The sequence below is a fragment of the Electrophorus electricus genome, chromosome 9 (assembly GCF_013358815.1).
Source record: "Electrophorus electricus isolate fEleEle1 chromosome 9, fEleEle1.pri, whole genome shotgun sequence".
NCBI lineage: Eukaryota > Metazoa > Chordata > Actinopteri > Gymnotiformes > Gymnotidae > Electrophorus > Electrophorus electricus.
In genome coordinates this window covers 18,655,723-18,777,112 of record NC_049543.1, presented here as the reverse complement: position 1 = coordinate 18,777,112, position 121,390 = coordinate 18,655,723, and the positions used below count along the sequence as shown (strand labels likewise).

Below are 121,390 nucleotides of genomic sequence, written 5' to 3'. Positions count from 1 at the left end.
CCAGGAGGTCCAGGGTCAGCGAGTCTCAGCCTCAGCTCTTACTCTATTAAGAGGTGTGACATAGTAGGCAAACTGGGCCCCAGTGCTGGAAATACTTTAGAGAGTGCCGTACTGTTTTGTCAAATATCTGACTGGATGTAGTTGTTACATAAGCTTTTGAGTGATTATGTTGCTATATCTTTGCAAATGAACATGTATATGGCTTTGATTAAATCTGGATACCTTACAAATCCAAATATGCATAACATCATAATTTAATGGAAAAACAAAACTTAAATTAAAAAGCAAACCATAATCACTTCTTGTTCACTGTTAAGATAGAGGAATAAGTAGATATATTTAATTACATTGTCAAAATAGGCACAAAACACTTTAATGTTCGCCTTTTACCATCTTACTGAGATCTGTGAGATTTTTCTCTCAATAGACATCAAATCAGGAGATTACCACTGCAACAAGCAACATGAGATTACCATTGCAACAGTACCGATTAACATAGAGATTCATAGAGATTCATATAAAATTCATAGTCATCTTATGTTCCTGTGCATCCTAGAAAGCCTTGATATGAACATGCTTTAATATCCTCCTCTATGGGCATAAACAAGTGCCTGCCAATTGTTGCCAAGCATCTTCTGTGTTTTTCCTTTAGGCTAGCAGCACAGATGGCCACACACATATATGGCAAATGAAACAGTGCCTGCTTGTAAGCAGTCCGATTTTTCGCTCAGATCGGATCTGGATGCGCCAGTAGCTAATGTATGTGTTGCATTTTGCCCTGGAGGTTGGCAAACAGTTCTTCAGCTGTACACGAGGCAGGTCAAGGAGGTGAAAAATGCCAGACATGTAGCATTCGCTATATTCACAGCCGCTGTTGTCACTGCTGTTGTTCTCCCCTTGTTGTTTTGCAGCACTGTTGCTGATGGTGCATGAATTCTGATTTGACCCTTCCTATTCACGTCACATACCCATGAAATGGATATGCAGGAGTGCTCCCAGGGATTTTGGGTCCCATGAAAAGATTATCACATTAGGCTCCACCACCTAATAACCTAATAATTGCTTAGGACCCCTGTCAGTCACAGGCCCTTAGAAGCTTCCTAAAAAAACCCCATACAGCATCCCTCAGGATGCGTATCTGTTCTAGGACCTGCGACAGCCCGAGTGCCGCAGGGCAAGGAGCAGAATTATCAAACAGATGTATCAAAATGAAGACAGACATTTATTATACATGATGAAACACCACAGCTTATGGCACTCACATAAATATATAACAGCATGATATTAACAAACACAAGGAACACAAGAGCAAAAGCACACAAACACTAACACTTACATGAACATGGTACAGAAAATGAACATGATACGTGATACAAAAAAATGACCGACATCGAACTACACATACACAGGGGTTTAAATACGTAGATAGATGAAATAAAGAACCACATATGAAAGTATCTGAAATAATACATAAGTATCTCAAATCTGATTTGAAAAGAACGGATTTGTGTCCACACAACCTTGAAAAAAAATCAGATGTCAATTAAGGCAAAAAACATTGGTAATGTGAATGTAGTTTATATGTCAGTCATTTTATATAACATCATGGTGGCAGCATAGAGGGAGTGAGATGCCAGTGCTGTTGAGGAGTTCAGGCATTGGGAGAGCAAGACAGGTACCTGTAGGCTTGATGCATGTCAGAACAGAACAAGGCACAAGTAGAAAATGGAAAAGCATTACCAGGACCACTTCATGACAAAGATCTTTTTTCACATGAGTTTAACACAATATTTAGTACAGGGTTGCCTGATGAATCAAAAACAAAAACAAAAACTCCAGATCTTTGGAAATAGCCCAGTTGGTCTGTGCTTTAGTATTTTGACCACTCTTCTAACATTAGTCTTATCCAGGAATTTAAATCAAACTCTTCATGCTTCAGAGACCTTGAAAGTAAATGCAAAACATTGATGACAGAGCAGCCAATCTCTTAATTTGGCTCTCCTGATGTGACAGCCCATGTACCGCAGGGCGCGGAGCAGGAGGGATAGACTCCCTCGACTTTGACAGACGTTTATTGACACAATGTTTACAACGACAGCACTCACACGTAACATATACGTTTAACAATAATACACGTAGGACTAGCAACACAAACAAACAATGACCAGCACACAGAAACAGGGGTTTAAATACACAGACACACAGCATTAAACCAGGTGCAGGTGTGTGCCATCATGGGGTCGTGGTTACAAACAATATAACGTCACTTCCACTGCACGTGGTGGGCCATATCACGTGACCAGTGGCAAGGGGAGCGTTCTGTGACAGAACCCCCTCCCAAAGGGCACGGCTCCCGACGTGTCCAACTCCAGGACAGTGAACCCCAGGCCGCCGTGTACACATACATAGACACAGCCTATGCCTGGCAATGTCCTGGTGCCCACTCAACACAAGGTGGGTAGGAACTGCCAACATGGGAGACCTCTTAATAGGAGGGAGAAAGGCAGAATCCGTGCCTCTCTCAGGGCAGTCCGGTAAGCTCCACACAATGTGACAATGCTCCCGTAGACACACAAAAGGCACAGATACACCACAACAGATGCACCTACACACACACACAAGGCACAGTAAAGCAGCACCTGTTAGCAGTGCAGGTGCTGGAGGCGTGTCCTTGGCCCCACTGGACACGCAGGGGTGTACGTCTGCTACTCCCCTAACGGTCCTCCTTTTTTACAAACCACTCTAGGAGTGCCCCAGAGGCAGTGCACCTCCGGGACTTTGGGCGGACCCATCCAGTATTCCTGGCATGTCCGCAGAAGAGAAAGAACTTGGGCCTTTCCCTCGCTAGCTAGAGACTTAGCCGGCTCCACCAAACTGCCTTCACCGCGGTCCCCTGGAGACCCTCGGCTGTGCGCGGTCCTTGCTGGGGTAGCTGTAGCCCCCCAATAAATTCCAGAGGTGTGTTCCACTCCCCTCTGGAGTGACCACAAACACGGTCGCGGTTCTCTCCCCAATGTCCAGGGATACGAACATACGAAACTAATATTTAAAACAGACCAATATATTTACTCAAGAGCTTAATTAAAAAATTTTATTTGCCAAGCTGAAAATCTGAAACACCATGCCCATTTGAAGAGGTCACTTGCTTGTTAACCTGTAGTTTTAGGTCATAGGTTAAATAAAGTTATATAAAGAAATCTGATCAGTAGGCAAAAACATACAAGAGATACAGTATGAGAGAGAAACAGAGACGGAGATAAAGAGAGAGAGAAATGAACAAAGAGAGTGATGGAGTTGGAGAGAAAGAGAGACATCAATAGAGAGAGAGAGAGAGTGACAGAGACGGGGAGAGAGAGAGAGAGAGAGAGAGAGAGAGAGAGAGAGAGACAGAGACAGAGACAGAGACGGAGAGAAAGTGAGAAACCCATCAGTTGTCTTGGCTGCTCCCATTCTGAAGAATGTGCTGAGGGGCAGCTCGCCTTCGGTGGTATTGCCTTCCGTGCTCCTGACCCACGCCCCTACATGCCCCACATGTCCCAATGTGCCCAACATACTATGCACATTGCTTATAATTGTAATGAGCGTTGTGTAATTCAGTGCATGTCTGCTGAATCAAATAAGCCTCCCAAAACGTCCCAGAGAGGGTAAGAGTTGCCTGCAAGCAACAGAGCTTCACTTACTTAGATCACATTCCATCCAGAAGATGGCAATGAAAGTGCTTGGCCTTGAGCGTTGCATGCGGTGGACTGTTGGGGCAAGCTTTGTGGGTTCACCAATACGCTTGCAACAGAACCAACCTCACCACCACCCAGTCATCTATATATAAACCTAGAAACTTGCTGAACCTCTTGCCAAATCTGCATCTCAACACTAACCTTTTTTTAACTTTGGAAAATGACAGTATTTACAGAGAGGGTAGGGGGAGAACTGTATGTTATAGTAAGCTATAATACTTTTCCTGAATGAATTTACCTTAATCCATGATGTTTCTGCTCCAAAATCTTTTGAGGTTTTGCAAAACCAGTTGTCAGGGAGAATAACTGGATTTTGAGTTCTTGTAAGAGCTCAGTATTTTTAGCACTGCTGGCTTCCATATCAGATTCTTTTTAATGCAGTACCAAAGAGGTAAGGTATCACCTTCTCATGCACATATTCCCACTGAAAGCAGGCAAAATCTCCCTGTTGGTGTGAATTAGTGGATGGTAGGATAATTCCAATTAAACAACTGAAGTACCCAACCACTTCCCCATCAAAGGCCGCCTGTTGTGCAGCGTCAGTATTTATATGGCATAGTGAACATTATCAGTTTGCTTTTTCACGATTCACAGATTACCATTTCAGCTCAAGAGTCCACTGAAGATAATTATGATGCATGCTGGTAAAAAGCCACAAGTGTAAGTTTACAGGGCAAATGTGCATTTACTTATGGAAGCTGGATAGTGCCAGAAGATACCAGTTTACCAATAGGTATGGACAAATTCACAATGTAAATTTGTTTTAAATCGTACGCTGGTAACACATAACACAGGGGGAAAATATTTGGAATTTGTAAAATTAAACATCAAGAATTGGTCCATGCTGTTGTCTCCAAGTAGGCAGACATGTTTTCTGGCTTGTATGTAATGATACCATGGTACACTCTACGCAGTAGGCAAACATTGCATAAACGTCTATTTGTGCAAAGGTGACATGCCCAGGGCTAAGGTAATTATTAACAAAACCTTTGAATAAATTTACCTAAAGATGTTAAAATTGTTAGGCAATTAGATGAAAATATCTGTGATTTTGGACAGATTATGATGATTGAAGCTTATGGGATGTTGTAGAGTCAGCAATTAAAAGAAAGATTATATTGTCACATTTACTCCCTGGAAAATGTATGCCATTTCCTATTATGTTCTGTCTGCAATTCCCAGACAGTCCAATGTGAGAACTCTAGTGACCAACACCCATTTTTTTTTACCAACATAATTAAGGTATAGAGAAAAGTTCTGTTTCTTTTCTTCTATTTTCCACCAACTTTGACTTGTTTCATTACTTACTTCTTTACTGCTCTGATCTCTTGTGCCACCTCAAACCAAGAGCTTTTCATTAAACACTAGAAAACCAGTCCATAGGCATATAAAAAGAAAATTAGAGGACATTGTAATCTGATACCAGGTTCAGTTTGGTTTCATTCCACCCTGAAGGCAACACCACCCAAGTTAAAGTTTTTATATATGAACCTACAGACCTTTTGTAATACCAACAAGCAACTGCAGCAGATCAGAATCAGCCACACAGAAGTTGAAGTGTGTGATACGAGCTACAAAATCAAAAACAGTATAGGTAAAACCAGAGAAAATTACAACTACAGGTTAGAAAATCAAAAGAGGTAATCCAAAAACAGAGTCCGAAAACCACCGACAGAATGCGAAAGTTGTGTTTAAAATGTACAGTCTAAAAGTGTCTCAGAAAATATTCGAGATACTGTGTGGCTCATATACAACTAAGGAATGTCCGATGTATAATTGCATATCTGAAGGAACAATAGAACATTTACTACTGCAGTGTACAACGGCTATTGAAATGTGGAGGGAAATTGATGATATTGAGTTTAAATGGGGTCGCAATAGGAAAAGTATTATGTATGGAGTGTACAATGAGAAATGGTCTGAGGATTGTCTGAGGAATTTTACTGGATGATTTTTGCGCAGTAAACTCGAAAATTTGGAAAACACGTTGTAAGATGATTAATGAGCAATGTTTAATACCTGCATAAACAGTGTTTAAACAAATTGTGAGTTAACAAGGTCGAAGACGTATTGAATTATATTTCTTTAATAATCCACTTAAAAGGCAAAAACAGCCAACACCTATTTAGAAGAAAAAGCCAACACACATTTAGAAAACAAGATAGGACAAAACACATTAGAACCACTCAGAATGCAATGAAATTACAGAGGAAATACTTTGCACTGAAAAGAAAAGAAACAGTCTTTATAGATGGGGCAACGAGTAACAGGAAAACAAGTGAGGATTAACTTGAGACGTCTGGACGGTTGAGTATGGGAATTCACCTGACTCCCTGTGTAGTGTAGTGTGGTTTAGATCGCCTTACAGGGGTGGAGGGAGGCGTGACTCTGCTTCATTTATTACATGTCTTTTCCGACTTTCACTGACCTTTAAGTAATAAGAATCTTCTTGTTTTAGTAAATAAAATGAAATGCATTATGTCCCTAGCAACAGAATCAATCTTTTAAGTGATCGTGCTTCATTTCTTTAAAGCCCTGTAGTTTTTTAAAAATCTGTGAAAAATATTACCGCAAAGAATGCTATATATTTCAGTTACCTACCAAATGTTTGCGTTCAAAGGCATTAAAAGGAATGGTTTAAATGTTCTTTTTTTCTCTTTACTATTCTGTTATGTGGGCGTGGATCCCAGCTGTTTTATTGACAGCTTGTGTCGCTACCGTAAGAGCCTGGTTAATCAGTATGGCTCAGGCTGGAAATCGGATTGCATCAACGCGGTTGTACTACTTGGACGACTGTTATGGGGCCTCGGTCAACAGCGGAACCCGTGTTTAAACAGAGACTAATCAAATGATCCGGTTAAATTAGAGGCCGCCACATTTCCCATTTTAAGAACGTATTTAGAGCGAGATCAACGGTGCATTTCTTACATACTGATTACTTTTACATTAAAATTATTAACGTTAGCTGCTAGCTCATATTCGGTTGGTTAACCAGGTCTATTTAGGTTTGGACTATACATTGCAGGAGCTAAACGTGGGAAAGTCAGCGATTATTGGGAGTTTCAAAAATGTCAGTGTGTCGTATCAGATCATGATAAAAATGTACATGAGCTAAATTTAGCAAAGTTAGCAAACCTGCACATTTTGTTATATCCTTGTTGCTTGCTACATTATTGAATAAAGTGACAAATGAAAACAATGACTTATTTAAAAATAAAGACTGACCATTTTATCATCCACATTGCCTCCAGTAAGTGTCGGGAAAGCTGGAAAGCTATTGCTTTCAGTTTGAGTCTTCTGGCAAATCCGGAGCTGTATTGAGCCCAATTTTCAGGCTTTGACCCCAGTGAAATGCCTGCTGAAAATTATTTTATTGGGCGTTACTTAAACCCCCAAATGAAATTTGAGGCAGTTGGTCTCATTTTCTTGAATAATGTAGAGAGTAACCTTTCTCCCACTTCAAATCAAATTTATTTATATAGTACGTTTACAACAGATGTTGTCACAAAGCAGCTTTAAAAATGTCTGACTCCAAGCCCTCAGTGAGCAAGCGACATTGGCAATGAAAAACTCCCTAGAGCATGAAGAAGAAACCATGAGAGGAACCAAGACTCAAGGGGGGGGGATCATCTGGCCGACAACAGTCACCACAATAGTAACAATTTGAGAAACAAATAAATAATAATAAAATGGAAAAAAAAACAAACAAAACAAACAAACAAACAAACAAAAAAAACAATTAATGTCTAATCCGGTTTTCTAGAAGTCCTACTCTGGTCCCAAAGGTGTGCGTGTGTCTGAAACCCTTCTGGCATGAGAACATCCATCAAGGGCAACAGAGAAGTAGTTGGCTGGGGTGGAGGTGTGATGGGCTTCAGCAGGGGACAACGTGGGGTGGTGGGAGTAGCCATGGCAGCTAAGGTGAGCTGAAGCTCAGTGACATCATGACATTATGGGTAGGTGTACCTCAGCAGAAAGAGATAATAGATTATTATGCATGTCCAGGGACGAGGGTGTGTAAATTAGGGAACTATAATGTGTAAGGATGGACTCTGCCAGATCTAGCTATGGCAGCCTAGCTAAAAGAATAGAGCCAGAAGGAACCACAGGCATGAGGGCATCCTGGAACATCAGCACTTCACCGATCTCAGTCAACAAACTTGAGTGACAAAAGAAAGGTGAAATGACAGCATCATATCATCCCAGTTTACCATAACTCTCAATGCCCATGGACCCCCAGATCTACACCTTTACCTGAGATGGGAAGTAGTTAATAAAATGCCTGACTGTACAGACAGGCTTTCAGCCTAGCCTTAAATATTGGGACTGTGTCTGAGTCTCAAACATTTATAGCAAGTTTATTCATTAGTGTGGGAGCTTTATAGAAAAAGGTTCTGCCCCCTGCGGTAGATTTTCTTACTTTTGGTACTAGTAAAGAACTTGCACCTTTTGATCTAAGCAGACATGGTGGGTTGTAATGCACTAGAAGTTCTATAAGGTACTGCGGGGCAAGACTATTCAGTACTTTGTAGTTCATTAGAAGTATTTTTAATCATTATAAAATTTTTACTGGCAGCCATGTAAAGTAGCCAAGATAGGAGTAATGTGATCAAATTTCTAGTTCTAGTAAGAACTGGTTGCTGCATTTTGAACTAGCTGGACATAGGTTAGGCACTTAGTGGTACTGGCCAGATAGTAAGGCATTACAGTAGTCTAATCTTGAAGTGATAAATGCATGGACTAGCTTTTCTGCATCATCTGAGGAGAGTATGATGAGTATCCTAACCTTCGCAATATTCCTGAGTTGGAGAAAGGTGATCCTAGAAATATTATTTAGATGAGTTTCGAACAAGAGACTGGGATCCATAATTATGCCAAGAATCTTTAACTGTTAGAGAAGATGTGAATGGGAGACCACTGAGGTTCATTGAATAATTAGAGTGAGGACCTAGCTATCTCTGTGGCCTAATAGAAGCACATCTGTTTTGTCAGAGAGAAAAGTTCCTTAATATCCAGTGTCTAACATCCTTTATGCGTTCCTCACTGTCTGACTTTCAGAACATATGGCATTATGGACTATGACAACCAAAAGGCAGGAGCCCTCACCAGGCTCTGGCTCTCATTCACTTTCAGGGTCATGGATTTGGTCCTACATTCTCCACTAAACCTCTCCACCAAAACATCACCTAGAGTACCTAAAGTAGGTGGGTAGTAATACGTTACATCTACTCAGTTACATTTAATCATGTAGTCTAACCTTTTGGGATTGTGAATTGTGCTTTTAAGAGTTGTTTTAAAAGAGGGTACTTTATACTCTTACTGGAGTACATCTGTGAACAACAAAAAAAGTCCTTTTACTCCATTACATTCATTTATGATCCTCCTGTTACATTTTTATATACATTTTATTTACACCCTGTGTGGCACAGTTTGGGTCAGTGAATTAGGTTACATTCACATTACCAGACTCAAATCACTGATTTAAGCCCATTATAAAAGTGTAAAAAATAAAAATAAATAAATAAGTGTAATGTGGGGTAATGTACTAAAAATTGACCTAGGTATATCAAACTACTCTCACATATTACTGGTTATGAATACTTAGTGATGTGATGCCTTGTTAAAGTCATATATGTACAATATCTAGCTGATATCAAAAAACCTTAGATATAACACCATAGCAAATTCAATTACTAGTCCCACATCTTATTGCTATTGGCAGAGTACTAACCTCACCACAGCCACCTTTTTGGTTCCATCCAATTCAGAAAAAGTGACTTTTCCCTTGCCACTTTCACTAGAACAGAAATTCAAAGCATAGAGCAAATAAGCCATAAACAATGTGTCACCACACCGATTACTTTCAAATGATAACCTGTTTATTTGGTGTTAAATTAATTAAAAGGTCCTTAAATGAGGATATGGTACATCATTTGGAAAGAAATGGCAACAAGTTTTATTACAATTAATTTTAAGATAAATATGTTTTGAACATATTTGATTTGGTGTCTGATGCTGTTTAAATGAGGTTGTAATTGTGCAGTTATATTTTTATTACTACATGAGATTCAATGAAATAACTTGCGGCTTGTCTTTTTTTTTTACTAGATACTTAAACTTATAATTTAATAATTTAAATCAATATTTTTACTTCCACATAAGTAATTGTTTTTTTGTTTTTTTTTTAAATAACAATACTTTTAATTGAATACAGTTTTTGGCTACTCAACCCAGAAGAGTACCTGCATGTGCAGGTTGCAGCAAGAGAAATTAATTACTGCACAGGTAATCAAAAAGGTGGTGGTAGATCAATATATCTGTGGACTTTTGATGAGCGGCAGAAAGGCTTTTGGAAACATGGCTCTGTACATGCTACAGTGAATAGTGGGTGAGTGCATCAAGGCTCCCTGTAAGAAGTACACACTTCCTAATTATGTCAGATGCTGTGGGGCCATTTCACAGAAGTAACAGCTTGGCTTTACAACACTGATGAACATCAGTTTGCCCTGTCTCCCATGGCATGAAGTCCTGGTTATCTGGTTATAGCCAGGCTCATTTCCAAGGCTCTGGAGTTCTGTGATCCATGTATGGAAGGAGCAATTACAAGGAGACCCACCCCTCACTAGGTTGCAAATCCTTGGAACAGGAGGAGTTCAGGTACTCAGAACTGTTACCAGAATAAGCAATGATCGAATTATCATTTTTATTTCTTTTTTTAAGTCTCCCCTTCTATGTGTCACATTGTTAAAGGGATCTGTCAAAACCACAAGTGCACTTGAAAACAGATGTTATGTATATGACACTACAGTATACAGCTGCTTTCCCCTTTCAAATTAGGGTAAAACGTTCGGGAACATCAGCCTTTTCCTCTTTTGCTTACTGGTGGAACAAGTTCAGCCAATGGGCCATCACCTACAAACGATTAGGCACATGGTACAAGTAGAGTTGGGCGATAAGAAGGTAATGTGGTATACCACGATATTTGAAAAGTATTTCAAAATGGCGAAATGAAAATTTCTGTTCTGTTCCCTGTAAACAGACAATAACACGTTCAGCGCGGTAGGGAGCTTTAGGGGTCACTGATTGTTTAACTCATACACTGACAGATAGAAGGGGAAGCCAACATGGCTAGCGGTGTGAAAATGCTACTGCTGCAATTTGGCAGCATTTTGGATTTGTTCCAAATGAAAAGGGAGAACCAGCAAACCATGATGACCCTGTATGTAAGATTTGCAGTGGCAACAGTCGCAGCTAAGGATGAAAACACGTGGAATATGCTTTCGCATATAAAAATTAAGTACCCTTTAATCGCTACACAAATGCCGGCGACTTCAAAAAGCCGCCTGGTCAATGCTGGCAAAGCCACAACGGCACTGTCACAACAAACGGTAACAGGCGCGTTCGCCAAATCCACAAAATGCATACGGTACAATGCAGGATGGAAGACGTGTACATTAGCGGTTACAAAATACCTCGCTAAAGAAAGATGTCGTTCCATTTAGTCGAAAAAAGCCAAGATCCAAACACTTGATTGGCAATGCGAGCTACCTGGAAGGACATACTTTTCCGAAAAAGTGATTCCAGATTTGTGTAAGTCGACAAGATGTACAAAACGTACTGGCGTCGACTGCAGGCAGCTATTCATCGACAATATGTGTAGACAGACATTTCGACTCTAGATGTCTCTAAACAACCTTTTTCCCCCCGGAAAGTCACACATCTGCCATCATTACTGGCACGCTAACTAGGTGATGCACTCCGAGAATGGCAGCTGGTTGAGAAAGCCTGAACTATAACTGTATAATGGCGCAAACATTGCAGCCGCTTCTGCATTTGGTCATGGTTAAACTGTTACAGCCATGGTCTCTATTTGGCAGTTGTTGAACGGACTGCAAGACCAAAGGCAAAAAACAAAACAAAACAAAACAAAACAAAACACACACACACAAAACCTTTCTCAAGCCTGACAAAGTAAACCCGTAAGTTTTTCTAAATGCGCTTTTGTTTAGAAAATGTTAACCATGGCTTTCTTAACACGCCAAATATAAGTCAATTTCAATTTGCTACTAAAACTATGATGAACAGCCTGAAGTTTTTTTTTGTTGTTGTTGTTTTTAGACGGTGTTCACCGAGAGATTAAATCTATTGAAACTAATGGATAAATAGTATAGGCTAGGTGTGTTTAAAGCTGTAAGGATTAAATATATTTTTTCAGATATTGCGATATAGTGATGTGTAAAATAAGTAACATTTGTAATGTTTTGATTTATCATTCAAATAAGAAATATGCCGTTTGGATATGCTGATATCCAGCATGCCAAGGCGAATTGCAGAAGTCTTGAAAAAGAAAGGTCAACAATGTAAATATTATTTGCTTAAACTGGATGTATGTCAATAAAACGTTTTTAAAAACTTATGAAATGCTTATATAGTATAGTGACGTACAATTATAAACATTTGACAATAGGATCTGAAAAAAAGAGGCAGTAGACTTTTGTGTCAGTCTCAACTTTTGGCCATGACTGTATATAAAAAAGAGGGCATGTATCACACGAATTCCATTAGCCTCTCACAGACAAAAGGGTCTGATCAGGTCATCAGGTGGGCACTTAGGTTAGGGATTGTAATGCAAAGGTAGGAATAGATGCAGTGCCTCATCCAGCATCATAGAGTTCCTTGCACCCTGTGAATCACTCTCAAAGGCTGGAGCTTTGTACTCAGCAGCGCTGTCTGGCTGTTCACTGACTGCCAGTAGCCAGACCTAGGTTGTCACATAATGAGAATTACATAAAAGTGTATGGCCTTTTAAGAATATAACTATAGTGCTCAGTACAGTTATGCGTGATGTATTGGGAGACGGATTTGTCAACAAGCACATTGGTAGAACTGTATATGGACGGTTAAGAAAAGCTCCTGGATTTAAAGGGCATTTCAATCTGAACTCACTGTTTTATGGTAAAACATTGAATTACTTCACACAGTAGACCTCACCTTCCTAAAATTAATGCTTTATCTCTTTCTCTCATTCTCTCAATGCTGCAATGGGGAGCCTGGGTAATCTACTTGTGTTTCTCGTCATTTTACCAGTTTCTCCTAATTACAGCCATCTCCAATTTCTGCCTCTGCTGTTCAGAAACAAAAGGGTGGGTTTGGAAGGTGGCAGGTGTTATGATTCTTTGAGATGCTATTTTGGAGGTTACAAACCTGTCACTCACAACTGTTTGCATCATTATACTGAATGATGAACAAGCATAGTATTTATATCCACTATTATATTCATTAACTCAGCACCTCTGGTCCTCAGTGGAGAAGACATCAGAAAGGGTGTGAAAGCTTTCCATCACCTGCATGCCACAGCTGCTATGTTGAGCCTTCCCCCATTAAATGTACACCCCTATAAAATATGTAGGTTGTGCTTAACATAATTACCAGGTTGAGAGCTTTTAACTGCCTGTAGACATATGACAAATGGTGGCAGATATCATGGGCTATAAAGCATACAGTACAGCAAAGCATGGAGGAATGTATCCCTGGGCTAAAGAAGCTGATTGGAAATGATTGCTGGATGGATCTTTTTACTGAGTAAGGAATCCTAACAGAATGACAACCTGTCAGACATCAAACCCTAACAGGGTTGCATGCAAATACTTGTATGACTGTAAACTACAGGATATGCCACAGGAACCTAGTTTTAGCCTCAGATGCAGGGCCAGTCTGGATCAAAATGTAAAGCAAAACCACCAGTTTTATTATTGGTTGCCTAAAGTCACACAATTTCTTATGGGTCCACTGCAAAGGTCATCAGACCAAGAAAGCATAGCTGAGCTAATTTGAAATGTCCCAGTGAGAGTCTGAAGCCATGGCTGCAGTTTTCATTGGGTCAGCCATGCCTCCTAATTGTATGAAAGTGTGCCCCTAAGGGTCACCCATAAGAGTAAGTTACAGGTGTTCATCAAATTGGCTGCTGGTATGGCAGTAAAAAGGATGTCATATAAGGGAGCCTCATTCACACTTGGTGGCTATCATCAGCATGCATACAACTCTGTGCCATGTATTATTCATATCTGGTCCCTAGTAGCTAAAAGAGCAGATTTACACAAAAACATATAACAAAATTGCCCAAGGAAATAGCAATGTGAGGTATTTACCATGGCACTGTATAAATAAATAAAAAATGTGAAAATGGTAAATACTTGTCAACAAAAGATGAAAACTGATTGGTTGAGAAAGTAATTTTTTTAATACATTGGAATGGCAACAATATTTTGAAGGATAACAATAAAACCCTTGTTGTTGAAAAATGCCACCACAGATAGGCAGCCATTATCAAAAAGGGTCAGGGGTTGTAACACAAGCATATTACTAACAAGTGTTGTGCATTACATAATATACATACAATTTTAGGGGAAAAGTACTTCCAAGAGAAATTTTTTTAAAAAAAGAAAGAAAGAAAATAATTTAGTCATGGGTGTACAAAATATACTGGCAAAAGGATATTTGTAAAAATCTCAACATCAAAAATCAAAACAATACAACTCTGAAAAAGTTAAATAAAAATGAAAAGTTCCTACACGTTCACTGAAAAACAAAAAAACTAAGCAATTTTGTAGAAATCCACAAAGGTGGCGTGCAAAAAAAACACAAATTTCACCTCACCAACTGTAATTAATACAATGCAACATTAATCCATATTTATGAGGTTTAGAAAGATTATGCAGGATAAAAGATAAATTTACAACATCGTTCAATACACTGACACAAACTCTGAGATTTCTTGTGCATATTATGCAAAAAAAGTATATAAATTTTTTTACATTAACCATACACAGAGCAATATAAAACAGATATTATTGCTGTATAAAATAAATATACAAGTTAATAACTCGAGTGGAAAAGTCACAGGACCTACAAGTGTCCTGAATGTGTGCCTTGAGAACTCCCTATCGGTGGCCATATTTGGCAGCCCAGTCAGTGCGCCCATGGACGGGCTGAGCTAGAGGGCGAGGTCGCAGGCCCGGTGTGCTCTTGGTGGGAGATGACAAGTAGGACGATGGTCCCACCTGACTGCTTGACCTGCTCGATTTCCATGTTGCATAATCTGGGAAGCACAGCAGGAGTATTTAATATTTTTCAAGCGGATCCCCCCCCCCCCCCCCCCGCCTTCTTAATGTTTAGAAGGCGGGAACTTCTAAACATTAAGAACATAGAGATTATGCTTCTAAAGCACTCTTCTTGCACAGCTGATGAAGGACACACACAGACTCACTTGATACCGTTGAATCTAGGGGTGCTAGATGCACTCTTTGGCTAGCTGATCCAGTCTCCTTCTTATTAGCTGAGGGAACATATCCTCCTGTACGTGATCCTGTTAAATATTTAAAAATTTATCACATTAAAAACTTACATTTTTTTAGATTCAAATAGAATGCAAAATGGCCATCTAATCTTAAAAACCGAGTGGCCTTGAAAGTTAAAAGTCATAGTTCAACCCAAACAATGCTCACTTCACATACTCTATTGGCCTTCGTTTGCCCTGGAATTAGTTAGATACTGGCATGCTCACTGCTAGATAAAGTAGCATTAAATGACACCACAGCAGTCAGGTTTTTCTCTTACCGTGGTTGCCCCTGGTAGGCAAGTGTGCCTCCAATGGAACCACTAGCTGCTCCCCCACAGGCTGCTTCCAATCAAGTCCTTGACACATTTACTGCTACATTCTTCTTGGTGCTTAACCCTTCCATATGGAAACACAGCGTGGTTCATAGTCTAATGAACTGAAACCACAGAGTGAAATGCAAATGCCAGAGTTCACACTTGATCTCTTCACAACTGTACAATCCTTGTCCAAACAATGTTTTCCATGAGAACACTGTGCCATGGCAACCATAAGGGAAGCAGTCATCCTCTCCTCATCAAACTGTATCAACTACAGGGTGTTCTCCATATACACTAATCTCTATTTAATCAGAGAGTGAAACCTTTCTGAAGTCTATCAGCTTGTACTTTCAGGAAACCTTTCCATGTGATTTAGCGCTGAGCCTACAGTAAGGGTTACCTGGTAAATATCTTGATTGCTTCAAGTAATGCTGTTTGGCTGATGCTGTCCTGGATGGCTTCTTGAAAGGGCAGCACATTATTTATATTCGTTACTCCCTTCTCTCCTGACAATGGAGGGGCTGAAATCCAAAACATTTCCCAACCTACATGGCGTAAGGAAAGATTATTGATATGCCGGATGGAGCAGATGTTATACGTTGATATTCTGGGAAGAACAAATGACCAAGTGATGAATGACCTGCTCAGACTACTGTCATCCCTGCCACCAGCTTGTCACTGCTGATGTAACCGGGCTTGTTCAGGGCGATGGCTGCAGCGTCCAGGTCTTCAGAGTCCGTCCCAGTCTTCCCCCTTTAAGACCCCGGTGACGTGACCCCATCTCCTACGGGTCCCCCTGGGCTTACCCGTTTGGCTGGATGGATTTGCTTTCTCAGGCTCTGGTGTTAACTGAAACAGATATAGTGCACAGTCAAAACTTTGGTTTTGTTCCAGGTCATAATTTTAGTTTCATTGCTTATGATTCCTTTCAGTTTCCCTTTCGGTTGCCAAAGTTTCTTACAATGCAGTTTTTTGAAGGTTTTTTTACAACCTATTTAGGTCATTAGCATAAAATCTTTATCTACAGAGACGGTACTGGCGCACATACTAAAAACATGACAGCACATTATACATGAATGCGCCAAGCTATTTGCATGGACACAACTCTGGCTCACCTGACTCGGTGGGCCTTTGTCGTATATTAAAGGGAAACGGCTGTGCTGGGGCTCTGTCCATCTCTGCATCTGCCCTCAGCTGGGGCCTTGGGGTGGCTGGGGCTGGTGCAGGGAATAGGCAGGGTTGGTTGGTGGTTGGATTTGTTGGAGGCGGCCGAGCTGGAGAGAGGTGTGGCTGGGGAAGCCGAAGTAGGCGGAGGGGGGTGGGGAGGTGGGACGGGCCCTGAGCTGGGGAGGTGGGGCGAGGGATGGAGGCGGACCAAGGGGCAGGGGCCAAGGCCTGAGGCACCTGAGGCAGCGGTCGCCTCTGTTCCTGAAGCTGCTGGGGAGCGCCCAGCAGCTTGGCCCACGTTGAAGTAGGGGTAGCGGCAGGGCCTAGGAAGTGAAGAGCAACGAGACCAGGCCTGAGGAGATCCATGGCTGAAGTGGCCCAGAGTTCCAGCCCACCATCTACTGCAGTTTCTGTCAGCAGGCTTCAGTGGGTAACGCTGGACTGGGCAAGGGTGAACTGTTCCTATAATTTGTTTTGGCAAGTTCCTTTGCGGTTCAGTAGGCCAAATGACACATTCAGAGTGCCCCCTACACCCCCCAAAGGGCCATGTACCTTTTTTGTTCATTTTTTACAATTTATTGAATCATCATAAATGAATGTGAGGATTTGATAGTGTTTGTCGCATATTTGCAAGTTGGAGCAAAATTTCTTTAACCTAATGATGCAGTACAGTAAGAACACTTAAACGTACTGCACATCATTAAAGGTTAAAGTTGCGGTTGAGTTCAAGTGAAAAAAAAAGGTTTTTACCCAATCAAACTAGAGAAAATATTAGATGGTACCAAGTTACAGATAACAAAAATTCACCCGCTAAAGAGAACTTAGTGAAATTACATAGGAGATCAATTGTGTGCAAACACACCGCATATAGCCCACATTGTCTTTCCTTTTATTCTTCCCACAGACTACTGCAGCCTATCAGAATATAAATGGTTCTAACTTATATTTACTCTTTCATTTTCTTTTCTACATTGTGCACTCCCCTCCAACACAAAACCCCACGCACAAATTAAAAACATTACAGCCTGATGAAAGCATAACAGCATGGCTGAAGGCCCTAGGTAAACTAATGGAAGCTATAAAATACTTTGCCTCACATTGATACTTTGCCTCTTTATTGATGCACACAGAACTGAATAATCCAGCAGGCCGACCTATTTTACTTGCCTTCTAAATGTGAATATGCAATTCTAAAGCCTGAGTTCACCTAGCTAATTCCTATCTACCATCAAGGTATCGATTAAGTCTAAATAGAAATGTCCAAACATTGAATCCAGCTTTCTTCAACTCCTGGCTAGGCTGAACTTTTATGGCCATCCTCTTACATTTTTTTCCGTTCATTACCATACAGAGCTAAGGTTAGGCCAACCACAATAAACATAGGCAAAAGCTGACTCATGGTAACTAGCTATAATTGTGGCTGTATTTAAGTCACTGAGTTTGGATGTAGGGGAAAACAACTTTCTATGAATTAATTGCTAAAGAAAACACTCTATAATGACAAATCTCCATCAACATTTTTACTACAAATTCCATTCAGCACTATGCTTAGTGGCGCACCCTGGTGGCCAGGACCATGGGCTGCAGCCCCGATATCTCTCTCATGTATAATATGGCTTTAAACTGCTGTTTCTCTGATATACTGACCTGTCCTTTTACACAGACTTTCATGCAAGTGGACCAGATAAGCAATGACTGCCATATTACATCCAGCACTTTGGGTCTGGGTTTGACTGACAGACCCCTGCGATACCTGGCTAGCTGCTGGCCTTTTCTTGGGGTCCCACTGAAGCAGGTCTCTCATCAGCTGGATGGCCTCAGCGCTGGCATTGGGGATGAGATTCCTCAGGCTGGTGGTACACAACTGGGGGCCAAGCGGAAGTGCATGGTGGTCGCCAAGCTGGTACCCCCTCAGGGCCAGTCGTTCTAACAGGTACAGTGGTGGAGAAAAGACACCAAACGTTCCAGAAAAGGGAACTAGAGGAAAGGGAACTCTAAGTAGTCTCATTTAAGCACACAGTTACTACCTTTTTGGGAGTTCCCAAGACCTGGCATATTTTGAAGATGGTGTCCCACCTCACTGGAGCCAGGGAAGAGGGGTCCTGAGTGTGTAGAGCTCAGCCATGATGCACCCTACAGCCCATTGGTCTATAGGGGAACTGTAAACTGGTGGACCTGAGAAGAACCTCTGGAGCTCGGTACCTAAACATGAGATGTACAACACAAATATAAACAAACTGGGTAGTGGGGGGTGGTAGAGATGGCATGATACTAATTTTCTGAACTGATTTGGTACAGATAGCTTGCATTTGAATGTTGCCCAATATTGAGCCCATATTTTTTAATTAAAAACCACTGTGGAGATGTGGTTTAGTTGTGGTTCAGATGAATATAAATAAAATGATTTTTTTAAAAAACAGAAAAAAGTGTTTAAAAAAGAAAGTGCTTTACTTGTTTGGTTATTCTTTCTGTTTGGCTCTTTTTCTGTTGCCCTTTCTCCTTTACCTGACCCTCTACTTCACACAAAAACTAGAAACAATGTTGTTTGGTTTTTTAAAAGAATAGATTAATAAACAAATCACTGTTGGTCGTGGATATGTGGCATGTGTGCAGTGCTAAAACACTTTTTTGTCTCATTTAAATGCTGAGGTATCAAATTTATAGCAATGCAAGTCATCACACGTGTGGGAGTGCATGGTTATTTGCATGTGAACACAACTGCTTTAATCATTAATGTGAATAAATCTCTACAGCTGTGTATAAACTATGTTTAAATTAACGTAGCTGTTATCACATGATCTGCAGTGCCCTGCTGCAGAACACTGCTGTGCTATTTTCAGGATGGACTGTGACTATCTGATCAGTTTCTTTAAAAATTCTCCTGATATCCAAGCCAGCATTTTTTTTTTTTTTGCTGATATCGGTCAGATTGCAATACATGGTATTGCATTGGTACCATCTCTAATTTAAAGATTCTGAAATCATGCAAAAGGATGGAAGGCTAAATGTAGTAGTGCAATTCTGCCTTTTCTTGTACTTTGAGGTGCTACAACAGTGCATTAGTGGTAATTTGTAATGACTACACCCTTTAAAGTGATGACTCAGTTATAGAAGCACTTTCATAACATAAATCACATCATTTTCTGGATAGAAGCTCACCATCTGGTTGACACGTAGTCTGTATATGGAGGACGGGATCGAATCTCTCTAGCCAGTCCAAAGTCAGCAATTTTCACAAGCTCAGGGCCCATGCACAAAAGATTCTCTGGTTTCATATCTCTATGGAAAAAGCCTGTGGGGGGTCGGGGTGAAGCGGAAAAAAAGTTATGTTTAGTAACAAAAACCTACTCAAGCAAAAGACTTCTCCCAATTTGACCCACTTAAATAGATGTATTCCAATTCAGGGCAGATAGTGCCCTGGTGTGTTTACAAAATAAATAATTACTTATTTTGATGGCACAGTGGATATGGACAGTTGGTTCTCAAGACCCTGATTGACCATACACAAAAAGACTACAAGGTATGTTTTTTGGGGTTATGACACTGAAGTCTTCCCTTTTCAAAATCATCAGGGCCTTACCATGTTTGTGAATGAAAGCAAGTCCCTGTAGAATCTGAAACATGATATTCCTCACTGCAGACTCAGGAAAAAGGCATGTTCTAGAATATTAACGAAACAGTTTAATTTAAAAAGCAGCAACGTTGTTTTTTTTGTTTTTTTTAATATATGCAATGATTTAATGATTTCAATTAAAAGTAGCAAAATGCAATCAATACTTCAACCAGTCAAAAATGTTTGCTACCTTTCTTTCATTAGCTGATAGAGGTTCTCCTTCATGTACTCAAATACAAAGTAGAGATGGTCATTTTCCCGAATAACCTCCTTTAGTTTGATCACATTGGCATGATTGAGTTTTCTCAGGGACTGAATGCAAAAGGAACATCGTTATTAAATGTTGCATCAAAGGCATTTGCACATTTCATCAATAACAGGGGTCCTGAAGAAGTTTTCATTTTCAGCAGATCATTCTAAAAACTGCTGGAAGATGGCAGAGGTGCAGAATGAAGAGTTGTCTAGGGTCCCATCTGCTGCAATCAGTCATTACTGCATTAAACTTACATAAGAAGGTGAGGTCAGGCAACCAGGCAAAGGGTTCTTATCTGTAAGCTCTGTACTGTCATGCTTTTTCATTAGTGGAACTAGGGTCAAATTTCAAATTGGTCTCAGCAATTGGCCATCCTTCTATGAAATATATACTATATACAATGCTATTGAATAAGCTGCCCGTAGGTCACTGTGATACTTAATTATGGTTGTAGGGCAGGATTACGAGAGGAAAAAAGGGAAAACAGAAACAAGAAGCACTCAGTTTTGAAGACACACACACACAAGTTGCCTACTACCTTCACTGTGCTGCTGTAGAAAGTGAGCAATTATGGGTAAAGGCAAGGGACAAAAGGTGATCATTAGAGATGTATACAAATGGATTGTTTAATGAGACTTTTGCAAACAGTTAAAACATAGAACTTATTTGTATGTGGGGTGGATTCTGAGATCCAGAAACACAAGATACTGGAACATGAGCTTTTGTTGTTCCTGAGTTGCTAAAAACATCATCATTTACCTTGACCTCTCGAAGATTCATGCACTCCTCCCAGGAATAGAATTTCCTTTTCATTCTACAAAATAAAATCATAAATTTTGAGTCACAGACAGATGAGGAAAGTTTGTCTAATCACATAACATATAAAAGCATTATACTGCAGACCATACTGGTGTGCGTTTCATTCAGGGGCCTGAGATAATGCAACCTGTCGTGCTGCTTGGAGAAAAAGGTCCCTTTCCTTTCTTATGGTGAACTGAAGGTCTCCACAGAAGCTTGAAACTACTCATTCTCGTACAAGCGTGCTTGAGTTACTACATATACTTTTGTATTGTTGTGCTTTTTTATGTGCTTGGGGCATGTTCCATTGCTGTATTGCCTGCAGTTTAACAGAATGATTGTGTATCAGTGGAGTATCAGTGGAGTCTACAGCTTAGGCATATTGTCGCTTTTGCCACAAACGCATCCGGTTTAAACTAAATATAGAGCACACCATTTCAGGATTTAAATTTGTGGTTTTCAGGAGCCTGACAGATGTCTTACTAATCGGTGAACTGGTTGGGTTTAACTTGTCGTTTCCTCCCACTGGTCCACAGATGCAGAGCCAGCTGTCAGCTAAAGCCTGCTTGCTGCTGCATTATTGCAGTATTAAAGAGGATGCACGAGTACATTTTTATTTCTCACGTGTCTGCAGAAGTGTGTGAGTCAAAGTAAGCACAGGTTTGTCATTGCTCGGTTTGTATGCTGATTTACTACAAATGTAAACAAAGTGAAACCTCGGTTTTCCTGTTGCCTTTATAACTACCGTTATAACAGTGGAAATCCGCTCCACTCACTTCTTGATGGCCACAAGTTCCCCGGACTCCAGGCAGCGGCTGAGAATGACCGAACCGTAGGTGCCATCGCCTAGTTGCCTGAGGGTGGTATATCTGTTCATGGCGTTAACTCTCTCAGCATGGTCCACGGGATGAACGAAACGAGAGGACGGCCACTCGCTGTCGGGTCGAGTGCAGCCAGATTTTGCGGTGACAACAGCAATGGATGACGGGCACGGCTGCGGGGCTCATGTTGTTACAGGCTTGCCTCCACCTGCAGTCAACAGACCAATGTCGTAAAGATTTCAAACGAATAACGCAGTGGAGACGGAAGCACGAAGAGGAATCATACAAAATCATGCAGCTATCTGCTAGGGAATTCTATTAGCTAGCGGAAACTAGCTAGCTAGATTTATTTAAGGGGAAACTTAACGGTAAATTGAAATTACCGTAACACCATATGCGTATTGTGTCAGAGGAAAACAGGGGGATTCTAAATTAAACAGTCTTACTACTCGAATTAAGACGACCAAGCAATAATTCTAAATGCTTAGGTAACTTATGTAGTTTACCATAACTAAATGGTAACGTATAAATCTGCAATTTTCTTTCGTTATAGATAAAGTGTCATCATATCTTAAATATGGAAGCTAACGTTCCGTGCGGCAGTAGGAGTTGACAGGTTGGCGTACCGCAGCTGTACGGCAGATAAAGCCCAAGAAGCAAGCGAGCTAACCTAACGCCAGACAGGTAACAGTTAAAAAACTAAATGGTTAGTTACCTTGTCGCAACAAATAAATTAAAACGTGAGTCTTGTTAGATAGCTGTATCATTAAACACATTTAATGTTTACAAGAGTAACAGTTAACGCTAGCTAAAGAGCAGTTATTTTCCTGCGATTTAGCTAGCTACCAATATAACTTACACACTTGACTCAATAGTGGTATAGCTTGTTAATGCGTCAACCAAGCTGGCCCTTTAACCACGGGGACACTTTATCTGTCTGGTTTGGTTTATTTACCTGTGGTTTCTGAGGCGTGTACATGCCAAACAGTCCGGTATTAGCGTGCTATAAAACCCTCGGGAAACCTCAGGCGTGAAACCGCATCCTACGCAGTCTGAGTGAGTCATACAACAACAACACAGCACCGTAAGGGTGGAACGCTATGGCGCCCCTCTTCTTCTATTGAGTGCAACTATCGTTGCGTAGCGTTATCGCCACCTAGCGTTTAAAGACGGGTGTTTCGATAGCTGCGTCAGTTGTATTTCTATTTAGTTTTTAATATTTTTTAGCGCTAACCCTACCACGTAAGAGTTACACTAGATTTGGGAAAAGAGAAAACTTCTAGTTAATAATCTGATACAGTGCAATAATGTTGTCTCCATACGACTGGTAGTTAAGTAGCTTGTAAGCTAGCTAGCTAGCACTAATTAACTTTAAGGGTTTATCTTCTCTTTAGGTAGCTCGCTGGGTAACTAACCTAGCGTTGGGTAAAATAGCTAGTTAGCTAACGTTAACGAGCAAACTGGCCATCCAGCTATCACCATAAAATGAATGATCAAATCTAGTCATATACTTTGCCATGTAATCTAGAGACGTTAGCTAGCTAATTATTATTTCTGTACAAATGCTTATTTTGGCAGTACAGTTTACAGTGCAGTAAGAACAAACAAGACCTGGGCTAAATTAATTAGCCAGCGAGCTAGCTAACCAACCTAACTGAACTTTTTGATTGTTTTGCAGATTCAGACAACAATGGCATTTAAAATCTCGAAAGGAAAGACTGACATGATAAACGTAAGGTTGCCCAATCCTCAAATCGAGAATAAAATCACTAAACAGAGGAAGGAAAATGCTTACATGAAAAAGTCACTTGATGAGCTTTCTCGTCACAAGGGGGCGCCATCTGACTCTGAAAACAACCAGCTCCTGTTAGAGGTAAACGATCAGGGTACTGTTATGATCTGTTTATGACCCATTCCCGATTATTACGTTAGAGTAAAGGGACCTCTTGAAACCAAATTTGACATTATCCTATTATTATCATCACAGCAATATCTTAAATAATCAATCTATTAAACTTCCTGATCTAAACTCTTATTTTCCCTATTTTTATTTTTGTTCTTCCACTTTCTAAGAGAATCCTTGCATTAGAGACATTAAGGGAGAAAAACTCCCAACAGATCCTATCCAAAGATCAGGAAATTGCAGCTCTTAGGCAGCATCTTTGTTCAGACAGTGCTGAGATTGTGACCAGATTGCAGGCTCAGCTGACCCAGCAGAAACTGGATGCAGAAATGAGGGAGAACCTGTTCCAGTCCCTTAAACAAGAGACAGAAGAACTAAAGACCAATTTAGTAGTGATTTCTGCTAAGTGCCAGGACCTAGAGAACACAGTTGAAACAGCAAAGGTAGATAGCGCCCACCCACACACAATGAGCAGACTGGCCACATGGAATTTCCTGAGTGTTTTTACAGCTCAGGCAGAGGATGGCAGCATTTTTATACCTTAATGTAATACTCCTGTAAGTGCTTAAACATTAAAGGATGGCTTTGATTTTTAACGTCTTTAAGGCCTTAATATTTGGATTATATTGTTGGAATTCTGAGACAGGAAAGCGTAAAACAAAAATGTCGGCATATCTTTCACATGATTTCCGCTGACTATTTTAACATTTTTGCTGACCAAGCCTCTTACCAAGTCATCTTACACTGACTATTTCTTGTGATCACTAGCACTGAGCAGCTTTCTTAAGGATATTCAAAAGTAAAAGTGAAGCTCTACTTCAATTCTTTTGACATTTATTGCTGTTTACCCTAGGAAAAGGAATTATCATAACAAGAGTTCAAATAAATGAGAGAAGATAGAAATGGAATTCATTATGAGCAATCTACAGTCACATTCCTTCCCCAGATGCCTTGAAAATGTTCTGTTCATTCTTTAAATTTTTCATTTGACTTTAGCATTGTAAGAAACTATTCCAGTATATAGCAGTGTTATTTTTATTACAGTAATGCTTACCTGATTACCGCAGCACACGCAGCTGACAGTTTGTTAAACACATTTCAGATGACACCTTATTTAATCTACTTGCACTCTTGAAGTTCCTGTTATATTGCCATATATATTCTTTTAATTGCATAAAGTTGCTGTTTTGGAAAATGAAATGGATTTTTTTTCTCCATTTTGTGAACAGGGTGGCTCCGCAGGATGGTTGCCTGCCAACAGGCACGTCGCAGTCATGGAAGAACACCTGAAAGATGTGAGTGTAATGTTCTGTTACCGACCGTTTCCATCTCTTGCATAACCGCAGCGTCCTGTTTCGGCATAATGGGAATAACCCCCTGAAGCATGGGGCAGGAACCTTTGGTGTGGAAACCTTCCACAAAACACAGTATTACCCAGTGCCTCCACTTTCTGGTGCTGAAAAAGGCCTTGGAGAAGAACCAGCAGTGGCTTGCCTACGACCAGCAGAGGGAGGCCTACGTCAGGGCGGTGGTGGAGAAGACACACCAGCTAGAGCAGCAGCTCAGCCAGGCAAATGAAGCCCTCCAACAGAAAGACAGGAAGGCCTGTATGGAAGGTGAACAGAAGGTTCCATCAATCCTTGGATAAGCGCTTCCAGGTTATGGAGAGATCTTGGATCAGGTTTCCACTCAGATGTTATGATGAAACACTAACATCTGTCTGGAAGCTGATCAGTTTAACCTTTTATATCTTATTGGCATGTATTTACATACTGTTAAGTCCACCTTGTAGGTGTGCTTACACAGCCCATCTGTTGACAGGCACAGTTTGTATTAGCCCTCTTCTATACCTTCATCAGCGGTCAGATTAAGGCCACACAACCTTTCTTGGCTGGATATCTTTGGGTGGTGAGCTACTCTCAACCCTGCTGTACCAAACTAAGTGGACAGCAGACACTACTGTTAAATGGGCTCTGATAAACTGGCTCAGATCCCGCAACCTTGGCACTGCATTGTCACGATCACTGCTGTGTTGAGAATGGTCTGCCAATTAAATCTGGTTGTGTTCAGCAACCGATTGATGAAAATCGGTGGTCGAGGATGGCATCCCAATAGACGGGTTATAGTCTTTAACTGTACACTTACAAAATGTACCTAGACTTACTTAATAAAGTGTCCAGTGAGTGTAGTATACCTACAGTGTCTTTCTAATGAAGCAAATGGTGTGTATTCATATTGTTGTATATATGCAGTACAGAAGTATTACATCATTGAAGTCAAACCAGTTTGTTTTCACAGTAGCACAAACTTGATTTTGTTACTGTTTTTCATTTGGATTACAGTCGTAATTTTTCACCAGTAACTTCAGAAAGTACTGTATAGAATATGTATAGTATATTCTGCATAGCATATGTGTTTAGTATATGTATAATATGTGTTTGTCGTGGACAAAGTGGAGAGATCTTCAGTGGCAGGAAATGAGAGCAGTTAGAATTTCAGCATTCGAAGTCAGTCAACTCTGAGTAGATTGAAATTAACTGAAGCATGTTCATGGTTGTCTTTGAAACCCATCATCAACTGAGTGCTAATATTAGGATTCTAAATATATACAAACAATTCAAACTGTAGATCTTATAATTCCACTCTATTGGACCTTAAAATTCATGTTTACGTATGCAGAATATGAATATACTATAAAAAATAAAAGCAATTAGCAAAGGAACATTGGCATTCCAAAAAAGATAACTCAGTAGACGAGTGCATAAAACTGCAAAATTGTATCAAGCCTATTTAGTAATTGAACACATATCAATCAGCTCTTTAACTGGTTTCTGCCCTTTAAATTGGAGTTTTTTACAATAATAATAATAATAATAATATAATAAGTTCAATTTATATAGCGCCTTTCACAGACACAAGGTCACACAATTATTTTCTATTTCAATATAGACTATGTTTCTTGAGGGTAATTAAACAGCATTGACAACAAATAAAATATAAAGTAAATGTATTTTAAGCCTAATTCAAAATGGCAAGAGTTGTTATTCTTAGCTACTTAATTTATGTAGTGGTATGCTTATAATGGTAGTCTGAGAGTCACTCTGTAGATTACAAGAAGAATTTCCACAGGTTTTGTATATGAGGATTTTGAGTAGTTTATTGTTATTATTAGGCTATTGATGACTATTATATATAATTATAACTATTATAGATAGTGGAGAAAATCAGGTATATTGTGAAATAAAGCCTTGAATTGAAAGAACATGTTTTGTCATTGCCTGCACTTACAAGCAAAGGTTAGTATAAATAAATAAAGTAGCAGAATACAATTTGTAGTTAAACTGAGGATAAAATCCCAATCATAATCACTCTCCATAATTTGATTCTATTCCTTAGAATTAATATGTTCTGCAACATCAGTTGAATCCTCTAGGAACAGTTTTAGGAATGTTCACGCTGCATATACAGCTGGTGTTCTGAGGATTAACTCTGGTTTATGTGCAATAAACCTGTTACATAGCAGGTTAGCTTCACAGTATATGCTGACATATCAACTAACCTGCACTTAGTCTGCTGTTGGTTTTTGGAAAGGAAACCCACCAACTCTGAGTTAACACATCTGGGTTTGTTGCTAAACACGCTTTCTAGAATACCACCAAGAAACAAAGACACGGTAATAATCCAGGCAGAGGGTCAGCAACATGAATAAAAACAGGCAGGGAAGACAAACCATACATGTTTAGACTAAGGTTAAGAAAGGAAGTCAAGGAGCCAAACCTGAGCCCTCAGCATGAAAAAACAGTCAACTAGATCTAACTAGAAAGTCTCAGAAACAAACCTAACAAAAAAACAAGATGTCACAACAAACATACATGTAGCAATTAAATCCACAGGAGCTGAGGAAAGAGTAGGTAACAGCTATGAGAGTAATAGGTGGCAAAATTGGATCTGATAAGTGTGGACAGGGGACTATGGGAATTGGAGTTCTTAGTGAAGTTAATGAGTGAGAAGGGAGGAGCAGGCATAACATTACACATAATTTCTTACCTGGCATGATCCTTTCAGACACAATAATATATTTCCTATATGTGTACTTTTGCACTTTTAACTTTGCAGGTGAGACATCTCTTACAGCATAAAGGTTTTTACTTTAAAATTCCAAGTATGTTCTGGATGTAATTGTACTCTGAAAATGACATGCTAGCTCTGAAGAATGTGGAGTCACTGCGCTCAGCCCATGCTGAGCTGGAGGTGGAGCAGGAGAAGACCGAGCAGGGGCGACACTGCGAGGAGAAGCAGTGGGAGGCACAGAGGCAGGCCGAGAAGGAGAGGAAGCACGTTGAGGAACACCTTCACCACCTCCACACCTCCCTTGCAGATGCCAGTGCCAAGCTGGAAGAGGAGAGGCTGAGGTCCTCTGTTCTTCTGGAGCAGGTAGCGGCCAAAGCAGGCCGGCGTTTTCTTACTGATCTCTCCCGGGTAAATAAAGGTAACCTAGGAGTTAAAGGATGAAGGAAAGGAAGCAAGGTGGTGAAAGCCTTAAACAGCTAAGAGTTCGGTGTGGGTAGACATTGGTGGAACTGGCCCAAAAATGTTTGGTATGAGTTAGCCAGGATATAAGCAGTTTGGGTAAGAATTTGTGTTTGATTGAGGGTGCTGTGCGTAACATGGCAAGTTGTTTCACAGCCCTGCAGCAGAATGTAGCCAAGCCAGATCATGCATGCAGTGACCTTCTGTTATAGTCCGCCTGCATTTTGGACTGCATTTTCATCACATGTACACCCAGTCTAGGAATGCACCTGATTAATGCCACTCTCTTCAAGGTGAACCATTTCCAGAAGGTCCTGCTGACACAGCAAAACGAGCAGAATCGGATGTCGGTTTTAGAGCAGCAGGTATGGATGGACACCAGCTCATAATTCCTATCACCATCTCTTCAAGGGCTTTACTTAACAATTTAAAGCTCAAAGTAAATCAAAGATGATTTCTAATCTACATTTTCATCTAAAGATACAGTTCATTAACACCCACTAAGGTAGTGACTGACTATCCTGTCTGGGCCCATGCCAAGTGCTGGATTAAAATTAAAATGGTTTGGTTTACTATCAGTGTGTACGTGCTTAAATTAGACCTAAAGACAATATTAAAACCTAAAATTAGGCGTCGGTCTGTATACAAAGATTTATTTGACTACTGAGGACATTATCACGTGCCTATTCCAGCGTGCTCTACTAGAGACAGATCTATTTACCCAGTTACTGTTACTGCATTACTGGTTGCAAGGCTGTGAAATTTTAAAAATAAAAATTTAAAAAGTGAATTAAGTAGATAGAGTTCTTTGTGAATGCGTTATGTCCATCTGTTGTACTGACAGCATAATATTTATTTATTTGTCCACCCACAGATTCAGGTGTCTGCCAAAGATCTGGAGGACGAGAAGCGTGATAATCAGCATCTCCAACGACAACTTCACAAAATTCTGAAGGAGCTGCGAAAATCCAAGGACAAAGTGGCCAGATTAGAATGTGAGGTAAGAAATGGGCTGGCATGGTGCATCCACCACATGGACTGAGACAAATTAAGTGTGAACTGACAAGCCCTGTACATTGTGGGCGACAGAAAGCGCAGACCGAGAAGCCTTTGTCTTCAATTGCCTACACTGAAGTGGAAAAAGCAACCAAGGGAGATCTACGGAGCCATGCGTCCCCTACAAAAGCACACAATCTGCTGAATGAGAGTTTTCTGGAGTGCCCCAATTGCAGAGCTCAGTATCCGACCAGTCGCCATAGAGAGCTTCTGGTACATATTGACGAGTGCTTTGATTAAAGCTGTCCTGCGTCTCTACTAGTAGTAAATGATCTATAAATATGTTATTGAATCTGAGTTCTCTCTGCCTTACATCTTAAAACATTTTGGTCATTTGTTCTTCATTAAAAAAAAATAAACATGGGATTTTTCCTAATGAAAAGACAATGGGACATCTAGATTAAATGAGAACATAGTTTTAGACATATAGGACATGGTAACAACAGTTAGAACATTTTTCAAATCCAGAAATCTCAGTTTTGAAATCCATATTAATATTTGAAGAGCATTTTGTTTAATTTATCTTTTGTACTTTTTAAATTTTCTGTCAATTAAAAATAATTTTTGGCGACTTAAGAGTTTGATTTTCCTTGGTTTTTAGTATATCATAAAATATCATAAAAATGATTTTGTTCTGCCTTCCAGATCAGATGCTCAAATTACATAAACCAAACTTCATCCCTTACTATTCTAGCGGTGAGTTAGGAGACCTAAAGGAGGTTTCTGGTTATTGGAGGCCTCTAAAGATATTTCTGTTATATTGCCTGCAGAAATTGCCTGTTTTCAAGGAGATGAAAGATTTCAGCTGTTCTCACAGGAAATGTGTATTTTCATTTGCCTAAACCTCTTTTATTTAGGAGAAAGTGTTCCTTAAATTAGCTTTTCCAAGTAAAGAGGCACAGCTACATTTGCTAAAGAAGAATGTTGCTCAGGGCATTCATCTAATGCACACTGTATGCTAGCAATTGGAGTGTGCTGGCTGATTCTCTGATCTGCATGCAGCATGTTGGCTACCTAATCAGATCATTACAGTTTAAATGAATAAACCAATGTGACCTTATTTAGCCTTACTGTGGAGGAAAAGCTATTCTGTTTTTGGAGTTGGTAAGGAAATGTAAAAGCGCTTATAAGCAGCATATCTAGTAAAACAAACAGCTGCAAACCTCCAAACAGCTATAGCGTTCATGGTGACAAAAATAGTGTTTCGTAAATGGACCTTATTCAAATAGACTGCAAATGACTGTTTTTAATGAAAAGGTAAGTAATAATGTTTACCCAACTGCATTTATGCAACTGCAATAATTGGCTTACCTAAGTGTAATAACTTGCTGCTTTTTAAAACGTCACTGTTGTAAGGAAGGTTCTCATTGATTTGTCGTCAATGAGGTCAGATTCAATAATGAAAAACCTTTTCAATTAATGACACTAATATGTAACAAAAAGCAGCAAGTAAAGGGAAGTCAAGAATAGTGTGCAGTTTGGAAGAGGCATGGTGATACCAAATATGAATCGTCCAATGTGACAAACTTCACAAAGTTTCCCAGGTCTGAAATTCAAATCTGTGTCACACAGGGGTAGGATGTTCTTTTCAGCAGACAATGTGCCCCATTCTCTCTACCTCCATGTGCAGAACTTGTCCTACTTCCCCTTCTTCTCTGAGCTCCAGCCTTCTCACTGGTCAGTAACCGTGTTTGAAACTTTGGTCCTGCTTACCATCTTCCTGGTGTCGTTGATTGGCAATATCGGCGCGCTCATTCTGGTGGCCCATGACAGGCGGCTAGCTGACCACACTCTCTTCACCTTGAACCTCTTCCTGGCGGACCTTCTGTTTGTCAGCACAATTCCTTTTGTAATCACCGTCAGGTGGACCAAGGCTTGGAAGCTGGGCTCTCCTGCCTTCCAAATGATTATGGACTTCATCAGATTGCGCGGCACTGTGACCATTACCACACTGGCTACCATCGGTGTAGAGAGACTGCTGGCTATCTTGAAGATGGAGGCCTCTCCCAGCCTGAACCTCAAAAGAGTGTTTGGAGTGTTGCTTCTCATCTGGTTCTTCTCTACCATCACCCTGCTGCCTCTGTTCCTGTTCTCCAGCGTGGTGCCCGTCTTCTCTCATGAACAGGTTATAGTTTTCTTTAGCAGCTTTTGTTTTTATTCTCCTGTCAGTCTGTAGTTGCTCCTGTCAGTCTGTAGTGTCATATAGCCCTACGTCTTTGCTTGTATGGAGAAATACAGGTATGCATTCTTATGTGTCCACATTTGATGGGTGAGATTGCATGGAATGCCATACTCATTGTGTCTGCATCGCACATCTGTGTCGATTATTGACAGAGAAGAGATGGAAAGAAATTATAATCTTATCAAGTTTATTGTGTGCTATCTGTGGGTTTTTTTATCATCATGGATTTTATATGATGGTTTATATGACCTTTCTGGCAAACAGTAAACAGAACATCTTATCATAGTACATAATTTTATTGACGGACAAGGTCACTTATTGCATGCAAAAATGGAACAGATGTCACAATGATAAGGATGCTTGCAAGCCTTTTATGGTCTGACTTTTAGAGAAGGGAAAATACAAAAAGTAAAAGTGGGACTGAACACCTATATAATAATATAGATTATACATAATCTCTTGCTAATCTCATGATATTTCACAGACATTATTTTAAGGATTTCATTAAGATACCAAATCACTTCCTTTTTGTGAAAACAGATAAGGCAGCGCTCAAAACGTCTGCTCCGCACTGGAGCTCCCCAGAGCTATCCTCAGATGTGCGCAGTGTCCAATCAAGACTACAAGCTCTTCCGCACTCTTCCTCATGCTCATGGTATCCTTCTTCATTATGTGTACCCCCATCTTTGTTTTGACCTTTCTCATCCTCATACGTAACTTCCACACCCATCTCCCCATCACCTCATCCACGTTCTTCTGGGTGATGACCTTCACCATGGCTAACTCAGCCCTTAACCCTGTCCTCTATAGCCTGTACCAGCTGAGGCCCAGTTGGCAAAAGCTTTGCTGTGCCAAGGAAGACACACTAAGTCAAAGAGAGAACGAAACGAACAGAGGTTAGTTTTCCATGTTATTTCTGGAAAACATGGGTTTTTCATCTGTAAGGTGTTGCTGTATCCTTTGTTTTATACCGATTGCATGTTGCTGTGAACTCTCTAGTTTGATACAATTCTATATGAACATTTTGATGAAATAATAATTCTATATACATCAATACATTTGAAGTAAGTATTTTTATGGTACTTACATAAGTTACACTTACTGCTAAAAAGATCATGGAGAGAGCTGTGGTCCTGAATAGCTTGACTATTGATGCTAATCTTTCAGATGTTCAGAGTACCAGAATCCTTCAAGCATGGATCAGTACAGTTTCTGACAAAAGACTTAATGTTAAACTTATAATACTTACTAACTTATTGAGGAAAAAATATCAATTCGAAATGTTCACACTAATGTTCTTACACTTACATTTTATTGTTAATGCAATTTCTTCTCTTTATTTCTAGAGTGAATAAATTAAAACCACTGGCATAGACGAGGGCATGAGGGCATTGGAAATATTTTTTTAAAAAGGTTTAAAGGGCCTTCACCCTGCCTCTTGCAGTGCAGCCTGAGAATTTTGCACTATGCCACTGACATCAAATGTCAACTAAATTGAGAAGGCCACTTATAGTTGCTCTATATTTGCAAACTTTGGCTTGTATGCCACTTGAGAGTTTAGAAAATTGACTAAGCAAATGTTGCAATCTTATCAGTTTAGACAAAATCCTAAAAACATCTTAAGATTTCTAGAATCATCTTCAACTGGGAAGCAAGGTGATATTCTAGAAACATCTCATTAAGAAGTCAATTAATTCAGAATTACCCTGTTTCCAAAGGCTGGTGTTATTTCGAATAATCTTTTTTTTTTTTATATAGAGAGGGAAAAGGTTTTATTTCTGTGCTTAATGCTAAAGGCTATAATACAGTACTTGATAGCACTGATTGGACTGCCAGTACTAAAATAAATTTATAAATGGTGGGGATTAAGAGGTTTAGAAACCTCTGAGATTTCTGGTTTGGCCCTTAGGCTGCTCTTCGACAATTCTTCAAATTCCCATACTCACTAAGCCAGAGAGCAACATATTTGCTTCCAGATTGCATAAAGGGGTTGAGGGATGTTCTCCAGATGTCTCAGAAGCCACTGAGAGCTACCTCCTTTTTAAAAATCTTTTTGATAATAGTTCTTTGTCATTTTGATAACACCTGTTTGATGTGTATCTGTAAGTGGGAAAACACCAAAGAGCCATGGCAACCAAGGAGATTTTCATAGAAAGCAGCTTTCAAGTGTGATTCAGGATCAAGACAAAAGTAGAAGTCATTGGGGGGTATTTTGCTAACAAGGTTGATATCAAAGATGCTACTTTGTTCAAGGACACCCAGATAAATGAGGCAGCATTCACTTTCAAAGTAGGCAAGGATTTGCAATACACATTAGCTTCTTAATTCAAATTGAGAAGTCATTGCAGACGATTCTGCAAGAGACTGCACAATCGACAAGTACAGATAAATGCAAATGCAGTTTCTTCACCTTTAGATCCAGGAATAGAACATTAAACTAGCTTCTCTGCTCTTTCACAGACACACTGGTGAAAACCATGGTTAATCCCCATGCAAATATAGTATTCCCTTTGAATATGGAGTTGCATATGTAAGAAAGGTAAGTCTCTGTTTACAGTCGCCCTGAACTGTGCTCGGAAAGTCAAACCCAAATTCAAAGGGAGCATTTCAACAGAATTGCAATATCCATCTCTTGATTTCTGTAACATTTGTAACATGCACTGTTTGCAAGATTAGCTATCTTGCCTATGCTAGTTTACTAAAAGTTAACTTGGCCTCTGATTGAAGGGATGAGATGAGACCAGTGATCAAGCACTAAAATCAGGAGCCGAACATGACAAATTTCAAGAGTAGAAAGAACATTTTAAAAAGCCAAGAAAGTAATCCATAAAGAGTAAATATTTCTTAATTAAATTTCTTAATTGATTTGATTCAGGGTAATAGCTATTGCTGGCTGTTCTTCACATCTGTACTTACCTTCTGGCATGTCTGATTACCTTCTGGCAATAAACATCTGTATAAGACCATATTAGACTTTGCATTAATGTGGGTGAATATAACTTACAGTTGAATTGATAACAAAGCTTCAACTAAGCCCTTGTTAACATAAGAAAAAAAAAAGCAAAATAAGGAAGTTAAAAAAATAAGTTTTTCTGCTGTGCCTAGAAGGAGAGCATAATGACAAATACTGGTATACTGTAAAGTGCATGGAAGAAGATGCAAAAGCTTTAAAAAAAAATTATGTATATGAAATTATGTATTCTTACTAGCACAATAACTTCAGTGACTTTGTTTATAGTACCACCAAAAACACCACCAACAACATGTTAGCAGTGCCCATATTGAATGGCAAGGATCAAACTGCATTATCATGAAGTTAAACAAGCATGGAGACAGTGAATGCTCTAGGAGCAAACAAGTACCTTATAAAATCTGAGGTTTGTTCAATATATTTTTACATTTACATAATCCTTTATAAATGTTGTTCTGTAATTTACTGAAGTTAAATAATTTAAACCTCTCTTTGGAGATGCCACTTATAATCATACTTTATATATATCATGCAACTCAGGAGGAAGACATTGACAATTTGGTGCTTAATTATATTGATCAGCTTCACTGGCTCCATAAAAAGACTTGCTGTACTGAAAACATCTTTGCTTTGTGGGGAAGTTAACACTTCCCTTGCACTGATCTCTGTTTTATGTCTTGATATTTATGAAATCTATAAGGTTTTTATTCACAAGGTCTCTCAAGCAACACAGCCCATTTGCCTTTCAAAGCGAATGCAAATATCCTCTTTGTATTATGAGTGAATAGCAGCATTGGAATCTTCTGACTATGGATACTGGCACAGTTAGCTACACACTGGCAGGGATTTGCTCCTGAAAAAGCCATGGGTAGTCGGCAGAGAGAGTATAAATAGTTTGCAAATTCTAGCAATGCTAAGTCTGCCATCTGAATCTTTCTTAGCTTCAAGAGCCTAACAATATTCTAGAAACATCCGAAGGAATTAATTAAGAAGTCTTGTGCTTGGAGCATTTATTTTCAGTATCTCAAAGCAAAGATTTCATTTTCATAGCAACCATTGGAATGGTGATCAATGACCATTTGCCATGTTTAATTTTGTGAGTACTAATTTCCTTCTAAGAACATTAAAAAAGATTGGTCATTGTGATGTTTGTAAATATAAGGAATTTCTTCAGACCATCTTGTGTTGCTGCAGGACTTCATTAAATACATGGCTTTTGCCATGCTTCAAAAGGAGGGAGCCTATTGACCCCAAATGTGTTAAATTTGTGAGGATATAACATTCTTTAACAAAAAAGACTGTCATCCATCTGAAATAAATTAACAAGTTGCTGAAGATAAACCCTTCAATGAGTAACTGCAGCAATCTGCAGTCAATTAATTAGTGAATCACACTCAAATCTGCACTTTTAACTATGATGCTCATATTTAAGGAGTTTTCTCTCTGCATTGTTCCCTGTATAGAGATAAAATACTCCAGAACACAAAGATGTGAACACAAAGATGTGAATACAGATGTGAAAAGATGTGAACACAGAACACAAAGATGTTTACTTCAGTGAAAAGTCTAACTCCCTTGGCTTGCTCACTGGGGGCATGGACTCAGACATTTGTGAAGCTGCTTTGTGTTGTAAAAAGCACTATAAAAATAAATAAATAAAAAGCACTATATAAATAAATTTGATTTGAGCATGACCTCATCAAACAGAATAAACACAGAAACATCAAAAACACTACTCACAATTTTCAGTGGCCTTCAAAGATATGTTTTGAGCCCACCAACCAAGCAGAAAAATGGCCTGGCAGACCTGGCAGGGATGGGGAAATTATTCCCATAGAAGACCATGGACCCACAGGTGGGAACTATCTGTGTCTATTCCCTCTACTGTCAATACCGCTGTCATTATGTTTCTGACTCTGAAATGTACCGCAGGCCCCAATATAAGTGCGAATGTCAACAGTAGCTTTACAAAGGCAAAAAGACATATTCTCAGCAGTGCTTTAGTGTTGGACAGTTTAAATGATATACCAGATGATGTGGTGACTCTAAATTGGCTCTAAATGGAAAGATTTTGTTAATATGGCGCACTCATTTCCAACTCTGATTGTGCTAATGTGTGTAAACTGCCCATCAAGTATTTTTAATCATTTTTATAGATTGTATGAATGCATGTAACTGAGTAGAATAAGGCAACATGGATTAAAGAGATGCTTTCATGGAAAACTGAATACCCCTTGCTTTTTGAAATAAAGAATGTTGAAGTAATATGTAAATATTGTTTCAAAACACACTGTTCACTCCCCAAGTCAATGCAGACCATATATAGAACCCGAGAAGCAAAAACCATTTTGAACTCAAGGTTTCTCTGATGTCGCGAGTACAAATTCAGTCTACAGCAGTTTAGCCTCGCCTACTTGCAATGCGGTTATGGGGTGTTTTATGTCTTATGACTAAGGCATAATACAGTGCAGCCAATCAGAACACAACTCATGTATCTTTTATCTGCCTTAAAGGCACATTAATAGAAATAGCCTGTTTAATTCTAAGGGATAAGGAGAGGGTGGAAAATGGTCATGTAAAAATGAATTATGATGTTGTAAGTGGACATCAAGGAAAAATATAAAATAGAATAAAACTGTAAGACTGATAAGAAAACTGTATGGGGCCCTTTAAACACTACCCCATAAATTACCGCCCAATCTGTCAAATCACACCCTCTCTGTCAAATCACAGGCATTGTGAGAGCACAGGCTTTGTTTTCTTCATGGAAATGGGTGTGGAGTGGGGGTGGAGATATTCTACTTCAGTAGCGATTCCCAAACAAAACAACAACAGAAATTTACAACAGACAAACAAAAATGGGTTTTAGTCACTCAAAATGGAAGCCATCTCAATTCGGAAGAGGTCAAAGCTTTTGTTTTTGTTAAAGCCTTTCCTTTCATTCGTTTCACTGAAAAACTATTTTCTAAAATTCTTGATTTTTTGTTCAGTTCTTCATCATTACCACCCTTCTCTTAAGATCTTCAGACGTATGCTCTTCATGATACACTTCGTCATACTGTTTCTCTGGAACCCTTTTTTTTTACTACTCTACTACCTTTACTACTTCTACATCTTTAACTAAAGTACACTGCAGTTACTGCATAGAATCATTTTCATATCTTATTGTGACTGCTTGGCATTTATTATTTGGAGAACTGCATTTGGAGCTATGACCCCTAAACTGGAGGAGTGGCTCCAACAGATCCCAGGAATGACAACATCGATCTCAGTCCAGAAGAGCACAATCCAGGCCACACCCTCAAACTCCCAGGCCTCTGGAGAAAGGCCTGAGTGCAAAAAAAAAAAAAAAAAAGACCACCAACTGTAGGGGTGAGGCAGGAATATATTAGAGAAAAAGAGCAAGATTATACTTGGTCTTATGTTTGTTTGGAATTTACCAAAATAGAGTTGGTAGGAAACAAATAAAGACGATTTCCTTAAGTGAACAGTAGGCTTACCTCATGTCCCTGCCATTGATAATGGAGATGAATTCCAAGACAGAAAGAACAAACAGAATTAATTAAGGGTCATATAACACATCTGTAGTTACAATAAAGTAGCAATTCAAGATGCTAACCATAAATATTTTTTTTTAAATAAATATTTTTTTACATATCTGCTTTTAATAGTCTTTCCACAATCTTTTCAAAATAGGATATAAGAAGTATTTTTTTATTTATTTTTTTTTTAAATTCTTATTATCGCCAGCCTAGTTACGGCCCTTAAAAAAAACAAAAACAACTCCTCCTCAAAAATGACTGTTTTGAAGGCACAAGCCAATTGAGTATATAACCAAAGAAAGCTCGCCGTCTACAGGAGAGACAGAAGATAACATCTCTGCCTTATTATCCTGAGAACCTACTAGTAAATGCACCATTGTCAAAGTACGAGACTAACATGTCACTTTGTAAATGACCAATGAAGGCCATGAAGAGAATCTCAGAATCTCAGTACAATGCATACATATAGTACATCATTTTAGGGAATTAAAGAGGATCATTGGGTAGGAAAAATGGCTCCATAACTCCCTGACTATGGCATTAAGGCAAACATAGGCCAACAACTGCACTGAATTATGTAAAGCTATAGCAGGCATATCCAACATCATTAAACTACCACAAAACTCCCTCCCGCTCTCCCAGGTTTACTCTACTGTGTGCTCTCCAGTCTGTACTCCGCATGACATGTTTTACCAGAACGGTCTACGGCAGAATACAGAATAAATAAAATTAATTAATCTGAAGCCTGGCCTTTCCTCCAACTTCAGAACTCCGAAGTACTGGAGGGAGGAGCGCACCAACAACGCATCAAACGCGAAGGAGAGCTTTCAGCCTCAAAAAGTCCCCTACGGTATGACCACAATTCAGTTTACATTTATATGTGGAAGGTTATTGTAAAATATGACATGGAGCATTTTAAAGATTGATAGTGTTTAGTGGCCTTTTCTCGTTGATACGCCAGTGAATAAGTTACAGTTCCTAGAACTGTTTTACTGCCGGAAAGCATACCCTAAAAAGCAGACTCAAATCCTATCCTGATGACATTTCAGTCTAATAAATATTTTAATCTCCCTCTTCATTTCCATCCTTTTCCTTTAACGAAATTTTTTTTTTACAACGACAAGAGTAACTCTGGATACCACCGTGACAGGGAACTAAAAGTGTTTATCCGACCTAAAACCCTCCTTTCGCTCTGTTATTATCACATATGAGATAGGCCAAGTTAAAATATTAAAACGTTAGAACGTGCGCAGTTCGGTCTTGGCTATTACAAGTCCTTCCAAAAAACAGCGCTTTTGACATAGGCCTGTACATGATTTTGTAGCACCTGTCAAAAAACAACAAGCCGATAAGAGATTAAATGATAAGAGATTAAAAACAAATCGAGAATCATGCTATACGGAAAGCATTATAATTCGTAAATGTGTTTACGAGAAAATTCGTTTATTCATTCATAATAGAACGGCAATTTATTGCGAACTGTTATTTTCCTACGTAGCGACCCCCATAACCACTGAAGGGAAATAATTATTAAATTCAAGGCGTGGTTAGAAACCCGCTGCGTTTTAATATCCAACTGGCGTATCCACCTGTCTCATGACCAGACTGTACGATATCTCGCCAACTGGAGTTTTCCCATGTAATAATATGCTATAGGATAACAATTCTGTTCGCCGCTCGCCTAAGATTCCTCTTTGCCGTGAAAACAGTGTGTACCGCTAGTGGACTCGACAGAAAAAGACCCGTGACGCGCTCGCAGGGTTTGTTTCTTTGCCCACCGTTCCAGGGGCGCCTCAACCAGATCTCACAAAGAGAAAAAAGCCTCTATAAACGCTTTGGCTCCACGGGATAAATTCGCTCTTATTTTCAGAGAAACTCTGTTTCATGCTCAGGAATATTCGACACACGGGTCGGAACCGGGCTGACTCAAAAGGATGGGATGTGCAAAGGGGGTCGTCAAAAGGTTTACTGGCTTTCTTTGGCTTGCCTTTCTTCTGTTTCTGGCTGAGAGTAGAAAACGGCAGGCTCGATGCCCCGCGTCTTGCACATGCACCAAAGACAATGCCTTGTGCGCAAATACCGGATCGATTCCTCGGAGCTTTCCATCTGATGTCATTTCATTGTAAGTCCATAAGGGAGAAAATTATGCAGTAGTCTACAACTCAACAAGCAGAGGTTTCGCGGGAAGAATGTTTACGTTTGCACCACTTGCTACATTCCTGTCTCTGACTATTTTTTCTCTAAGAATAACGCCACGTTTAGATTTATTCTGTAGTAGCGACCGTATCAAGCCGCTGTGCAAACATTATATATATATATGTGATGGCATTAGGACAGTATATATGCACGTTCCTGCAATCAGATTCATTTGTTGTTCTTTTGCTTTAAAGATCATTCGTGAAGTCCGGCTTCAGCGAAATCCCCAAGGAGAGTTTCATTCACACACCGGCACTGCACCTCCTGTAAGATTCAGACAATTTAATCCTGAACATCAGCTAGGATAACGCTGCTGCCACTAAGTAGTCTAATGATCGCCATGTTTTCATATTAATCAGTAAGCCGTCCTGGGAACGTAAAACGGATGATCTTATCTCCAAGCACTGATTTAGGCAACAATTGTTTATGAAGAGGTACTGTGCGAAGACCTAGGTTAAATAATGGGATACGAAAGCTTGAGTCGTGACACTATGTAGAATGTGCATTGCTGGTAGCCCGTAACATATGCCGCAGTTATTTTTGCTACTTCTTAAAACAGTGAATGGCGATCGATTGTGCATTTGTGCAGTCAGATTTTTTATATCGTTAACGTATATAAAATAATCGATAATTTACAAAACAGGCCTTCCAGCCTTACTGCAGGGTAATTAGCAAGGTAACGCCACGTGAAATCATTATTTGCTTTTCGTTTTATAAGTCTTTTTACAGCCAATATGTTTGACTCTATAAATGAGGATGCCTTCCTTGGTCTTCCGCATTTGGAATACCTGTAAGTCTGCTTTTCGCACACATTACTACGGTTTCCATCTGTAGCTAATAGAATTTGTGAGAATCACTATTATGATAGACCTCTCAAAGCCCATGGACACAAACTCAGCATTAAAATACTTAATGCCTAATAACTTTTTTCCTTTTACAGATTTATTGAAAATAATCAAATCAAGTCTATATCACCTTTTGCCTTCAGAGGTCTCAAGTCCCTAATACATTTGTGAGTACTGGACATTATGCATTTATATATATATATATATATATATATATATATATATATATATATATACACACACACACACACACACATACATACACACACACACACACAAACACACTTACTAATGGCAGACTCCTAAGCTTCTTCAGAGGTTTCTGTTATTTAAGGCATGCAAATGAGTACAAAAAGATGCTGATTTCTTTCTTTCACAGCTAATGTTTATATTTAGTAAGAGCCTAGAATTAAACCTTACCAAAACACATGAGTTGAGCGCTGGAAGCCAACCCAAATGTTTTTTTCTTCTCCCACCCTTGCAACAAGAGTGAGCCTTAGCAGATGTTTGATTTTTCTCCAGTTCCTGTAACCCATGAAGCATTACACAACCCGTTTTCCTACCAGTGCCATCAAAATGAGGGCTGGTGAGAGAGACGCTGATGGTAGGTTGGAGGAGAACCATGTGATTGGGCAACCCAGGGAAAACTCAGCTGGCCTTCCCTTCAATCTGGGCTGGGCTTCCCCAAAAGAAAATAAGTAGTAAACATTTGAATAAGACACTATCAGTCTTGAGTCCTAGAGAGCCACAGCACTGAAGCTTTTAGTGTTGCGTGTTCATCAATTCATGAGACAAATGTGGACAATAGACCATAATGGGCTCTGGCCCACCGAGACTGGAGTATGAATGCCTGATTTTACATGGTCCTAAAGCTGAAGGGTAGGTTGCTTTGGGAAGCTTCATGCCTGATAAGTTCACACATAGTCTTGGAGTGACTGCGCCAATATTAGTGGCCCAGAAAAATCTGGCTGTAGTTCTCACAAGTCTCAGAGGAAGTGTGTGCAAACTTCACACTCTCAGAATGATGACTGGCTGATTCATGTGATGTAAGTAAGAAATGCTGACAATTGGAAACTTGTCTGCATTAAGTCAGGTTGGGTGGATGTGTCACTATTTCTTCATACTAACAAGAGCTTAACGGACAAATAAAGACCAGACACTGGAGCGGAGAGGTATTTTCTGCCTCTTCCAACTTGATAGATTCAATTGGGGTGATTCCAAAGTAACATTAGTGTGATTCCATTGTACCATTTTTGCAGTTTTGCAAAGTGCCTATAAAAAGGGAAAAGACTGTAGAAGTGCTGATGGGTATTGACTGAGTTCACATTTGTTTACATGAGTACTTGTAAATGTTCTGTCGTCATCTGTTCCTATTTCAGCAGCTCACAAGAGGCAGCACATGGCTTTTCATAGTATGACCACCCTCCTTCTGTGTGATTTAAATGGTTCACTTTACAACATGGCCCAAGTTATTCCAAGTACACAATTGACAGCTATGCTCAGCAGTCTGATTTAGTAGAGGTCATAGTTATGATCAGTACACTTTTGTAATTTTCAACATGTGTTTGTGATCGCCAAATAATTATTTCATGGAAATGAGGCTATGGGCTATTTCAGTTGTTCTTTATTTATAAATGTAAAATTTCTCCTCTTGGACATCAAACGTATCATTAAGGAATATTCATAACACTAATTGTATTTGGGAGTAGTTGAGCCGTCATATGAATGTGTAAGTGAGGTAGGTCTTTCTTTTGACTATCAGTGCCAGAGTTTATAATGAAGAGAAATTACAAAAGGAATCAGTCTACCTGACCAGTTGCTATCCTATTAATATAGACAAAATTCTGGTGGACTTCTGATTTTATGCACCCAGAAACCACCCTCATTTGCAAAATCAGGGGTGAACCACCATAGGTCAGCACATGAGATAGATTTAACAACATAGCAAATTATTTTTATTAGCACCTCATAATCTTGGTCTTAGCAAATACCTAAACCAAAAAGCTTTGTTGGTCTCCACTGAAGAGTATTTCCCTTCATCTGTCTCCTCACAGGAGCCTTGCCTACAACAACTTGGAGACCCTACCAAAAGATCTTTTTAAAGGAATGGAAGCTTTGACAAAAGTGTATGTATTGTAACAAAACATATGTATGATTAATAAGGTGTGATAAGGCATGGACTGAGGAAATAACTGTGATTACTATTGTGTGTTATCCAGGGACTTACGTGGAAATCTTTTCACCTGTGACTGCAAACTGAAGTGGCTGGTGGACTGGATTTACCACACAAATGCAACTGTAGACCAGATATATTGCAACAGCCCTCTTCCATATCAAGGAAAGAAAATCAATGACCTCACACCGCAGTCATTTGATTGCATAACAACAGGTCAGTTCTTAGTTTTTTACAAAGCAGATGCTAAATATGTATCCTGTGATATGGTTCTTGAACAGGTCTGGAAGCGTATGTTATTTCCAGACCCAAAAAAGAATGGAAATTCAGAAAATGGCTTGGAAAACTATAGAAATTCTTTAATTGAAAAAAGACTCAAACATTTCAAGATTATAACTTCAAAGAAAAATAGTTGCTTTACCACATTCTCCTTAAAACATATCACAATTCATTTTTTAACAACATAGAAAAAAGCTGGAAATATCTATAATTTTTCAGGGAAATCACCTTGTATGATGGAGAAATATTAATATATTAATATTAAGCAACCTCTTTTCTTGCAGATTTTTCATTGCTGAAGTCTCTAGATTTCCAGTCCATTTCCGTGGAAACATTTCCCTTCAGTGGTGACCAGTATGTAGTGTTTGCCCAGCCATTCATTGGAAGATGTAGTTTTATGGAATGGGACCATGTTCAAATGGAGTTTCGTAATTTCGATAATATAACAAGTAAGTGTTCAACGAGCTGATCCAGGGTTTCCTAACTCTGGTATTGGACAGCCAGAATCCATCACAAATTAATTTTAATGTTCAAACTGGGTTTAGCAGGTAATTGTGCTGGAGGCTCTTCCTCCCCGACTGAAGTTGGGCACCCATTGTTGAATTGGTTATTAAATATTAGATATAGATATAGGGTGCTGCTTCTAAATTACATTAGGACCTGGACTGGATAGTTTTATTTACTGTGCTGTAAACTTTCTATATCAACTTTCTAAATAGCTTCTGTATATCTATTGTTCATTTATTTTGCCTCAACAAAAACCGTCAGGTGTTTTGTATCTTTAGTTAGGGATACTTACCAACAAATTATTAACAAGTCATAATTTGTGTTCAAAATTACGCACATTTCAGATGGCTTAGTAACTGTTTCCATACCAGGTATCTCCACAGTCATCTGCAAACCTCTGGTGATCGACAACCAACTGTTCGTCATTGTAGCACAGCTGTTTGGTGGGTCACACATCTACAAGAGGGACATCTCAGCCAACAAGTTCATCAAAATCCAGGACATAGACATCCTGAAAATCCGCAAGCCCAACGATGTGGAGACATTCCGTGTGGACAGCGAGTCATTCTTCGTCATCGCTGACAGTTCCAAGGCAGGCTCCACCACTGTCTACAAGTGGAATGGCAACGGCTTCTACTCGCACCAGTCTCTACACCCGTGGTATCGCGACACCGATGTAGAGTACCTGGAGATCTCTGGCAAACCGCACCTAATCCTGTCCAGCAGCTCACAGCGGCCGGTCATCTATCAGTGGAACAAGAGCTCTAAGCAGTTCGAGCGGCGCACGGACATTCCCGAGATGGAGGATGTCTATGCCGTCAAGCACTTCAAGGTCGGTGGCGAGCTTGTCATCTGCCTGACTCGCTTCATTGGTGACTCCAAGGTGATGAGGTGGGACGGAAGCATGTTTGATGAGGTGCAGACCATGCCATCACGGGGCTCCATGGTTTTCCAGCCATTTGCTGTGGAGAGCTGGCAGTACGCCATCCTGGGCAGCGACTACTCCTTCACACAGGTTTACCGCTGGGATGCCAAGAAAGGCCAGTTTGTTCACTTCCAAGAGCTGAACATCCAGGCCCCAAGAGCATTCTCACTGGTTTCCATTGACAACCGGGAGTTCCTCATCGCATCCAGTTTCAAGGGACAGACTCGGATATATGAACACTTGATCCTTGACTTGAGTGATTGACTGAATGGAGGTAAATGGGATGAAGGTATCGATGATGCTTTCTAGCTTGTGAATGGAGGACTTGAGTAGCAGAATACATGCATGACAATGCCTTTAAGTAGGTGTAGCCATCAGGATGTCCACCATCGCTTAAAATGTCCATCTTGTTAAGCCATGCTCTAACACAACTCAGTGCGCTTTTCTTCACAAAGTTTGTGTAATTGCAGAATTTGATTATTGTAAATAGAGCTAAATATACCTTTTATTCTATTTATTATCCTGTTTGAAACAAGTAAATCTGCCAAATTAAATGTTTACAGATTTTTCCATCTTTCCATTTGTAAACTAAACTGAATATGTATTACGCTTTTGTAAGAAGTGGGCCCATAATAGTGGAAGAATTTGATATGAAAACATTTTGGAATACATATTTTTATTGACGTTGATTTGTATGATCTGTAAACCTTGAACAGCCCAATTAATGACACTGCATTTTTTCTTAATGAGATTATGTAATAGTTAAAGTGATTCCGACTCGTTTTTATTGAGTAGCCCATGCTTTTATAATATTGCTTGATTGGACCAACACTCGTTTGTCACGTGTATGCAATTCATCATGCCTGCATTGTTTGGAAGCCAAAGGTCAAGACTGAAGCCATGGTTTTAATTTTAAATAAAAACATAAATCATAATATTAAACCTTAATTTTCAAACTGCAATACTTTGTTTTACTACTACAGGTTACAGTGTTGTTGCATTTGGCTGCCACTATAAATCATATTCATGACACATATCAATAATATATTAATGGCATTTTAATATTTAACACAACCATAGTGATTCCATGTAGTCTATAAATAAATTATTTATGTGGGAATCACATGTACATATACTGTCTAGTCCATCAACATGTGAATTCACGTTCACATGGCAGAAGTGGAAGTACTGTACTTAGAGTGTGATGATGTGTATATTTAATGAGGTGTATTAGTTTTGGACGTATACAGACTTCTGGAAGCATAAAGACTTGCTTCTATTTCATAAATGAGGATTTTTAAGAAGATAATCAGCTTTTTGACTGACATTCAAAAGTGAATGACTATATGGCTCATGTATAAATGAAATACAGATTCCATGAGCTTTTTTACTTATTATTATTAGTGCACATAAATGTTATCTACTTAATTTGGTAAAACTGTTCTGACATCATCTCATTTGGAAGATGTGGTTTCATGAAATGGGACCATGTTCAAATGGAATGGGGTGGGCTTAGTTATTAAGGTTAGTTTTTTTCTATCTCCTTGTCCCTTTTCATAATGTTCCTTTCTCTCTCCCTGTTCATTTCATGATAAGGGAGAGCTATAAAAGGAAGTGGGAACTGCTAATAACTAACATTTAGAAGAAGAAAATGTTTTAATGGTTGGAAAAAGGTTGAAATCAGTTCCACTTTGAAGATGGATACAATTTCAAAATGATCACCCTAACCTAAAACCCTATCAAATACCTCTCTTCCTGACATGTAATCTTTGCGTCTGTCAGGGTGGATGGCTTCTGTGAACATTGGATCTTTGATTGGAGGGCTGCTGGCTTCTATTTAACAGCAGCTCCACAGCTCAGGTCACGACCCACATAACTATCTGCAACAGCTGTGGTGTGGGAATCCCCATCTCCTGGCTCACACAGGGTCTAGCACTGCTAGATGGGCTATGACCATTGTTTTGCACATTTGATGGCTGTTCGGAAGGTTCTGGTTATAGAAGCAGCAAAAAATGTATGGACTGCAGCTACACGGTTTCCGCTGTTCCCTTGTACCTGTGTTTTCCCAAAGTAGACAAGTTAGGTTAAGTAAGATTTATGTTTCCAGACATACACACTGAAAAAACTGTTTTCATGGTGTAGCATGTAATATGGCAGGTACACATTTCACAAACATACAAAAACTATATGGAGGAAAAAAAATGTCCAGAAAACTTACACATCAAGTTTTGAAATGTAATTTCCACGTGATAAGGTTCTAGTTAACACACAAAACTAAAGAGCAGTGACCAGCACCTGAACGTACATCAACTAGGCATATAAATATCTTCAGGAACAGACTAGCACATTACATTTCATTCAAGTAAGTTTAATATTGTGCACCAGAGATCCTGAACAGAGGTCCTGAACAACAGCGGCAGACACAAGAATATCAGAATGGATTTTTAAAATATCTCATTAGCTTTTTTAGTGGCAACATAGCATTCTGCATCAAGAGCTTCATCATATGACCTGCTTGGTTTGTGACTGAGCATCAAACCCTCGATGACCCATTCATATATTCTGTCCAACATTGCTCATAGCCGTTCTCAAATCCATATGAGATTAATTAAGAGTGCATTACCCATTATACTGTACTAGTGAAACTCCTTCCAGAAGCATTTGACAAACAGGTTTGCTATGTTCATCCCTTTGAATTTTTCCCACATAATTTATATGCATCCACACCACAACCTCACAAACATACCATTCACAAGTGGCTTAACCACAGTCAAATGTTAGTTGTCTAAGCCTTCAAAAATTCTCTGTGTATTCACAGTATAGTCTAGTGTAATGTTCTACCAATAAGTAAATAAATAGAGAAAAATAAAATGGAAATGACATGTCTGCTCTCACATATTATTGATATGTGAAAAGGTTACCAAATGGTTCTGAAGTACTGTTGCAACTGCACATGTATAAGGTGATATTAAAGCTCACTATTCAGAACATGCTTTGAATAATAAACATGAAACACAAAAATGCAGACCTCAGTACACTTAATTGTTTCCTGTTTTTGAAAGGGAGATTTATCCGGGTTTTTGAAGGCTTAAATGATATCTCACTGGACTGGGTTTAAGCCTGAGAAATGCATGAATTGTAAGTTTGTAAGTACTGACACTACTGGGGAGTTTATCATTCTGTGCAATTACAAATGATGGTGAACAACAATTTAAATAAATTATGGGTTTAAAAACAGCAAACCTGACCTTTAATAGCCCACTGATGGTCAATTCCAACTTAATCTCCAGGAATTTACATTTGTAATTGTTCATTGTGTGTCTCTCATTGTCACTCGCTCACTCACTCACACTGGTGATAGTTGCAAAGATGCAAACTATTCTAAGACTGCAGCAAAATGTGTTAATGAACTGAGTACAAAATGTCAAACAGAAATATATGTAAAATGTGACAGTACATATTTTACCCATACCTAGCCACAAAGAAAATAAAAACAAATGTAATTATTTTCTTCTTTTTTTATCAAACACAGTGAATGCAAAGCAGCACAATGCAGATGTAGTGTAATGGAATAAATACAAGAAGTGCTAAATATATGCAGCACAAATTAGCAAAATAAACTGTACAATCACAATGTGGTCTAAAAAGCTACAACAAAAGGGATTTTTTAAAAAACTATTATATATATATATATATATATATATATATATATATATATATATATATATACACACACACACACACACACACACACACACACACACACACACACACATATACACACACACGCACACACACACGCACACACACACACACACACACACACACACACACACACACACACACACACACAAATATCAACGTGGATCTATCTTCCACCGTTTTACCAGTTTGTGCAATTATACTGGAGGCCTTGGTGCCACTCAGTAGTTCTGCTCAGCAAAAATACAGAATGTAGTGCATTTCATTCTTGTTCTGAAATGTAAATGATTTATCTGACACAGCTCCCATTTGATTTTAGATGCCCCTGGCATCATCCATCGTGACCATTCCAACGGTCTTAAAAAAAAAATCAAGTGGACGATCTGTTCCTAAAATAAAACCTTGATCTAAGAACGACCATTTATGTGAGATTAACAAAAAATTCACAGAGCGAAGGTTAAAGTTCTAACCGATGTCAGTAGCAATAAGAAAACAATGGTTAAGGTTCTAACCAATGTCAGTAACAATAAGAAACAACTAAAATGGTAAAATCGTACTGAAACATCAAGGTTTTTGTTCTCCTGTACAGAAATCAAACCCAATCCATACAGTACCTGCAAATGGTAAATGCATAATCATATAATACAGCATAGAGCCAATGACAAAGAGCAATGACTGTCTATATATTAAACTGTACACATCAGAAACAATTGTAATTTGGTAGCTCAGCCAACAGAATTAAACTCATGTAAATCAGGTATTAAAAGGTGCAGCAAACGGGTCTCCTGGGAGAAATGGATGAAGCTATCACCTTTTAAAATCAAGTAATAATGTCCTGTAATTGAGAAGATATCTTTACCTCAACTATAGTCGAGTGTACAAGCGCTTGATTTTACTGAAAGTATTGTTCCTTGCTTTCAAAAATAAAATACAGCTAGAGTTCTCCACAGCTCAGCTGTTCTGACATTTTGCTTTTGTAAATGAAGAATGGCATTCCTGACAGGCAATAGCACCCCCTGCAGGTGTATATATATGCCTGGAACCTTTTAATTTGTTCATATATGCCATCATGCGTAATAATCAGTGAAAACCAGTAGCTACAAATTAGCTTAATCATATTTGCATAATGCTGATCTGGTGGGTATTAACCTTCACTAATTTTTAGCAATGCTAACATTTTTGATTAAAACTATACCTTTATAAAGGCAGGTGAGGAAAAAAAAACATTGCAGGCATGCTCATTGAGCTTCTGCATTTTTAAATATTGTTGAGCAGGAAGTGTTGTTTAGTGAATTAGAGCTTAGGGTTTTCATGTTCCAATGGATTGGCCATAATGGTAGCTCTACACTTACAAAGCAGTACCCTCTACATTCTACATGGCGGCTGTTGCACAGGACGCCCACACCCACCCATCCAAATACCAATGGGAGAGAGCCACACTCACACAACATGTAATTACAGTCCATACCCGATAAATACTATCGTCTGCCACTTTAATCAGACTGTAAGATGACGGACCCAATGCTATTTTTGGGACTAAAAGTTAATGGTGCAGGTGTGGAATGAGTGCTGGGCGGTGTTCTCTTGCTGCCAACGCTCAGTGTTATTAGGATAGTGCCGCAGGTCTGGCTGCTGGAGATGTGACACTTACCACTGCAGTCCTCGAACCCAAGCCTGCGAGAGCTGTGTCATCCCAGCCCCACTCCGGAGGGGTGGGGGGGGTGGGGCCCACATGCCCCCAGGGTTCCATGAGCCTGGCCTCACAGCTGCAACTCGTTGGCGATCTTGCAGGCGATGTTCTTGAAGGCAATGGATGTGCCCGATATCCTCTTGAAGCGCACGCCGTTGAGTGAGAGGCGGGGTAGCTTGCACACCTCCATCTCCCATTGGACCAGGCTGTCCTGGCGGGCATCGCCGTGCACGCAGAAGAGCAGGAAGCGTTCGCGCTGCTCGTAGTCACAGCCATTGGCGTCCAGCACCTTACGGATCTCACGCATCATGTCGCCAGGTTCCATAGATGATGTGGTCTTCATGCTCCACGTGAAGCGCAGGGAGCGCGGCTTGGAGTCGCGGCCCTCCTCCCTCGACTCGGCTGATGTGCTCCTGCGTGCAAGGAAGGTGAGAGTTAGTGAGTTCTCTCTCTTTTTTGCTGCAGGCAGTACACAGATTTGACTTTAATGAGATATGGTCAGTTTGTCAAGAAGAGGTACATATTATAGGAGGTGTAATTTATCACTGACATGGGGCAAAAAAAGAGTTTTGTTTATGTCTTAAGTGTAATGTGGACGGTTTGGGGAATTAAATTCCTAGGGCCCAGTATTGAATAGAAGAACCCCTTGTTTAGCATCACTAGTAAAAGTAAAACCAATTTTGAAACACAACTCACAAGTCTATATCTATGTGTAGTGTTATAGGTTATAAATGAAAACATTGAAAAGTTATTACCAAATATAAAACTTTAGTGTTAGCATTCAACTAGCTAGTTAAGTTACACATCAACTCCTTTTGTTGCTGAGAACCAACTGACCATACATTATCTGCTCATCGTCCTGCTTAGTCCTCCATTGGGACAATACGTTGATTGATGCAGGAATAAGAGATAACTGCATAATGGTGCAAACCTTTAAAGGCTAGCATATTTTGTGTTTTTTGGCACAAAATGTTTCCATATAGCTAGTTAGTTAGTGTAAACACAAACCTATTAACCTGAAGCAACAGTATCATGTAGCAACAGTTTAGAGTTAGATGTAAACTACACATTTCCATTTATGGTAAAAGAAAAGGGAACGGAACCCCTTGTGAAATGACAGATTTAATTGGCTACGATAAGTAATTGCAAGTGTTGGTAGAATGACATGAGAGATGAAACAGTCACAGGTCTCCACTTTGAACGCCTCGACTGACAAGTCTGCACTGAATATTCTACAGAAGCATGTACTAAAATACAATGAAGAAAAATTTTAAGAACACTATAAGCTCAAACAGGAGTGTCCCATCTCTGTCAACAATGGCAATACTGTACAATTTCATATATAGAGACCAGCATATGACTGAAACCAGTAAAACATAAAAGACCATATATGATTTTCCAGAATTTCTTTATAGACATCTGACTGACCGAACACTGTGGCTCTGCACACATATGTTCCCAAAACCTCACCTTGGTGTTTCTGTCTTGCCACTGGTCTCTCCTTCACTCGGTGCCCTCGAAAGCAAGCAGAAAATACAATTTATCACCATACTGGTTTCACTGGCACACACACACACACACACACACACACACACACACACACACACACACACACACACACACACACGCTGTGCAAAACAGAGAGATCCACAGGGGTCATTCAAGACTATGCCTCCCAAGTCTCTCGTAGCATGGCTCTACAGAGTAAAATGCCGTGCTTTAAAGCAAACAAACAAACAAAAACAGGGCGGTGTAAGGGGTGACAGGAGGTGGGTGATCTGGGCGTTTCCCTGGGCCACCCAGGGGAGGTCCACTATTGAGCCTGTCTGGTCAGGCCACTAACCGTGCAGACTGGAATGGGCTTTTTGGCTACATGCCGGGTAACATGTTCATGTTGCGTTTGGTGCGTACAGGAGGTAAGAGCCTAAGTCTGTAGGGGATTATACTAAAAACCAAGAGAACAAAGTAGGGTTTAATTCAAACAGGTTTGGGCAGACTGTGTGTAAATGAGGCAGGGAACATTTCATATTAGCTGCCTACCTCCTGGAAATCCTGAAAGAAAGAGCTCTAGAACAGAAGGAAACAGGGGGCGGTAAGGGCCCTCTGCAAGAACGCGCTGAAGCCCATCTCTGCCACTCTGACATCTAGTACTGATCAGGTACTGATATCCTATTACTGATCATATATTGTACTCCTACATTATTTGTATATTATTATTATTCTATATACTAATAGTACCTTGTGCAGGTTCAGAATTCAGCATGTCCAATTGCACTTCAGATGTACAAAGAAGAAAAACAAGCTACCTTCCATAAAGGTGGAAAAGGCTATTAATGTTCATGATATAATAACTCTCTATAGTCCTGGGGGGCTAGCTAGTATGAGTAATAAACTGCAATACTTTTTAACAACCATGTGGCAAAAAATTTGGCCAGTACAATTTATTTATGAATTTGTTAATTTGGAGTTGAATGGCTGTGATGGTGTTTTTAATTGTGATTAAAGGAATACTTCATTCAAAAATGCAAATTATTTTATTGATAAAAGAAGATGTGGAATGGCTAATTAGCATTATGTTGCTAAAGACATACTTGAGCTGTAATTAGCATTATGCAAGTACAATAGCACTAGGTGGCGCCCTCTACCCATATTAGCATTGTGTGAAGTACTGCCTTTAAGCCTTTAGGAATGTGCAAGAGGTGGAGCAGGAACGATGGCTGGCTCAATGCACGAGCACACGGTGCGGGCGGAAGCGCAATCTCCATCATCATCGCGCAGCGGCTCGAGCCGCAGCTGGCACTGACCTGCGTGCAAACTTGGAGGTGATCTTGCTGATGATGCCCGTGGAGGTGCCCCTGCGAGCAGGTGCCAACGCGCCCGTGTCGTGCGAGAGTGTTGGCGAGGCAGGCGGCCCATTGTACGTGGCGCTGCGGCGGTCACGCAGCTGCGCGCCGTGGAATGTGCTGCGGCTGGTGGTGCCACGCGGGAAGCGTGTGCGCTCCGGGGTGCTGATGCTGTGCGCCGACGGCGATGTGGAAGGAGGACGTGGGCTGGAACTGGAACACAGCCGGGGGAGGGAAGTCAGGGTGTGGTGATGAGTTAATGGCGTCTGTAGCAGGCATTTGGCATCACAACTACAGCACATTACTGCTAAACTACATAAGAAGCAGAAGCTCAGAGGCCTGTTTTCCACTGAAGAGCCTTAGACCGTGTCAGTCTGCCTCGCCTACTTACCAAGCACCAAAACATATTTTCATTAGCATCACTCAAAATAAATTAAAAATTAAAAATTAGCATCAATATTTCAAAATGAAAAACATGCAACATGCAAAAGCTTCTTATCCATAGAGCCTGAGACACTTAGCACTGCAATAAGCTACTTTTCTGCTGGGCCTGTTTGCTAGCATGGCCCAGTGCTACAAATGTGAAACACATACAGCAACCCCTGGAAGGACTAACACTGCATCAACATAAGAGATTATCCACAAGCAAAAAGGCAAAGGTGGCTCATGCAGCTCACGTGCAGCAGCTCACGTGCAGCAGCTCACGTGCTGGGCATCCACGGGCTTCCCTTACCTTGCCTTGTACTCGCTGTTGTCCTCTATCGGGGGCAGGACAGTTTTGGAAGAGGAGCTGGAGGCGGACATGCACTTGATGTGTCGTGGCCTGGCAGACGCCAGGGCCGTCGCCGTGACGCCAGCCGACACGGCGCTGCCAGAGACCTCAGTCAGGCTAGGTGGTAGAGAGTGGGAAGTAACAGAGGGAAATGGGCTAGACAAAGGCCAACACACTATGATGCAGGGTGGCTGGTATGAACTACTTAATCTTCCCTGTCTTTCAGCTAATAAAGTATTTTGGGACATCCATATCATCTTATTTGTGTGACATGTCAGAGGCGAGACACGAGGCAGGATACATGTGCGAGCCGGGTTTATTTCATAAGAAAGACAGAACCGAAACCAAATCCAACAAGGTTGCAAATCAAAAGACAGGAGTTACTGGATTTCAAAATACATATAAACATCAGGGAAGAGAGAAGATGAGATACTTATGACTAATATAGAGAAACGAAGAAGAAACAAGGAACGCCTGATTACAATTATGGGAATAATAATTACAGGGATAATGGCACATGGCATATGAACAAAAGAGAAACAAAGAACACATGGCACAGGGCACCATGGAAACGAAAGACAATACAAACAGCACATACAAAGTTTCTGCATTATTGATGCTCTGGCTGAAGCACAGGAGACAAGGGGAGGATGCTAACCTGCTGTCTTTGCCGTTGGGGACGGCTGAGTGGCGGTCGGCTGAGCGCTCACACACATACGTGTTCCTGCGAGCCATGCCTCCATTCGTCTACAAAAGTGGCAGAGGGGAGCGAAAGGGAGTTAATGTCATGCCATTGGGATAGGGTCATGGGCCTCCCTGCTCCCTGCTGCCTAACGAGGTCTGAACAGCCACGTGGCAGGTTAAGAGGGACTGTGATCAGGGTGCGGAGGTCAGAGAGAGAGAAGGCAGTGAAGACAGCGAGAGAGAGAAAGAAAGAGAGAGAGGAGACAGAAGAAAGTGGCAAGAGGAAAAAGGTTAATAAAGAACTGCTGACTGGTGAGTATTGGATGGCTTGGCGAGCTTGTGTAAGTGCTGTGTCTTGGGTAACTGGGGCTAGTGTGCTGGCATGAATTAGGCCTGGATTGTGGCCAGACTGCGGGGGCTCTTACTCCGGCGCCGGCAGCTGTCTTCCTCCTATCCTGCGCAGCCAGGGGTGACGGCGGTGCGTCGGCCTTGGGGGCGGAGCCAAGCAGTTTGCGTGAGCTGTCCCATTCATCCTTCTGTTCGCTCTCCACACCACTAGCTGGGGCGCGCTTGGTGTAGCCCATGGCTGGCGGGACGGGGGGACCCACTGGGGTGACACGCATATATGGAAATGCATGTGAAATCTAGCCCTATGGCATGCTAGATACATAAAATAATTTTAAACAAAAAGTTTGAGCAATAGTCTACACACTTTCACGTACCAGAACTCGCATGCGAATTCATAGGAGAGCAGCCGCTTACAGACTTAAGGCTCAATTATTCATTAAAAGAGATGAAATATTAAAATAATTGAAAGCCAAGCTAAGCTAGCATACTTTAAAGCCATTCCCTCCTCATGCTGTAAGGCAGGCAGTCAGCCAGCAGGGGGTGCCAAGCACACTGTGACCGCACACAGAGAGCTGGAGAGGGAACTAGGACTTTGTTACTTTACTTGGCTGTATGTCATCCCCACCATGATCACTGAACCGCCGCTGCTGCTTTTGATTGGCTGATATGCAGCGCTGGACCTTGGAGTGAGCAGGGGATTGGCTCGTGCTGCTGTTGATGTCACTGGTGGGGCGGGGCCTGGGACACAGGTTACTGTTGGACAGAGACTCACTGCCTTCAAACTAAAAAGAACAAGACAATGAAAAACTTAAACTATAAGCATTCATATAAAATCACTTAATTGAAGAAGCACTAGTATATTTGTGTTGATGGGGTGAAAAGTGAAACTCCAAGATCTGTGGGGGACACTGCCAGCCAAGCATAATGAATAAGTGATAGGCAGTTGCAGGGCAGCACCTGGCACTGGTGCTCTTGGCAATGACTTGATACAGCATATGGAAGCTGTTAGATAACACCTGATAACAACAGGAGGCCACAGCAGCAACATTTTATGTTAACCGGCAGGACCACAGACCTGAAAATCTATTTATATTTTAGTCTGTCCATGCATTTTTATTCCCTTCTGTTCATCTATCAGTGTGTCAGTCAACAAATATATTACTCACTCACTGAATGAATGAATGAATTAATCTTTCTCTATAAGAACAATGCCTAAATGCGATCCATCCTGAGCTGTAACACTTTGCCTCTAGCAAGCAGGAGTATGCGCAGAGAGGACTTGACTCTCCCTGGAAATCAATAGTGCATTTTTGTACACTGCTACTATCATCACTTCACTGAGCTTGCTCAGACTAAGATACAACACAAAACACCCAGCCAGGCAGGCCTGCTGAGACACAGCTTATCGCAACTGTTTTAAATGATGGGGGCTATTAAGCCGTTCTTGAAGGCTTGGTCAAACTAAACATCTAGCGCTCTATGTAGCTGTATGCTAACCAACGACATTAGGCCAGCTTTTCCTCCTCGCCAACTATGTTAGCATTCTTCGTCTGAACTATGTCCTTAATATAAAGGTCTGAGTGTGCTTTGGCCGTTTGATGCATTTCAGACAACTTCTTGACTAGCCGTGAGAGAGGCCTCAACATGTAAACCAGCAGCAAACTGAACGTACAAGGTCGTAGTATGTGAAGCTGTCATTACTGCAGTGATAGTGTACACACTGCCTTTCTGGTGCACACTAACCTCTGGAAGTTTTCTGCCCAATAAGAGATAAGTGGCCATGACCTCATCATACTTTTGTCCCATGAGGGCCTCTGTGATCTCATCCTTGGGGAATCCCATAGTCACCATCAGCTCTGAGGAAAAACACCAAACTAAGATGAGCTCGGGGGAGAGAGTGCCATTTTAAGGAATCCTCTACCCAGAACCACAACCTTAATGGAATATGTCACCCAAAATGCAGGAATTTTAGAAGCATTCCTTTAAATGTGATAAGAGAAGCAGCATTAGCAGCCTCTGGGCCAGTGTTGAAGAAAAAGGTAGGCCAGAAGATTACAACACCCATGCTGATTGGAAGATTGTGAAAACACTCCATTTTGACCTTACTGACAATAAATGAGGTTTAATATAATCTCTTGAATTTGGCAATCATGCAGCACCAGCAAAAAAAACTTCAAAGCGCCCCTCTGCTCTTAGTTGCACAAACCTTGTTAAATTGAATTTTTAGACATTCCCAGACTATTCAGTGCTTTTTGTTGATACAAATGGATTTCACAGGAACTACAAGGTTTTAAATGTCTGGGAGTCATTTTTTTGAAAAGAATGTTTCCTTTCAGCATGAACAGACAGTGGCTGTGTTACTCTATTGATTAACAGTGCTTATTGTCTGCTTGAAAAGTTGGGGCATTTGGGAGGCACTCACCAATCCTCTTGGTGTCGTTGAAGTCAGGCTGTGGCTCTGAGTAAGGCTGCAGCTCCTCTTCCTCGTGGCCCACATTCATCCACCTGTCCTTCATTATTTGCTAGTGAAGCAGACCAGTCACAAGGTTAAACCTGCTGCTCATAGGTGGGCATTGGGGCAGCGTGAGGATCTGGAGAGGGGGAGATAGTTGGTGAGCTACCTCCAGACTGCCGCGCTTGACGGGATTCAGCACCAGGAGCCTCTTAAGGAGGTTCTCGCAGTCAGTGGACATGTAGAACGGGATGCGGTACTTCCCTCTCAACACTCGTTCTCGCAGCTCCTAAAGGACAAGGCCGAGGGAGGGGTGAAGGAGTACATGACACACACACACACACACACACACACACACACACACACATCCATCCATCCATAGACACATCCACAAAGCCAGACACACACATATACACAAACACACACAGACACATCCCCACACACAGACACAGACACTCCCACAGACACAGACACTCCCACAGACACAAAGATATGCACGCAAACCTACACACATGCAGACACACATGCATACATACAAACACACTCCACATCTAAGCCTCAGCACAGATTGAGAAACCTGAGGTGAAGCATGGAGCTGACCTTCAGATTCTGTCCATCAAAGGGCAGCGAGCCGCTGACCAGTGTATAGAGGATGACCCCCAGGCTCCAGACGTCCACCTCGGGCCCGTCATACTTCTTGCCCTGGAAGAGCTCGGGCGCAGCGTAGGGTGGGCTGCCGCAGAATGTGTCCAGCTTGCTGCCCACCGTGAATTCGTTGCTGAAGCCGAAGTCGGCAATCTTGATGTTCATGTCGGCGTCCAGCAGCAGGTTCTCCGCCTTGGCGATGAAGGAGAAAAGGAAGTATGGTGGTGGGAGGGTTGCTTGCTGACCTCAAAAGCATGCTGAATCCGGCTGCTCATGCTAGCAGTGTTCTGCCTACTATGTGTTCTAAAACAACCTAGCAGCACATTATACCAGTCTTGCACAGCAGAATTAGATTTTGTATTTTATATGCATCTTGTACAATACAAACATAGCTAAAACTCACCTTCAGATCCCTATGCACTATTCTCTTCTGATGGCAGTACTGCACTGCAGATACGATCTGAAATACACCAGAAACACATTTATAGCAACTTAATCTGAAGGGCATCCCAGATATCAAGGACAGATATCAGGCTGTTGCAAAATGTTGCTTGTAGTGAAATGAGACACAAAAGTGATGTGGCATATGGAATACTAGTGGTCTGTTACATTAGAGCTCCTATTACCATCTTTTCTGTGAGGCTATAAGAAGCATGGAGTATTTGGGTGTCTGGTGCAAGGCAACAGTTAGTATTCAAAACCTAGAGAATTACACTGAAAAGGTCAGTTAGCAAACGCTCACAACACAGAGATCAGCTGTTGCTGCTGTGTACAGCATGAGAGAGATTATGAGTGTGTGTGTGTGTGTGAGTGAGTGTGTGTGGAGGGAGGGGGTGTGTGGCAGATCCACACACACACACACACACACACACACACACACACACACACACACACACACACACACACACACACACACAAACACACACACAAACACACACACACACAAAACCACACCTGCACACCCTGCCCCAGGCTCATTCACTGTCCTTATTAAGGCTAACTGCTGCCCGTCACGGACAGTTTCACGCACGACCGACTCACGTTTCCTCTGCGCACACTGACTAATGATTCCATGAGTCACAAGGAACAGAGCTGCCACAGCAGAGGAAGCGGCAGCCACGCAGGCTCACGCCGAGCCGCGGGTCTGTGGCTAATGACTGACCCCAAAAGGCAGAAGACAAGCCATGTGAGTGACCAACTGCTTTTTCTGCATCTCTTTAAACTGGAGCACATTTGTGTTAGTGTCACTAGAGGTCAGCCTAGAGCGAGAAAGTCTCATTAAAAGGCCATGCTTGCTGCTGTAAGTGGATCTGTATGTTGTAACAGACATACACACACACACACTTACCTGCCGAAACTTTGCCCTGGCTTCTTTCTCCTTCATCCTGCCATGGGCCACCAAGTAGTCAAACACCTCGCCTAGAACAGAGAAGCATATGGAGGCCAATGCCAAAGCACTCAGGGGCCTCCAGGGGTCAATACAGTTTTAAGGAAAAAAAGGAATAGGTAGTTTTCTTTTGGTTTATTCATATGAAATTATTTCTGCAGTTCAGTGTTTATAATAGATACCATCCCAGTTGCACAATAATTCTACTAATCTGGGGGAGCAACGTCTGCATGTCTACAAGTCTTTCAAGTCATTTGACGCTTGAAAGTGGAATCTTCTTGAACCCCCTGCTTCAGATTCCACAATGCACAATGAGGATTTGGATGGGAACCTCAGGCCTGGTTTCCTGGACATGGATTAAGCTCTGGACTAAACTGCAGTGCCAATGGTGAGTCGCGACTGGAAATTCTATACAGTCTTAATCTAAGTCTGGGAGACTTAGTGGTTGGTGTCAGATCTGCAGTGATTGGACAGGTTTATAAATGCTTTTGAGAACACAAAATACTGAAGCTATAAATATTTATTCCCTGTAATAAATGATTGGCATACTTAAAATACAGAGTACAAATGCATAAAATACAAATGCATAAACTCACCTCCACTGGCATATTCCATTATTAGATAAAGTGTCTTGTCCGTTTCAATTACTTCAAACAACTTCACTGCAAGATTTGAGGAAAAAGATATATTTTATATGCATGAAAGAGATCAACCAAAGAAATGCAATTAAATGCAAAAGCTTGCAATTTTAACAAAGGACTAATTAAAATTATTTGTTCTGATCACCCTATAAAACGTACAGTCATAAAACTGAAGATAACCAGGATCTAGTACTATACATCACTTTGGGTACAGAACTATAGTACAAGCAGCTCAATCAAACCACTTATGTCTCACACGTGTAATGTACATACCTATATTTGGATGATTCAATACCTTCATTATTCGGACTTCTCTAAAGAGCTGTTGGAACAAACAATGAAAAATTACTACTGTTGTCATTGTACTGCAAGAAATAAAGTCTGTGATAAGGGGTGGAACTGATTAATTTAAATCTAAATTTACAGTTTACACATTTGGTAGACACTCTTACCCAGAGGAACTTACAAGGTAAGCAAATATAGTGTTAGGAGTCTTGCCCAAGGACCCTTATTGGTAGAGCATAGAACACTTCCCCATATCGGGATAGAGCCCTGATGATCCCACAGGAGCCCACTACACTATACCAACCACATAGAAATATCAAACCAGGCCTAATGGATAACCTTCTCAATGCTGTGCTGATGTTCATTATTCTCAGTTAAACCTTTAAACACTTCACAGACTAAAAGAATCAAAACGATCAGTGTCTAAAACATGTCTAAGAGAACTGGAGAACACTTTTGGCTTTGATGGGACACATTTCTCCTCCTTACCAGTCGTAAGTCAGAAACACACAAGTCAGCAGCATACAAACACTGGCATATGTACAAAAAACCTGAGAAGCAGCTTCCTCAAGTTTGTGCACAAACTTGTGCACCAAACCATCCTCCCCTGCTTCATGAGATCGCTACAAGCTTCTGCCTTCAGCCAGCGGCATCGCCATGACAGATGTACAATGAGCAAACTCTGAGGCAGACCCAAAAGGAGCTCAGCCCAAAACCAGGAGGGAATTCAGTGAGAAGTGAACTAGAACAGGACAGCCATGGAACAGCTGTGGAACAGCCGTGAAGACCTAGAATAGGAGGCTGAGCTCATCAGTGTAACAGGATTTCTGAAAGTGCCGGGACCAGCCCATGTGCGACAAGGACTGGGAAATTCCTATAGGGTACGGATAAGGGGAGGAATTGACATATCCCTCCCGACACGGCAGGGCACGAGAACTCGTAGTACACATGTGCACCTATTCCAGTTCTTTATATTGGATGGCATATATGTCATCCTATCAGAGCAAACTGCAATGGCCTCTTAGGAGTTTCAACGAATCTTAATATAATGCATTAAACTGTATATGATTTCAGTAGTGTATTTAGTTTTTTCCTGACTAGTTGTATAATATTCTACATGCAGAAGAAAGCTAAAAAGGTCTAGAGTTCATTTTAGATGTGTCAGTTGCATATGGATGCTGTTTTCACTCAAAAATAGCACCAAAGAAGTGTCAGTGCCAGTAAAGCAGACTACCAGATGGCAGTAGCTTCAGGGTGAACTCCACACTCACTAAACAGCAAGGGTGAACTCCGCACTCACTGAACAGCAAGGGTGAACTCCGCACTCACTGAACAGCATGGTAAATTCTGCACTCACTAAATAGCAAGGGTGAATTCTGCACTCACTAAATAGCAAGGGTGAATTCTGAACTCACTAAATAGCATGGTGAATTCTGAACTCACTAAATAGCATGGTGAATTCTGAACTCACTAAATAGCATGGTGAATTCTGAACTTACTGAACAGTCATCTTGCAGCAGGACTATGACCCTAGCCATTCTGCTAAAGCAACTGTGGAGTTTTTCCAGGGCTAAAAATAAAAAAACAAACTTCTTTTAAAGGCCAAGTCCGTCACCCAACCTGAACCCCACCAAAGACATCCCAGACTTCAGACCTTTCAGATAAAGATTTTGCAACTATACTTTCCCCATGAATACCTTTAATTATTTAAACCACTTACTCAGCTAAATGAGTAAAATGTTTAAATGTTATTTAAATAACTGACAATAAGTTTTTTTTATTGTTATGACAGATTATTGTTTTTTATTGTTATGAAGATCAGAGAGTGTTGCAATGCAAGACAATTTCTCACTATCCAGTTACTCACTGACAACTCTAACAGCTAAATGCCATACTCACTTTTACATTACATTTACTGCTTCTTTATGAGCCATCATTATGTGTCTTGCAACTTTTAAAAACCACAGTATCTCCACTTATATCTACTCAGACATTTTACATTTTGATGCCTTGGGATTAAGGTTTAAATTACAATATGCATTGAACGCAATTTGTGAGGTAAGTGATGAATGTGCCCTTTCAGGAATATGTGCCAGATAATACTATTAATTTGTGAATGTTTAACACACACACACACACACACACACACACACACACACACACACACACACACATACACACACACACACGGTTAAACATTTACACGTTAATAGTATTAGTAGCAAAAAAGTGTTTCTGTGGCTATAGCACTGCTTATGATGGCTTTCCTGAAAAACAGAAGTGTTCCCACTCTCTCTGCACACTCTCTGTGTTTGTGTGTGTATATGTATGAGTGTGCATGTGTGTGTGGTGAATGATTGTTCCTACGCATCTCCCAAAGTGTGTTCTAAATGTCACCACAGACAAGGAGGATCACAAGAGACATATGCATTAGGAAAGGAGAGAAGAAGAGACAGAAAATGCTTAAACAAAAGATTTTAAAAAACTGGTTTGAACCTAAAATAATTGGCTGGTCTGATTTGCATATGTAACTAGCCACACTAATTGATTCTGACTTGCTTGGACTGGAATCCATATTAGCCTTTTGGACTTCATAATGACCAGCATTCTTAAAATGACCATCTTAGGCAGCAGTCAGGTGTTTCTGATCACTGAGCTTTCCAATGTGGCAACACGTGTGTGCACACTGCTTTATAACAACACGTGCGGACAAACTGCTCCATGACATCACGTGCATGCACACTGCTTTATAACAACAAGTGTGGGCACACTGCTCTATGACAACACGTGCATGCACACTGCCCTATGACAATACGTGCGTGCACACTGCCCTATGACAATACGTGCATGCACACTGCTCTATGACAACACGTGCGTGCACACTGCTCTATGACGTGCATGGACACTGTTCCTTGACAACACATGCTTGCACATTTCTCTTTGTCATCCTGAAGTCCTTCAATGCTCCTACTATCAAACATTAAAGATGGAATTTATGAAACTGTAGTACATAAGTTTAATTGCAGCATTATATCCGTTCCCTGATTTAAAGAGAACTATATCAGTCCTGTAAACATTGTTCACCTTTTCAGACAATATCAGTGCTTTATCAGTATTCTTTACAAATATTATTATCCATTCTAATACACAATTACAATTTCACTTTTAAAAAATGCAAAAGTACTAGGTATTTGTACACAAAGGTAACTGATAGATGAATGTCATTTTCATTGATTTGTACAATCTTATTTGACATCTTCAGCCGTCAACTCTGTGATGGACTCCTGAAAATATGACTGACCCAGACACTGCCTGCAACAATGTGCAAAAATTCTTCACATTTTTATTAACAAAGGAAGTAATGATAAAAAAAGTAGACACACAAGGATATGTACACATACACACACACACAGGGTACATATCTATAAATACTGTGCAGAAGCATGTGAATGACAGGCCTTCTGCAATACTTTTGCAACACACACACACACACACACACACACACACACACACAGAAAAAGAATGCCTGCTTCAGAATCACAGCCTCTGTATTTTTCACAGTTAAAGTCCCAATCAAGAATTATGGACAGGCTGGTTATTATTAATGAAACAGCGGTGGCATTCAGATAAACAACAGATACAATAGACCCAGCTCCCATGGGCTATAGTAAACGAGGCACAGAGCAGCCAAGGTTGATTCAGCAATCCCTGATTGAGGTTATACAGTAAAAAAAATTGTAAATGTATTTCTGCAGGGTGTTTGTCAATTGTCACCAAATAAACAAGCATTTTGTGCAAAATACACCTTCACAGGCTCTTCGGTTTTTGGTCTATATAAAAAGGTTTACAAGTAAGTGAGAACAAAGTTAATTATAATTCACTAAATCCGAACAGTAAATAGTAATGTAAATAGACAGTACATCCACAACGGTCTGTCTCTCGCTTTCTGTCTCTTATGCACACACTCATGCACACGCACACACACACACACACACACACACACACACACACACACAGTGCATTTCATAACTGGACTTTTTTTTGGCTCTGTTTTTCCATCACACTAGATTGGGAGGTTGTAATGCAGCATATCAGAATGTTTTCATTCAAATGCATCACAATTGGGTGAATGATGCAGGAATCATGTGCACTAACACACAAACACACACAAAAACCTGGGCAGAAAAAAGAGCTTTATTTACTCCCACGTAAGGAGTGGATGTAGGGAGTGAACAGAAAATTGAAAATATGGACAAAGAGAGAAAGAGAGACCCCTGAGGCAGAGTGGTGTGTCAGAACTCACCTATAAATAACAGCCTTGCTGTCTGTCTTTTACTTTATCCACACTCTCTGCAAACTATTTACCTCAAAATTTTCTTCCATGAAATGGCAACCACATTTGTTTTGCTTTCCTTGACCTCATCATGTCTGATATCTGTCATTACAGTGTTTTCCTCTAGGCTCCTCCTACATCTCTATGACTATATAATTTATTTTAAAATTATTTATATTCATTAATTTAGCCCATACTCTTATTTAAAGTCAAAATGTTGTCTTCACAAAAGCTCCCAAGGTCTGCTGATGTTTATGCCTGAATGGCTAATGCTGAATGACAGGTTGAAGGAGTTCAAAACTGCAGCCATTAGAGAAACAGGCTCCTCCTTAGAAGGGCTTCTGCCATTGGCTGAAACAAAACGTAGGCAGGCTTCCATGTTCATGGATCATTTCATGGATCATTTCATTGTTTAGCCTCAATTCCATAGTTCCAGCCTTCTTGATTACTGTTTGGAACTACTAGTTTTTTTTTTTTAATTGTGTATGAGAGAAGCATACTTGGTTCAGAGCAGCATGGTAATGCAGTAATAATAAAAGATGTCTGAGAGCTAGCTATGAAATCCCACCTCCTAGTCAGTACCACCTTCTCAGATGTTACCTGAAAAAAAAAAAGATTTGTGTGTTACATACTTGATCTCGGAGGCAAAATCGCTGATAATCTACAAAAATGGACAGTGATGTGTATAGCCCTTGAAGCACTAAGTCATTTGTACGGGACACCCAGTGAAAGTGATTGAACTTGCTTTCCAAAACAACCTCTGCAAATCCCAAATGAGGCACCCAGCAGATGCAGGTGCTGCCATCACCTGAACATCACGGCTACGTTTCACCATTCTTAGTGAATGTGCCATTGGCATGGACACGTTATATAGCAATGGCTTAACTACAGTGCAGTGCGAACAGCCCATTGATGTTTCACTTCTAACCCATTTCCCACCGTCCCTCAGGAACCCCTACACTAAAAATGGCTCGTAAAACCCACGGCAGAGTTTGCTCGAGCTTCTCGCAGCATGTCGGGGGTTTTTTTCCCCCCTGAGGCGGTATCACGTGGGAGGTAAAAGCTGAGAAGAGGCTGATGTGGCAGGGGAGGCTATTGGGGGGGACGACTATTTTTAAGGAAGCAGTCCTAAATGCGCTGGGACACCACACACAGGCTGCTGGGCACACTCCGGAGGCAGCAGGGAGTGATCCCGTGCATCAGCCATAAGCAGGCTGCTCTTGGGCCTGTGAACATGACCTTGATGCGTAATTGGTGGATGGGTCACGACCGTAGAGTCTGCCAAAACTTTAGAACCTATGCATACAGTGCATGGTATTTAAGATTAAAAAAAACGGAATACACACACACACACACACACACACACACACACACACACACACACACACACTTTGCCATTCTCCTTTAATTCTGATCTTGTCTGCCGGGAGTTACCAGAGTGCATTATGACAGGATTTCATTCTTATTTTCCACTGTGTACAGGTTTAAAGGTGCAGTCAGCGGCCTGAGTCTCTAACTTGAGTGGCAGCCCTGCATGATATTTCCTAACCTTCTGAGCAGTGAGATCAGGGACATGACAACCTCCTCTGATTCCCACACCCAACTCCAAATTTCAGGAGTCAGTAGTAATACAGCTAACTATATTTACCCAAATTGACTGCTTATAATGTGAATCAATACACCTGTTCTGGCTCAAAATATTTTAAAATATTTGCATTTGAAGAAGGAAGCATAAAAGTATAACACACAAGAACTAGCGGGAATGCTCCACATATCTAATGTAAATAAAAATGATTTTACAAATCCCAAATTTGCACCTCAGACCATTTGGCAGGCCATTTGACTTTAACACAGAATTCACTGTTTCAGCCTAGCTTAAGTGACACTTTTCGTTTGAAAATGAAGGTCTTCCTTACCGGTGGTCTCTAATGTGGTCACTGGGACTCGAGCGCTGTGTGCTGTGGTAAATGATATTCTGCCAGGTGCCATGCATAGTGCCCAAAAGAGCCAGCTGGTGGGCCTGGGGTTTCATATGACAGTACCTACACCCACATCCGAACCCACACTGACACACACACACACACACACACACACACACACACACACACACACCCCTTGAGATACACATACACACCACACGCCCACAACCACACATGTCCATAAGCACATACTTACACACACACGCATGCACGTGCACACGCAGATACCGCATCATTTGAGATGCCATTTCTTAAAATGCCATATTCATTGTCATGAACAATCAGTGCAACCGCACACAGCTTGCAAAGATACAACTGAACAGCCAATTGTCCAATTATTTGAAGTCCCCTTAAACCTTGGATATAGTAATTGCCCTCAAATTAAAGGTCTTCATCTTAACTAATTTAATGGTCATTGTGTCACTTCAAAACCAGTGTGTTAGCATGTATGTACTATACTGGAAAAGAAACACACCAAAATGTCCAAGTATTCAAAATACACTTCATGCAGTGGAGGAATACCTCATTCTGTTTTGCCTCCGTAAAGCATTTTGCCAACACTTCCAAAATTTTCAACTGGTAAAATATCACCTCACACCCAGAAACCCCTCAAGTGCATTTAGCCCAGAGTAGAGCATTATTCTAGTTCTGCTGATATTATTGTCGTTATTGACTCAAAATAAGTCAAAGTCAAATTTAGTTACATAGTGCTTTCTGTTAAAAAGCAGCTTTTCAAATGTTCGGGTCTAGGTCCCTAATGAGCAAACCAGTGGAGACAGTGGAAAGGAAAAGTACCTGGGCAAAATTAAGGAAGAAATATTGGGAGTACCAAGACTCAAGAGGTATTAAACAGTCCATGCTATACAAAATGTATATAAGCTGTTCAATTATGGTCTGATCATATCCATATGACTTTGTTCAAATCATTTAGTAGTAAATATGTCAGTGTGAACAGTAAGTGAACTAGGACTAAAATGCCACACCGTATAATTTTTTGCTATGGTCTGGACCAGGGTCAACCTACAAAGAGAAACTAACAAAACTGACATTATATCACTTTCAGACATATTATCGTAATGAATTGACCAGGTATTTCCCATTTGTCTTCTATGCACCCAGCCAAACACAGAAAAAACAGTGATTTTATACTGAAAAAAAAGAAAAAAAAATCAAAAGACTACAATACATGACCTCTGAATAACATCCCCCACAATTTTCTAGGCCCATCGACTAAATTCTCATTCAAGAGTCTAACTTACCTTCCCTTAACCCAGCCAAATGAACGCCACTAGGTTCAGTATCCCCCCTGTCCCTGTTAATCTTCACTTTTCCCTTAGTGGTAAGCTGTGGGTCATGACTCAGCATCCTGGTGAAATGCTGAGCCTTTGACAGGTATTCCTGCATTAGCATTAGAGCAGCATGCAGCACGCCCACCTCTCTGGTCTAAGAGCAGCTCGTTTAAAATGGTGCACGGAGCATGATGGTGGGCGAGGCTGTGACGCCAGGTCAGGGTCATCGCTCCCAGTCCAGCCGCTGCGATTGACTCACAGGGCTTGGGGGTGGGGGGTGGGGGGGATGCAGGGATGTGGACGGGGCATGTGATGGACTGGCTGGAGTTCATATAGTGTGGCACGTATAATATGTAGGATCTGTGGGGTTACATTTTATTTTAAAAGTATAAACTGGATGCAAGTGGTAAATGGAATACCAGATTCTTACCACTCAACCTTCTGTTGGTGCTTGTAAAGCAGCATTCAAAAGTTTGAGATGTAAAATTTTAAAGTTTGAGTTGGAAAAGGCTAGATACATGTTTTGTAAACAGTGCTGGGAGAAGGGCAGATGCCCATTAGAAAACAGCAGGGCCTAGACAACACAGGGTCATCAGGTCAGCTCAAAAATCTAAATACTTTTATGCAACAAATCTTGATAAAAATTATGATAAATAGCAAGTAAAGCTTGTTTACTAGTTAATACAGTAAAACATTGTGGTCAGCAAGTTGCTCTGAAAATGCACTGTTCTCCTGCCAGTGTTAATTACTTCGTGTCACTGCACAAGGTATTTCTTTCACAAATGGTTCTAAATTACAGAATGATATCACTAATGGATTTCAGCTTTCACTCTCTTCCCTCACTCTCTGCACGCTCTGGCTTCTTCCTGCACAGACAATGCCTTGCAAACCTCAGACCATGTGTTCACACCTGTATATTTCTATGTATGTATAAATGTATGTGTGTGTGTGTATTTATGTATGTATGACACCACCAGCGCAATGCACACACAAAGGCACCACCAAAGAAAAGAGATCTGCAATTACCGATAGCTCACGCAGATCTCACAGTGAAATCAACTAGCATCAGCACATGTGTATTAGGTGTCTGAGAAAACCTGCCTGAAAAAGCAGCCTTTCGGTCTGAAGTCTTGTCTATGTTTACAGTGAATTCCTGTCAGTCACTTTATGACACTCTCCTCAACAACACTTTAACTCTGCCCCCATCTGGTAAGGGTCCCGCATCACCAGGGACTTGTACTGTGTGGGGAAAAAATACGCTCTTCTGACAAAAAAAAAATCCTGACAAGAAAGAAACTAAAACAAGAATACACATCCGAAGCGCTTTTCCAAAATTGAGAGAATTGTGTGTGCAGGGAGTGAAGTTGGATGTAGAATATCCAACATTCGTCCTGGACAGGTATGTAGATGGAATCTGTATATCTCAAACTTTTTAAGTGACAGACTTTATATAAATAATCAAGCAGATAAATCTATATCACTTAGAGAACTAAGTAAAGTAATACTTTTGTGTGAACTCCTTTCAAAGAAATATATGTAAAGCTGGTCGACTGCATTAAGCTTCCTTGCAGCTAATTATCTTTGGTTATGATCTATGTTTAAATAATGAAGCATTATTAGTGAACAGCCCACCTCATTGCTAGAGAGTGAACTGGTACTGCTAGTAGAACTCTACTGGCATTCAGCTAAATGCCGTAAATGAAAATGTAAAATGTCTACTGGTCACCTCAGATATGGGTGTGGCTTTGTGTTCATGGCCAGGAACAGTAGGTGGATCCAAAGACTAAAAAAAAAAAAAAAAAATCCTACCAGTGTTGTGTTCACCTATTTCTCTGATTGAAGTGCAGTTAAAACAGCTGTTAAAATAAGCTTTTTAAACATTACAATTCTTATTTTGATCAAATAATTAGAATAAATATTGTGTCTCATGTCATTTAAATTATGTAATAGTTATATGTAATAGTTCATTTAAAGAATCACAACACATCTCAAGTCTTCCGTCATGCCTACCACTTGTGTGTTCGACTAATTTTGTTCTGGGAAAAACCCTGCATTCTCACTGTAACTCATTTCCTGTTTCACTATATCATCTAAACTTCAGCCCTGAAGTGTACCACCACCAACACTAACAAAAATCGTCTCTGAAATATACAGTAGCATATAAGGTGGAATTCTGTATTTGTCTTTGTATGGCTATAGAACTAAAAGTGAGCTCCTCTCCCTTCCTACGACTCAAAATGCAGGAAGATAATGCAGGAAGCAAAATGTAGGAAGGCTTAAAGAGGAGAGAGAAAGGCAGAGTGGACCCAGGAGCTGAGTGAACAGCGCACAGCTGTGACTCATAGCGCATATGTCGTGGCGTACTGCAGGCATGATGACAGACCCGGTCTGGTGCTGCTGAAAAGGTCCAGTGAGGACAAAGCTCCGGACAGAGCAGTCCTGGGTTGCCTTGACCAGTCGTGGTCGGCTCACCGGTGTGCTTCATTCCCTGCCTACCTGGCTGCCTGCTGGGGAGCAGAGATGGGACCTCCGTGGTCAGCCCCCGAGGCTTAGCGAAGAGCTGCCTAAGGGCGGTGGTGGCCTGACAGTCCAGAGCAACCGTTCTCATCCCAGGCTTGGTGGTTTACATTAATTGGTCTTGAGTCATAAGTTATTGTAAGCCTTCGAAAACATTGCACTTCCACTTCCAGAAGAAAAAAATGTCCAGAAGAAACACAAAAGGATACAAGGGAATAGAAAAAAAGAGAGAGAGTGGGAAGAACAGGAATGTTTATATCACAGGATCCACAAAGCTGCAAAAATAGGTCATAGGATAGAAGCTGTGGAATGCTTCTCCCCCGAGCCTAGATAGTCGAGAAATCATCAACAGTTGCTGCAGTCTAGTGTCTGTGGCTTCTTTGCTATTCTGTGGGGCATGTTTCCTTTCCGGAACTGAACCTGTCCCTGGCACGCTGCAATCCTACAATCACAGCCCAGCTGCTCTCGGACACTCCATGGACTCATTCAAGAAAGAGGAAAGCGTTTGAAAAGATAATTGTTGTTATTACGCCATCAATGCACAATATGAAGGGGGGGGATTGAGGTTTTCCTAATGCATTCTGTTAACATGTGTATGGAAGCAGTGTGGGTGTGTGTGATTTGTAGTCACACTGATTATTACACAATTGGCAAAACACTGAACTGCCTTATTCACACAGCAGAGTTCTGGATTGTAGTGGTTGACCTGAAGGCTCACTACCTTTTATAGTTTCACAATTCTGTGCCACATCACATCGGGTTTCGTCACCAATGGACAATGGTAGGGGGAGTTCAGCCAAATTCGCAAGACTCTCAGGGAGCAGCCAAGGTACAGACGCAAATCCTCCTCTTCTGCCTGCTCTCTGCTACCTATTCTCTGCTGCCTTCTCTCATAACTGGCAGACTCAGTAATGAATGGGCTGTGTGGCTATTATTAGCAACTTCTTGAATCTTGGATGTGAAGCAACAAAAAATGCCAACCTTTGTTGTTTCCCACTTGAAACTTGCTCATTCTGCTCTAATGCATGAGCAATGCAGTGTGATCGAGGCAAGCACAACCTCACAGATGCGTTTTCACTTACACTTCCATGTTAACGGTATTTCAAAACCAAGGGTCCATCATCTATATACATGTGCATGGTACCACACAAGCTTTTCCACTAGTCTCAAACTGCAACAAGCGCGACTTTAAACAAACAGTAACAGTTGACAAGTTCAACAAGTAAAATTCATCACTAAATACAAGATGATGGGACTAAGTACAGCAACGGCACAAATATGGATTGCTGTAATTGGCATCTGAAAATGGCATCTGCTTCAGAGCTGACGCCATCCTCTGCCATCAATGGTTAGTGTGGTGTACCACATGACAACCCTAAAGCAGCATTAATATGAAAGGCACAGAAGGGCACGTTCCATTACTGCTTCTCGGGGTCCGAACCCTGGGTGCAACAACGACAGAGGAGCTCCATTTAGCCCGAATAAATGCTGGCCACTAGAAGATAATGAAATTAGATATCCTGCCGCTCCACAATGCTGGGTGCAAATTGTGGTGTTTCAGACACTCAGCGGGGTAGGAGTGGGGAGACACTTGATGGTCCGTTTACGCGATGGAGTGCAGCATGTCTTTAATGGCACCGTGATTAAATGATTTCATCATTTGTGCGATTGCCATTTAATTCTAATGGCCAGTTGTGATTGAGCAGAAAAGCATTGTTATTTGAAAAGGTCTGGATCGAGGTTGGCAGCTTCACTGAGCTTGTTACGGGAGGCTGACAAGAGGAGGACATCAAATGAAACGGCTGTTGTTCAATCCAGCCAATCGACAGAAGGAAGCCTTACCTTTTGTAGGCTAGTGGGGTTCAGCTGAGTTTTGTCTATTATCTTCACAGCCACCTGTGTGGGACACAAGGAGAATGGTTACAGCTTTTCAGCTCATGTCAAAGGTTAAATATGAACAAATTGTCAAGTTAGTGAGGCCATCTAAGCGCATGTTGCATGGGAAATGTTTCAGACACATTTCAGAGATGTATATTTTCATGCACTGTAACATACTGATACAAGGCTCTGTATAAGATCATAAGGTTTAGTTATTGTCAATGTCCGTGGTAGGCATGGCCAATGGATGCTATGTCTTCCAAAGTGTACTACATGTATTTGGTCTTGACTGTAAAGCCTTCCTCTAAGCCAATTGCTTATCTCTATTTCATTACAACCAACTGTCGGGATGAGATATTCAGACCATATACCAACAAACAGCCGATGTCAGCATTCTATCAGACTTGGAATTCGTTCTGCAAAAAAACTAACACTCAAGACTATTTTGATCTGTGGTTTGTTAACGCTTCAACAAATGCGAAATTTCAGTGGCCCGCACAAGGACCCAAATGTGTTATCTCTGTGTGATTATCACGCCTCAAAATCTTGCCCGCACATATGCACTGGGCTCTTGAAACAAGACATGCGATCTGTGAGCAAGGCGCATACAGCTGTCCCACAGAGACACTGGTTTGAACAACACAGCAGGGGACCTGAGATTGTGCTAACGGACATAGCTGACAAGTGTTTAGCCAGATCTAAATTAAATTCAGTTCAATTCAGTTTTGTTTACACAGTGCTTTTAACAACAGATGCAATCTCAAAGCAGCTTCACTGAAATGGGTCTAAGCCACTAATGAGCAAACCAACAGTGACACCAGAAAGGTAAAATTCAATTTGATTAAGGAAGAAAACTTGGGAGGACTTGGCTCAAAAAGAAGCCCATTTTCCACTGGCCAACACTGGACAGTACTGTGTATTCAAAATAATAATAATAATAAATGGAGACAATTGCAAAGGAATATTGCCCACAAGTGTAATTAACTGAGAGGTCACAAAACATGAGGTTTCCACTCCCATGGTTAAAGGTCTACACTGCCAATGCTGTTCAATGGTAAACTATATTATGGTTACTTGTGTGATAAACCCCTCAAAGTGGGTGTCTCATGGAGAGAGTCCTGCATGTTCTCCCCTGGAGAGCAGGAGAGGAAAAGGTTGGATCAAAAGACACAATGTCAGGTCAGGGCAGCAGAAATGGAGATTATGGCCTCGATTATGCTGTTAGAGATGTTACAAATTAGTTTAAAAGCTCTGTTCATAATATTGTGTTTGTGAAATTCTATTTGCAATATACAGTGGGTCTGTGTATCATGATACACATTGCAAGTATCGTATTGTGACACACCTGGCATTACCCAGATCTGTTGCAGACCATGTATCTTTGGATTATTTCAGTGCCAGGTCTGGGTGATTGTGACGGTCTTCTTCCTTAAATGTGAGGACCAGTGCTAGGTTGAGGATGAGTTGTTCATAGACAGTACTATCTGTGTGGGGTTGTATACACACACACACACACACACATATATATATATATATATATATATATATATATATATATATATATATATATATATATATATGAGTGAATGAGAGAGAAAGAGAGATAGAAGAGACAGAGAGAGAGCAAGATATAAAGAGTGAAAGGAAGGAGAGAGAGTGTGTGACAGAGCAAGAGGCATGATGTGCGCAGGTGGCTGCTATTTTCAGCTCCTCTTAGGTGGGCAGGTGAGCAGACAGAGCGCTCTTCCTCTCCACAGTTTCAGCCTACGGCAGCCGAGCTACTAACGAGCAGGAGCAGAGCAGTCCTCTGTGTATGTGTGTGTGTGTAAGAGAGAGAGAGAGAGAGAGGCCTACTGGATAATGAGCCTTCATGTCCACATTCAGAGTCTGGCTACACACTCTCCCTCTCTCTTGCTGCTTAACAATACTTGCTCCAAAAGATTTAAAAAAAAACAAAGTACCTAAACGTCCACCTCGGGCCATCATGTAAATGGCATTTCACGAGATGCGCGCGTATGTTTATGCACATTGAGGTTAATGTGCTCTGACAGTAAATAATTTAACCTTGGCTGGCCAGAAGGGTGACGAGCATGACGTGGTGCATTATTCATGGGGTTGCCTATACTGGCTCACATGCTGATTGCCCTGTGTGGTCAAACGGTGGTGTGGTACAGGGGCTGTTAGGGAAACTCCTGCTCCACCAAGCTATTACATCAGCTACGGTGGAGAAGGGGCACCGCCTAGGCCGTAGAGCCTGGAACATAAATGACGTGATGGATTGTGATGGCTGATGATGGCTTGTCTCTCAGGCAGAGGCTACTGTTTCTAGGCATTATGTCTTTAGAGCTGACTCAACTCTAAGGCTGTGGCCTTTTCCTGGTATAATTTCTATAGGCAGCAGAACAGTATATGACGGGCTCTGTCATTCTGAGTCGGAAGTTGCAATGGCGCATTTGTGTGGGAATGAGATTTTAGATCAGAAACTGGAGCACGGGCTGTTTAGGAGTCGTGTCTGTTTCTAATCAAAACAAATCTCAGCTTTCACACTGTGTCAATATTACAGTGAAATTTACACAATACATAAGAAGATTTCAAACATGGAACGGTGCCTTCACTAACTCTCAGGAGAGAAAAACCACTTGAATTTTTAAAACAATCTGACACAGAAGATAGAGCAAAGCTTCAAGGCTCTTCATAAAAACAAAGTTTGGTGACAGATCACAATTAAATGAGCATCTTGTGTATGCAGAGCGCCTTGCTCCTTTGAGAGTTGAATGAAACTCCGTTCAGTAAATGACCAAGGGACCTTCAAAGCATCCATAGTCTGGAGTGGGTGTCTTTTTGTACTGGCCTTTGTTTTCTTTTTTTTTCTCCCCTCACTGTAGGTAACTTTAAAATGCACCACGTTCATTCATGAGGCCTGGGTGTGTGTGTGAGAGGTTAAAAGGAGATAAGCATCACAAGCAGACTCATGCTGGTGTGAGAAATGGGCTCCCGCACTTATTCAGGCATTTGACCTTGTGGGTCCTGTTTAACACACATAAAAGGGTCATTGCCGTCATGCTGGCAAGGGTGGCCAATCAGCATTGGACACTAGTTCCCATACAAGCAGCAAAGCTACCAGTCTGACTGCTTTTTTCAGAGGATTCTAGCTATGAAAGGCCCATGAAATCAAGTGTCTTGACAATGTTAAGTACTGATGCAATATATTATTTGTTAATCATCATCAAAATACTAGGCTTTGTGATACTGATATCACAGAAAGCTATAATATGCAAATGAATGCTGAGTGCTGAGAGCTAAATACTAATGTCAGTGGTTATTTCAATGAGTCATGGCACTGGCATGATATCACAAAAAATAAAGAGTTTTGATCAAAATAATGCAGAGCCGTCACTAACTTTTGCCAGCAATGTTCCAATAGTCCAATACCCAGTTTTAATTTAATTGATTGCAAGGTATGCCACACTCACAATACACAGCTATATGAACAATATTTAGTTTCAGTCCATATTGTGCAGCTGTGAGGTAATGCCATTTTTAAAATTCCAAACAGATGAAGAGAAAGAACAAAGTTACATTTCACTTATTTTATATATTTACTCGTGTCAGCATTCCAGTTGGATAAACATGCGTATACCTTACTTTGCATAAACTATTCAAAGAAACTGAGCATTAAAACAGAGAAGCATTTGTTCACTACAAGGCTGTGTGGCTGGAAAGCGAAACCCTGTGCTGGCAACTGCCTTTAAGCACCGAAGGAGGTATGTGCTGTCGCTAACCTTCCCAAATGGAATATGCAGTATGGGGAGATGCTGCAGCACCCATCAGTATTCTTTACATGTGTATGGAAATGGGAGGGTGAAGAAGTGGCTCTCACCTCCCTGCCGGTGAGCACGTGGCGTCCAAGCTTGACCTTGGCGAAGTTGCCTTTGCCGATGGTCTTGAGCAGGCGGTAGTTGCCCACATGTGGGTGCTCATCCACGCTGGAGCTGAGCGAGCTGCGGCACCGAGGCAGGCTCTGGCGACTGGCCGACTGGGTGGGGGGTGCCGGCACCTCCGGGAAGCCGTCCGGTGATGCGTGCTGCACAGCGGTGGGGGGGGTTTGGGCGCAGGAAGGAGAGGAGAAGCTGCAAGGTTAGGAGCTGGAGGAGAACCGCTTAGATAGGGACATGCCGCTAACACGTGTGGGCATGCACCACACACATGCGCATACATGCACGCACACACTTGCATACACACGTGTGTGCATGCGCACACACATACCCACACACCACATGTTCAGGTAACACTAAGGAGTGAAGCAGAGGTTACTTTGCAAGACTTGGCCTTAGGGGTATATGCTCCAGATGCAGAAACATGATCTGGTGAATGATCCAGTGTTAACCCTGAAATCCTCTCTTTCAGATCAGCAATGAGTTGTGAAAGGACAACAATCAAATTACACTTTAATTCACATGGAGATCCACAGGTTATGCACATAAAAACATGTATAATTGCTGCACCATCATTTTTTTACCCCTCACAACTGGATGTGGGCATTTTTTTCAAGAGTACATTTAGTTTACCACCACCACCATAGGTGGCAATCAAACAGGTATACTAGGAAGAGGCAATAGGAATACTGTGTAACACAAAGCCGAGAACAGAAACCCATCTTGACTAAGTGTCGGCTATGTAAACTCTGCAACGGAGATGACTGTGTGAGATGAATGTAAAAGTGGCTGCAGTGTGTGAGGGGCTTATGGGAAATTTTGTGGGAAATAGAGGCCTTTTATAGAAAACCAAAAGAGGCTTATAAAGAGCAACTTCACCTGCCTCTCAACACCAAAATATTTGATGCAGTATTATTCCATATACACAATAAGCCCACACAGAACTTTCTGATATCTCAAGCCTCTTTTCAAAACACCTTAAATTAACTAACTAGAATTTCCTTTGAGTAACTCAGTATTTGTGAGCATTATCAGCTAAGATTGACCCAGTCTTATAATCAAACTTGTATGACCACTGTCACTGGCTTACCACTGGAACATCACTACATACAATACTGCACTTTAATCAACGGACTGCAGTACTCCTGTCTGCCTTTTCATAGCCAATCATATTAGTCCACTTGAGATGTAGCCAACACGATGAATCCTTTAGCTTCAGTAATCAGTTTACCAGGTAGTTTTTGCCCCACCAGATTAAAAAACAATACTAGCTCAGATCAATCTCTCCACATTTTTTAAAAACGTTTGTTCTATAAGGCTCGAACACTTTTTAACCCCAGGATTTTAAAAAAATTAGAAAGAGCTCCTAAATACGTATTCCTATAACATACTATATAAGATTTTTAGGTACACACTTTGAACATTAAAATCCAGAACTTTGGTCACACCACCTCTGAATGTCTGTTTCTCTCATTGTTACTTTAATCTTGCTTTCCTGTTGAGTCCCTGTCGGAATCTGGCACTTCGCATCTCAAGATTGCAGTAGTAAGGGTTGACCAAGTAGTTGTTGTTACCGAGTTAGAGAGAGACCAAGGAACAAATGGTCATCAGACTCCTTTACACCATCACCAATACATACTATTATTAACAAACCTTCCCACAGAACCATTTACAATTGTGCAGAGAAGATTTTTTTCAAGCAAGGGCAAAGTGAGACTCCATTAAGTTAACGAGTTAACTTCAGGCAATTTCATTCTCCAAGTTAAAGCATTTAACCAAGCAACAAGGTCAGGATGCAAATCTGTAGACCTTCCCTAATCCATGCTACTGCATGCGTTGCTGCACACGTTACTGCACACTTTACTGCATACATTACTGCACCTGGATTTCGGGGGGGAGGGTGCTCCCAAATATTCTTATCTACAAAAGGCAGCACTGCAGAAACAGTTTGAACTAAAGGATGAGCTAAATGAACCACTGAGCTAAATGATGGCCAGTGTTACACTGCAGTAAAGGCAAAAGGGAAGAAAGCCATTGGAAATGCACTCAGCTACTGTGAGAGCTTTGTGGGAGTTAAGAGGAGCCTCAGATAACGATTTGCAATACAGTGATGCCATCTGATACGAATGAGTTAAAAGAGCACTGCAGGGAGACAGTCTGTAAGGTGAATGTGAGATTATGCTCTGCTGCAGTGGAACCCTCTAAGTGCTCCGTGGCTTCAGCCTCCCATAATGGAAGGCTTGAGAGCTCCAGCATGGACTTGGTCAAATGTAAGGTGCTAAAGGGAGAGGGGGAGCAAGGAGGAAAAAATACACAGACTTGGCACGGGATAAAGATGCAAGTGAACCGCATCTGGCTAGAGGTAGTGCAGATAATAGAAAAGCAGAGGTCCAGGGTGAAGAGGCACCTGATATCAACAGTTCATCAGACAAAAAGGCTCACCACTGGGAGATACTGTTGCCCATAACCTGATTTCCAATGAGTGGCTTCCCTTCCATTGCTGTGAGCCTTTGGGGAAGGGAAAAGAGATGGAGACAGGCCGCGAGTTACATCACAGAAAGCCGGGGCCTATTTTCGAGCGCTGGGAGTTCGTCAGTCCGTACGGCCAGCAGGCCACCCTGCCCCCATCGCCACGCCCCGGGAACAAAGGCTGGCTTGGGTTACGCCATCACTGCTGTCCCAATCCAGTTATGCGGTAATGCTACACCACACCGCGCGCCGCAAACAGCCACAATTTCACCTACAACCCCAGCAGCGTCGGATCCGGAGCAGGACAGGCCTAGAGCTGTGCAGAAAGCCACCAGCAATGGACGTGTGTGAGTATGCAAACCCGTGTTAGGAGATGCATACCTGTTTGTGTGTGTGTTTGTGAGAGTGTGTGTGTCTGAGAGAGAGAGAGAGAGAGAGCGAGAGAGAGAGAGAGAGAGAGAGAGAGGGAGAGAAAAACAGGGACAAGGAGAGAGACATAGTGTGTCTGATGACAGTGAAACATGAGATTGCACTTTGGGAGAATTAATAGCCCTTGACAATAGACAGAGCAAGAGAGAGAGAGAGAGAGAAAGTAAGTGTGTGTGTGAGAAAAGGAGAGAGGGAGACATAGAGAGGGAAGGAGATCAGATTTAATACTGGAAAGTCCCTGTACTGGCATAAATCAGCTCAGGCAGCTCCTAATGCTAATATCCCAACATTAATGGTGCTGAATGATCTTGTGACATTAACACATAACACCTCCGGTGCTATTACATTCTCCACTGAAGTGCTGTAAATCACAGTTAAACACACATGTGCCAGCACTAGAGGTTCTATACATGAAGCCGTTGTCAATGATAGAGGGTCAGACATAGATAATGCCCAGGGATTTCACAATGGCATCTTCTGGATTAGATTTTTTAATATTTTTTTTTTATATTATAGAAGTATCAGTAATTCATGGCCTTTAGTCACAGGTGTCATTCTGTAATGCTTTGCAGAGTAAGGCATATGCAGCTTATGGTTACATTTCAAGATTAAACGTGCATCCCACACACAAAATCATCTGAACTGTTCACACTTACCAAAATGGCCGGTGATTCGTAAAGACATTTGCTATGTATGAATCATTCATCATGTTGGCATCTTGTCTGTCCTTCTGAAAACGAGCTATTGATAGGACGAGAAATCAGCAGCTCTTGCAAAGCATTACATAAATACCCATCCTTACAGGGCAACAAAGCACCTAAAGTTTTATGCCTGCCAAGTGTAGACTGTGCATGCTTCAACGAATTGGGCATGCTTCAACAAACAGCTATTGTGTTGCGGTAACGGATCTGTCAGAGGTCAAATGCCAATGCAGCAATAACTGATGGACAGGAGTAAATGGCAATGACAATGCACCAATCACTGATGGGCTCCACACTGCTGCAGCTGTTTCTGATGCAGTGTGACCTCAGCGTGGAAAATCCTTAACCGGGCTGATCAAGAAAGAAAGCAGTCCATATGGCAGCAGAGTTTACAGGGTCAAATGCGAACATTTCTTTATGTTAGTGTTTAAGCAGAAATGTTTGCTCTTGTTGATTGTGATGTCTCCTCTACCCGCTATGGATTTTATTATTAATATTTCATTTATCCAGGGTAGCTTGCATTAATAGAATGCCAGCAACAAAGATGAAGGTCAAGGGTGGGGCTATAATGTAGGCTATAAAGTCATATAATCACATTTTCTTTTTCATAAGAGTCAAAATATAGCATATATGCAATAAAATCTACAAAATCTGAAAACTTTCCAGAAAAGAAGCAAGAACCTTTGTATTAGTCAGTTAATCATTATAAAACATGCTTATAGTTCATAACTAGCAGAACCTATTTGTAGCTTGCAGTAAATGAATGGTAACATTGATAAGGCCAGTACTATGATAACGATTATCTGTGAAACCCCATCGTCATTTTTGTAGGCTAACTGGCCCTGGTTAGCTTTCATTCATCATTGGTAGCATTAGCAAGTACTGCGCATGCAGCAGTGCATGCAGCAGCATCTCAGCTACCCGCTCGTCAGTGATGTAGTGGCTGTGGAGCAGGGCCAGCTGGAAGTGTGGCGGGAATGACTCACGAATGAGCGTGCCCACGATCTGTTCCTGGTGGATGAAATCCTCGACAGAGAAATTGACTAGCCAGTGGACTAGGCTACAGCCTTAGAAGGTGTGCTTTGACACCTGACACCCCCACTAGGGATGCTGTGGTTGTTGATTTTTTGTTTGATTTTGTTTTTTTGTCTGTTTTTGTTTTCTCAGAGGGTCGGAGTAGGATGCTGACAAACATCAGAAGGATGTGACTATTATTTAAACAGTGGAAAACCTTAGGAAAAGATACTCTATCATGGATTTGTTTGTGTTATTATTTGTGATTTGTGTGTGTTTTGGGGAGGAGAGCGGGGTTATTCCATGGTTCATGCTGTTTTATTATAGAACATTACATATGTATATTTATATAGCTTTACATATATACAATTTATATATTATAAATTATATATTCATTATGTGTGTGTCTGTATATGTATATATATATATATATATATATATATATATATATATATATATATATATATGTATATATATATATATATATATATATATATATATATATATATATATATATATATATATATATAAAATCTCTTGATGTATTAACACAGTGATTAGCACAAGCTGGCTCTGCTGGAATTAAGTTGCTGAGAAGCATGCAAAACTGACAAGATACTTCCATAAATCTTAAATGTGTACTATACTCCATCTCAGAGGAATAACAATCAATATCATTTGTTGTAATCTTTGACTTGTCAGGTACTACAAAGCTTTTAACTGCCAGTAAACCGCCAGTAACGCACCAATGTGAAAACTGGGCTGACGCCAATGATCAATATTTTGGAGGCTGGATCTGCTGACACTGAAGCTGGCACTAGCATGCAATGATTAAAGCAACATCGCTCAGGCTAATGTACTTTGAAATTCATGATTATAGTATTGAGAGGTTTCCCAGTCCCATCAGTTCTGTTGGATTTACTGAAACACATCAAGTGCTACTGCGGGCAGTATTACTACTAGCATCCAGTGGGAGCCAATTTTCCTTTACACAGGTCAGATGACATCAAACATACACAGACAGAATGTATGTTTGTAATAAAAATTGTACTAAAGAGTTTACTAAAAAGACTCAAAAAAGAGTCATCAAAACTAAGAAAAACAAATAGAGATTACTAGAAGATTTGACCTACAAGGACACATCTGGGAAAATCAATGCCTTGAAACTGTTATCTCAGCGAGTACATAAAAAACATAGACGTTCTTTCCACAGTCTGTTGATGCAGAGTGGGGTAATGAATGTGCTTAATATAACGGTCATCGCTAACAGTTATATTAAGCAACTAACAGATTATTTTAAGCAATTCTCTCTCAACACTGACATCGTATCAATATTACCATCAACAACTAAAGCCAAAATATAGCCTAATTTAATGAAATAATTAACCTCCATAATAAAATCTGATCAGACCTGGTTAAAATATCATGTTTAATGTGACAACATGTTTAATGTGGGGAAAAATGACTAAGAGGTTGGAAGTCACAGCTTAGTCACAGCCATCATTACCCCGATTAAGCCCAGCAAAACACAAAGACATCACTTAATGGTGATCACCCTTCCAACAGGAATTACACAGGCCTGAATCAGTGGCTGATGAAGTAATGGCCCATAACCCCTGCTATTCAACAGAGAACATGGACTCTGCTGGCAGGATGTAGCAAACCACTCTCTCTGTATCCAAATCCACATTGAGAAACGTCCACTATGAAACACATGGAAGGACCTGTCCATATAGTCTTTTTGCTGCCAATCAGGGTGAATGAATACACACACACACACATACACATACACACATGCACACGCACCGAATAACACGGTGAGGGAAAGAGAAGGAAATGGACTTTTAGCTCATTTTCCCTATGATACAGGGCTTGACAGGTCAAATGCTTCACAGGACCAGTGGGTTTTCTTTTCACTGCAGGTGGCAGTGTACCTCATAGTAAGACTAAAACACTAGTGTTAAAAGCGAAAAAAAAATTATTTCCCCAAACATTCCTGAGGGAGTTACAGTCAGGTGTGTGTGTGTGTGTGTGTGTGTGTGTATGTGTGTGTGTGTTGGGGGGAAATGTAAAAATGCTGGATATCATTTCCTTTCCCCATCCCACGAGAATGATGGGTGAAATACTGATACCTTGCCAAGAGATTAGTGACAACAATCCTGGTTCTTAAGGGTTTAAAAGGGTGTGCATTGCACTATATTCCCGAAATGACACTAAAATACATTATTCAGCTTGTCATTGCAAAGGAAGCCCACTTACCTGTTACACCAGAGGGGCTATGCTAATAGGTTACAGTTAAATGATGTCATTCAAGAGTGATGTGTAGTGTTTACCTTGTTCCACAGACAGCAGGCCAATTCAGTGCCATCACAAAGGAAAACTATATTCTCAAGTGGTTTGCGGGCTTAGGCAAATGAGTCGTCAATTCATGTTTTTAAGAACGGAAATTCTTGGTTCCTACATTTCTGATACGTAATCCTGGCTACTGCATAGATGTTCACCACCACTAATTAACTGACAAGTCTATTATTTTCTAGGACAATGTTTGCTCGAAATGTAGGTCATTATGGGACGTCCGAAAGGAAGAATCGCGATATAAACATTATTAATTCGAAAGCAATCGGTCCAAGTTACCTGCGCAATCTCAGACAATGTAGCTTTGTAATGCACATAATCTAAATTTAATACAAATGTACTGGCTCCTGCCACCGAACCTCATATTACAGAACCAATTTATTACGTAAAACTACAGCACAATTACAGTTGTCATTAACAATACTAACCTACATCACAAAAACGTCAGTATTTCGAGGATGAAAAATGTTTCGTCTAGCTACAAACAGCCAAACCAGCGTTTGCCTCCTTGCATCTTCATTTTCCAACGGTGACACAGCAAGGCTTCCTGCTTCTGTGCTGGCATATAAATGCCGCAACAGCATCCACATACGAAAAACATCACATACCCATTCAAAGACGTAGCTTACTTACATTTTCGGCATCACGCTCATTGACAGTGGGTAAAGGCGTTCTGGTAGACATTTTGGGTTTCGGGCCGCCGAGCGATGCAGAGGACTCAGTAACGCAGTGAACGCGGCTATCATAGGTATCTGTCTCCACACTACATCTCTAACGGCATTTGGGACCGAGGTGCGCTAACTGAAGTCTTTCATCCCCGCGTAGTGTAATCCAAACCAGCCTCCCACAGATCAGTGGTTCCAGGTAAGGCGGATAGAGAGAATGCGGTGCCTTAAGACTTCGTTTTAATAGGACACTCCAGTGTTGATCCAGGCTCGTCTCTCATGTGTGTACAACGGCGAACCGGAGGGATGAGAGTTTAACGTGAGTTGACTTCTGCCACCATCTGGAGGAAAACGGACAGTTCTAGTTCCGCGACGCACAGTGGCCGTTTCAATGTCGTCATTAACAGCGCTGATGTTTTCGGGCTTAATTCATTCATATTTACACATATATTTAAAACGGCCCCGTTCATAAAGGCAAGAGATGAAAATAATATCCTTGGCGGCGAGGTCTTGCACAGGTTAAGCCTGCTGGTGCGTCAAGTTAAAGCCTTTAGAGATCGTGCCCTATCCATGCGCATCACGACTGTACGAATTTGAACCGAGACACCTGACACTAAAAACAGGAGAATCCTACCACCTGCTGGGGAGACACCTGACACTAAAAACGGGAAAATCCTACCACCTGCTGGACTTAAACAGAAATACAATTTAGCATGTTTACTCAAAGAGTCTGAAGATCTGCCAATAGTTTGAACCTGTGGTTCAGGATCCCTCAGGTGACACCTATGCGTTGCACATTTTTTGTTATTTCCATAGTTAAACACACCTGACTAATTTAATAAAACATAACAGTTCATGAGATGGGATTTACCTCTGTAGCTGGCCTAGAATGAAAATGTAGATCTTGATCATGGAACTGTCATTTATAGGCATGGTGCTTACTGTACTTAAACTTTATGTTGTTTACCATTCCGCTCTTGGCTTAATAACTGGCAGTAGGCATGGCGTTTCTTCTTAAGGTTGGATGGCCTTCTCTTTGTGGAAGTATAATCACCAGAATGTGTTTATTTACAAAGCTGTTCTTCATAATTTGCCTTCCCTTAAATGTGCTTAAAGCTGCACTAAGTTTGGGGATTTGGCTGCCATTCTAATGGAAATATGTAACTGTATGAAACATGGGGAAGAACATTTGTAACATTTTGTAACATGTGTCTGCTGATTGTGAGTGTTGTCACATTGAAGGAGTATTCAAAAAGAGCTCAGCAACAGAAATGTTCTCTGAGGATATATTGTGAATTATCTAGCTACTGTTGTAATCATATCCTTATAATTCGTATAATGTAGAATTTGCATTTGAGACCTTTCAAATGCAGATACATATGAGAATAAAACTGGCATGTTCATCGAGTAGTCTATAGGCAGAACTTCATAAGCTGTCATCAGAATCGTGAGCAGCTGAGCTCAGGAGAAGGCACTGTTCTATAGAAAGCTTTGCTAAAGTAATACGTATTTTCTGTGCTTTGAAACTAGCCTTTTTCGCTGTAAATCATTTGCTTTGACAGATGTAATGTACCTTATAATGCTCCAACACACCTGACTATTAACATCTTGCTCTCACTACCTGTTCATCAGCTCAGCTATTTGATCAGTAGTCCTCCACCAGCATTGTAGTTCTCATACTGCACTGCTCTCACATCATTCCTGTATCTGGTTAATTCCTGTTTCCTTATGTGTATTCATTTACATTTACCTGACACTTTTATCCAAAGTGACTTACAATTATAACTGAGTACAACTTGAGGGTTAAGGGCCTTGCTCAGGGGCCCAACAGTGGCAACAGTAGGGCTTGAAACAGGAACCTTCAGATTGCTGATTACTGTAAAAAGTCTAAAGCTATATTTTATGGCTTTTAATTTTTATGTGCTCTGCTTGACATTGCCCACAAGATGGCAGAGTCTATCTGTATTTGAGCATACAGACGCTTTCATGGGACCACAGAGGTAGTAATATGCAGGGTAGTTTTTAGTAGGAATTTAATTTGGTGCCTTTTTTAAAAAAAGTCTAATGTCAAACATGTCAGCAATCAGTTCTGTTGGAGGCTCAGAATGTAATTATGTATTTACATAATTACAACCAATTTATGACAACAGAGTGTGAGAGAAAAGCATACACACAGATATATATATGTGCGCGCGCGCGCGCACACACACACACACACACACACACACACACACACACACACACACACAATTGCAAAACCAAAAGCAGGGTGGGAGGCATTGGAACCTGGCAAGAAGATGAACATTCTTGGAATTCTGCATCTGATCTACATGGATCATTTATCAATAGGGAATAGTATCCATTCTGCAGGGAAAAGGAAAACAGCCTAACACTCTTGTGGTGCAAAAATGTTCTCTTCCTTTCCTTGACTATGTAATTCACTCTGTCACATTGCTGCACAATTCTATCACAGAACCAGAGTGGAAAAAAAGATGAACATTATTGAACGTTATTGTGTGCTTGTTTGCCTTTTTCTCTTCTTTTTTGGTACTGCATTTAAAGTGCTGCATAACATTGTCAGAATTAAACTTTTTTTCTTGTATTGTGCTCATGTAATTATACTACTTCATATACAGTAGGTAATCAAAAAGTTGAACTTTAAAAAAAATAATTTTTTTAGAGTACCTGTCAGCTCTGAGTTGGAGTGGAGGTATGGAGGTTATATGGTAAGATACAAGATGACAAGAAACCACAGGACATCAAAGTGTGTATTTAATGGCTTATGTAAATGGAGAATACAAGTCAGTAATGACATGTAATTACATCAGCACTTTATTTTTGTCCAACAGCAGTCTGTTTTTTTGCCAACTTACAATAAAATGAGCCCATTTTGAAGTCATTTTGGTTTCTTTTATTTATTTATCCATTTATTATATACTGTATGCACACCATGAATGAGTCTTCCAATCTCAGAATGGATCAGATCAGATTCTTTGCTGTCTAGACGTGAAAAACATGCATATCGGATAATCTGATCTACATTCTAAACAGCCTTAGGTGAGAGTCACTGTACATACTAATCAAGTGTTGGTACCAGACCCACGAGTGTAAAGATCCTGCTCTTCTCTAGTTAAGGGTATGAGCAAGCGGCCCCTGCAGTGAGCACTCACCACAATTAGTTCACTGCATTACGATCTAATCAGGACCATACAGCTCTGCGGTACGTTATGAAGTGAGTTCTCCCTCTTTCTACCGTTGTATTGCTCCATGCAAATATATGAAATGTACTTTAATTTGAACTTAGCGACGCATTCCTATGAGGGACAAAAGCTTCTAGCCACCCAGATGGGGTAATTCTCCCAAGCGTAACATTCCTCATAAAACAAGAAAAACAACCGTTACGTTTATCATGTGTCTGTCATGGTGAAATTAATTGCTGCGAGCGAGGCACCCGGTGTTCCGTGCATTGTAGGTCCCTGAAATAGGTAGATGTTTCAATAAATAAATAATACATTTTAAAAATCCAGTCCCTACCTCACTTCCCTTCACCTTCACTTGGGTTTGGCACAATAACACTAACCAAGCGGATTCATTATGCCCAACCCCCCCCGACAGTTTGATAGCAGCTGTTGAACGTGAGCTGTGCGAAACGAAACGTGCTCTACAAGGCAGAGCTTGCTTCCTCTGTTCGCTCCAACAAGTCAATAAAACCCGCTGGTATGCTGAACATCTCTGGAAGGCGAGATACGCGAGGGCGAGGGCGGAATTTAATCAGGGATAAAGTGATCCCGCCACTGCAGCGCCAGCCCGGCGTGCCCGAAAAACGCCCCGGACTAAAGTAAATAATCGATGGCAGGAGAAGCACCGTGAATACAGTGTATGCCAGCGCATCCATCCATCCTCCAAGGCTCAGGGGGTTCATCAGAGTGGAGAGTGGGTACTGTAGCCCTCCAAAAAGGGTATTCTGCATTATTATATTCCCATGTGGATTTTTTTTTTACTTTAATTCAAATGAATGTTCTGCATGTTATACATCTTATGAATATTATATTTTACATAGGTGTCTGCAAAAGGAGTTCGAGCGTGTGGTATTTGTTACTGCACATGACTTGGTCCTTTCTGACTGGACTGATATTTTTGCTATAGTTGCTAAAAGTAAACCCATAGTGGCATCTGCTGTTTTGATGCTGTTTGTGAGATTGTGAGAAAGGAAATTCATACTTCATAGATGTTTTGAAACTTATTAGTGTAACCCATAGCTGTCTCCCTCTCAAACACACACACACATACACACACACACACACACACACACACACACACACACACACACATAGCCATTTAACTAAGACTGTGAATATCATCACTTTTTTTGCAATGATGCTTTTCTAAGCGCTAATGTAAAAATGATCTCTCTATATAAAACATTTAGACACATTTAGTGAATTACACTGGTATTTAGCTTTTTGTTTAGTTTTTTTTTTAAATTTGGCCTGAGTCTAGTCCCATGACCCTTACTGCCAAGCAGTAAGTATTATTTGGCTCCTGTTCAAATGCTGTATTTTATGTTCAGTGGTACCAGTATGTCATGCTAGCTGCAGAACATAGCGCCTGTCGAAGAGGGAGTTCATATTAGCACAACACTGGCTTGATAAATAGGCCTTTTTCCTCAGCATGAGCAGAGTGAGTGTGTGCCACTTTCAAAAACCATGTTTGCCAAAAGCAATGTGTGACCTCAACTTATTTTCTTTTTTTCCCAGTCTCAAATAGCATGCAATAAGGATGCAGTTTCTCACCTTTTCTCTTGCTGTTTTGTTTCTCAAAACAAACATTTTATTGACCTTGTAGCATAAAAATGCATTTTGTGTTCATTCATAAGTTCACAAACGTCCCATTCAAGTTGTGGCTGTTTCATTTGAGGATTCCAAAAGTCTGTAAGTGGAACTGGGAATTAGGAAGCAGACATACCATTCAGCAGTCTTTTGTTACTATCATGTTACATTAAACATTCTAATTTGAACTATGATACTTATAAAATGTGATAGGTCTATGGACCTACAGATGTGTAATGAGAGCTGTGGTATATAGACATTGTGTGCAATGTATTCTAATCTTGTCATGCAGATGCCTACCTTGAAGTTAAGACATGCAATTTTGGCTCAGCACCAGCACAGCTGTTGGTTTGCAGTCCAGAACAATACTTGGGTAAAACAACCTGAAATGAGGTTGACTGAACCATGTCTTTACTATATGCTGACAAAACCATAAGTTTCACTGTGCACTGGCAGAACTGGATATATTCAATCTACTCCTTGTCATGAATCTTCTCTGCTGGAGTATATTTTCCATTTGGGCAGAATATGGTGTATGATTCTGGACCTTTTTACACAAGTTGAACAGAACAGTGTCACAATGTTAAAAGCCTACTCCCCAGATACCTAACCTGAAACGAAGAGCTCAGAAACAAATGCTGAGATGGGTGGAGAGTAGTGAAGGTGTAATGAACTACATATCCCCTAGCCATAGCTGTTTTAGGCATGTCAGGCATGAGCTGATCCCACTCAGCTCAGCACAGCACAACACTGTGTGCTTCTGAGTATATCACTCATGCCTTTGACTCAACCAGCCCTTCCCTCCTGACCCACTATTTATTGCCTTTTGGCTCTGACTGGAACTGAATCAGGGTTAAGAACTCTCCCATTCTCCCACAATGTACCATAGCAAAGGCCCAGTCTAAGGGGCACCAGACAACTGACTAGCCAGCAGAACCAGGGAATGGAGTTTAGAGGATCACATCTCATGCAGCCTGACAGGGTGGGAACTGGCTCTGTCCACTGCACCCAGCAGATAGTGTCTCTTTGCCATGAATACTAGCTAGATTTTTGTGCACCCAGGGGGTTTCTGAGTAAGGCAGTAGTGATGACATGGAACAGCGAGATATTTACATGGATGTTTACTTGGAGTAAGATAACTGCGTGCTAATGGGATTTCAGTGGCTGTTAAAGAGTGTGAGGCAATGCACAGCACATTTAGAGGGGGATAATAAAACAATTTAATAAAGTAGCTCTCAAAATCTGGATACCAAGCCAATGAAGGGCCATAGAAACTCTTGTCCTGATTTAAACAAGGCTATCTGATTTAATTAACAAACATTTTAGCAACAAAGGAACTTAACTCAAGTGGTGTGTAGGACTGAGATAAATACCTGTAGCACCTCTTGATTCCAATCTGGGGAGGGTTAGGTGTAAATTACACTGTCCTAACTAATTTGCTAATTACTGATAATACCCTTGATACTACAGATGGACTTATAATCAGATAATCAGCTGAATCTGATGTTCTCATTTAACACATATATAGTGTGAGCAGGGAAAACAATGAACTGCAGTGACATGCTTTCCACAAACCTGGGGCCAAGAACCCTCTGTGGAAATGAGCAATTCTTCTTCACTAAGCACTGATAAAAAAGACATAAATAAATAAAAAAGATACTTCCTTATAAAGCTTTCACAGCTGATGAATAACCTCACCAATGTTCCTCAGGACATCGCCAAGTATTTAGATATTCCTTCTGAGGCTGACGCCCATAACCTTCTGGCTAACAGTAGCACAAACCACCACCACCCTTTTCCAAGAACATTTCAAAGACCTGCATTGTTGTTGTCTGTATTTTATGTATTGTAGTTCATCTGGAGTGCTGTAGCTCTGACATGACTTGTGAACCACCCGCTGTCAATAATGTGATGCCATAGCCATTTGCCTTACATTTCTCCCAGACCTTCTGCTTTGACTCATAACTGTCTACTGCATTCATTTTTCCTTTTACTCATTGCTCAAGGGTAAAACAATTCAAAAGAAACTTTTCTGATTCGACTGATCCCTTTATAGACTTTCTAGTCTCTGTGGTACAGGGTTCATAAACTGCTAAAGAACTTTATAAGATGTTTTAAGGAGATTGAGTTCAGTCAGCATAAGGTGGATCTGAATCCACTGGAACTTCACTTTGGAATCAAGTGGAGTGGAAATGGATTTGTTCTGGACCCAGATCCCAGGTGGAAAAGCCTGACTAACACTGTTACACTTCAAAGCCTGAACCCTTAGGAGCTACAAAAGAAGCTTTTTATTACTTGCAGAAGGTTCAATTTTGTGGAAATTATTCTACAAAAGGGTCCTAGCAATCTCCAAAAAAGAGAGAAAATGCCCCAAGGACATTTTTTCTTCCTTTCTCTTAGAGTCTACCTTTAATACTGCCCATACATGATGATTTGGCTGCCATTGCAATAACGTGCCAAAACATGTGGCATCAGACATTTTCAGTGCATAAACAGCTTGAGCACGTTAGCAATGCAAATGACACCCAATTCTCTGTCTGATGTGATGCTTAGCCTAAGCACAACCGAAGTAAGAATTTAAAATAAATAAAGCAATAATGCTATCATGGCTAACAATAAATGAATACGGACAGACACTAACTTTCACTTTTTAATATTCCTTTTAACCATATGAGCAAAAATAAATACTACTCAATGTGAATCTTAAATATAACCTTTATTTCTTTACAACAATTCTCTTCTGCATCAGAGTACAAAACATTCATGATTATGTATGAAACCAGTTTTAAATAGAGAATGTCAGAAGACTCTTAACGGCATAGGGCTTTTTTAAAAACTGACTGGTACTGAGAATATACAGAAACGGAGCAGGCTGTTGCAGTTACTACTGAATTTATATATAAGGCACTGCATGTTAGACTGTAGAAGTTTAACTACATGTAGGCTACTCTACAGTAGTAATAATTAAAGAAAAACCCCATTGTCGTAAGCCCAGTGGCTAAGTTGAGCTTTAAAACAAACACAGAACTGAAGTGGCTAATTCCACGTCATCAGTGCTGTACGAACAAAGGGCTATAACAGAGCTACAAGACAACAAACTGCTTGCTTTTGCATGGATCATGACTGCACTATACTGAATCCATCAATACATGTTCAGAGTACTAGGATTGATATTTGGTAGTGTTTTATATCTTGGACTAGGAACACAGGCATAGTAAAGCCACTGAAACCAATGTAGATGATCAAACCCCTTCCATTGCATTAGCCCACTGGGTCCATTTGTGAGAAACACTCATAAGTTCTGCCAGACTGTTGGCAATGCCATCATTTTCTGGCTGTATTTATTTTGGCTTTGGCCCTGTGTTACCCATCTGCCACTGAGACTCGTTACAGAGGCGCATTCAGAATGAAAAAGAATCTAATCTGGATTTATTAAAGTGGCAGAATCCAGCCATACAAACAGCCCCACCTAACCCTAACCCTAACAATTGACGCCATGAATGCTCTCACCAATTTGAAAACACCTCTGAACATGCATAACATTTTGTTGCCAGATTGAACATGACTTCACCTTATTCATTCCAATGCCTTAGTCAATACTGAAAGGAACAGTGACTGGGTAAGAGGGGGCATTAAAAATACTGTTATGCCCAGAGAGCTACAAGTAAAATAAAGTGAAATAAAAAATATAGCTAATGGCTATAGATTAGCTATTCATTTGTCATTTGTCCATTTCCAACTTTTAGCTCAAAACACATTAAAATACAACGGACTCACTTCCTGGTGCCAATATTTTCATGTGAATTAACCAGTTATGTGGGCTATGAGGTCAATGGCTGCAACATAACTATGTGAACATCCTACACTATGACTCGGATGACAGTGACTTATAAATTATTAGTCCAAAAATCTGATAGTGTTTTTATTTCTATAGATTAAAAACAAATGTATAAAAAGGTTAAAAGTAATTTTAACCTGAGTATTTTAGCCATATTAGCCATATATAACTCCTGTATGACTGGAGGCAGCTGCTATACCTTACTGCCAGTACCAGCTAGTAGGTTTAAACTCAGCATTAATCTATCCCTGAAGCTATTCTTTAACAATGAGACTCAACTTATATTGTCTCAGTATTCTACAGCTCATGGATCATCATCACTGCTATGGATGTAAGCAAGTTTTGAAGACTTTTTGGTAAGGTGAAGTCCCACAATGCTTTTGATTAACTGCTAGATGGTTGTGGAGGCCTTCAGTATGAAGTCACTTATTTTGGGTGTTTTCAAATGAAGATGAAGAGGAGGGGTTGGGGTGTGAGAACTGCAGACTTCTGCATTAACACTGAAAATGAACAGTAAGACTCTCAACACCCCCCACCGAGAAAGCAGTCCATAATATTTCGCCATTATCGCAGTAGGTAGCTAGAATGTTAGCATACTGGATAGGTTTAAAGATGTAAAGCAGCAGTGCTGGTGGCTGTTAGAAGGTGTAGGGTCCCACGACGATGGTCAGACGTAATAAGGAGCTGGTGCGATAGTTTGTGACGGTGTGGTAAGTGATCATCTCTAAGTCGACAATTAGCTCTAGAGGGCCCACTAGGGACTTGATCAACACCAACATCGCACTGACATTACTGGAACGCTGGAAAAGGTAATATGGTCAATATAAAGGGATAATTCGGTGCTCCCACAGTTAAGTTTGAATGAAGACAATGTTGACAGTTAGTTTAAAAGCAAAAGCAAACACTGATACCATTGTCCTTTGTATATTTTATGGCATATCTGCATCATTATGCAAACTGTCAGTTTAAATCATTAATATTACTGCATCATAATTTAATATAATGTACATCAGATCACATATAATTATTTATGACTGTTGTAGGACCATAGAACATTTATTAGTTTTTCACAAGACAACTCTTTAATGACTTGAGTCTGAAATAAGCTGTTTTATAACAATACCATATTACCAGCATATATATTATACACACTACTTCTTAGTTATTACTCACCCTTAAGAAGAACTCTCCCCCCTCATTGCCAGCTCTGATCCTGAAGGTGTTGTGCGTGTTAGGATAGATGTTGGTGGCTTGGATCTGGAAGATGTCTGCCGGTATTGCGCGTTCCGAGTGAATGCTCATATACTTGTAAACAACCGATTGCGGCAGGCCCCGACACACACTGGTGGACTGGCACACGCACCGACTGGAAGGAAGGAAGAACACATTTGACCATTTTTCACACATTTAAAATGGCCGGCTGCAAGCCATTCCAAAGGGTAAGATAACAGTACAAAGGTCGACAGCAACCTTTTCCGTTCGGTTTGGTGTCAAGGGTGCCGCAAGAGCCGGTCAATGTGGCGCACAAAAACATTTGCATTTTGAAGAAACAGCTGCTTTTGAGATCACGGCCAGGTGGACTTACTTTTCGGATGTGCGAGTATAAGGCTCCTGGCAAGGGTTGAGGGGGTAGCAACGGTAGCCTCCGAAATAGTTCCAGCACATCTCCTCCTCTCTACATTCATGGCCTGTTTCACACTCGTTTATGTCTGTAAGAACATAGGGAATGGAGAGGAGTGAACTCTTCAAACTCTTCGTACTCAGCATTTTGTTCCTGTATCAGAGGTCGATGCTGTAACTACAGTAAGATTAGAACAGAGGAGTCACATATCAAGGAGGTTTATATTCTTGTAGGCATTTAATACAGTTGTAGTGCAAGTGTTCATAATTCCCAAATCCCTATGGAAAACAAATTTCATACAAGGATGGTTTCCCAGGCTTGTACTACATGGCAGTGGCAGTGGTGATTCACCATTGAAAAACTGCATTAAATCCGGGATTAGCCTTAATCCATGTCTGGCAAACCATCCCATACAGTATTAAGATTCAATACCCTGGCCCCTCTGTTACTGTAAAAAGGGAATCCTGCAAAACATGGGACATCCCTTACCCTGTAGCTCAGGCAAGAATGGAGTTTATTCAGCATGAAGACACTCACCCACACATACACACACACATACCCACCCACACCAAAGAGTTCTGCACCATCAAAGAGCCCTTGAAACTGAGGGGAGCTATTTCTGACACAGTGGCAGGAAAGATCCATCAGAGTACCCTCTCTCTCCCTCCAACTCATTCACCCCAACATGGGGGAGAAGGAAAAAAACAACACAGTTGTCCATTTGAAACACCTAGAAGAAAAAGGTCTAACAAATATAAATCTCTGAAAAGGGAACTTTTGCGGGGGCAAACACTGAAGTCCTGTTTTTTCATGCTCGGGTTCTTGCATTCTTTCCATGATAGTGTGGTCAAGTGTGGCGAGCCCATATTCCGTTATATATCTCTTGTGAAATTGAGGCATCCAGTTTGATACAGATCCGAATGGGGCGGGGAGGGGGTGTGGAAGCGTGGTGAGGTGTATTTCTAACTGGATGAGGAGGAGGAGAATGTACCTTGACACATTCTTGTTCCATGGAGCTGGTATCCTTCGGGACAGGTACAGGAATATTCGCCTGGGCTGTTGATGCACGCATACTGGCACATGTAGGTCGAGAAGGCGCATTCATCAATGTCTGGATGCCAATGGGAGAAAGGAAATCCATTCACAACAGACACTGCATCTGCCACGACATATACGCTCACACACTGCCAAGTCACCACTGCATCATAAGAGTTTCCAGCATTAACGATTGCGCTAAACACATCTTGCACCAAAGCAAAAACAGACTTGCAGTCAGCTTTGTATTCCTTTACAGGGCCAGATACTAAATACCTCACCATGAAAGCAAAACCCTTGGTTTATTCTAGCTATTACTTGGTTGTGGATGGGCAGAACACCTATGCTAAGCGAGTGCTCATCTGGAGCTAATGCTAACTTTAGCCAGGTTTGGTACAGAGGTACCACACCTGTACCTACCCACACAGGAGACTGAGTCTGGAGCCAGCTCATAGCCCTGGTTACACTGGCAAATGAACGAGCCCATTAGGTTGTAGCACTGGTGCTGGCACGGTTGACTGACCTGACACTCGTTCACGTCTGAAAGAGAACAGCAGTCAGGGCACACGGTCAGATGCTGTTTAGCCTCCAACATAAATACAGTGGGAACGAGGTGATGAACGATTATTAATTAGAACAGTGGAACTTCAACAGCAACCCAGTATTATTTTTTTCTGGTATAATTCCTCAAAAATAACTTACACGTCCTACACTTACATTTCTAACACTTCTTTTAAGACAATATATTAATGTTTTTCGAGCTATTCCAAGACTCTCCTTAGGTTCAAAGAAATTCTTCAAAGATTCAGTACATAATTTCTGTAAGCCAGCTAAAGTGTTCTACTGCTGGTGAGAAGATTCCAGATTCGCTTGCTATAGTGCTTCTACTTATCAAAGAAAGTGAAACATCATAGTAAATTCAACAGATAATATATTGTTAAAAAACTCTGGAAATTACTTTTGGAATGCACACACATTACAGAGAAGTGAGGTCAACACCTACAGAATTCTCAAGCTCATATGACCACAGAAATGTACAAGACAACAGGTAAATGTAGTTTAGATGCATGCTGTACAGCTTTGGGACACTAAAAGATCATTAGGATTCTTTGCATTTTATTAAAAAATTCAGGATTCAATTAGCAAAATTATTTAGCAAAAAAGAGTCTACATTAGACTCACTCTCCTCTGATTAACAGTATGCACCCGCAGACAGAAGATGGGTATGAACCCAAAACAATGAGCACGGTTTTGAGGAACAATAGCCCATACATATAAGCTGAGCACAATCTCTTTTTAACACTTCTGTTTTTCTTCCTCCACTCACTTGAATGGGCTGGGTATGAGGGAAAAAAAACTGCCTTTGAGTCTTTAGCGGATGTCCTGAAAGCGTAAACAAAAGCCATTATGGGACAGATTCAGCTGAGACTAAGGGTATTCTTATTCCTTCTAGAGGAGAAGTATTCTCTCACTCTCGAATTCTTCCAAACACACACACAACACACACACACACACACACACACAGGCACACTGTGTACACAAGAGCAGAAGAGGATGCACCGGGCTGGATTACTCACCCACACAGCTGTGGTTGTTGCTAGCAAGTTGGTAGCCACTGTTACACTCACAGTAGTATGAGCCAGGTGTGTTCACACATCTGTGCATGCAGTAGTGCGATAGGAGGCACTCATCTCTGTCTGTAAACATACACACATGCACACACACATGCATGCACACATGCACGCGCGCACACACACGTACGTGCACACCCACACCCACACACATACTTACAAGTGTGCGTGCATGCACACACAAAGAACAAGACCTTGCAGCCAATTTGTCTCTTCGGTACAACTGTCTAGGCCTGTCCAAAGAAATAATTATCTAAACATTTTTACATAACATGTATGCTGACCCATGCTATCCTTTATCCTAATATTGGATATGTAGATTAATTATATACATTGACACAAACTGTCCAAGATAAAAAAAAATCTATTATGGCAATAATCTTAAATCAGTTATAATTGTTCTCATTATAACACTTCAAGCCTAAATTGTATGTTTGTGACTGTTTAGTAAATGAGTGACCAATGAATACAATTAATTACAAAAACTAAATTAATCAAGGGCTTGTTAAATAGGTGTTAAATCAGGTATTAACAAAGAAAAATTTGTGTTGACTTTGTAGCAGGCAGATGATTAATGCGAGATGTAAGAGCGAGCAGGTGTCTCACCCACACATCGGTCACTGCTCTTCTGGTATCCTGGCTGACAGTGGCAGAGGAAGGAGCCTCGGGTGTTGTAACAAATCTGGTCTTGGCTGCAAGTGTGTCTTCCCATAGTGCACTCATCTATGTCTGCAAACAGATTAAAGTAGGAGGTCAAAGGCATGGGGATGCTGTTCAGTATAACTAAGCTTATTGCCACAGACAGTAAAAATATAACATTAGTATAGGTTTTCAAGTATAGGCAATATGCTTATGTTTTTTTCCCTATTGGAAGTGTCTTGTAAACAGTTCTTTGGATCATCAGGCAATATATGACACAAAGATGGAAACTTAATAACTCCACATGGCACATTACTGAAAATCGGGACCAAAAAGTCTTTATTAGGACTTTTTTTTTTACTGCTGTGCCTTAAACCACCTGTATAACTCCCATTGTCTAAACATTACAGAATGGTAATTCAATTACATCATTTAATAAAAGTAATTCGCTGACAACAACTGCCAAAAAGATTAATATGTATATTAAGCTACCATGGTTTCACTGGCAGGACACTTAGAATATAAGTAATTAACTTATAATATAACTAATTTCGCAAAACATTCCATTCTGTGCTTGTCGGTCCATCCCTTACTTCCATGATTACTGGTGCTATACACTTATAAAATCCTGCCATGACTCATCAAATCTTGATTCTTACCCAGAGAACAGTCATCCAAAATGCCCACAACTACTCATCATGCTCAGAAAACAACACAACACACACACACACTCTCAGACACACACACACACACACACACACACACACACACACACACTCTCTCTCTCTCCCTCTCACACACACACACACACACACTCAGACACACAGACACACACACACACACACTCTCTCTCTCTCTCTCTCTCTCTCTCTCTCTCTCTCTCACACACACACACACACACACATATACATAAACTGTTAGAGGGCTTGTTTGCATATGATAATCTTCTGCAATATCAGTATAGCAAATGCTAATACTGCGCTAATGCTTAACAATCAATGTATGGTGTAGACCTCATGTCCACATGATGCCCACTAATGCAATCTTGTCCAATTTTGGTCTTAAGAGAAATTTTCCAGTGCACATGATATCATTTACCCTAGTCTAACGCATGATGGGCTAATTAATTTACTAATAAGTCAAGTCGGGTGTGTTCTAGCATTGCACTACATCATTACAACTGTCAAATACAAAATATTGCCTTGATACCATTGGAGGGAATCACTCAACTATGCCAAAAAATCATACACAAAATGGTGAGTGCATGCTTAGCAAAAGTGATTATAATGACCTGATTCCATTCCACATTAAAAACAATATATACCCACTTGCTAAGCTTCGACAAAATTCTACTGCCAGTTTATGCCATCTGAGTGACTATTCCAGTGAGTCCTCCATCACTGATTTGATAGCTAATTTACTATTACCACAAGTCAGACATAAATAGTACTAATTTAATTATTTAAATCAAATGAAAATATTTACATTTATATAGTTTACTGAAATGAGAACAGATTTAGATGGTAAACTCAAAATTGTGGAAGCTAAACAACTGGTAACTTGTTAACCTTTCTCAACTTGTGTGCTGAGGGATGAAGGGATGTTTTAAAATAAGTTTATACTTTTTCAATTTGTCTCCCCACTATCTTTCTGACTTTTATTACAACTGCTGCTTTGAACCGCAACAGGTATTATATAAAGGATTTTCACAATCCTACACATGATCAATCTACTTTTGAGTACATAACAGATTTTGGGTGGTCTGTGGTTACCCACCCTGCATTGCAAATAGACAACAAATGGGTCTATTAACCTTTTGCTTTTTCTGAAATAACTCCATGGCACATTACTGAAAATCAGGACCATAAATTAAGACTATATTAGGACTTTTTTAATGCTGTACCTTAAACCAACTATATAACTGTCATGTCTCCTGTATCTGTGGTAAGGCACACACATCATGGCAATGTGATCTGTGTAACACACAAACACACACACACACACACACACACACACACACACACACACACATACACACACAAACACATGCACACACACACAGTGTATGTGAGAGTGATGTCATGTTGGCCACCAGCCCCACCTGGAGTCTTAAGTCTGAGTAAACAAAGTTGGGAACCCCAGTTGGTCCCCATTCCGCTTCCACCTCCCAAACCTGGCTTGACCTACCATTCAGCCACCAAAACTGGGGAGGGGGAAGAGTAGGGGAGTGTAGCACTCAGCTAAAATGAGCAAACCCCACAAAATGTTTGTGGAAAAAGTGATGAGCATTACCCCTCTCATTTTGTTTCTTTCCTGTTCTTTAATGCCTTTTTTCTACCTCATTTCATCAATTCACATTTTTAAATTACATATAAACTCTATAAACTTTCTCTCGCTCTTACTCTCCAGTCATTCAGCAGCTGGTTCAACCTATCTTTCTGGCATGAAACCCTTTTTAAAAGATTACCCCACCCACCAAAATTGCTCCCTTAAGTGGATTCCAAGTGATGTTGGGGTAAAAATGAGCACTGACAGCAATTGAACTACAAAAGAAGCATCCCTAAATAAGACTAGCCAAAGCAGGCACCAGTAGTTAAGTCAGTCAGGTTGGTACTTGAGACATCTACCTTTCATCAAACTCTCCTGAATCTATCTTAAATCCCTCTACACTCAGCTTCAAGGGATACTCCTGCTGTTGGGGGCCATAATGACCTCACCTGAAGTTCAGCTGTCAGGATTTGCAGGAAAGTCAGACATACCCAGTCCTTCTAAACTCATAGCATGCATGAACATGCCATTTTACATCTCCTATACACCAGTGACTTGTTACATTGACAATGGTTATAGTAGCAAATAAATCTTAAAAAATACTGCGTACTGCACAATCACGACCCATGCGGAAGACCAAAGGTTAGGACCATCAGGCAATTTAGTTAAACTCTCTATATGTTGCTGCTATTGTACAATATAGGGCATAATAAGACTTAAATAATCCATTGTATTTCTATATATGTTTTCATAAATCAATCTCTTGGAATTTTTGATTATCCACACCAGAAAGGAAACAGCATCAGAGTATAGGCAGTTTGGAATCACTGCCATAGTTTTAAACACATCTGTTTATAATGTACTTGAATGACAGTGAAGCTGAGAGGACATCTAGCTGCCCCGTGTTCTTTCCCAATGAAACTCCAAGTCTTATGCCAGCAGTTGTTTGGCTATAACTCACATGTAATGTTCTTTTTTTCCCCTACCAGATTTTCACTGACATGATTGAACTTGTTGTAATCGCCACACTGGGGGCCGGTTTGTGTTTTCACTCAGCCATTGTAATGGAAAGTGGGAACTCATCCAAAACACTACTTGAGTCATCTCATTGAACAGTAATGCTGTTTGGTTCCATTTCTTAAATGGTGTAAACCCCTAAAGAAACAAAAAAATCATCAGCAGGGGAAGTGTTTGAAGTTAACAAGCCATTAAATTTCACAACATCAGATTTATATGGCCCTTAAGGGAATACATTCACAAGGACCTTAAACATCTTTAACAGTTATTTAACACATTACAGTACAAAATAGATATAGCTGCTGTAGTTACCAGGAAGCCATAGATGATACAGTACAAGCAGGATCAACTAAAAGAGATCATGTCCTAGGACCTTTATTTTATTGGCCTTTTAGTGGTTTTCACTTCAGCAATGAAGCACTGCAGATCAGTTTCAGGGTGAAAACTGCAGTTCATGTCTCGAATCTGCTCCAAAGCATCTCAGATGGACAGGAGGAATTAACCTTCCAAATAATCTATGCTCAGTTGACCATTCCTGGGGCAGTGGAAGTCAGGGGTGCTTTGATGCTTGATCAGTCTAGGCGAGCAGTTCGGACATAACTGCCTTCCATCAGCCAAATGGAGTTTGGTTCCATTTGGGTCTCAAGAAAGAAAGATACGTATCATGCTGGCAAGCCATACAAGAACTATAAAGTGATTAATTCACTTCTTGAAATTCTCTTTGATGATTGATGATGATTCTATTGGCAGCTTCTTCAAAGGTATGACATCACACCCAGTTTTTTTCAGGACAGCTCCAGAATTAAATTTCTGTTAGGAAAATATTAAAATCATACTTGTTAGACAACATAATAGGCAAAGAACAGTGATGATTTTCTGGTCCTATTACAATGCCAGCCAGGGAGAGAATATTACATAATCTTTGCATGAGATGAATGGATCTAATAACAAACCTTAAAGCCTTGCACAGGTCAACCTCTGCTAAACTACACCCAGGAATTTGCAGCAACCCAGAACACAAGCTTGCAATAACACAACCCATCCACATTAACGCTGAGAAACATGAGGAATCAAGACCTGCCACCTTTGATGCAACAGACTTTAAAACTGTAAAACAGTGCCAGAAAAAAGAAGACCTCCAGAACCTGTTCATACTTTGAGGATAAAAGCAATGCTCTGTTCATGACTACACTCATGGTACTAGCATAGCAATGCAGGATAAAGCAGTGTGATCAGTGTGAACGATGGGTCAACCTTACTGCCCCATATCTACTCGGAGAATCCAGGCCTTGACAGTAGATTAAAATGACTATTCAAAATAAATATTTTCCTTTGATCTGCCAGCTGTTGGTAGCCATGCTGAAATTATAGTCAAACTTCAGTTTAATCACACTAAATGTCGACAATTGGTAAAAATGCTAAAAGCAGGTGGTTGACGTTCTTAAAAACAAGATGACCTGGTGATGAAGTTCTGCCTAATACAATACCAATCTGTCTTCTGTCACTCAGCAGTATATATGCTATAGTGCAGTTCCTATACAGTTGCTAGGCAATCCTTTAATTCTTCCAGCATGGAGGACCTAGATAAAGGAGTATGGCATCCCGGATGGTTCTTTTGACCTGATGCCAGATCTGTTGGTTTAATTGGCCGGATGACTCTGGCATAGCACGGAGAACAGAAAGAACAACAATTCCTCACCTACGGGGCAGGAAGCAGCTGGAGTCCAGCAAATACAGTCCAATAATAACAACAACATTGCACGCTTCCACGCAGTGCCTTGCTCATCTCCTTGGTCTTGCTCTTTCCACCATTCCTCAGGCCAGGCTAAATGCTGTGTGCCAAATATGCAGTACTACACAACAGAAAGCCAAGGAACAAGGACAATGTACAGAAACACCAGTTTAAACAGGAGGTTCAGAACATTCATATTTTCAGATGGCACCATTTTTTCTAAGGGAGTTTGGTTTTGAATGAAAAACTCATGTGAAAATGACAGCTGCAGTTATATCACTGTAAAATACAGTGTTCTACTGTGCCTGAAAGTAGTTCTAGCATTCAGCTATCAGCTTCATCTCTCCAATAATACTTTCAAAATTACATATCTGAGAGATATGTAAACATTGCTGACATCTGATCTGAAGGAATTTCCTCGAACAATTAGCTCACTATTTTGGGGACATAAGATCCTTTACCACTTGGACTCAAAATGCAATGCAGTTCTCTAATGAATCATTGACGCCCTTGTGCTTTTTTGATCATCTACAGCCAACTTAGTTAAAATAAAACCTTAACCATCAAGACATACTACAAAACCAATGTTGGAGAAGATTCTCATTGCAGCTTTGAGATGCCTGAAATTTAACAACCATATTCTTAGTGATCTGTTTCTGGTCATGACTGCAACATTCTTCCCGATTATGAACTGATCTGATGCCTATCTTAGAGGTGAGTCATTTCTTCCATAATAATGCGCAAACGGAAAAAAAAACACCTTCCAACATTCCAGAGCAAGTTGTTCATGAGTATTGCATCTCTAGTGAGAACACAGTATGGTACTTCATGCTCATAAATAGCTAATTTGTGTTTGTTATGGCAAAAGCACAACCAGTGACTTAAATGGTCATCACTTTCTCTCAAGATTATGTGAGATCTCAGAAAAGTGGAACTGAGAATTCCTGAGAAAGGGCAAACCAAAACTTTGAGACTTTTAACTGTGAAAAACAAGGTTATAAGTCTCACACCGACATCAGAACCAGCAAATTAGCATTTTTTCTTACATTCGCCTCTGGAAGCATAAACTACAAAGCTCACTGATATAATTCACTTTAAACCAGGCTGGAGCACCATGACTCAAAAGACTCAGAAGAGGATGAACAATGAAATGGAACTTGCTAACCCCAAGTCAATGCCGAGAAATGTCTGAGGACTGCCCTCGGGAACAAATATCTTAAAAAGTATGCCATTGCTCTCACAGTTACAAAACTTCAGTTATGTTACATGGGATAGTTTGATACTACAAAACTAAAATCCACTACACAGTGATTTGTTAGGATATAGGCATTCTTAGTTAGCCTGATAGACAAGCCAAAGACCTGTCATCTGCAGTGACATCTGGATTTGATATAATTCCATTAGGAAATTGAGGATAGCAATTTGCACATCATGCATGAAAGCCGCGTGGAAACTACTATGAACGACGGGCTAGGCAGAGCTGAAGGTGATGCAGTTGTTATGTCCACAGGCACAGACACAACTTTGCACCCCCCACCAATTAAATAGCCCCTCCGCCCATTCGTTAGGGATTTAGATGTATCCAGTAAGGGGAGAAGTAAGAGCACTTTAAGAAGTAGCCTCTTCAGTCCAATAGGAAGGTAGGACTTGGCTTGAGAGCTAAGGCAGATAAAGAACTGGACATTGCTCTTTCCCCCAAGTGTTCTTTTTTTTTGTGCATATAAGATTCCACCAAATTCCACCACACTGCTCTTTGAGTTGTGTTCCTGAGACCCTTCTTGGTTCCTAGTGAGAATGGCTGTCCACTGGCTGTAGCTACTTGATCAAAACCATGCAATTTTATTTCACTCAAAATACACTATATATAACGAACACAACAGACATACAGTAGTTGGAACTAATTTAGCTCATTTCCAGGCTCCTCTTACCATAAATACATGACCTTATGCTGCGTCAGCCTAGGCAGTTTATAAATAAATATGATGAAAGGTTCCATGCATCATCAGCGAAACTGACCGATTCAAGTTCTGAACAGTAATGTTCATTTTTCTCGCCGGTACCGACCTCACCATGGCTGAACCAGGGGGACAAGCAAGTGCACTAAAAAGGGACCATTTACATGCATCTCTGATGTCCTTTTTCCAGCAGGTCGTGGAAAGAGCAAGTGCAATTGCTATAGCTGCCATATGCAGAAACATACAGTGATATGGTGAACGAAAGGATAAGAGAGTTCATGTTGCTTCTGACATTTAAGCAAAATATAAGTGATGAGTAAGCGAAGCATTATTTAATGCCCTGGGGTTTCTTCATTAATGGATTTTTTGATAAACAGACTGCATGTCTGTGCCCCAGGCTGCAAAGCACAATTTAAAGCCTATTAAGCACTAACAACAGATGAGAAAGTACCTCCAAAGGAAACAAAATCCTGATTAAGACAAATTCCCTTGGAAATCAAAGACAAGGCTCTCTGCTGGTTTGCTAGCTGTGACAAAAAATGCGTTTCAGCAAGTATTGCCATTGTGCCTTCTACACATTACAGCTCAGAAATATATGATTATTACTAAATGCTTTATGAGACACAAATGCAATTACACAGAATTTTTCAGACAGTTCGATATAATCTGGACTACTGTGTTGTAGTTGAATGCATTACATTCATTACACTAAATACAGGACACAACTTAATAAAATATGATAACATAATGTAGATAAACACAGATACTCAACATAGGTATTCCTAAAGGAGCAATAAACCTTTTTTTGGTGTGTTTAGATTTCCAAAGACTTGGCTTTCCAAGGAACACATAATCAGCTATTCGTTTTCTCCTGATAATTAGGTCCAGTGTTCCCATGTAGTTTGTCTACTTGAAATCCATTCATGATTTATAAGCCCCATAAACCTGAATGGGAGGAATAAGCCCTAAATCAACATTTCAGGATAAATACTTGCACCTTAGACAGTCACACCAGTAGCTGTTATTTTTCCTTGAGTGGATACACATCTTAAGCCGTAACTCTTACAAATCTGACTAAGCCCACCCCTGTCTCACCCCATTCCAAGAGCTGTTCAACATGTTGGCTAATGAATACATGAAGCTTCCTCTCTCACCAATTAAGAAACTGAACACCACTGGAAAGGCAGTTCTTGTGGAGGCCGAACTAGCCACAAAATGAAATGAACAGGCTATTAAAAAGGAACATTACCAACCTGTACGGAACATGTAATTACAAAAGCAATGCTCTGAGTTGAGGTTTCCCTTAAGATAAATGCTAGATATAATATTACACATGAATACATTTTGAAATGGGAGCTGGTCAGTTACCTGAAATGCATTTAACAAAGAAATATGAGTAAAAATTGTAATCTTTTATTCTTTCTTTTCAAACCAATACCCTATTATTGGTTTTAGTAGGGTCAGGCATGTGGTGAATGTGATTGTAGTCAGTGTTTTCATGCAGTATTTGAAAGATATATTAATAAGGAATAGGAATACTGTTCATTCTGTATGTGTTAGCACCTTATAGCTCCACTATCTGAAAGCCAGCAAAGCTAGCAAACAGCTAATACCACTGTCAAAAATCTTCCTCCTTAATTCCTTTTTGGATATTTCTAGCATGGATTACAACAGACCTGTTCACTTGTGGCTAATATTAGAGCACCGTCTTTTCCTAACATTCACATCAGAAAATAATCTTGCAGATTTTTTTGTTTTGTACTGACTGTTATTATAAGTCTGAGTAATGAGTTGAAAGGCAGGAGCTGGGTTTACCCTGGCTCTTCCATGCAGCAGAAATGGGGCATCATAAAATCAGGAGAACAGGGAGCTTGCTGACTCATTCAAAGACATCAAGTCAGCTTTCGACTTAGCAAGAGTTAACCAACATATACACACACACATGTACACAAACAATCAGATGCACGCACGCACACATCCATACATGCACACACACACACGCACTCTCTCCACATCCTTTCTTTCTCCATTACTGTGAGCAATGCCACTGTGCTATTAGATTGCAAAGCTTCTTCATCTGTATGCAATCAAAGAGAGTCCCAGAGCCCACCGAGGTGCTGACTTATGACTAAAATAAACCGGCAAAGCACAAATGGGTGACCACAGACCACAGCAGCAAAAAGAACATGCCAGATACATCATCCATCATGGCCCTCATTTGACCTGAACTGACATCAGCTTTACAGTGGCTTCAGACGGAACTGTTCGGGATCAAGTCCCGCGCTGCATCGTTCCACATCTGTGGGACGTTCCATGCCTTCCATCTTTCCAAGGAGATGGGGCAGAGGCCGAGCGTGCGCCATCCATACAATTCAATGTCTTCACAGGGATTCACGCAGCTTTGTGCAAAGAAGGTTTTGAGTGTTTCAAGCATTTCGCACGTACTGGTTAATTAATTGTGCTTAATAACCTGAAGAGGGAGCCACATTCTAACTTGTATCACACACACACACACACACACACGAAAAATCTTCAGTGAAGCAAATAAGAGGAAAAAATAGCATAAATGAAACCATTAAAATTCCATATCTGAAGAACAGTAATACAATGTTGGCTACACCCATCCCTTATGTCCCCTGAACATCCAAAACAAGAAGTAATGGGCATGTTTTCCAAAGGATACTGAATCCAAGCCAAAAACATTCCAAGCCAAATGCAGCCAATTGCAGTGAAAGTGTAACACAGGAGTTAGTAGGCTCTGACTGCAGCCAGCGGATACAGCAGGGGTCATTTCTCACTGCTTTCTCACTGGTTCTCACAAGTTGACAGATAAAACATCACTGGGCAGTCAGGGTCAACAGGGTGAGTGTGGTTGCTTTAAATCCCTGCTTCCTTTTGTTGCTCCATTATCTTAGACCTGTTATCCTCCTTTTCGAACTCCTGAATGAAGCCCTTACTGATGATATGAGTTACATGAGTGAACTCTCATAGTATACTCTCTGCCATGCTGTGTGGTAACAGATTATTGATGGCTACACCGAAGACACCCACTTGCTGCCAGTTAAAGTATTTTGTTTTTTAAGAGGCAGTGATAAATTCTTACAGCATTAGGAGCCAAGCCTTTGTTCAGGTCTTATAGAGATACCTTCAACAGTGACACTATTGTCATAGTCACTATTGTCATAGTGTCATAGTGTCAGTCCATCTGACTAAAAGTATTTATGCACATTCAGGTAATCCACAACAGATTACATTACAGAGTACAAAGCAATGACTACACAGTTACAGCACTGACTATAGTAGTTACAATGCAGTCTGCAAATTACAATTACATCGGTGTTCACAGATTACAGTACTTCAACCTGGTTATGGTAGACCTAATGACTATGGGTAACCATGGGTTCAACTACAGTTCACAGTATTGCCTACAGATGAAATAAATATACCACTATACTGTAATATTCTGCATTTTGTTATTTCTCATTCATTTTGAAATTCAGTGGTGTGCAGTCAGGAACATGTAACCCTACAGAGAAGGTGTAACAAAAAGTGGATGGAATAAATTATCAAAACATATTTCATAAATAATATTATATATATATATATATAATTTTTTTTTTTTTTAAATCAACCTATTCAACCAGGCCACTTATTCTTAGTTACTATATGAGGAGAGAGGTACTAATCAAAATTGCTCATTTGTATAGCTGCAGGGACTCGTCTCTGTGTACGTGCCCATGTGTCCCTTGTGGTGATGTGTTCCTTTCTTTTTATTGAGGGGGGCCGGTATGTGTTATGCAGAAGGGGTACCCGCTTAATGTCCTGCACGCGATTGTAAATCTTTCCATCATATCTCTTCCTTACCTTTAGGCTATATCCCGCTGTCATTGACTTAGTTATGATTGTCATATGTGGACATGACGCGCACCTACCTCTGCAGCTCTGCTCGTCGAGGGTGAAACCAGGACTGCAGGCCATGGGCCGCCGTGGCCGCACCGTGGGCCGTACCGGAGGGTTGGGGGAATTTTGCTCCTCAGATTGCTGTGACTGATCGTCTCCGCTACTGACATAGATTTGCGCGTTTGGGGGGAGGCAGAGATAGCCGCCAAAATGGTTATAGCACTGCATTCCACCCTTGCAGGCGTCAGTGACAATAACGCACTCGTCGATGTCTGTTGAAAGACAGCAGAGAGGATACTTGAACTAGTGCAATGATTTTGAAATAAATTTCTAACAGACTTATGGAGTTGGTCACAATCTAGGGATGCTGATGCCATTTCATACCTTTGCACGCTTGTCTGACTGGATCATATTCATAGCCATCTGTGCACTGTCGATAAGAGAATGTTCGCCATTACTTGCAAGCTTCGACGTGTTTGAAGTACTTGGATCTCTATCAACAAATAAACGCTTATTCTGCGGCAAATAACACGTTAATTCCTAAACCCCACCACGTTGCTCCATGATTATGGCATCCAAAAGCAGACAGTGCTCATTTAGGAAAACGGCCTTGTCGATAACAATATTTATTTTAATAGCTGTATAAAACCACTTGCCGTATAAGAGACGGGCTCCTCTGGATCTTGGGCGACGACGCAGACGCACACTGCAATTATCACGGAGATTCCGAGCATCGTGATTGTTCTGTGAAACAAGCGTGGTGGAGGCGTGAACGAAAGCCGATCTGGAATCCAGGGGGCCATGCTTTTCATGACGGTCCACAGCGTTTAATACCCAGTTATTACATCACTTGTGGAACTGCTGAGCAAGTGTGAACGCGTCCCCCTGGTGAAGCGCTATTTTCTTTGGCACAGCTCCAACCAGATCTCCTCCGTTTCAGCGGCTGGCGTTTTTCCCTTCTTTTTCTCTATGAATCACGTTTCCCGCTATCCATTCCAACTCAGTTAAGACAAGTCCGATCAGTAAGATTAAGAAGTAGACTAATTATTGCTTGCCGTATCAGTTAGGTTTAGTTCAAATGTAAGATCGGGGAGCCATCTTTTAAAATGAAATCACAATGTCCAACAAAAGAATTAAATAGAGCCACGTGTAGTGTAAACGCATCCATAAGAATCAAAATACCGCCAGCCTCCACTAAATAAAGTCAGGCGAAGCATTTGAAAATAAGACAATTCAAACTTTAAAAGTGTTTTTCTTTTTTTTAAAAACTTTTCCTCAGAGCCTACAGTCATGGATAGTGCGTCAGAAAAATAGCTGCATCACCTGGAGCGGATGTACTTTCACAGCGATCACTTTACTGAAATGTAACCTACCTGGCATTACCTGTAACGTTGCTTTATTGTTCGGTGAACAGACTTGAATACGAAGTGCTTCCCGCTGTGTAGGCACGCAGAGCGACGGGAAGATTTGTAGACGCGCGAGGACGATTTAGTAGCTATAGTGTTACTGTAATCATAGCGAGCGCGCGTTCCTCGCGGAATGCACGGGGGCGGTGCCGTGGACAGTGGACAGGTTGTACTGTAAGCTATCGCCGATTTTTATCGGGATTGCTCGTGTGTGTGTGTGTGTGTGTGTGTGTGTGTGTGTGTGTGTGTGTGTGTGTGTGTGTGTGCGCGTGCGTACGTGCGTGTGTGCGTGTGCGTGTGTGTGTGCGTGTGCGTGTGTGATACAAGTTAGAATGTGGCTCCCTCTTCAGGTTATTAACCACAATTAATTAACCAGTAGCGTGAGTGTATCACTGACAAATTAGCTCTTATTAGACTTGAGTTTCAAATGATTGCAGATAAAGTGGGTTTTGTTAACAGTTTGTCAAGAGTCCTTGATCGACAGCTATGCACTGAAACAAAGCTTGAAACAAAATAAACCTTTTGCGTTAGATATCAAAGACGCATCACTTCAACAGTCTGATATTCGCAAATGAATAAATCTCTACAGCCAAATGCAGGTGGCTGACATCCATCCCAACCTGAGGAAAAATCCAACATTTTGGACCAAGATAATAAAATCCATAGTGTTTACAAGATGGTTTTGTTTTACGAACATCTGCCTCTCTTGGCTTTGCGCTTGGTTAAAAGAATGCGCATGGCAGCGGTTTACGGTTGTGTGGGAGTAGGAGCGCACATGGCGCATTACTGACCTCTCGCCCTCTGTGCTCACCATAGATGTGACGTTCGGTTAATCTGCGGTCCAGATCATTTAGAGTATCCACAAATAGTTAATAACAATTAAAAAAAAAAATTAAAATCCACCAATAGTTTAATCTATGTATATTGCACAGTGAGGGAAAATACCATCCACTGTTCAGGAATTGATTATTGGCCCTTTCTGATTATGCCAAGAAACATTGACTCTTTTGTACTACTGTATACTTCTATCATCTGACTAATTCTGTTTCCTACTGCTGTCAACTTTTCTTTTTTCTGAGGATACCATAAAAAACTGGAGAATGTCACTGCCACCCTTCCTCTTGCTCACCCTTCCGCTTCCTCATAATCAATGTGAATAAAAGTTGACTTTAATAAAAAAAAAAAAAAAATAGAAATTGCACTTTAATCAAACACTACTAAAGCTATTTATCACAAACATGTACAGGTACACAGGATTTACGAATATGCAAATATGAAAGCAACTACCGTCCATATGTCACACATGGCCGAGACCATTGTGGGCCGTTGCGTGAAATGAATGGCTAATAACCCTATAATATTCAAATGTACATGGATTGAAAATGCTATCTGGACATTTCGGTTGATTGTATAAAATGTAGGTTACAGAACACACAACATTTCAATTTGCTAATGGCTTTGTTGTATATTGTGGGAAGCTGTGGAGACCAAAATGCCTGTGCATACTCTGGTCTGTTTTTAGTTCAAGACTAATTTAATGACTCACCTGACACTATTAGAAACAGTTTGTAGGCATAAGGTTCACAATGTATATTAAGCATCCTCTTATCCATCCATCAGTGGTCAGTTTCTGGCCACAGAAATGATTATCTGGACATCTTTGACTAGTAGGCCACTCTCAACACAGCAGTGACTGTAAGTATAACACCTCCAGCAGTGACATTATATATAAGTATGTAAAAGACCCGTGGCATACTTTTCAGTGCCAAATAAACTTGGACCATCTTGACACTCACTACCACGCCAATAAAATGTAAATGTAAATGTGTTGAGTATGACCCACCAGCCATACAACATTTGCTCAGTAGTGGTCCTGTGGTCAGAAACTGACTAGTGATGAACAGTGTAGAGGATAGTGCATACTTACGGCTATAAACTTGAAATTATGTATTTACAGAATGTGTCAACTGTAAAAGATATGTGCCATATAAGACGTGGGAAATGAGTGTACCTCATTTTTATATTTGGTGTAATGTTTAAAAAATTCTGATACATGTATCTTTTAATCATGATGATTGTCTCATACCATGCTAAAAAAAAAAAGAAAAACATCAAGGTAACTACAGAAATGGTTTGTAAGCCTTCGCATTTGGTCACTTTTCTCCTCCATGACACAGCAAAAAAATTACAATATTTGGTTTCATGCCTCATTGGCTCATGGGTCCCATTCAGATACAAATTACTGCCCAGTATAGATTGTGTAATACATATACCTATTCAAACATAAGGGTAATTGGTTGAAATCCCCCTGACAACACGAGTGTTTTGCCTTTCATAAATGCAGTGGGCTCAGTAATCAAGCCCACATGATGTGAGTTATGTGCTGGTCTGAGGTCTCATTGAGCCGAGGCCCTCCATGCATATCACCATGTCTACTGCAAAATGTGCTTTGCTATGGTAACTCTTGCTGTAAACACAGCTCCCTCATTGCTATTGGGAATCAACCATGACGTATCAGGAATCGCATGTTCCCAACAAGGAAATGTCTTTACCCAAGACGTTTAATTAGTGTGGACTACAACTATTGTGTGTGTATGGATATGTATGCATGCTCCTAATATGGTGCACTGCATGGTAGCGGTTCTTGCAGAAGTGTTGAAAATGTATTCAAGCAGCAGCACAATGTCCATTTAACTACTTTATTTTCACCAGCAGGCTGAATCCATGTGACTAAGTAAAAAACTAATAGCTCCAGAGATATGTGGTCCAAATCTCATTTGGATGGTGTCTCTTTCGATGCTGAAGGCAATGCATCAAGAACTGATGGTCCCTCAGCATCATCCAATCAGTTCCTGATGCAGTATCATCGACATCTGAAAGTTCAGGGTTCCCTAGCAAACAGGCCAAGTTTCTACTGTAAAAAAAACTATAATGCAAAACAAGTAAAAAATTAAACACAGAAAACATGGGGTATGCTTTATAAAGACTACAAAACACTGTTTCACAGAGACTTTCGTAACGAATTGCTTTTGTAATCATAGCAACATCTTCATTCATCAATGGTAAAGGCAAACTCTGACATGCTGAGAAGCCAAGTGGGTCGATTTCATGACGCTGACAAATCACTGTGTTTAGCATAATCCCAGCAGCCATTGTGAGGGGAACTAAAAGAAGTATTCACAGTTGCCAGCTGAGATTGGACTAGTGCACAGCAACAGTTGCTGAACCCCGTTGAAACAAGCTGAGAGAAAAGATTAAATTAAACAATAAAGGGGGGGGGGTAACTTACTAATTCTTCAGTAATGTGAGACACAGTGCAGAGACACTATACATTTAATTTCAAACATAACATTTAAAACATTTAAAAACTCTGGAAATCTGATTGTAATGGCACAGTTACTATACAAGCCAATTCTTATGCAATATTCCTCCATTCTTTCTCAATAGCCTTAATTGGCAATGGGGTACGTTCAAATTCAACACCAGTTGTACTGCAATCTTCTTGTCCTCCCTCTGCATGAATAATTAAAACAGTTCCATCCCCGTAGCCGGCAGGTGGGAGGCTGGCCCTGCTGGGCTGATGGCCAACATGCTTTAGCAGGAAACAGCCTGCATCATGTGGAAGACCGTGCAGACTCACTGCACAATCTCTGCAGGTGAATGTGGGATACAACATCACTATCACAGTTGCCTGCAGAGATTAAGCAGTCTGTCCAAGATTACAATGCTAGGATAGAATCCCTCTTACTCTTGTACTTATAATAAATGGTAAGTTATTCTCAAGTATCAGTTCATAACAGATTTTATCTAGTACTGCATAGCAAAAAAAGAAAAGAAAAACAAAAACAGCCCAATACAAGCAACTATAAAAAAGATCACCCATGCAAATCATATAATCATAGGGTCTTCATATTACCATGGAGACATCAAGCAGTGAGCACATGCCCCATTGTTGGAACATGTCCTTTAAGATGGACCAGTAGCTGGATGGGGACAAAGGTCATCCAGTCTTGTTCCAGGGGTCATGACCTTCCAACCTGATTAATCCATCTGCAATGGATGGAAAAAAAACAATGCCTAATAGGTTAAGGGGTGAAGGATGAGTATGCATTAGTATCATCTAAAAGAACAGCTTTGTGTTTACGTTGGACGATTTTTAAAGTCTGCACTAAGAAACCACAAACTGCAGGGATGATGAAGCATGATAAAATATTGTTCAAAACAATGGCTCCCTCCCCTGGTTGTATCTGGGACTACCAAGAGAAGTGGCAAAGAACATACAGAGAGAAAACGACTGAACCATGTTTTGAATAATTCAACAACGAATGCAGCGGTTAAATAGACGCAGAGGTTTCTCCTTTGCCTAATTACTGTTTTTCTTTTGTTTCAAAGACCCACTCTCCCAGAAACCGTTTTATATGTATCTTTACCAGATTTCCCCTTTAGTGTGGTTGTTTTTCAATTCCTGAGCCATTTTATATCTAAATGTATACTTACATAATGACTCACGCTAACCATACATCGGTCATCTGGTCTACTCTTGCATGCTAGAGTGGGTATCCCTACCCAAAAAAAGGGATCATCCCCCATTAAGCTTCAGTTCCATGTGGTCCTGAAGGCCGTGATGCAAACCTCTGGTGGGACAGGGCTGGGTGAGTGATTTTATGAAATGGAACATCCTGGCAGTCCGCATTTTGCTACTCACCCGATGCACAGAGTCTTTCTGACAGCTCTAACCTCTTTAGCTTCGTGCCCCGCTGTGCTCAGGATGGCTTGCAAGCTAAATGCCATCTGCCGAAACATCAGATTCCACTTGGGTTGCTGGTCAATTGAAACGGTGAACCATTGTTTTTTTTTGTTTGTTTGTTTTGTTTTTTTTCTTTCTGAAGGTTCTGGTAATGTCAGACAATAGATATTTGATCTTGAGTATGTCAGACAGAGGTTTTGTTTGTTTATGGAAATGCTAGAAACTAAATATGGGTTTCTTTGTAAAGCAAAACCTCCATTTACCAGTTAGTCAATCTCTTCAGGAAATTTCTTGGACAAGATCTGATTGTCTGGGATATCTGTGTTGACACCCGCCAAAGCTTCTCTATACTGTCTTCTTACTCTTATGTTGTGTAAATAAATAAGTGCACTAAAAATGAATGTAATATAGTCATATCTTACTTATCACAATTCAGTAAGAAATGTATATGTGAAAATTCAAAAGCCAGTTAAAACCTGAAATAAGATTCCCTGTGAAAGAATTTGTTGGAAATATGTAGATTTTTTATGACTGGAGAAAAAACAAACAAACAAAAAACTTCAAAGACAAATGTAATATTTGTTAGTGTCAAATGAATTCATGGATCCTCTAAGGTGCAGCAGTTTTATAAGATTCTGTGTGTGTGTGGAGAGGGGTATTGTCAAGAGGGGTCTGATTAATACATTCTGTCAGAGAGGAGAAAGAGGCCACTGGAACTGTACACATGTTTAAAATAGCCATTGTTTACTTGTAGAGCTATAAATTATAGAAAATAATACAGTGCTATCATTCCATATCATTACTACCTATACTTTGTAAAGTGCAGATCTTCTCATGATCTAATTGTACTTCATGTGGTAGTGTAATTTCTGCATAACAGCTACAGTAGCATGTGAATGACAGTAATTATGTTTTGAAGCATCTGATCTCCAGGGGTTTTAGGATAAATCTCATTGTGTCATTCTCATTTTTTCAGCTCACATTGAGTAAGATGACCGTGTCCATGAAAACAACACATAGATGGTTAGTTGGAGCGTCTTTTTCAAATGAGCACAACAACAACATGCATTACTGTCCAAGCATGGAAACGGTTGGAGTTCAGGACCCCGCGGGGTGGTGTTTGGATAGAGGAGGGGGAAGGACAATGGTTACTGAAAGACGGAAGTTTGAGCCCAAGAGCCTCAGGGGTGTGTTCTGCTTGTGAGACAGTTGAATTCTCACTGAACAGCACTGACGTTTTCACTGGTGGCAACACCGTCATTTACAATAGGCCTCCGAGCAAGGGCAGAGGTGGATGGTGTGTACTCTGAGCACACATGTCGATTAGAACAACCAGGAAAAAAAAACAGAGGAATAATATAGCGTTCTCCATATTTTCTGAGGGAAAAAAAAAATCACAATTGTTACCCATCAAGAAAGAGCAGCATATATACACTCTCTCGTTCACTCAAACGCAAATATCTATGTGGTGACAAAATTCTTAACCTGTTAGCTGTATGTTTCACCCTGGTTTAATTCAGGGCTGAACTGTATAATTTAGAGCCTTAATTCCACACAAGCTGACACGGTTACACTGTATTACTCTGTTGCACATTTACCACTAAATTCTCACATCAAGTCCATATGGTAGTGAAACTGAGTTTGCTGTTCATTCTGCTCGTGCATCAGTTGAACACTAACTACAGCCACTGCACTTTACTGGATGCATAATTTTTCAGCAGAGGACATCACAAGCCAGACTTGGGGGTAGGGCTGCAGTCTGATTATATTTCACGAAGGCAATTTGTAGCCATTTAAATCGGGATTCATTTCCCATGCAAATGGGGAAGGAATTCATTGAAGGCCCTTATTGAAACTTTAACCTTCAACAGTTTGCATTCGATTTGTCATTGTATTTGTCATTCCTGGAATCCATTTCTGTGATTCCATTGAAGTAAATCTGTAGACTAGGTGCACAGAACACATTCCCAGACACAACACAACCAGCATGTGTGAGTAACATTCTCCAGAGTTCATGGATAGAATGAAACTACAGAGGCACCATTTTCAGATACAGCAAAACTGAGGCTCCAAAATTTGTACTAGAAAATGGATTACCTGAGGTAAGCTCATCTTAGAAGAATTTCAGATGCCGCACACCCCCCAAAAAATAAAGATTTGTTAATATGTTGAGAGTGCATGTTTATTCAGACATGTCTGGCAAGAATCTTAGCTAGTAACACTGACTTTTGTATGTCTACAGCCTGTGCAGTTCATTAAGATTCCCAGTACATCAGCACGAGTATGCCAGCATAAGCCTTCTCAGTGACTATCTGGGTGTGCCCCAAAACCTGCTTATCTCCTTTCCTCATCTGCTTATCCCCTTTCCTCATTTCCTTTCCTTGCCATTGAATTTAAGTTCACAAGTGAACAAGGAGAGGAGAGAAGAAGTAGAGAGGTGAGCATGGGTACTAGGACATCACCTTCCCTCGATCTAAACTTGATTTAAATGCAAAGTGGAAATACATAAGATGACAAAGTTCATGTCAGCTATTCAGTCAGAACTCACATTACATTTGTAACTCATTTATAATTACATTTGTAACTAAGTGAATTACAGTAACTCTTACACATGCAATTGTCATGTCCAGATGTGACGTGATGAACTTCATGCAATACTTTTCAAAGTCAGGCTTAAATATCTCTTTGAATGGGATATCTAATGGAAATTAGAGTTTTTAACTCACATCCCCTTCAGTGCTGAGACTTACAAGTGGAGGAAATAAAATTACACTATAGGGATGCAGAGTCTGTGTGTCTGTCAGTGAATGAGAAAGATAGATAAAGAGAGAGAGAGAGAGATAGAGAGAGAGAGAGAGAGAGAGAGAGAGAGAGAGAGAGAGAGAGAGAGAGAGAGAGAGAGAGAGAGAGAGAGAATGAGAGGGGGCTGGAGAGAAAGAGGATGACTGCGTACAGCCTGTGATCATCAAACATAGAATCTTAATCAAACCAAGCAATGGAGCAGCTGACCTTTAGGGGAAATTTTGAATGGACAATTTCACTTCAACAACCTATCCATAGCTTATCCTATCTGTGTGTGCAGAATGCTGCATAGAAGCATCATTCTGCAGTGTCCACTAGACGTACAATGCTGTGGGTGATGAATGGGTAAATAATTATTCTATTTTTAAGTTAAAAAGAACAAGTGATAGAATTGTGGAGGCATTAAAAAGAAAGACATGCTTGAAATCTAAACAGATAATAGAATATTAAAAAGCCATTTAAATGTTTGCCAATAACAGTGGTACTTTTCCATGTTTTAGCTAACCTATTTTGACTTATACAGAAATGTTTAATATGAAAATAATTTTTAAACTTATATTTTTATAAAATTAAAAATAAAAATCATGTTTAGCCTATAACATTTACTGCAAAAGTAACACTCAGGGTTTTAGAGTCCCAAACTGTTAAAATCCCTTGCAAGAAACTAATGCTGCACAGTTTTATCAGTACAAGCTGATCATTTGAAATCGAATCAGTTCAGTATGAGGATTTGACTGCTGTTCAATGCCAGTATAATGATGCATTAATTACTCTGTGTTTCAGGCACATGGCTACATTATATCTATTATTTTTATCCATTAACAAAACTAATGTAATTTAATCAACAATTATAATGTACTTATGATGTAATTATAATTGAAAATAAGGCTAATAAGTATTAGCAAAATCATTGGCAGATATTTGTTTTACATTTTATTAGTTTATAAGTTCATAATATCTTATACTGCAGTTAATGACCAAAACAGAATAAAAGTGTACTTTGACTTACTTGAAGCCTATTTCCTTGAATATTCAAATGCATGCGATTGAGATATGGCCTTGTGATAATTTCTCACACACTGTTTCTTCTGCTTCTTTAAAAAAAAAAGCAAAAAAAAAACAAACAAGCTCTAAGTGCTTTCTCTACAGTCGGGTACTATCACTTGAGGACATGGTCTATATTCAATTAACTGCAAGACTGATTGTCCTAACAGTGTCATTCAAAAATGGAGTACACTGCATCACAATACAGTAGAGTATACCAAACTGAAAACAGAACATATGACATTAGATTTAGAATATATTAATATAATTAGCATAATGTTGGCCATGTGTGATTGCCATAATAATATATGTATTATATAACGTACAGTATATGTAGTCTGTGTTATTTATGTTATGTGTTTGGTAGATTGTCATTGACAGTAATTGATACATTTCCCCTGTATAATTAATTCTTTCAGAGAACAAAAAATTGTTATATGTTATTGCTAACCTATTGGCAGAGAATTCAAAGTAAACACAGTTCCACCAGATCACTCATGAATACCACAAAGCCTTAGAGAAAGGTCGTAACTGGAAATGGTATGCCATTCTCTTATGTCTTTCACATCCTAAGACATTTCAGAATGTAACAGTTGTAATACTGAGTTCAGGTTTAATCATGCTCTTCAAACTTTATTGCCAGAAATTCAGTAAATCGTTGGAATACATGATTTATGAAAATTGACTGACAATTCAACAACTACTTTTACAGTTTCATTAGAAAGCTTTTGGGAGTCAAGAGGTTTTCTCTTCTTTTTCAAAGTACAAGGAAATTTATACAATTTGTCCATGGTAACTGAGCATACACTATGGTTGATAATGATTAGGTTGAAAACACCTAAAGTGTTCTTATAAGATGTAGGCTTTTCACACAGACTACATGTGTGATACATGGCAGCAGCACATCACTGCTTTGGTTGAACACCACCGAACCCAAGCTGAGGCTTCAAAAAGTAGAACTGGTAATGGACCATCCATTATGTCCACTACACCTTCTCTTCAGCTCGGCCAAAGAAAGAGAGAGAGAGAGAGAGAGAGAGAGAGAGAGAGAGAGAGAGAGAGAGAGAGAGAGAGAGAGAGACCTTGCCTGCTTATCTCTGCACACTGGCCTGCCGGCTGTCACTCTCTCACGCCGTCGCTCGGGTCAGTAGCCTCACTCGCTTTCTCTGCACTGGCTCTGAGTCAAGGTCCCCCAAGCAGCCCCCAGCACACACCTGCCTTTTCCCCTGACCTTTGCTACAAAGCCTGGAGACGTGACATTGTGCCATGTGCAGGTCTAACAGTGACCTGTGTTATTGACTTGTGGCTTAAAAGGCCTGTGAGCATCAGGGATGCAACACTATGCATTGTGCATGATGGGTTAGCACATGTGGCTACATTCCGCAGTTTGAAGCACAAACTCAAACTGCGCAACAGCACATGGAAGAACGCGACACTTTGTGCTTAATTGCACTGCAGAATTCAGAGCCACAGTGAAATATTAACAGTTACATCAATAACTTCTAAATTATTACATGCAGTGGGTATGGTGTGTCTGTTGTGCACTGTACAGTGTATAAATGTCACATAGTAGCTAGAGTGTATATGACTCTATATGTGTGTTACAAGTGAATATCTTACACAGTCAAACAATGTCAGTTTTGTAGGCGTCCGTCTGCATGACGACTGGTCTAAGTAGCGCTGGTAAGCATGCAGTGCCATAAAACAGCACAGAATAGACTATAGCTGTGTAAGGTGCATTATAATTTTTCCTTACAGTATACCCCAAGGGACTAGAGAGAGAGGGAGTGTCTGTGTGTGTGTGTGTGTGTGCACGCGCATGAGAGAGAGTGAGCAAGAGCAGGAGAACAGAACGACCCTACTCTCATGATTGATGGTTTCTGTCCGTGTAATAGCTGACTGAGCAACATGTACATTTCTCATAGACACACACACCCATACATATACACACACGCACACACACACTCGCACACGCGCACACACACTACTACTATGCTATGTCTCCAAGCCTTTCCTTTCATTTGCTATACTCCTCTGCATCCCAACTGTTCATCTTCACGAAGGCTTGTGGGAATTTGTCGCTGAGGCCCTGCCAAAGCCTGTCTCCATGTGTTGCCACTCACTCTGCACGCTGCTTCTGAGCAAATGAGCAGCAGAAGCCTGGGTGGGGAGGCGGAGCAAATGCTGTGAGTGGCAGCTCCTTCACTCTCTCTGTTCTCCTTCTCTCTTTCTGGGAAACAGAAATAGCAATGCAGGTATATCCATTCGATCTATTCATCAATATAATCAACAGCGATCGAGGAAAATGAAAATCAGTATTTAGGCTTAAAAAAAAAAAAAAGCTTTTTAGCAGGTTCCAATATTACAAGGGATGGGTCCTAAATAGAATGTTTCATATTTTATATTCCATATTTTATATTCTATTTTTATATTCATCAGAAACATCCATGTAATAGCTGATTGAGACCAGGCGCTCAATCATGAAAAAAGTGAGTAAGCTATGGAAAACAAGCTCATTTCTAAAGCTTAGCTGCTCTCAATATTTTACAGGAGTAGGCTCATACAAATTCATTTTAACTGGTAAACATGAGGGCATTTTGAAAAGTGAGAGAGAGTCAAGGACTTGGTTGTAAAATTAAGAATTTGCAAGTAAGTTTTTTACTATGTAAAAACACGAAATCAGTCAAACTCCTACAGTTCAACAAAGGCCATTGGAAGGTTGAATGCTCTTGGGTAATAACTGTTTTACTAAAACAGAGAAAT

General features: G+C 40.5%; 5 protein-coding genes and 1 long non-coding RNA gene across 17 annotated transcripts; 3 read left to right on the top strand and 3 right to left on the bottom strand.

Annotated features, from left to right (window-relative positions):
* Positions 1-13,951: 13,951 nt before the first annotated feature.
* Positions 13,952-23,830, bottom strand: cilk1 (ciliogenesis associated kinase 1). The gene is given in 29 exon segments (XM_035530130.1): positions 13,952-14,832; positions 15,001-15,099; positions 15,351-15,393; positions 15,396-15,436; positions 15,439-15,468; positions 15,790-15,847; positions 15,849-15,881; positions 15,883-15,934; positions 16,030-16,046; positions 16,049-16,126; positions 16,128-16,238; positions 16,505-16,654; positions 16,656-16,694; positions 16,696-16,740; positions 16,743-16,844; positions 16,846-16,879; positions 18,299-18,410; positions 18,413-18,482; positions 18,584-18,628; positions 18,630-18,656; positions 18,658-18,723; positions 18,725-18,758; positions 19,716-19,848; positions 20,137-20,216; positions 20,360-20,481; positions 21,182-21,236; positions 21,997-22,249; positions 22,997-23,093; positions 23,765-23,830. Coding segments are annotated over 27 exon segments (1,935 nt in total). The 5' UTR covers positions 22,098-22,249; positions 22,997-23,093; positions 23,765-23,830; the 3' UTR covers positions 13,952-14,674.
* Positions 22,282-30,101, top strand: LOC113586667 (centrosomal protein of 55 kDa-like). Of its 5 annotated transcripts, XM_027024968.2 has the most exons (10): positions 22,282-22,409; positions 22,595-22,725; positions 23,720-23,914; positions 24,115-24,387; positions 25,174-25,239; positions 25,410-25,560; positions 28,149-28,378; positions 28,768-28,839; positions 29,349-29,474; positions 29,564-30,101. In XM_027024968.2, the coding sequence occupies exons 3-10, from the start codon at positions 23,732-23,734 to the stop codon at positions 29,768-29,770; spliced, it is 1,308 nt and encodes a 435-aa protein (XP_026880769.2). In that variant the 5' UTR covers positions 22,282-22,409; positions 22,595-22,725; positions 23,720-23,731; the 3' UTR covers positions 29,771-30,101. The 5 variants fall into 5 exon arrangements, with proteins under 5 accessions (XP_026880769.2, XP_026880773.2, XP_026880770.2 ...); XM_027024972.2 differs by lacking the exon at positions 22,595-22,725; XM_027024969.2 differs by lacking the exon at positions 22,282-22,409 and having other exon boundaries at positions 22,511-22,725.
* Positions 28,365-84,720, bottom strand: LOC113586678 (serine/threonine-protein kinase MARK1-like). 7 transcript variants are annotated; one of them, XR_004776494.1, is made up of 20 exons: positions 84,132-84,720; positions 76,476-76,679; positions 72,560-72,613; positions 60,588-60,636; positions 60,270-60,335; positions 59,635-59,705; positions 58,690-58,746; positions 58,242-58,478; positions 57,811-57,930; positions 57,612-57,711; positions 56,933-57,045; positions 55,794-55,971; positions 55,267-55,448; positions 54,816-54,904; positions 54,119-54,274; positions 53,347-53,598; positions 52,583-52,609; positions 52,013-52,057; positions 50,504-50,955; positions 28,365-28,438 (listed from the first exon to the last, which is right to left on the bottom strand). XR_004776494.1 is itself a non-coding variant. In XM_035530125.1 (19 exons), exons 1-19 carry the CDS (start codon positions 84,180-84,182, stop codon positions 50,613-50,615), a joined length of 2,394 nt encoding a protein of 797 aa, XP_035386018.1. In that variant the 5' UTR covers positions 84,183-84,720; the 3' UTR covers positions 48,968-50,612. The 7 variants fall into 7 exon arrangements, 6 of the variants coding, with proteins under 6 accessions (XP_035386018.1, XP_035386019.1, XP_026880789.2 ...); XM_035530125.1 differs by lacking the exon at positions 28,365-28,438 and having other exon boundaries at positions 48,968-50,955; XM_035530126.1 differs by lacking the exon at positions 28,365-28,438 and having other exon boundaries at positions 48,968-50,955; positions 55,815-55,971.
* Positions 31,540-32,873, top strand: LOC118242015. The gene is made up of 3 exons (XR_004776495.1): positions 31,540-31,655; positions 32,253-32,367; positions 32,523-32,873. It is a non-coding gene; the product is annotated as an uncharacterized LOC118242015 (long non-coding RNA).
* Positions 39,796-46,092, top strand: lgi1a (leucine-rich, glioma inactivated 1a). The gene is made up of 8 exons (XM_027024990.2): positions 39,796-40,347; positions 40,616-40,687; positions 41,140-41,211; positions 41,362-41,433; positions 43,321-43,392; positions 43,486-43,655; positions 44,003-44,167; positions 44,597-46,092. The coding sequence occupies exons 1-8, from the start codon at positions 40,160-40,162 to the stop codon at positions 45,412-45,414; spliced, it is 1,629 nt and encodes a 542-aa protein (XP_026880791.1). The 5' UTR covers positions 39,796-40,159; the 3' UTR covers positions 45,415-46,092.
* A 6,969-nt stretch (positions 84,721-91,689) lies between the features above and the next one.
* On the bottom strand, positions 91,690-110,237 carry efemp1 (EGF containing fibulin extracellular matrix protein 1). Of its 2 annotated transcripts, none has more exons than XM_027024984.2 (11): positions 110,002-110,237; positions 109,285-109,372; positions 109,013-109,058; positions 108,661-108,900; positions 97,724-97,846; positions 97,064-97,183; positions 95,907-96,026; positions 95,443-95,562; positions 94,416-94,539; positions 94,004-94,196; positions 91,690-93,630 (listed from the first exon to the last, which is right to left on the bottom strand). In XM_027024984.2, exons 2-11 carry the CDS (start codon positions 109,360-109,362, stop codon positions 93,469-93,471), a joined length of 1,326 nt encoding a protein of 441 aa, XP_026880785.1. In that variant the 5' UTR covers positions 109,363-109,372; positions 110,002-110,237; the 3' UTR covers positions 91,690-93,468. The 2 variants fall into 2 exon arrangements, with proteins under 2 accessions (XP_026880785.1, XP_026880786.1); XM_027024985.2 differs by having other exon boundaries at positions 110,012-110,237.
* Positions 110,238-121,390: the final 11,153 nt, after the last annotated feature.

Bases quoted from the DNA above. Each gene is read 5' to 3' on its own strand.
- LOC113586667 (XM_027024972.2), top strand. From the start codon at position 23,732: ATGGCATTTAAAATCTCGAAAGGAAAGACTGACATGATAAACGTAAGG. The intron at 24,388-25,173 runs GTAGATAGCGCC...TTTTGTGAACAG, and splicing joins ACACAGTTGAAACAGCAAAG to GGTGGCTCCGCAGGATGGTT. The intron at 25,561-28,148 runs GTGAACAGAAGG...ATGACATGCTAG, and splicing joins CAGGAAGGCCTGTATGGAAG to CTCTGAAGAATGTGGAGTCA.
- efemp1 (XM_027024984.2), bottom strand. From the start codon at position 109,362: ATGCTCGGAATCTCCGTGATAATTGCAGTGTGCGTCTGCGTCGTCGCC. The intron at 97,184-97,723 runs GTGAGACACCTG...GTATGTTTACAG, and splicing joins GAGCAGTGACCGATGTGTGG to ACAGAGATGAGTGCCTCCTA. The intron at 93,631-94,003 runs GTGAGTAATAAC...TACCTTTTCCAG, and splicing joins GGGGAGAGTTCTTCTTAAGG to CGTTCCAGTAATGTCAGTGC.
- LOC113586678 (XM_035530125.1), bottom strand. From the start codon at position 84,182: ATGTCTACCAGAACGCCTTTACCCACTGTCAATGAGCGTGATGCCGAA. The intron at 72,614-76,475 runs GTGAGAGCCACT...TGTCCCACACAG, and splicing joins ACGTGCTCACCGGCAGGGAG to GTGGCTGTGAAGATAATAGA. The intron at 53,599-54,118 runs GTAAGGGAAGCC...GCTGTGTTCCAG, and splicing joins AACAGCGAGTACAAGGCAAG to TTCCAGCCCACGTCCTCCTT.
- lgi1a (XM_027024990.2), top strand. From the start codon at position 40,160: ATGGGATGTGCAAAGGGGGTCGTCAAAAGGTTTACTGGCTTTCTTTGG. The intron at 40,688-41,139 runs GTAAGATTCAGA...TCGTTTTATAAG, and splicing joins ACACCGGCACTGCACCTCCT to TCTTTTTACAGCCAATATGT. The intron at 44,168-44,596 runs GTAAGTGTTCAA...TTTCCATACCAG, and splicing joins TAATTTCGATAATATAACAA to GTATCTCCACAGTCATCTGC.